The 144,179-nt window shown below is 38.0% G+C and overlaps 6 protein-coding genes across 7 annotated transcripts; 5 read left to right on the top strand and 1 right to left on the bottom strand.

Annotated features, from left to right (window-relative positions):
• Positions 1–24,832: 24,832 nt before the first annotated feature.
• Positions 24,833–44,866, top strand: LOC134845448 (RNA-binding protein 39-like). Its single transcript, XM_063862332.1, has 10 exons — positions 24,833–24,933; positions 25,011–25,160; positions 35,846–36,025; positions 36,572–36,692; positions 36,798–36,890; positions 37,783–38,070; positions 39,764–39,968; positions 40,251–40,503; positions 43,619–43,803; positions 44,609–44,866. Exons 1-10 carry the CDS (start codon positions 24,869–24,871, stop codon positions 44,719–44,721), a joined length of 1,653 nt encoding a protein of 550 aa, XP_063718402.1. The 5' UTR covers positions 24,833–24,868; the 3' UTR covers positions 44,722–44,866.
• Positions 44,867–46,710: 1,844 nt separating this feature from the next.
• Positions 46,711–47,907, top strand: LOC134846760 (RNA-binding protein 39-like). The gene is made up of 2 exons (XM_063864151.1): positions 46,711–46,912; positions 47,691–47,907. The coding sequence occupies exons 1-2, from the start codon at positions 46,711–46,713 to the stop codon at positions 47,801–47,803; spliced, it is 315 nt and encodes a 104-aa protein (XP_063720221.1). The 3' UTR covers positions 47,804–47,907.
• A 3,241-nt stretch (positions 47,908–51,148) lies between these two features.
• Positions 51,149–89,547, top strand: LOC134845446 (GTP-binding nuclear protein Ran-like). The gene is made up of 5 exons (XM_063862330.1): positions 51,149–51,152; positions 87,498–87,545; positions 87,833–88,043; positions 88,293–88,480; positions 88,992–89,547. Exons 2-5 carry the CDS (start codon positions 87,507–87,509, stop codon positions 89,208–89,210), a joined length of 657 nt encoding a protein of 218 aa, XP_063718400.1. The 5' UTR covers positions 51,149–51,152; positions 87,498–87,506; the 3' UTR covers positions 89,211–89,547.
• LOC134845444 (DNA-directed RNA polymerases I and III subunit RPAC1-like) lies at positions 53,078–71,544 on the top strand. The gene is made up of 5 exons (XM_063862328.1): positions 53,078–53,188; positions 53,574–53,705; positions 54,665–54,883; positions 70,351–70,536; positions 71,121–71,544. The coding sequence occupies exons 2-5, from the start codon at positions 53,585–53,587 to the stop codon at positions 71,501–71,503; spliced, it is 909 nt and encodes a 302-aa protein (XP_063718398.1). The 5' UTR covers positions 53,078–53,188; positions 53,574–53,584; the 3' UTR covers positions 71,504–71,544.
• Positions 75,429–87,491, top strand: LOC134845443 (palmitoyltransferase ZDHHC9-like). Of its 2 annotated transcripts, none has more exons than XM_063862327.1 (7): positions 75,429–75,590; positions 75,786–75,946; positions 80,793–80,951; positions 81,540–81,677; positions 83,524–83,678; positions 86,195–86,304; positions 86,936–87,491. In XM_063862327.1, exons 1-7 carry the CDS (start codon positions 75,436–75,438, stop codon positions 87,084–87,086), a joined length of 1,029 nt encoding a protein of 342 aa, XP_063718397.1. In that variant the 5' UTR covers positions 75,429–75,435; the 3' UTR covers positions 87,087–87,491. The 2 variants fall into 2 exon arrangements, with proteins under 2 accessions (XP_063718397.1, XP_063718396.1); XM_063862326.1 differs by having other exon boundaries at positions 80,790–80,951.
• A 6,587-nt stretch (positions 89,548–96,134) lies between the features above and the next one.
• LOC134846759 (zinc metalloproteinase-disintegrin-like batroxstatin-2) lies at positions 96,135–105,319 on the bottom strand. Its single transcript, XM_063864150.1, has 8 exons — positions 105,083–105,319; positions 104,346–104,649; positions 101,506–101,730; positions 101,145–101,306; positions 100,634–100,871; positions 100,168–100,305; positions 99,439–99,687; positions 96,135–96,407 (listed from the first exon to the last, which is right to left on the bottom strand). Exons 1-8 carry the CDS (start codon positions 105,317–105,319, stop codon positions 96,251–96,253), a joined length of 1,710 nt encoding a protein of 569 aa, XP_063720220.1. The 3' UTR covers positions 96,135–96,250.
• Between the last annotated feature and the right edge of the window lie 38,860 nt (positions 105,320–144,179).

The raw sequence follows: 144,179 nt of genomic DNA, 5'->3' as shown, positions 1-144,179 counted from the left end.
TGTCATTAAAAACACTGCTCGAACAACCTATTTTATTATGTTTTTGTGTGACAGTTTTATATTAAATCCATTGGAGATGGATTGACCCTTTCCTTTTTCTATCTACTCATGCTCTGAAATATTAAATAATAACGGTGTTAATTACGATCTAGGACATTACAGCAGCTGTTATAGTTAGTTTTCACAGTCCCTTCACATATAACAGTCTCTGGGGGACCAAGCCTCCGCTCCCGTGATTTTCTTGAGATAACACTCTTATCTCCTATATTTCGTGTCCCGGGAGGGTTCCGTGGTATTTCTCTTCCCCCCACTGAAGCCTCCGTCTCCACAAGTATCTGTCACTAAGGTCCTTATCGTGTGTTATTGCCACGATAAGAGGCTCCGTGTTCTTCTGTCTCTGATACAACTGTTCTTCACAATCTATATCGTTGTTCTGATTTTCGTCTTTTTTATTCAAAATGGCCGTCTTTTTTCTATTTCTCAGAAATGTTCTTCTTCCGATCGAAATTTTAAAAATAAAAATTCTAGAACATTCTGACCCTCCGTCGCAACACTTTTCTGTTCATAAGGCCTTTAGTCACTTTTATTTCTGTCGCGGAAAGGTTATGCTGTGTCATCTGGCAGAATGGCACATACTCCCCGGACAAGTCTCCATCAATGTCCCTATTGATCGCACAACACCGGGTTATCGTCAAGTAGGTATCCAGTTTTCTGTAACCAATCTTACAAATCGCATAAGAAAATGAAATTTATCTACTCCACTTCAACTCACTACGTGTTCACAAATGGCATCGTACTACATCTCACTGCCTTTCAACATTTTCACAAAATTTGCACCATGAGGAGTGTCCTAGATAAAATTTCTTTTCTGACTAATTACGTCGTCTTGTTATACAACTTCTTTTCGCCTCTGATTAAAAAGTGGGACGTGGCACGGCCACGCACCCGTTAAAATTAACTTAACTTCACTCACCAAGTATAATCAGTCATTTATGCGGTCCTTTCCATATTAAAACTAAGAAACTCTGTGGCTAGGAAAGTTATTGAGTTACCCACCCTTCTCGAGCGAGTTTACTCAAACTTACCATGTCGCCACACAGTGAATTTGTGTCTTACACAGGTTAAAAACTTCAGTCGTGAATAAATAGGTAAATATACTCACCTATGTTCCTTATATACATACATAGATAGTAGTAACTAAAATCAACAATTTCAACAATTTTAACAATTGCAACAATTTTCAAAGTTTGGTCTGACCAAACTAAATCAAAACAAAAAGTTTCACAAGTTCAATAATCAAAACTTGGTTGATTTGTTCAAGTTTTTACACACAAAGACAATCAAGTTTTTCTCTCCTTCTCCTCTCTCCTTTGGTCATCTTCACTCCATCACTTCTCCATCCTGATGTTCAGCGTCACTGTCTTCCAGAACTTTCTCTAACATGTCCAGAGAGTTGCGGGCCGTGCCCCAACCCTCCTGTTCCAACAGCCTCGGTTTGCAACAAGGTAGCAAGTCCACATTCACCTTCTGCTCCCGGTTCCTGCAAAAGCTGTTGTGAAGACATAGGCTCACGTTTCGTTCTAGGTCAGCTCTTAAGACCTCTTTCTTCTCATCTTCAGTAACACAAGGCGTTCCAGCTACCCGCTTCACCGCTGTGGTGACCGCGTTTCTGTGCGTCAAGAATGCTCGTTTATAGGCTCCTGGTCCTATATCTAGCTGGAAAGATTGATAGGCTTCCGTATTCCTTGACATGTGACGCTTCGCGCGTTCATACATCCAAGATGTCATCACTGCACGGAACCAAGGCATCAATCTTTGCCTTGACCATATTCTTTCAATGGCTTTAGGTATTCTCAGAACCTTGCAGGTGGTTCTGAAAAGATCCAACTCACGACTCATTTTAACGTTGCTCAACTGTTCAGGAGTCGGCACGGCCGTCTCCTGCTCACTTGTGTCCGCGTTAGCCTCTAACCATCTCACTGCTAGCATGGCGCTAACCACCACGATTGACACTTGTTGATTCTGATCGGGCAACCCCGTGGAGTACAACTCCTCCACGTCCCAGACTAGGACCAGATTCCCGCGTTTAGGGTACCACAACGTCTGCGCCAAGCAGTGGCAAGGATACTCCCCATGGGTTCTCACTATGTTCCTTCGGGTCCGATACCCTGAGGCTCCCAGCAACGGTTCCACTTCCATCAGGATTCTATGTAGGTCGTCTTTCTCTTCTATAGTGGGGAATTCAGTAGGTAACGCTCCACTCGCTTTCTGTTTCTCGAACTCACTCACGTTTCCTTCGTTCAGTCTCATGAACTCTTCACCCACAACGTCTTGCAACTCGCCTTCGGATCTCTTCGGGACTGCCCGAAAGATCTTTGCCAACAAGTCATATGACCTCTCTGACATTCTGGCCAACCTCACGCACTTTGGCACAGAGAAAAGTTGGTCAACCAACACTTGTTGCGTCCTCGCATCCATCACCACCATGTGCGTAGGATACTTGCTATTACAATACGGCGCTGAGCTTGAACCCACCATATATTTTGAACCAGTAGGTCTGTGATAGGCTTCACTATCCTTCAGATTCATTTCATTCTCCAGGGCTTCTCGCCAGCCTCCAATCTTTTGTTCTGTCTGTAATGCTCCAGGGAATATTTCCACGCTGAGGGACGTCACTAGCTCATGGGCACGCTCCAAGCGCTCGAGCGATTCTATCGAACTCGTCATGCTGCAAAATCCCAAGGCTGTGATCAGGTTCACGTCCGTCACCCCATGGCAGTCTGCGACCAACTCCATGGCACTCTTATCTGACATGCTCAATCTTCCGTACAATCGTGCCAGTTGTCGATGCTGCTCGCTTAGCGTAATCAGGCAGTGTCCCAGGTTACAAACATGTCCTTCCATCCCACTGTGTTGAGCCAAGCATGTGCCTTGCTTCAACCAATTACTCGATGTACCTTCCTCGGACAGCTCCGTGGACGGGTTGCTCTTCTTCTTCGTCAATCTCATGGCCAGCAGGTGTTGTATCATGGCCAGATCATGTAAACTCGCATCATCATCCCGTTCTAACATGATATCCGCGGTCATGTCCCAGATTAAGCCCGCGTTAGGATGGGGACACCAGGAAGGTTTCATGAGTTCCCACATCACTACTAGACTGGTTTTCAAGGGACCGTCCCAAGAACCACAATCAAAACTCACTTGCCCTTTTAGCTCGGGAATCGAGGGCTCGACTACTCGTTCTTCCAAAATAATTCCAAGCTTGGGTTGTTCCACCATCAACATTCCAATTTCCTTAATCCGTTCAACCCAGAAGTTGAGCACTGTGACTTGCTCGTAGTCGAAGTATGCTTCCCTGGCTTCTTCGTTCACGAAGGGATTATACGCCATCCCTGGTATACCAGACACGTATTGGAACGACTTCAGTTTCCCTAGTGTTGCAAACTCCTTTTGTCATCTGGCCGCTTCAATCAAGTCTCTGCTCATTCTCAATTCTTTGTTGGAGTATCTTCTCACCTCTTCCAACTTGCGATAGCTTTCCATATCATTCGACTCCTTGCTTGGCACGGTCAATGGCATGTCCTGATATAGCTCTAGGAGTGCCCTAAGGAAGTTCCTTTCGCAATCAACTCCCTTTTGCCGAGTGATCTTTATACATTCTCCCAACACAGGAGTGGGGATGCGATCCACCACGAACCTGACAAAGCAAAGGGCATCCTTACGCTTAGCCCATGCTATCGCTGAATCGTCTTTCGAAATCAATGCTCGTAGAGCTTCCATTAACTCTAGCTCCTGTTCTCGTGATTTCGAGTCATTACTGGCTTCATACTCCGCCTTTTTGATGCCCATCAAGCACCAAGCCAGTCGTATTTGCAGATCAGTTCTCACGCAAGGATGAGCCAGGTATGCTGCCACAGTAGCAGGTGCATTCATCGTCTCATCGAAGTATTTCTGGAGGGCCGCCCTCCAAGAAATTTCTAGCAGTTTTTCCAATCCGATTTCGTTCGCTTCTGATGACATCACTGTGCCATACTCTCTTCGATTGAAGTTAGAGTTCTCCGTAAGCCCCTTCAAATATTCTTGCATGGCTCTCTTCTCGCTCCAAGCCATCAGGTGCCCTCTCGCGGAGTTCCTCGCTTTCAACATCTCCACATAACCCCCTGCCGGATCTCCCATATGGACCGATTCCGGCACAGTTATTCGACTGTACTCGACCACGTCGAGTTGTCCTTCCAGTTTCAACTTGGCCATGTTGATTCGCGAGGGCCTATAATCTTCAAGTCCTCCAGATCCACATTGACTGATTACTTCCATTTCTAACTTAGTGTCTGCCAGGGTTCGCGCCGTCTTCTTCGACCTTGTGGCGGTTACGGTCAGACCTGCCAAGAGCATAGGGGGTATCAGATTCTCTTTTTCTCCCCCTGTCAGTGTTGTACTATCTCCCTGCCCGCTCTCGCCTGAACGACCTGCGCTCGTTAAAGAGGTCACCACTGCGTTGGCTCTTGACTTCACCACTCTCGGGTTCATGGCTCGACTTCCTGTCTTCCCTTTTAGTCGCTTCAGCCCTTTCCTGGCTCGTCTGACAGGTAATTTCTTTGCAACATGCTGACCATCGGCACTGTCTTCTGTTACTGACTCGGTCAGAACATCCGACTCCATGGAGCTCACTATTTTTTCCAGGACCTCACGCATGATGGGTTGGTTCAATCCCACCTTCATTATGGACTGCGTCCCATATCGCCTTATCACGTCCCAAGATTTCTCCATGAAGTTTACTTGGCTCCAAATTGCTCCTGTCTTGCCCTCCAACTCCATTTGATATCTTTCCCATTCTTCTTCTGGTAATGTGCTGAGGAACGATATCTTCATAGACTCTTCGATTTTCCTCCTCCTTGGCGATTCATAAAGCAGTTTCTGTGGGTCCCTGCTTCGGCACTCTCTAGCCTGGCTTATTGGGTCTATCGGAGATAGATCGGCCGACGCCTCCTTTGTAGGAGACATGAAGGACGATGGTGCCATTAGCAATAAACTCCCATCGACTTCCCCATCGTCGTCTTCACTGAACCGGTACTCTAGCAAGTCCCTTTCCAACGCTCCTAGATCGGTCTCTCCCGGTTTCTCCGTCTTACTTCCGGTCCCGTCATCGTTATCGTCCTGATCCATCAATTCATCGTCGTCCGCATCAGGTTTCGGCCTAGGTCCCGAGGGTCCTTGTCGCGCGTCTGTGCCCGAATCCGGCCGAGCCGGTACGGCCATGTCTCCTGCATGATAAAACAATTCATCATCGACCAGGAACTCTACCAACTCCTCGCCATGTGGGGCCAGGTCCTCTATCGTTATATATGAGCCACCTCTGCTCTCACTTGCCACCTCCAGCATCACCACTTTCGCTTCTCCTGACCACTTCAGTCTCGATAAATCATCCGCTGAAGAATATACTTCGTTCCACGTTTCAGCCGAGACCTCTGGTCTCCTGGAGGGTAGTGCCTTGATCTTTTTCCTGCTCCAGGCATCGGGGAATGAGAAGTCAAACGTATGCGCAGCGGCAGCGTTCCAGCTGATGAAGCGCGGCTCCATCCCTCCACTCCACTTCAGCATTCTCTTCTCCGCGTCACGAGCTGCTCCGATACGAGGGGCAATGATGGGAGATGTGACTCCCAACAACATCCTCCTTATCGGTGGATATCGATGGCATTGGTCCGGCAGCGGCCTGGACCCAGGAAGCCATGTTTGTTGATTCTCTTTCGCATGGGCATAGGCTCCCGGCAATTGAGGTACTACCACAGCCTCTCCTGTATCTTTCACCACTGGTCTCAAATTCCAGAGTTTTGGGTTAAACTGGATGTGGGAAAGATCCTCACGGCCCATTCGGCATTTGAAGTGGTTGTTGAAGTCCATCAACACCCAACCTGGCTCTGCTATTCTTCCGAATAGCCTATCATCGCTAGCCAGCTTTCTCAGTTCACTCTGCTCTACCCAATTCAGCACGGAACAATCCACTACTGAGACCAGGTTGACGTACAACACTGAATTCCTGTACGCTTTAACTTGCACATCCGGGAACGCAAAGGACATCACCGGTCCATACACCACTGTGACGAATTCCCTCAGTCCGTGGACCAGAGCCAACGGATCAATCCGCATCATAACAGCTAAGTCTGTTAGTAAGGGCATGCCACAATACTGCTTACATTCGCTTGCGTTCGTCGCCACTTTGTCCTCTCCTGTGACGCTTCTGTTTTGTTGCAAGAGGTATTGAAGTAGGAGAGTCCTCCAGTCTTTCATCTTCCTGAGCGAGGCAGTTTCCAACTGTGCATTGAACTCACGACTGGGTCCCTGTAGTTGTTCAGGGTAACGCAATAGCACAAGCAAGTCTCCCAGTCGACCATAGGTCATGGCAATCAGAGTCAGGAGTCCATCCAATCTCAAATCGGCCAATGCTTGGGTAAAGAGGTTTGCCGGTCCTTTCACAAAGTTTTCATGACCAAATGTCACGTATAAGGCTAGCACCAGGCCAATCGACAACTTCCTGATGTCTTTGACGAAACTCGCGATCAGGTTCCTAGATGCCCTCGGATAGCACGTCGATAGGAAAGATGGCGTCCATCCCACTCCCATTCCACCCAAGATAGCATCTGATCGTTCGTACTGTGCCTTTGTGGCCAGCACGTCAGCTTGGAACTTATCCAGCGACATCGTGTTTACGTCTTGCATCAGTTTCAACATCTTGCCTCCAGCCAACTCCCGGGCATTAAGTAGATTCTTCAGATACACATGTATCTCTTTAATTATTGCCGGCGCATGTTCAAACGCGTCCTCACCCAAGGTACACAGCCTCGGTGACAGATACAACCATATGTTGTTGTGTGGCTTCGTACGCAAAGCCATTGCCATGAGGTCCTCCTCTGCTGACGTCATATTCTTTCTGATCATCCTTCCCTGCTCATTCTCTGCATGATCCATCTGTCTGAACCAGAGATCATCAGCCACCTGTTGTACTAACAGATGATCGTCACCTACCCCTGGTCTTAGCTTCAATAATCTTGCAAAGTTGGACAGCTCCAACCCCAGAACTTCATCTAGCACCAACCTAGTTGTGCTACAATCTCTGAGCCCCTGTATGGCATTCGAGATGTCAGCCCAAACGGCGGGAAGCTCAGATCGGGACGGATAGTAATTGTCCGGGTCCACCACTCTGTTTGGGGCAGGAATTATCACGTTAAATATCCCCTCTGCTATCGTCGTGACCATTGTGTACACAAATTGAAGGGGTTCAGGCAACGCAGCGTAGCCTGGTGACAATACGAAGATCACCTTCACCACATTCATGGTGAAACGTTGTCTTGCTGCTGCCTCTACCTCGGTCATCGCCGAGAGCAGTGTCATTATCGCCTCCCCTATAACTTCGTTACTCGGGATCGATCCATCCGTCAGACGTGACAACAAGCCCCTGCTTTGTAGATGATCATTTGAGCCTGCAACTACTATTACCTGCGGCTCCATGCTGACCACTCTCCGTACACTTATCATCATGCCTATCGCCTGTCCCCAGTCCAGTTTAGGCGCCGTTAAGAAAATCACATCGGGCCAGAATAGAGAACGGGGCGTGTAGAGATAATCGGAGCCGGCCACAACCAGATATTTGGCAGCCTTCATGTCCAAGGGGTCATAAGCTGCAAAAAGGCCATCGCCTATTGGGGCCTTCAGGTTCCCGTATCTCTTATCGTCTCCAACCACTGTTGTAGTTCGGGGGTAATCCCTCGAATACTCGCCCGGCGTCTGACCGGGTGGTTTAGCGAATTGTCTGTACATCTTGTGATGTTTGTTATTGGGCTTGTTCTCCGTCTGGAACTTGCCCTTGCGCACAGGTGGTGTCCTTTCCCGGGTCCTATCTCGAACGTCGGTGAGCGACCGGGTGTTTAAAGGTCCAAAGGTATTGTCATGAGGTAATCCATCCAGGTCTACATGTCGGAGTGAGGTCGAGGAGCTGAATTTCTCCTGCTCTGCTAGCAGCCAATCCACACCCGGTATCCGATAAAGTCGCGACACTGTGGGACTTTCACCGCCAGTCATTCTCATCGCATCCTCCCGACACGTCAAGGTATTCATATTCAACTTCGCCGACATGTCCGTCTTATACTGACCCCAATGACTAGGATCTGATCTATTCCAAAGCAGCCTGCTGCCTGATTCGATCCCCTCCGCTGGCACGGTACTTGTAGACGGTCCTGCTGTCGAAGCAGGATTTGTCGTGGCAGGCGAATCGTTCCTCCTAGACGCGGTCTGGGAGTTATTCCTGTTGTTCTGTTCCACCGATCTGCCGAGTCGGCTTCCAATCGATTGCGGCCTGGGAGGAGGAGCAGTCCCTAGCCTGTCTCTCACGTTCGAGCTCGGAGCGACGGTTGCGGCTCCAACCGTCTCCGTTGCCAAGGGCCCTAGACGGTTGGCGAGGGATTCGGGCACGGTTGCCCTTATTCTACTCCCTCCGGTCGAATTGGCCCGAGCCAAAGAACCGGTCGCCCTCGACTCTTGCTCCGCTTCCCTCAATTGCGTCTGAAACACATCATTAATCCAATGCCTCCCTCGTTGGGTATTGAAGTGCACTCCATCTTTAGTGAGCGCGATGTGGTCAGTCATGCGCAGCATATTTTCGAGATCCAGGAGTCGCAACTCGCCAGGGTTGTTTCTCACCAGACTGCGGGTCATTTCATTCCACCGCGTCACGTTGCCATTCATGAAATCTGCAGCTATAGTGCCCACCAAAGGATTTGGTGGTATCGTACACAGGATCACGAGCTTGGGTCTATACTTTTCTTTCAATTCGTTCAATAGGCACACCAATAGAGGTTCCCACTTGTTCTCCGGAGTCACGGGGGCTCTCGAGACGTCATTGGTCCCCAGCATTATTATTAATGTATCCAAATGATCCTCGCTCTGGAACTCCATCATTTTGATGACTTGAGCCACTGAGGCTCCTCCAAAGGACAGAATGGTAGTATGACCATAGACGAAGATCTCATTCAGATCTCTCACCAAACTGTCTCCAATGATCAAATGGCGACTCCCTGGGGGAATTACTTGGTCGTTCGTGGCGGGGTTCCAGCTCATGTCATTCAGGCAGGCTCGAGGATGCTCGGCTGGCACTTGCGTGAACTGATGACGTGCCATCAGATTCTTCCTGATGTCTACCACGCGAGACTTCTCAAAGACTCCACCAGGCGCAGAACACGCTATCGTGCGGGTTGCTCGTTCCGAGCTATTTGATGAATGATCACGACGCTGGGAAGGAACGATCCTAGCCAGTGTCCGCTCAGTGCCTCTGTTGATCTCATCCATCGCGGCTCTGGCCACTTGGTTAAATGATTCCTGAAATTGAGGAGCTAGATAGGTGTCAGAAGGGTCTGGTATCGTAAACCTCTGACTCGAAGCAGACGGTCGTGTCTGCTGAGGAGCCTCGGGCCCCTTTGATGCACGCAAATCCAGAACCTCAGGTCCTCTCGATGCGCACAGCTCCTGCGCGGTTGTCCTGGGGCGTGTGTCGTTAGACCCCTCCGAGGACCTCATGCTCGCCAGGATTTCCGGTGACACTTGGCTCACCTTCGCCATATACAGCTCCTTCAGGTGCTTTATCTCATCCTCCTTGTAGGCCACCTGCAGATCTTCAAATTTCTTTTTCCATTCGTCTCTCTCCCGAGCTCCTTCTGATCTCTCTCCTTCTTCTCCAGTGTCTCAATCGTCTCCGACGTCTGGATCTCTATCTCGCTCACTCTCACTCTCTTTAGGGGAGGAGCAGCTGTTGGAGAGTCGACAGAGTGTGACGGGCCTGGCCCATCACGTTGTCTCTTCGCTCCAATGAGTGGCTGCGCAGGTTGGACGGGCAAGGGCATCTCACCTAGCCGGTGGTCCCTTTGCTCACCTAGTCCTGGCTCACGAGCCAGGTCGTGGCCAGACATCTCTCCGCGCCTCCATCTCATCAATCGGTTTCGGCCTCTCTCGGCGGTCCCGGACTCACCGAAGGCCAACATCAACACGACTTCTGTAGGGCGATTCCCTCGACCCTCTCTTCCCAGTGCATTGAGGAGTGCGACCACAAACATCGCCAACCCCGGGTCTTCTCGTGTAAAATCACAATCGATCAGCCGCTGATAGATCTCGTCTAGAGTCGCTCCTAGACTCGCTGAGAGGAATTCCATGAGTTCGTTAGTGTCACCCATTTCTTTTCGTGTTGATTCTTCTTGTCGTGTCGTGTAATTTCTCTCTGTCTCTTCTGATTCAGTGTTCAGTAAACAATTTTCGATCAATCAAGATCTAAAAAAACAGGTCGCGACTTAGAACCATCATTTTTGGATGCAACACCAATCAATTCTTTAAAATTCTCCATTGAAATTCTCTTCACAATTCCGATTTGAAATTTAGCACCAAGGTGGATCGTCCACCTTTATCTTTGTCAGAGTAGCACGAATAAGCGCTGTCACCTTGATGACACAAACATAAAACATATCATAACAATAACATAACATAAACACATAAACATCACCCACCTATACTATCATATAAAAACCTAATTCCTAATACTGTACCTAAAGCCTAACCTAAAGCTTGACTCTAATTCTTATCGAGCAACTTAATAAAAACCACTTATCGCCGAGCGCAATTCTTAGCATATGCTCAGATAGTATTTTTTATGTAAGTAAACCTCTATGTCAGTCTCTGAAAATATCACATGCACAAGAGCGTACAACTCTCTCGGATGTAGCTTTCCCCTATTAGGATCGTATACTGGCAACGAGAGAGAGGTCACACCTCTCTCAACCAGGAAATCCCTAAGTCGAGTCAAGGCCAACACCAAGCTCTCCGGATTCACGTGTTGCCTATCAGTAGCTTTCGTAACCAAAAAACACAAATATTTCCCTGGTATCTGTGATGCAACAGGGGGTAACGCTATCATTCCTCCTACACCCGGCCTCTGTTTCCATAAAAACTCGATATTCTTGTACTCTCTTTTAAAGTCGGCCGCTAGTGCTGTTTTAAAGCTTACGTCCGCAGTTATCGCTATGGCGCACGTGCGTTCCGTGAGTATGAAATCGCTGTCCGTTATAACGATATTGTTCGAATAGTGGTTCGGGAGATCAAAATACGATTCAAAGATTCGTCCAAAAGGTGGTTTCTTAGCATTCTCGCCCTCTGTCTCTAGTTCTCCGGTTTCCCTTGCCGATTTCAATTTTTTTATTATGAGATTTTCGGTGTGGGTGAGTCCTACCCCCACTCCCCGGACAAAAATATCCATCGACGTCCCCGTCGATCGCCCAAAGTCTAGGAGACCGAGGTTGGATTGTGGAACACGTAGAGGACCATCTGGGGCGACCCAGTTGGACTCGGTATTGTCATGACTGATGTATTTGACGCCGTCTCTGTCGACGTCCTGAATCGTCAGGATCGTCTCTTTTGGATCTGTCGGCAGATCGTGGAGCCATTCGAGCACGCGCAAGTTTGTTAGTTCTTGCTCATGAGTCTGTTCCGCTTCTGGTTCGAACTCCACTTCCGGTTCTGATCGATCGTCGATCCAATCTCGATCCATATCGTTCACAAGGTCGATTTCTTCTAGCATTGCTACTTCGTCCAGCCCCACCAGCGAGTCTATGACATCACTCACTACTATCCGGTCTACAACGAAGTCCTCGCCATACGGATTGTATTTCTTCTGGTTTTTTCCCCTCTTACTTTGGCGTGTCTCCATAGTGAGCGGAAAGTCAGGCTGTATTCCTTTGTCAATTTCGGTTTGTTCCGGGCAATCCCAGTCTTCTTCGGCATAGGGTAGAGTTTCATTGTCCACCTCTACTCGCTCAGTCAACTCGAGATCCAGTGGTAGATCACAATTGTCCACCATCTCATTCCCGTCGTTCTTGTCGCGAGTACCCCTTTCATTCACTTCACAAGCAGGATCCACTATTAAATAGTCTCCCTCTTGCATGTCCGCTGGGATGCACCAATCCTCGGACGAGGCGTTGTGTGGTTTGATATTCTCGTAATGAGCCGCTCTTCCGGTGCTCAGCCGATAAAAACGACCTCCTTGATGCACCTCTGTTATCTGAAATGGACCACGCCATTTCTTTAATAGTTTCTTGGTTCCTTTTGGTGGAACCACTTCCTGGAACACCCAGACGTAATCGCCAACTGAGTAGGCTTTTGCATCGGCTGTTCTTTTATCAAACCTCCTTTTTTGTCTAATTTGCGCCTGTTGCGTATTCCTCCTGCATAAGTCATTGAGGTCCTGTTGTCTTCTAATAACGTCCCGCACGTACGTTTGCGGTGCTGTTCTCTTCCCTTCATATTCAGGATAGAAGAACGTTAACGGGAGTGCTTTTTCATGACCCGTCAGCATCATATGCGGACTTATTCCCGTGGTGGAATGCTCCGTGCTGTTGTAAGCACCCATCACTTGCGGCAAGTGCTTGTCCCAGTCATCCATATAGCGTGAGCAGTAGACTCTCAACATGGATACCAGTGTGCGATTCTGCCTCTCGACTAAGCCATTCGTTTGCGGGTGATAAGTGGTCGAGTGGGCCTGCGCTACCTGCGACCTTTTCATTAACTCTTTCGTGAGATCACCTACGAATGCTTTGCCATTGTCCGATTGGAACGTGATGGGGCAGCCATGCCTTGCTATCCACACGTTTATCAAATGATCGCATGTTTCTTCTGCCGACGCTGTCATGCAGGGTGCTGCCTCCGCATACTTTGTAAAATGGTCGATCATTACCAGCACCTGATTATAGCCCGTTGCTGTCATGCAGATTTTCTGATGATCAATTTGCACCACTTCGTTGAAACCTGACGATTCTATTGACTGTAGGGGGAACCTTAGTTTCCTGGGATCCTTTGCCTGTTGACAAGACAGGCATGCGGCTATCCATTTCTCACAAGCCTTCTTCAATCCCGGCCATTCGAATCGTTTTTGTATCCTGTTATACACTTTGTCCACGCCTTGATGTCCCATCTGATCATGTGAGCGAAAGAGCAATTCAGTCTGGTACAATTGTGGTAACACTATTGAATTGTATTTATAAAGGACCTTGTCCTCCTCCTTGCGCTTACAGGCTACGATTCCGTCCTTATTCAGGTACAACAAGTCTTTCCTCTTCAGGTAAAATTGCTTCAGGATTTTGTAGCTGTCTTCTTCCAAGTCTCCCTTGTCAGGTGCTCCATTCTCGATCCATCTTTTCAGACTGCTCGTCATTCTATCATTTTGTTGAGCCCTCAGGAGATCCGACAGCCTGTACCTGGCTTTCAAATACGTCTTCACCACGTTCATTTGCCCACTCATTATCTCCGGAGCATGAGCATCGTCCATCAACTTGACACACCATATCTTTTTCAAAGGCGTCGCTTCTTGCACAGATGGTTCCAGATTGGTACGGACGACCGTACCATGTGGCAGCAATCTGGTTGGGCGTTTTGAAACTGCTATCAGCTCGAGCTCGTCTGCGGCATTATCTACCACAGTGCCCTCTTCATCTGAGGTGTATCTGTCCCTGTCTGGATCCTGATGTGTTTCTCGGTCCAGCCCACGCTGCTTCCAGTCTACCAATAAGGAGTGGATTGCGATCTCTGACACATCGGAATTGGAAGTTGTTTCAGACGTGTTGTCCCAGGACTGGGGTCTCGAGTCACCACTTGAGTCGACTGATTCCTCAACATCATATTCCAAGTTGTCTGAGATGTTTCTTGACTCCCCGGACAAAACTCTGTCCATCGGTCGCTTTGAACCCGACTCCCCGGACAAAATTCTGCCCCTAGGTGGTCTGGTCAACCTCTCCCCGGACAAGTCGTCCTGCACGGGCTCAAAGGTGTCAGACTCCTCAGACAAGTCGTCCTTGACGGGCTCGAAGGTATCAGACTCCCCGGACATTGTCTCGTCCATGGACGAACAATCTGGGCTTGGCTCATATTCCTCTTCTGCATCCGTGAAGTGCACTCTCCTCGTGAAGCTAGATTTCGACCTGATCCTGACTTCCTCAGTAGCTTGGTTTTGATTCGATGTTCCATATTCAGTGAACGAAGTTCTCAACAATACTTCTTTCGGCATCGAGGTCACCAGCTGGTTGACGATCGACCTGCAATCCCGTTCAACGCCTCGGCTGCGAATGGACACTGGCCTCTTCTCTGTTCTCTCGGTGACAGTCAACCTCTGCATGGTCTCCATCCATTCACGATCATGCCTATTCACTTCCCTATCCAACAAGTCACGGAGTTTTCCCATGACGTCCGGCGCCACGTTCACCGTCTTATTCAATAAAGCGATGCTGTTTATACCCAGCCTGGTCAGTTCTTGCTGTACCAAGTTGGATCGGACTAGCAGGTCCAACGGAACGGGTTCGCTTCTGGCTAAAAGCTTTATCTCCGCGGCCGTCTCCACTGGAAGGTCAGGGTGTCCAGGTATAGGATGTCCTGATTTGTCTAACCACCTAGTAAGTGGCAGCTTATCGTAGGTTTCTTTGTCCAGAAAGGAAAACCCGTCTTTGATCTCTGATTGGTTAGCCTGCTTCTCCTCGAGGCGCTCATAAAATTCTGTCTTTTTACTGAGGCTATCTGCGTTCTGGTGCTTGTCACGGGTACGGTGCTCTATGATCATGTGGTATCCATCCAAGCGCACGATCCAACGACCAATGTAGCTTTGATCCATCGAATAGGTTTTCAGCCAGGCAAGGGCACGATTGTCCACACGTAACTTGAATGGAGCACTCCCCAGGTAGGCCCTGTATTTTTCCACGAACGTGATCACAGCAAACATCTCCGCTTTTGGTGCGCCGTACTTCATCTCAGTGTCACTCAGGACTTTACTTCCATAAGCTATCGGACGAAGAACCGTTCTCCCGTTCCACTCCTGCTCTTGGTGAAGTATGCCTGATATCGCAACCACTGATGCATCCGTGTCCAGCACGAACATTCCCTTCTCCGTTGGCATGCCGAGGACCGGTGCCTCGCAAAGTTCACGTTTGATGTTTTCAAATGAGACTTGTGCCTCATCAGTCCAGGTGAACTTTTTGCCCTTGTTTCTCATCAATCTCTGCATGGGGTATATTTTGTCAGCATACCCCTTGATGAACTCACGATAATAATTGGCGAATCCCAGAAAACTCATCAACTGTGTATCTGTTTTAGGTGCCTTCCAGGTCAACACCGCTTCAACTGCTTCGGGATCTGGTCTCACTCCATGTTTGTCAACCAGGCGGCCCAAATACTTTATGGAATCCCTGAGGATTTCACACTTAGAGGGTTTGCATTTCAGACCCGCCTGCTTCATGCAAGAAAACACCTCCTCCAACCTCTCTATGTGGTCTTCTAGGGTTGGTGTTGCAATCACAACATCATCGACATAACACATGATGAGATTCCCGTATTTCTTAGTGACGCTCGTGAGTGCCTGGGCCATCAGTCGCTGGAATGTGGCCGTCGCGTTGCACAATCCGAATGGCATCCTCTTCCACTGGAAGAGTCCCAGCTCACACGCGAAACCTGTTTTCTCTCGATCTTGCTTTCTGAGTGGCACTTGCCAGAATGCGGAGCCCAAATCCAACGTCGTGAAGAACTTAGCGTCTCCCAGCTTGGATAGGCTCTCATCGATGCGGGGAATCGGGTATGCGTCCTTTATAGTCACTGCGTTCAGATAACGGAAATCACAACAAAATCTGAGTTGTCCCCCTTTCTTTTTCGCCATGACCACGCCACAAGCCCATGGGGACTTCGACGGCTCAATCATGTCGTACTCCATTAACATTTCAATTTCCTTCCTACACGCTTCTGACTTATTTGGGGTCATTCTTCTCGCCCCTTCCCTATGAGGTACCGAGCCCTCTTCTATCTCAATCTCGTGCTCTACAAAATTGCAACAACCTATATCGGCCTTATGCTTTGAAAAAACGTCTGCGTTCCGATCTAGCACCGCCCTAAGCGAATCTAGTTCCTTGTCAGATATTTTACCCTTCAGATGTTCTATCTCAGGTAGGACAGGCCTATTCGCTGCTAACTCTGCTTCCGTCGGCCTCTCAGGAAAGTTGGAACAACTAGACAGCCCATCATCTGTTTCCGACTTCATTGAAAACAATTTCCTATAAGATTTCAATTCAATTACTCTTTTCATTATACATTCTTGGTTCGCATGTAATGGACATTTAGTTACGTCAAACTTCTTCAAGTTCTCCACACTCAGAAAGTCTGTGTTCAGAGGCAAAGCGTAGCCAAGTTTCTTTCCCCTCTGTATTGTCACTGTTGTTGCTTCTGTGTTCAATAACACACTCACACACAGTCCGCTCTGAGTGAGTGAGAAGCTTCTTCCTAAAATAGCCGAGCTTTTACTGTTTGGATTTGGTACCAGACACACCTGTCTGTCATTGCTGAGTTCATTCAAGTTCCTCATCCTAAACGTCGCTACTACGGCTTGGTTCGGTTTTAATCTAACTTTTCGATCCAGAAAAATCGGCACCTTGGCCTGATTAATTAAGATCTTATTAAGGGGTCTTTTCTCATACTTTCTTTCAGGATCCTTGATCCTAATCAATCCGTCATTGAGATCAATCGTGACGTCAAAGTTGCGAACGAAATCCCTTCCTAGGATGAACTGGTCGGATTCATCCAAATTCTCTACTACTAGGAAGCTCATCCAAAGATGTCTTCCTCCAAGCTGCAGTGAGATGATCGGGGTTCGTCCGGCGACATAGATCGCTCCCTGATTGGCAGCTGCCAACCTGATGTTTGTCGGTATGAGATCCGATCTTTCGAAACCCATGTCGGTCCAAGTTTTGATTGGCATGACACTAACCACTGCTCCCGTGTCTAGCAGCCCCTTTACTGAAAGTTGTCTGCCTTGCACGTCCAGAACGTGTGCGGCCAGATCTGCCTCGCAACCAATATGCACAGCATCTTGTTCGAGCATCGCGTTGTGTCCGATTCGTCTGACCTTCAGCTCCTCTTGACCAATGTATATCCGGCCAACCTGATCGTTCGCATCAGTTATGTGAGCTTTCGTGTAGATATTGATGCCATCCACGTTCATCAGAATCGGGTAAGGGCCATGGACATCGATATAATGTCCGTCCACTTTCATCAGCCTCGGACCTCCCGTTGTGAGCAGCGCTCGCACTGCCCTGGAGTCCAGTTTGGGATCCTTCTCCTTCAGGTAGTCGGCATAGATGTCCAGGTGGACCAGTGTAATCTCGGATGGCTCGCTCAGGTTCTTGACCACCTGGTGCCCTGCGACTGAGATGATAGACATTATTTTGGTCCCTGCCTTCATGCCGAAAGTCTTGCCAGATATAACGTTCAGTTTTAGTCCCTGTTTCTTGGGCTCTTTTTCATCTTCTGCTCTTGTCGTCTTACTCAGGACATTAAGACTTTCCCGAAGATCTGTGCTCTCCAGCTCCGACCTTACCCATTGCTCCACTTCTTTCGTGGCAAGGTGCTGTTTGACATTCTGCAGCGCTGTCCTTGCCGCCAGGCCGTAATCCACCTTGAGTGGACTAGACGACTCTGCTTCGAGGTTCGAGGCTACCACCTCGTCAGGCCATGTCTTAACCTTTTTGGTCGCAAAGGTGCTCGGTGTCGTTTCCTTTCTCCGAGATTCAGCCTCGTTCATCAGACGTGCTCGACTGGCCTTGACACCCGAAAGCGCCTCTTCGTGGCGGGGATGTTTCGCGTCCGCTACTGCGTCCCAAAATTGAGTACAATCCGACTTGAAGTGTCCCTCCAAATTACAGAAGAAACACCTCGGACCATATTTCATGATGAGCCCTCTCACGTACTCTTCATGATCCTCGTCGGTCGCGTCAGCGTCCTCGAGAAAGTAGCCTATGGCCTTCATGTTCTGTTTGTATGCAGAACACGCAGAAACGTGATGGTCCATCGAACCACAATTCGCACACGACCTCCTCTTGTCCATGTCATCGCGAGGTTTGTACCAACTGGAATTCGCACCAGTGTTTGTCCCGCTATAGTTGCCATAATTGCTGTAACGGTTTTGCGCCCTCGGTTTTATCAGTAAATACTCGCGTGACTTCATACGCAAGTCGTCGGGCGTGGGTACCTGGTCAAGCGACAGGGTGAAGTGAGTGGCCAACATCGTCTTCAACTCCTCACTCCTTACACCATCCATGAACTTCGAAGCGATCGCCAAGTTTCGTTCGGATATTCTCTCATCCGGGTTGCTCCTCCTCCTGAGCAATTCAAGGTCGTCCAAGAATTTATCTATTGATTCTTCATCTCTCTGACGCCTCTTCTCGAACTTCACCATGGCCTGGTGCCCTTGTACTCCAGAGCCGAAACGATTCAGCAGGATGTCGAATATCTTGCGAGCGCTGTCTCTCTCATTGGCTCTTTTCGCCATTACACAATTTAATGCAGTACCCTCTAGGTTGCTCGTCAGCGCGCTGCACTCTTGTTTCTTGGAGAGATTCTCTTCCTCAAAGTGTAACTTCATCACCTCTATCCAAGTATCAATGCAGCCGTCTGACTCGTCTTTATATGACTTCGGCTTTTTCAGTGTTCTTCTTGACCTCTCTCCTCTCTCGGTTGACTTCGAGAGCTTGGTGATGAATGTTTCAAGAGATCTGTTCAGAGGCTCAAACATCGAGGCATACATCGTTGTGTCTTGTGAGACTGTAGTCAGATCTGGTACTGAACTGACTTGTGGCACGGTTGGCAATCTTGTCTCCGGGGTGGCATCTGCCTCCGGTGGGACTGGATTTGTCCAGCCAGGCCTCTGCGGGGCTGCCCTTGGCCGCTCCTTGTTTCTATGTTCGTAGTTCGTTCTCGAGCCTTGCTGGGCTCTGGCACTGTTGCCCGTACCATCTCCAACATTCGCATGGCGTGAGCGCTCCCTTGAGTTGGAATGCTCCTGCCAATTATTCCCATTCAGGATCGCGTCAAGCTTCCGCATCATCAAGTCAGATTTGGCGTCCAACCTCCTTTCCAGGCCAGTCATCGTTTGGGCGTAGGTATTATCATGATCATTCAACAATCGCTCGATCTCTCTTGTCATCCTAGCCTCTCTTTCCTCTGACTCTTTGTTTGCCTGAGCCAGGCTCTCGGCCAGGCATTGATCGGTGTCACGAATCAATTGAGCCTGATCAAACCTCGCCTGCGACTTCACGTGCGTTAGCTCATCTTTCAAATTCTCTCGACCATGGTGAGCTCTCTCGTCAACTTGATCTATCCGCTTAGTCATGTCTCGCCTCAATTCATCCAGGCCATTCATCACACCAGCGAACATATCACTTATGTCACCAGCTGCCCCCAGTGGCGGGGTTAGCCCCAGAGAAGACGAGGTCAACTGTGGCTGTAGCCTAGTACTTGATGACGCACCGCCCTTTTGCTTGTGCATTGACGTCATCAGTCTGTCAAACGTTGATGATGCTCCCATCGTTATCCCATCTGACATAGGCCTGGTCGGCGAGGCAGAAGATGCCTCCCTGCTCATGTCGTTCCTTGGACACGGTGTGAAGTTCACATCCGGATGGGTTATCTCCGGGTAGTCATCACTGGAAGTCAAACCTACAGTTGGTAGTGACGCCATGCGTTCGTCGTACAAGGACTTCCAACTCTTCTTGGCCTTCGAGAACGTCTGCTCTTCACCCGGACTCATACTCGACATCATCGCGTTGTTACTCTGTTTGGCCAAGGATGAGTGTGCACTTGTCAGATGTGAAGGTTCCTTTCTCCATTTATAGCTCTTAGTCTCTGATTTGGACATTCCCCTGTACAACACTTCCTCCCGAGGTTCGACCTCGGAACGCTCCGAGGTCTCCTCTGTCCTCTCGACTTCCTCTCGTTCGAGGACCCCGTCTGGCTCAAAGTCGGGTCGAGTGAGCGTTCGCTCCCCTTCGTCAAAGGGATCCACCGGCGTTTCGCTCGCAGGCTCGGCCTCGGCGCTCCGCCCTTGATTGCCATCAAGGTTTTTCTCGCTCCTTAGTCTCATTTCGATCACTGAAAGATCAGGTTGACCTTTAGTCGATTCGTCTTCAGCAAACGCGTCGGAAGCGCTGCTAAACGAGGTTTGGCTACGCCTAGTTCTAAATTTCCGCGTGCTTCCCTTGCTTAGCCTGGGAATTTTAGTAGTCGATCCTAACGAGTCCCTGCGCTGCATAGTTTTGTACAAAATGAAAGTATTCGTAATTTGATGGCAATGCAAACGTACCACAAACAAGATTTAGTTAAATCACTTAACGCTGCCTACTCGATTCCGTCAGTATCAAAATGTCTCTTAGATCTCTCACGACTAAATTAGTGACTCAGCTAAAGTTACACACAGGGTCTACCCAGTATTGATATAATGCTAACTTAACCCGTTGTATAGTATAACAGTATCACTAAGTTTCCACAAGATATAATCGACACACAACACACAATCGATAATCAGATAAGAATATCCTACAGGTGACAGCGACCTTTTGTCAGTATCAATTTATCGCCACACAATTTATCAAGTCACTGCTTTGTTAAAATTAAACAATCTTCGATAAAAAGCAGTGATGATTCAGAAATAGATAAATAAAACTTAGTCTTAAAGAAAAAGACTTCCCCCAATCGGAACGATCCGAAAGAACGAAGCCCAGGACACAGTCTTCTCAAGTGGGTGTGTATTTGCCTAATACACCCACCGAGGTCTTCTTTTAGGTGTCCTGCGATTGCCCGAGCTGTCCTACTAAGTAGCTCAAGGCAACCTCTTGGTCGAAAATTCGTCAAATCTATGAAAAAGCTCTCCCACACTCGGACTGCTCCAAGTGCACGAGAGTAGGGAACAATTCTTCTTCTCAAGTGGGTGTGTATTTGCTTAATACACCCACCGAGGTCTTCCTTTATTTGTTCCCGGATTGCCCGAACTTTCCTATTAAGTAGCTCAAGGCAACCACTCAACCAAAATCACAATCAAAAAAAATCTTGTTCGGGTACTTCTAATACACCCAATATAGAATCCAAAGTTGATCACGAATTTCCGGGTCAGAATGGGTTCTTATGACCCTGATAAGCACGCCTAATATCCTAATATGATCCTAATTAAATGGATATTTTCCGTTTCCCAAATTGCCACAGAAGGTTTACTCAAGTCTCTTACAAGGAGGGTCGCTAGAAGGTTTAAGACACTCCGGAGGGTTACCTCGGAGGGTACCTCAATCACTCAAGTTACTTAGGAGGGTATCTTAATCACCCAAGTTACTTCGGAGGGTCCCCCTAAATTTACTAAGGAGGGTCAATAAGATGCTTAATACGCTCCGGAGGGTCACTTCGGAGGGTACCTCCAAAATTTTCAAATTTTCTGATCTCACTTGGAAGGTTCTCCTACTAGCTTCAAAAAGCGTCAAAATAAGCTAAGGGTTCTAGGGGGAGCTGTTTCAACTTCTTAGGGTGATCTCGTGGAAATTTTCCACTAAGGAGGGTTGCTAAAGGGTTTAGCTGACTCCGGAGGGTCACTTCGGAGGGTTCCCCCAAAATCAAGAAAAAGGGTTAAATCACCGCAGTAAAGCCTCTGAAAGCGGTCTACCTGACTTAAGACTAGGTTGGCTGACACGGTCAACCTTCCCAGTTGAATAAAAAGATGTTTTGATAAAATTTTCTGCCGCTCGGAGGGTTGCCCGTTACTTGGACCCTCCGAGACAACAAATTCTAAAAAATTTTTCTTTTCCGAAATAATCAACCCAAAAACGGTTGCGATTCGGAAAAGTGGTCAAAAACGTCGACTTATGGTACCAAAATTATCCCGATCGGATAACTAGTCTTTGAGAAATCGCCAAAAACGCGTTCGTCAAAATGGCCTTTTTCACCACCTGTATAGGATCTGAAAGACTTTTTTCGCAATTCCGGTCAAAAGTGCCTAAAAATACTTGAAATGAGCGTAGTAGCCCTGTACGGCACTGGAATAATGCAAAAAACCGGACCAAAATTGGTTTAGAAACAAAAATTTGGCCAAAAACTATCAAATTTGGACCCTCCGATTCCTTCCTTTTCCAAACCTTAAGTCGTTAGCTCTATCCACGGAGCTACTCGGAGGGTTACCCAAAAATTTCTCTAGTAACCGAGCACGTTATGCTAGCACGCTCCTAACGCAAAAAATTTTATTGCTCTAACTCTAAAAACTCAAAAACTCGATCCCCAAAACAGATTGACAAAATACAGAAAATTATCAAAATTTTGGTCGAAAAATTCTCGTTTTTCTAACTTCTACTGAATCTTTGCTCACGCGGTTTTTTTAATAAAGGGGATCGAACTACGTGGCTACTCTCTATATAAAAGCTTTTTGCCTATCGGAAAAGCTCGGATATCCGAAAATTTGGGGGTCTACAGTTTGGTCGAAAATTGGTAATTTCCGACAAAAAATGGGTGTTTCTTGGGTCTAAATAGGAGATAAGTAATATATAATAAGGATAATAATCTATTAATAGTCGTTGATGAATAGTACTATACCCTCCTTTGCACCAAAATAACCGAATTAAGACCCTTAACTCGGAAATTTGTAATCGATTGAGGGTACAATCGGACCGCGCCAATCGTGCCCCCCACCACTTAAGTTTTAAAGAAATAGTACCCGAACGATACTAAAATTGCTTCAACGATACCCAACAGTCGTTGCGGATGTTGTCCTTGATGTCCCTGTTGAGTGTGGAACACGTTGATCAGCCTGCCACTCTACCCTCCGGTCACCGGCAAAATCACCATTAACGTGCTTAAACACTCAAATTACACTCGAGGGAGGGTACCCAACCCTTCACCAAAACACACAATCTCTCTATCAGAAACGATATAAATCAATCTGAAACAACAACAAATAGGAAGGTCAGATCACATCTCGTCCGGAAATAACATATAAACTGTCACTTTATGTTTTTTACTGTTTTTGGTCTTTTTTGGATATTTTTTACTGTTTTTTGTACTTTTTTGTTTTTAAATAAATTTGTTTTTGGCTTTTTCTTGGTTATACACTATTTTTGTTTGGTTTTACGCTTTCTCTTTAATTGTTTTTGGTCCTGGGACCTCAGGACAAGTGGGCTCTAGATTTCCCACCTAACCCTCCGGCCCCCGGAATTTTCGGTGTTAACTGAGTTAAAAAGCTAAATTGCACTAGACGGAGGGTACGCACCTTCCCCCTAGTACAACAACGGTCATTAAGGCCTCTAGCTCGGGCTTACGCCCGGAGCGGAGGGTACGTCGCTGAAACGCTTGCTGATCATGATGGTTTCATGCCTTTAACAGGCCCACCCAGGAGCGCCATAAAAACGTCTATGTAACATTCGCCCAAATATCACACAGCGACGGAGCGTAGAAAAAGTACCTATCAACGACTGGCAGGCGTCAGTTACCTTAATTCTACTCGTTTTTCACCGTCTCGACCTTGCCAGTTGATTTTCTGGTCTGTTTAGGGCAAAGTAAAAAGTTACCATTTTTAGGCCATCAGTCAAACGACTTTTGATCAGCTTTCGTTTGCATGCGAACACAACCACATAGCTGAGTCTCGGATCCTCAGACTACGTGATTGTCATTAAAAACACTGCTCGAACAACCTATTTTATTATGTTTTTGTGTGACAGTTTTATATTAAATCCATTGGAGATGGATTGACCCTTTCCTTTTTCTATCTACTCATGCTCTGAAATATTAAATAATAACGGTGTTAATTACGATCTAGGACATTACAGCAGCTGTTATAGTTAGTTTTCACAGTCCCTTCACATATAACAGTCTCTGGGGGACCAAGCCTCCGCTCCCGTGATTTTCTTGAGATAACACTCTTATCTCCTATATTTCGTGTCCCGGGAGGGTTCCGTGGTATTTCTCTTCCCCCCACTGAAGCCTCCGTCTCCACAAGTATCTGTCACTAAGGTCCTTATCGTGTGTTATTGCCACGATAAGAGGCTCCGTGTTCTTCTGTCTCTGATACAACTGTTCTTCACAATCTATATCGTTGTTCTGATTTTCGTCTTTTTTATTCAAAATGGCCGTCTTTTTTCTATTTCTCAGAAATGTTCTTCTTCCGATCGAAATTTTAAAAATAAAAATTCTAGAACATTCTGACCCTCCGTCGCAACACTTTTCTGTTCATAAGGCCTTTAGTCACTTTTATTTCTGTCGCGGGAAGGTTATGCTGTGTCATCTGGCAGAATGGCACAAGCCTTCACGATTTGTCCAATCGTCCGAATAACGCTCTTATTCCTTCAAAACCGCCAATTCGGAAGGTTCGCTGCTAAAAACTCGAAATTGCGGAATCTGCATTTTTGTCCATTCTGGTCGAATGTCACATCCAGCAATGGCACTCTCCTAAGAATTCTTGCTGCTCGCTATCTGGAACAAGACAAATCTACTCGAATGGGTTGTTAATAGTCCAAATTGCGAATAGCAATATGACTCTCAATCTGATTTCTGGTCCACTTTCCCGCAATTATGAAATCGGTTTTTCTGATATTCTGACTTTTTATTTCAGTTGCTGCGATAAGATTGAGCATGACATGGCCAAATCGAATTTCTCAAAAATTCCATTTCACCCCAAAATATATAGCATTGGTATGGCCCTATCCAACCTGTGCACGGACTGTCGCATGACGGAAGGGCCTATTTTGATTGACCCCTTTTTTATTTCGACCTCAAACTCAAAATAAAACTTAGGAAATGACCGACTGGCTCACAAAAGTGACATAGGAAACTGCTTCACTTTCAAACAATGATTCGTCCTCTGACCTTCTGATCCATTGCGTCCTCTGACCTTCTGATTTTGAGCTCGAATGGAAAGTTATCAATGTCAGCTTAGACACGAATTTCTTTGAGCTGTCGCGATTAAAAACCTATCTGCTCCAATTTTTAATTGCCAATTCAAATTTGTGTTCTAGAAATGGATGACGACTTTGATGTTGAAAGACTGCTAGATGAAGCCTTTAGTGGCGATAAAAAGAACGGGTAAATTTGGAGTTATTTCATTTCTTATCTGTCAAAATACGTTAAATAGTTTTTGAAATAGAAATTTTTGTTTAAAGCGATGTTAAAAAAGGCGAGAAAAAACGAACAAAGAAAAGGAGTAGTAGCAGGGATAGGAATCGTGACAGAAAAGGCAGTAGAGACAGAAGCAAGCGAAGTAGATCGGGGAAGAAGTCGCCCAAGCGGAGGTCACGTTCAAGAGAACGAAGGTCAGTAATTTCTTATCAACCCAAAGGTCCTCTCAAAAACTCAAGTGCTGAAATTTTGCCATATAATTAGTAGTAGTAGTAGTGGTACGGCTTCTGTGGTTTTCCCACAAGAAGTTCAGGTACCGTCTTAGGTTGCGATTACCTTGAAAGTATACTCCAACAGGGTACAAAATGATGGTTGGGTCCCCGAAAGAAGCAGGTATGAAAGATGGGTTCCGCAATTTTTGTTAAAATATCTAAAACTTAGGCAAAGAGGGATAGCCGGTTACTGTGCAAGTAGGATATATGTTCCGACCATGCAAGTAGGATATATGTCTTTAAAAAAACTCCAAGAAAAAGCTTTTGTTTTCAAATTAGTGAAGTTTTTAATGCGAGGGGTGATAAAAAAAGTCTGATGTAAAGTTTTAATGGGTCCCTGGCAGACAGCCTGGGCTTTGTTTCTTTTCATCATAGGTAGTTTCTGTGGTCTGGTAGTCCTCTCTTCACAGCTCGTTATTTCATTTTTTGTAGATAATTTTCCAATTTTTTAAAAAAGTTTTTGGTTCCCAAAATGGAGCTACAAAACTCCAAAAACTAATTTTACTTGCTTAAAGTTAAGTTTTTAGGGCCCAAATTTCGCATAATAAAGCTGTTGTATTCCTCATTGCTCGCTTTATTCGCTCGAAATTAGACGAATAATCACAAAATTTCAAACCGGTTCTCGACGCTAGTAAAGTTTTCGGGATTTTTAATGTGGTTCGAAAAGGCTTTAATATGATATATCACTCAACGCAGTCCGATGATTATTTAGGGCAGCTGATTTTGCGTGGAAAACAAAAAAAAAAAACTAAAACACACCCGAATACAAAGTTCTTACCTATTTTCAATGGTCGGAACAACAAGAAAATAAACTTGATCAATGCAAAAACTAAGTCAAGTCAAGTCAAGTTTTTTTATGACCATTAGGCAGTGCCTCTTGTGGTCTTTTCAAATGTTCTTTCCTATCTCCGTTCGAATTCGTACATGTCAATTCCAATCGCTTTCGAATGTTTGTCCAGTGTCCACTTGAATTCGTCGATGGTATTGCTTTGCACTGTTTCCTGTGGCAGATTGTTCCAGTCGAGAGGTGCTCTTATCGTGAAGAAATTTTTTCGCATTTCTAGATTTGCTTTACGTACTACTACTTTACATGCGTTACCTCTAGAATCCCTATCATTCCGCTCGAATAGTCCCGCAGTGGCTTTCCTATCATAAAAACCATAGCAGATTTTATACATTTCTATCATTGTCCCTCTTTTCCTTCTGTATTCCAGCGATGATAGATTCAGTTCTTTAAGGATTTCGTAATAGGATAGATTTTTTATACCACTAACTAGACGCGTAGCTCTTCTTTGTACGTTTTACAAGATCTTTTGATGCTTTATCAACCTTGGGTACCAGATTAAGTTCGCAAATTCGAGGTGTGGCCGTATCAAGCATTTTGTGACTATAGTGAAGCTTTTCTTAATTACTGCTATCATGCCGTTTGCCTTATTGGCTTTTTTAGTGATGTGTGTTTCGAATGTCAGTTTGTTGTTAAGCCAGATACCTAGGTCTTTTTCGAGTTGCACTTCTTTTATGTTTTCGCCATTGATTTTATAGTTCCTCTCCATATCCAATTTCTGGGTTCCTATTGTCATGTGAACACATTTGTCGATATAAAAAGACAAAAGACTTTGGCCAGACCAAGTTTCAAGTGACTGTTAATCTTCATGTATGCGTGTTACATCCGATTTGTCTTCAATTTGAAGATATAATTTCGCATCGTCAGCAAATAGATATATTTTTGACGCTATTTTGTCCGGCCTTGTGTTGATGTATATTAAAAACAGTACTGGGCCGAGTACTGAACCCTGGGTTATTCCACTTTTTAGTGGCTGCCATGAGGATCTTGAATCGTTAATTACCACTCCCTGTTGTCGTCCCTTAAGAAAGTCTGTTATCCAGTTCGAGGTTCTTCCAATTACTCCATACTGTCTAAGAACTCCGATCAGTCTTTTGTGTGGTACCGAATCGAAGGCTTTCTTGAAGTCCAAGTATATCATGTCGACAATTTCATGTTTGTCCATTGCCTTGGTGAAGTCATCAATTACTTTCAGGAGTTGTAAGTTCAGTGAACGTCCAGATCGAAAACCGTATTGTGCATTTGTTATTAGCCCCTCTTCATTAAAACGATCCATTTAATGCTTTCGAAGAAATTTTTCGAACAACTTGCAACATATTGATGTTAAACTGATTGTTCTATAGTTATCTGCCATCGATTTTTTAACCTTTTTGAATATTGCAGAAATGTTAGCCAACTTCTAGTCTTCGGGTAATTTGCTTGTCGCCCTAGAGGTTTGGAAAATAATCAAAAGTGGTTTTAAGATGATTTCTCGTAATTCAAATAGGACCCTAGGATGAACTCCATCTGGTCCAGGCGACTTTGAGTTGTCTAACCGATTGAGTTCTTCTCGGATGTCATTCATTGGTAGCTCCAGGTTGTCATCAATGCTGGCGTTTGGTGGAGGGCTGATCTCGGGGGTTCGTAAGTGAAAACCGATGCAAAGTTTGAGAGCACTTCTGCCCTTTCGTCGTCTGTGTCAGTTAGCATACCATTTGGTTTAATTAAAGCGGGGATTGATTCTCTTATGGTAGTTTTTTGGCGTACGTAACTCCAGAACTTTTTCGGATTAGTTTTTACTTCTGATGATATTTCTTTTTCAAGTGTGAGTGTCTCCGATCGTGTGGCAGATCTAACCTCATTTCGTTTGGTTTTATATTTAGTTAAATTTTCGGCTGTTTGATAGTTTTTGAATGTTTTCCAGGCTTTCTTTTATCTTCATGCGCACCGCCCTTGCAAGCGGCATTCGGTTGCCACTGCTGCGTATCTTAATTAAAGGCACGAGTTTTTTTGACTAATTATTTCATGCACTTTTTCAGTTTTTCCCATGTATTTAACTGAACCGTTGGGTCAGCTAGATAGTTTCTCATCCCGTGGTAGTCTCCCTTTTCATAGTTTCTGCGGTTTTTACTTTTCGGTTTAACCTTCTTTACTGGCACATCTATCTTGACAAGGACGTGGTCATTTTTTCCGATTGGTGCCTCTAACAAGGTGTCTAAATCTTTTACGACTATATCTGACACCACAACATCAAGCAGTGATGCCTTGTCTCTGCCAGTAAGCCTTGTAGGCTCTTTGATATGTTGTGTTAGTAGTGCGTCTTTAACTGCCTCTAGAAAGGTGAACTTAGTGCTATTTTCATCTTTTAATGTACTCATGGCCTCACAATCTATCTGTGGTAGATTTGTGTCTCCCACTATTAGTGTTGAGTCATTTGACTGTGTTTCGTTCAAATTGTCAATCAAATTTTTTAGTTGGTGGTCATTTTCTTTAGTTGAGTTTGGACTTCTATACAATACACCAAAGTTGATGATGTTCCTGCCAATTTTAATTTTTAAAAATAAGTTTTCACAGAAAGAAGACTTATTTTTGTCCAAATGTTTTCATTAATATAAACTAAAATTCCGCGTCCTTGATCAGATGGGTTCATATTTATTGATTCTATGTTATAGTTTTGGATTTCATGCCATACTGGATTCCATTCTGCGCGAGAATTTTTCGGTTTGCCTTCCACTAGAGCGATGACATCAGGCATGTATTTTGCTTGATTCTTTCTCCACGTGATTTCGTGCAGTTTGTCTTGAGTTAATGTGTCTATGTTTGTGAACCAGATTAATAAATACCGGTTTGAGGTTTTTTCCTTATATTCATTATTTGTAACCCCCCTCACAAGGCGCACGTAGTCTCCTTGTTCCTTTTCGTTCAAGTTTTTCGCCTTTGCTATCAATCTTCAGACTTCTTCTCGTTCCTTGAGACTCCTGTCTGGGCCAATCCGCAGGTTTTTGATTTTATATTCGGCATCTTTTATTGTATTCAAGTTTTTACTTATCTCGTTTACATCTTTTTCGTTATCAAAAGATACTAGCAGTGGTCTGTTTGTCGTGGCTTCATCATTCTTCTTCCCAAGTCAGACAAAATTTGTGGCTGTTTTGTTTCCCTTTTCGGCCGATGCTAGAAATTTTTTTATGTTGTTTGTCTTCTACCTTTCTGTTATGTCCATCTTTGTGGGTACTCTCAAGTGCTTCGTAAATTATCAAGTTCTTTTTTCTTCTTTTGTCGTCTTCTCTTTTTTGCTCTTCAGATGCTTCCATTTTAATTTCTTTTAGTGGCTTGACTCTCAGTTGTTGGGCCACGTCCCATGGTTTCTGTTCAGTTTGATTCACGGCTCTTGGTCCTGCTACAAACTTATAGAAGTCGTTCATCATGTGGTTTAGGTTCACCATTGTTTTGTCCAGATCGCTCCTTAGTGTATCCGGTTCTGGATTCTTGTCAGCTTCAATTAAAAGTTTCACCTTCGGTGTGCAGGAACTGCAACACCAGATGACTTCTGGTTGACACATGTAATCGTAGAATTGGTCTGGTATATTTATGCATGTTGTACAAAGGTGTTCATGACATTTATCACACTCCATTACTTTATCATCGAGGTTAACATAGGTCTTATTGCACGTTTTACATTGCCAAGCGTCCATTTCACTCGCAGATTCAGTACCTTTACGTCTAGTTTTTGGTTTTGAAGGCATATTAAGTTTGATTTTATCAGGCCGCTCTAAGACACTTAACTCTCAAGAAGCTACCTAATGAAATCAACTCACGAAAACTACTAGACCGCCCTAAGACACTGAAGTCTCAAGAAGCTACCCCATAATTTCTCCTTCAAAAACACTAAGCCCTACTCTGATTATTACTGGGCCGCTCTAAGACAATTAAGTCCCAAGAAGCTACCCTTGTAATTTCAGAAAAAGCTTCTTACTTTTATTTTTTGCTTTTCTTTTTCTGCCTTCGCTTCGACGTTGACTGTTTCTTTGACTTCTTCGTGGCAGACTTTGACCGTTTCTTCAGGACTAATTTTTTCAAGTTACTTCTACTTTTCTGTAGACGGTTCTGATTAGTCTCTCTTCAAGGATCAAAGACGGGTGAATTTGCCTCGAATCTCGCAAGATTCTGTTGTTCTTTCTCTTTCTTGTGGATAACAACTTTTTTACTGGGATAATGAGGATGTTCAATGTTCTCAATCTTTTGAGTATGTCTGTGGTGTTGGTGTATACTATTGCTGTGATCTGGTGACGCAGTCCGTGGAGAGTCGAAAGCAGTAGTTCTACTGAACAAGATTTCCAACCGTTGCTGTGGTGGGGGGCCACAGTATTGTTGATCAAGTCGTGCCACAGAATAAGTTTGTCTTCGTTCTTCTGGATTGAGTGGTAGTTTTTTTTTGTAGCAGGGTTGATGCTCAATCCTCCTACTGATGTCTGGATGGGAAATATTTTTCGTTGGAAATTTCTAGGGGATGCGTCGATGGCCGCACGAAAAGAGCTTGCGCCAACAAAGTGCACCATAAGTCTTAACCTGCAACACCTAAAGCAGCAGGGCTTTGCTATTTTTCCGTTCAATAATGCGATTTTAGATTTAGCTCTAAAGCATATATCTGAAAATACACAGTTTGTATACGGGGAAAGGAAATCTGTTTAATAAGTTTATCACAACAATTAGTGGTTGTTTTGCTTGATGCGATAAAAAGATCTGAAGTAAAAATATAATTTAGCCATATTAAGCAGTCATGGAAATATAGGCAAATTGAACAAAACATTTCAAGAAAAATGACAAGAAAAACTAAAAATGAAGCATAAAACTCCGAAAAGTAGTTTTAATTGCTTAAAGTTAAGTTTTAAAGTCTCAACTTAGGAATAATTAAGCTGTTGTATTTCTGATCGATCGCTTTCTGCGCTCGAAATTAGACGAAAAATCAAAAATTTCAAACCGGTTGTTCTCGACACTAGATAAAATTTTCGGGATTTTTAAATGTCGTTCAAAGCTTGACTGAAATGGCTTCAATATGTATCACTCAACCCTGTCCGATGATTATTTGTGTTGCCTGATTTTGCGTGGAAAACAAAGAAAGAAAACTAAAACAGACGCGAATGTAAAGTTTTACCCAGTGTCAATGGTCTGAACAATAAGAACATCGAGTTGCTAAGCAAATAGCACAGAATGCTTCGACCGTGTTCTTATGAAAATAAATGTAAATTTCTTCGTTTTTTTAATGGGTGTTTTTTTTTGTGAGTGGTGTGATGAAAGGATCTGACAAATAACTAAGGCATTTTATCATATTCGACAGCCACTGATAAATAGGCAGATTGGGCAATAGCTTTTGTCGAAAAATGAGTGGTTAAAAATCAGAACATTTTCTAATGTTTTTGCAGAAAGTGTTTGAAGTGTTTTGTTTTTAAAACGGCATTAAGAAAATGGAATAAACAATGATTTACTGCAATGAAACTAAAATCTGATGGCTAATCCTTCTATAATTTGCTCGAAATTAGACTAAAATTCTGAAATTTAAAACCGGTTTTTCTTGACATTGGGACAACTTGTTGAAATTTTTTGATGTCGTTTGAATCACGACTCAAAAAGGGCGTTAGTTTGTTAAATCAGTCGGCTCATTCGGATGACTTTTTGTGATAAATTTTTTTGGTTGAAAATCAACATAAGCTTGTTTTCTGGTGTTGCTTGTAGCTGCAAAAGTAAGGGTAGTCAAAACCGTGTCTTCATTGTCTTTTATTTCAATACTCGACAGTTGAAGATTATGGAGATGGATTAATTGTTTCGTCCCGTCCGTCAAGCAGAAACAGTGGTTTTTCCTGGGCTCGCTAAGAGCGGGAACAGAGCAAAACTCCATATTCCAGTTTCAGCGGACGGTTTTTAATTAGTGCAGAGAACCTAGGAAGAAACTTTGTGCCCTCTTTTTGTCAATTTTTAGAGATGTTGGCTTCGATGAACGTTTAAAGAGGTTATATATGTCATACGGACTAACGTAACAGTTTGGGTGATCGTTTTTGATGTTTTTGTCCAAACTCGACAGATTGTTGCGTGCTATGTCCACAGCGGACTTCTGCAAAATACGTCGTGAAATTCTGGGAAGGCTGTTTTCTTGCAAAACTGGTTCTGGAGCTTGAAGCCCATCAGTTTGGAGGGATGTTTCAATACGTAATTTTCACTTCATATGGATGAATTGTTTTAGGAGCGACTTTGTATTGATCTGGCGGTATGCAATCGTTTTGATCAAGATGGTTTCGCTTTTATTATTTATGGGCATGGTGTGGTTTTTTAAGTCTCGACATCGAGTTGTGTGGTGGTCACATCGTTTGTATTGATGTCAGCCAGCTGAAAATTTGTTTGTGTTCTTTTGCTGGCAGTGTTTTAGTGCAACAATGAAGGTGTTCAAATGGAGCCTTTTTTGTGCAGCCATTGCAGTTCTAAATGCGAATTTGAATTGAATGTCTTTCCGTCGAGATTTATTTACTGAAGTTGGCCAGACAGGAGCTGCGTAATTTTGAACACTATGCCCTATGACAGAACAACAAATTTTCAATTATCAGAACAACAAATGCGAACCATGTTTTAGCAGATATTAAGGTCTGGAAGTTTTCCTTCAGGAATCCATCTAAATTTAAAGGGCCCAACTATCTTGCATGTACCTCCGACATTTTAAATCGCACAATTATGCTTTTTTCCAGGTGTACTGAGTTTCTCTAATTCATCCATTTTTATGCTAGCATCAGCTTAGTGTAAAAATTCAACCCTGTCCGATGATTATTTGTGTTGCCTGATTTTGCGTGGAAAACAAAGAAAGAAAACTAAAACAGACGCGAATGTAAAGTTTTACCCAGTGTCAATGGTCTGAACAATAAGAACATCGAGTTGCTAAGCAAATAGCACAGAATGCTTCGACCGTGTTCTTATGAAAATAAATGTAAATTTCTTCGTTTTTTTAATGGGTGTTTTTTTTTGTGAGTGGTGTGATGAAAGGATCTGACAAATAACTAAGGCATTTTATCATATTCGACAGCCACTGATAAATAGGCAGATTGGGCAATAGCTTTTGTCGAAAAATGAGTGGTTAAAAATCAGAACATTTTCTTATGTTTTTGCAGAAAGTGTTTGAAGTGTTTTGTTTTTAAAACGGCATTAAGAAAATGGAATAAACAATGATTTACTGCAGTGAAACTAAAATCTCATGGCTAATCCTTCTATAATTTGCTCGAAATTAGACTAAAATTCTGAAATTTAAAACCGGTTTTTCTTGACATTGGGACAACTTGTTGAAATTTTTTGATGTCGTTTGAATCACGACTCAAAAAGGGCGTTAGTTTGTTAAATCAGTCGGCTCATTCGGATGACTTTTTGTGATAATTTTTTTTGGTTGAAAATCAACATAAGCTTGTTTTCTGGTGTTGCTTGTAGCTGCAAAAGTAAGGGTAGTCAAAACCGTGTCTTCATTGTCTTTTATTTCAATACTCGACAGTTGAAGATTATGGAGATGGATTAATTGTTTCGTCCCGTCCGTCAAGCAGAAGCAGTGGTTTTTCCTGGGCTCGCTAAGAGCGGGAACAGAGCAAAACTCCATATTCCAGTTTCAGCGGACGGTTTTTAATTAGTGCAGAGAACCTAGGAAGAAACTTTGTGCCCTCTTTTTGTCAATTTTTAGAGATGTTGGCTTCGATGAACGTTTAAAGAGGTTATATATGTCATACGGACTAACGTAACAGTTTGGGTGATCGTTTTTGATGTTTTTGTCCAAACTCGACAGATTGTTGCGTGCTATGTCCACAGCGGACTTCTGCAAAATACGTCGTGAAATTCTGGGAAGGCTGTTTTCTTGCGAAACTGGTTCTGGAGCTTGAAGCCCATCAGTTTGGAGGGATGTTTCAATACGTAATTTTCACTTCATATGGATAAATTGTTTTAGGAGCGACTTTGTATTGATCTGGCGGTATGCAATCGTTTTGATCAAGATGGTTTCGCTTTTATTATTTATGGGCATGGTGTGGTTTTTTAAGTCTCGACATCGAGTTGTGTGGTGGTCACATCGTTTGTATTGATGTCAGCCAGCTGAAAATTTGTTTGTGTTCTTTTGCTGGCAGTGTTTTAGTGCAACAATGAAAGTGTTCAAATGGAGCCTTTTTTGTGCAGCCATTGCAGTTCTAAATGCGAATTTGAATTGAATGTCTTTCCGTCGAGATTTATTTACTGAAGTTGGCCAGACAGGAGCTGCGTAATTTTGAACACTATGCCCTATGACAGAACAACAAATTTTCAATTATCAGAACAACAAATGCGAACCATGTTGTAGCAGATATTAAGGTCTGGAAGTTTTCCTTCAGGAATCCATCTAAATTTAAAGGGCCCAACTATCTTGCATGTACCTCCGACATTTTAAATCGCACAATTATGCTTTTTTCCAGGTGTACTGAGTTTCTCTAATTCATCCATTTTTATGCTAGCATCAGCTTAGTGTATTGTTACGAACCTTCTGTTTTTTCTAACCTAACTCGCAAATGGTGGTTTTCATTAGTGTTCACTTATTTGGAAATTTCACTGTAGCATGGGAAGTTGAATAGCATCTGTTGTCTCCTTTATTTGTTTCTAGTGTTTGGCTATTAAGTTTCCTTGGCTGAGTAATTATGGTGTCAGACTCTTAATATCTAGATCGCAGGTTCGAATCTTAGACGTAGCCGCATGCTTTGCTAACTCGAGGCTTATTTTTACCTTTTCTTATTGCACTTGATAGAGCTGCGTTTTTGTCGTCTTCTCGCTAGTGTTTGCGAAGCTTCTGTGTAGAACATTTGCAAAGCCTCAATTCTGATAGAAGTTGCTCTGCATTTGATTTTTAGGGTTATGTCAGATGAAATTCAAACTGCGCGAGCCTTCAAAATGTTATAATCAATATAATCATCTATACAGTGCTGATTTAAATGCGCGTTCTTTTCAAATTGGCTAAAAAGTCGGTGCAAAATGATGAGAACAAAACTTTTAAAAAAATAAACTGAAATTTTTAGCAGAATTAATATAGTGTCGTTTGTTTTGTGAATTTCTGACCCAAAAAGGAACATTTTTGGCGTTTTAGTCAATCAAAAGTTACTCTAAACTATCGGGTCAATTACTGACAAAACAATTTCATAGTAAGTCTCTTAGGTATCCCAACAAAGTTCTAGAAGGGTATAATCTTTAAACAAATTGTAAAAATTAAATGATTTTGATTTAATAGCTAAAAATTTAAACTATAAATTTACTATATTTACTAATTTTTACGTTATTTTTACTAAAGATTTGTGCTATAAAAAACACCATGTTTTTTATTTAAAAACATTGTTACAATGTTTTGCGAAATTTTTTCTTGATGATACCCTTCTTTAAGTTTATGGCTCTAGGTAAGAGCCTCACTTTGATATAATTCTGTTAGTAATTGACCAAGTAGTTTTAGCGTAATTTCTAATTTACTAAACCAAAAAGGACCTTTTTTGGGGTAAAACTTAACACAGAATTTCGCAAAACAAATTGCACCATTTCATTTCTGCTAAAAATTATTCTCATCTTTTTTCACCTAATGGCAACCCAATTTGAGAAAAATGCGTCTTACGTTTCAAGTTAAATGCTTTTCGTCAGGATAATTTAAGTCAGCTTTTTTTTGCTGTTTCCTTTTGCTTGAATAGATCTTTCGTTTAAAACTTTAGTTAGCTTCTTCCACGCAATTTTTTTGATTATGCTGGTGACCAATCTTTACTTTCAGAAGCCCTAGAAGAGATAAAATTGTGCCCAAGTCAAGTAAACATGAGAGGGATCGCAGTCCTCGGCGTCGTTCTAGAACTCCTCCAAAATATGACCCTCGAATTTATGATCCGAAGGGAAGAGCAATATCCAAAAGTCCTTCTCGTCGTAGACGATCAAGATCTCCAAGTCCGTGGAGGAGGTAACTTTCAAATTTTCATCTGTTATTGTTGTTTCATTCAAATAGTTCGTTGTAAAACGCCTTAAAGCTCATTGACGCGTGATCAAAATTTTTTGTTTTGGTTAAGCTAATGGGAATGGGACGTTTCTCGTAACATTTCCAATTTTGTTTCGACTACCTCCGTAGGGTGGCAAGGAATTATGGCATGGGGTGTTTTTGCCTTCCAGATTTCGACCACCTCTAGGAAATCTCGTTGGTTCAAGTTTCTTATCATGAAAAAGCTTGATTTTATTTAAGTATCATCTGAATTTTTCCGTTGTTCAGACAGACCAAACTTCTCGAAATTTGATGACAATCAATTTTGTTTCACTGTAGTTTTACTGCCTAATGAAATCGCTCTTTGTTGAAAAAGGTCAATAAATTGAAAGAAAAAGCTAGATAATTAAATTACTTATTTTGCCTTACTTATCTTTTTAAATCATGGTGGTCGGAACATTCTCTGCTACCTGCGCAGCAACTGGTTATCCCTAATTCTATATGTAATCTTAATGTTTCAATTTTTCCCAGGAAACCAGATGTAATCCAATTGACTCAAGAAGATCGAGACGTCAGAACAGTGTTTTGCATGCAGTTGGCAGCCAATATAACTCCCCGTGACTTAGAGAAAGCTTTTGCATGTGTCGGAACAGTAAGTATTTTTTCAGGACAATTTTCCGGATGGCATAATTTGAGCGGTCTTTTACCTCTAGGTTCGGTAATCTTTCTAATCTTTCTCACTAATTATTTTGTTTAGGTGCAAGATGTGCGGCTCATTGGTGACAAACATGGCAGACGATCGAAGGGAATTGCCTATGTAGAGTTTCTGGAAATTGAATCTGTTCAGAAGGTATGGACTAAGCGCTCCGACCGATTGCGTCATAGTCTCGCTCAAAAGATGTGTGGTAGTAAACAAAAATCGAGTATAAAAGTTTATAAAGAAAACCAGATGAAGTTAATTTCAATTACCATTAGCATTTGGGATCTTTGAAAGCGCTAACAAAAACGTTAATCAAACTGCTCTGTTGAGGTTACATAGTTTTGAATTCGACGTGGGCTATAGATTTGAAATTTGATTGCTTCTGATTCTATATCGGGTTGATTTAGACTGAAGTGAAGGAGCACTCATCTCTAATGCGAGTCTGTTTGCTATTCTAGATTGGTGAGTGAAGCACGGGTCATGTTTGAGTGATGCGACTCGACAAGTCACTTCTCTAGTTCGCTTTACTTTTGGTCTCCACTGAGTCACGCTGGTCCAATGAGACTCTTCTCTCGAGTCGAGAACGAAACAAAATACTTTTAAGACCATGTTTTAGATTGAATAGGAAATCAAATCAAGCTTTCAACTAGCTCTTTGCCTCCGTGTAAGGCTGGTAAGCGAAGTAAATGACACAAAAGCGATAAATCAATTTTGAAACCTGAGTTTAACCAATCAACAATAATAAAATTAAGAATGCCTAGATGCAAGGAGCAGCGACGGAGAAGACAATCGATGGTGCTCGGTTCGGTCAGCAAATGGCGTTTTTCATTTTGTTTCTTTTAAAACTGTTTTTCTCCGTTTAGATATCTGAATCGGATATGGGAAGGATCATGGTTGATGACTAACAGCGAACGTATTTTTTAACGCTCATGGTCCTGTTTGTTAAAATCACAGATGTTTATGCGAGAGAGCGAAGTGTTATTGAGAAACTGAAATTAGTTCTCAAGGTTCGTTCTCTTTGGCTATAATAATTTTGCTTCAGGCTATTGGAATGACTGGGAAGAAAGTCTTGGGAGTTCCCATAATTGTGCAACCGAGTCAAGCAGAGAAAAACAGAGTCATCAACCAGAGTCAAACGTTCGTCGGAGGAACGGGAACATCAGTGTTCGGCTCTATGACTGGACCTACCAGGCTATTTGTGGGATCTTTACACGAGAACATAACTGAAACTATGTTGGAAAATCTGTTCAAGCCTTATGGGAATTTAGAGAAAATCGAGCTGGTCAGAGACCCAGAAAGTGGAACCTCGAAAGGATACGCATTTGCTACGGTAAGCATGATTTTTAGCTGAACATTTTACATCGCACTATAATTATTTCGACGATTTCACAGTGGGAACGAAGTATGGCGTGTGCTGGGATTTTACGCCCGAAATTTTGGCTACTTCAAAAAAAGTTCATAGGCAGTAAATTGTGGTATCATATTAAAGACCTTTCAGCCGTGAAAATGACGAAAAATTTGAAAATGACGTGAACAAGAGACGAGAGACTGTATTCTCAATTTAATTATTCTGTTATTTTTTCTCACCATTTTAGCTATCGTTGCTGGAAAAACCCGAAGTTTAAGAAAAAGTGAAGAACATGAATTTTCGGTTTTTAAAATAGTCTTGTAGTTATTACTGCAATCGGGTCCTAGACTTTTTACTGTTAAAACTTTGGTCACAGGACTTATTTGGAAGTTGTTCTTTATCTTGGTCGTAGAATTAACAATTTGTAAATTTGTACGATTTTGTAAAGTTTCTAATAATTGTCATATAAAAGTTTGGTTGGCTTAAAAAATTTTGGTTAACGCTATGTCGTCTAGCCTCATTTTAGGTAATTTGCATATGAAAAATTTTACGCTGAGGGGGACTTGAGAGTTTTTTTATCCTGTATCCAATGATGTTGGCTTAGTTACCGCTCTGCAAATTTTGTTTTGTTAATGTGATACAGCACTTACTGCAAGTGCAGTAGCCATTGTGATATTGCTGCACACTGACCTTGGGACTCATATTGTTATTTATAATTATGCTGTTATATTGTTATTAACTTAGTATCAAGGTCACTTGGTGTGGACCATCAAGTTGATTCAGTTTTTAGTCAAGCTCCGCGTACTCAAGATACGTAGTTATGAGCTGGTTCGCGGAACCGAGAAAACTGAAAAGACAAACTTAGCTTCAAAGATTAAATTAACGCTTTGAACAAAACAATTGTTTTCAAATTGAGTTACACAATTGCATTCCCTACACAGTTAAGAAGGCTAGGTTGTGAATGCTGAATTAATGCAGCCAGCTGTACTTTTTGATATATTTTTCTCCAAAGAATTTCATGCTAGTCAAATAAAAATTTAATGAATGTAGTTTTTGTATTTGTAATCATTTTTCCCAGTTGAGAGTGATGAGCGTAGTGGTTACTCTTGTATAGGTATTGGTTTTTTTCAGGAAAAAGTTTTAATGCTCTAATACCTACAGAAATGCATTCATTCGTATTTATGAATTCAACTAGGTATATATACACTTTCTGGATACAATTCCAATTAAATAAAATTTGGGTAAGTTGCTTTCTCGATTTTCGAAAGCGAAAATGGCACGAAACTACGTGATTGACTTTAAATTACGAAAGTGGATTTTAGTTTTCAGATTTTCCAACGGAATGAAAAACTACATAATGATCCAACTTTCGATCAATTGTCAAAAAGTGACAATCGTTAAGAGTTCTTGAGATTCTAAGAGCTTTAAGGGCATATATTTTTCTTTAAAAATCGCAAGTTGAATTTTTTTTTTCAAAAAATAAATCCGTTTTTTTTTCAGTTCCCTTGCGCTCATTACTGTTTTCCAACTGTCAGTTGGCTGTTTTTTTTCGATTTCGTGACATCCGGCTCATTTTTGTCGGCTAGATTGCCATGCAATATATTAGGGGTGAGATATCATAAGTGGTGCGACGATAATTTAAACCCAATTTGACTTATGATCTGGCCAATTTTAGTTTAACGACAGTGAGTGTGGTAAAAAAGCAATGGAGCAGCTGAACGGATTCGAGCTGGCAGGCAGGCCTATGAAGGTGAATGCTGTCATAGCCAGACAGGAAGTGGCCAATCCAATGCACTCACTGGACACGGAGGACGCTGAGAGAACAGGGGTGGAGCTAGGTCAGACCGGACGATTGGGCTTGATGGCTAAATTAGCCGAAGGTTAGTGAGCCGAAAGTCCAACTGAATATTGTTCAATCGATTCGAGTTTTTGTGCTGTATGCATGCATGATTTTCAATACAAACTCAAGTACTTACCTTATTGTTTTTAAGTGCCCTAATTTGAAATATAGTACGGAGGATAACAGTGCTATCTAAGAATGAGAAATTTCTAACAAAAGTGATCAAATATATTTTTGCGGAGTGAGTTTTAACTGGGATGCACATCCAAATTAATTGGGGCATGATGTATTTCCAGTTTTGTTTAAAATGACAGTTTTCTAGGGACTGGGTTTAAAATCCCCAAAAGTGCAGAAGCCGCTTTGACCATGAGAGAGAAACAAATTCAAGCACAACTGGACGCCAGCAAAGCAGCAGCCACAGCAGCCGGACACTTCAACTCAACCCCCTCGGGAGGAGGTAGTAGCAGTGGACCGGGTACTCCGAACTCGAACTTCAATTCTTCCTCATCATCCGCTAATCCGCACGAAGGCAAGAGTCAGTGCTTCCTGTTGCAGAACATGTTCAACCCTCAGCTGTAAGTGGCCAGTCGAAAATTATGTGGTTGAAGTTTCATTTCTGAGAACTCGTCTGTTTTGTGGAAAATATAATGGGTGTCAGATGTATTATTATGTGTGAAAAACAAAATGATTTTCATGTATTTAGGTTTCATGATTTTTTTTTTAGTAATTTTTTAAAATGCTCTAATAACTACAGAAGTGCTTCAAACACATTAATGCATTCAAGAACATATTAATGCATTCAAAGTTATTTTCAGTTTAATTCGAGTTCATCTGCTAAAAGTTAGGAAATTGCGCTCTCCAATTACAAACGCGAAAATGGTGCGCATAAACTTGATCGATTTTTAGTTTCGATAGTTGATTTTATTTTATAGGTTTCCCTGCGGAATAAGAAATTTATTTATCCGTTGTTGCTCGTATTAGCCTAATTGTTGTGATAAGCGAATGTATATGTATATAGCCTCATTATTGTCATAAACGAATGTAGATATTCCAGTATTCCGATACAAAGGCCAGACTCCTTTAGGCGATCTTTTTTTTAGGTCGACTGAATTGATTTTTCGAGCTCTGCCTAAGCACTGTTTAGTCCCTGTTTTGGCCAAATTTTCTGCGCCGCAGGCAAAATTTTGAAAAAACAAGCCAAAAAAAGGCGTCTTTAGGCTTTTTTTGGAAAATGTTGACAAAAAAATTGCGGTTTTTTTGCGCGCGCTCCTCAAAGTTGGTATTAGTTGGCGGCCAAGGCGCTTTTAGAAAAATCTTAGGATCGGTCGGCCAAAAATGGATTTCTTAAAAAGTACCAAATGGGAGACCCTTTGGGTCGGCAGGGGGTCGAATCCCTGAGAGGGGGCCTCCGCCCCCCTAAATCCTCCCCTGATTGTACCAAAAAAGGGGGCATGGTCAGCGCTGAGTTCGATTCTGATTGGGCGAAGAAAAATCAATGATCAAGAAATTTGGAGAAGGCTATGAAACAAACTATTGAAAAACAAGTGGTCACAATGCTAGGGTTCCTTAAGCATACTAAAGAGCAAGAAAAAACTCGGCAATCTTCAACTATTGAATCAGCATGGCCACTTGAATCAGCATGGCCACTTGAATCAGCATGGCCACTTCGAGCTTTGACAAGTACAAGAAGAGCGACAGCTTACACTGCAAGCGAGGTCTCTAGGAAGGTGGCATGGTCTTAGAATTCTCCCTAGATGACCTTACGAGCTGTTTTTAATCAACAGTAACAGTCAAATCGAGTCCTAATGGTGCAGAACTTAAAACTTTTGGAAATTACATTTTTTTCAACAATGAATATATTAATACACCATGAGGAACTAGAAGCGCTTATAAGTAGTCTTGAGTCACCACCAAAATGATAGCAATGAGCGAAACCTGGCTGAATGAATCAGGCGACACTAACTGGTTCAAAGTTGAAGGATTTGAATTATGTGTCTCAAAATGCAAATCTGATATGAAAGGGGAGGCGTTATGACTAATGTGATAACCACTGTGAAATTGTTAGAGAAATCGATTGTTCACTAACGGAATTGATCATTATTCATTTAAGGTACTAGTAGTTACTTATACTATAATATTGATCGATAAGCCTTCAACACAGACAAAGTGTCTTTCATCGAGGATTTTGATTAGTCTTGTGGAGCAACTGGCATCTCAAAAATTTCCAGTTATTGTCTGCGGTGACGTTAATATTGATTTACTCAAAAAGAATCTAGCAACATTCAAAATAAATAGCTCAAAAAGAATCTAGCCAGTTTCGGAAACTTGCATAGATAATTTTTTCTAGAAGGGGTATAGATCAGCACGAGGTTCATTTACTGAAGATCGAGTTTTTTTGTCATATTCAAGTCGCATTACAAGTTTGAATCGTAATACTAAATCTGAGAGCTATACAAGCTACAGAGACATTTTTTTTGCCTAAAGTAAGAGGCAAAATTATTTGTTCAAAAAAGAGCTCCTACGAGAATTACGATTGCTAAATTACGATCTGGAAAACAGATGATTGTTTTGATTAATTCAAAGGCACGTTTGCAGAGGATATTGACAATTACGCCCTTGATACAACGCAAAGATTTACTAATAAATAATTTAACCAAAATGGTTCTTAAGTAGTCTGAAAATTATGATCCGCAAAAGAAATAAACGTCATAGTGCTGGGGCTTTTAACAAAACCAATCGGAATGCTCTAGAGCAATTTAGTTTTCTTAGTGGTAAAGTCGAGAATGAGCTGAAGAAAACCGAAGAAATGTTTTTGTTTTTCTAAAATTGAATTTAAGATAGCTTGAGGAAAAAATTTACGATGTAATCCAAATGAGGAAAAAATTCATGATATAATCAAAGAATTAATCAATAAAATTTCTGCTGGGCTGGATGTTTTTTTTAGAAACATATTTATAAAATAAGCATGCGACAGTGTTTCCCCATTAAACCAAAATAGTAAACTCATCAACGAAGAACGGGATCTTTTTTTATAATTTTTTAGCCAAGCTAGGGAAGGAGCAAAACTAGAAATGGGCGTGTTTGAAAATTGCATGCGCAGAGGATTATACAGTTATATGGAGTCCCTTTTTTAAAAGTTTTTTGCGAACTTTTAAAACTACCGGCCAAAAACTGTTTTTTTTAGGCGCGGGCTCCCCTGTATTTTTGAAATTACTATATATGGCGCCTTCAGTGGTCCGAAATGGATGTCCTAAAATAGTACCAAAAAGGAACCTCTAGGTTATACAGGGGTGAAAATATTGAGGAACTTTGGCTTAAAACTATTTTTAAGCCTTGCTTATTCAATACTTCTGAACCAGAGATCAATAGTCTTGTCACAGAAAAGTTTCATGACTCGTGTTTTTGCTTCAGCGGGCATAATTAATGTGAGCATAAATTTAACAATATTTAAACGCAATATTCTAATTACTTCAGCTATTTGCTTGACTCCAATCAATCAGGTCATAGCATTCTCACTTCAGTTTTCATATTTTTAAATTCAGCTGTTTTCGGCCTTATGACAAGATAAATGTAATAAGAGTACTCTTATGATAAGATTCTTTTCTTGCTATGATAAGAATACTTGGAATTCCAACTTGAATATGTCTGCAGTTTTAGAGTTTCGTTATCTAGCATGATCTGTCGCTTTAGTGAACACCAGCCAGGGTGGGACGAAGAGATACGCGATGACGTGTTGGAAGCATTGGCTCCCCACGGAGGGGCAGTGCACCTGTATATAGACAGACAGAACCCCCTCGGAAACATTTACATCAAGGCCCCTGAGCTGAAGAACGCAGAGAGTGCAATCAAGAGCCTCAATGGAAGATACTTCTCAGGTCAGTTGCCTCTTTTAACATCCCTTTCCCCAACTACGACTTTTAACGTTTGGAAACTTTAAACCAGATTGCTATGAAATTTGACATCCTTGCTAATTATTCAATTACATAACTTGATCATTTCATTGGGTCAGGCACAATCAATTTCAGTTTTTCAAAATCCATTTCAGTTTTTGGTAAGGGAAATGGCAAAAGAGTCGGTCACTACTTCTGCTGATCAAATTGGGTTCAGCTAAGTTTGCCGAAGTGTCATTTATTTACTTGTGTTATTGATTGGCTCATCAATGATACTCCAATTTCTCTTTTATGATCTAGACAGACCATATTCGGTTTATTGATTTATCGATTTACTCATCTACCACTGATCAAACTGTTATCTCGCCCAGTTGGCTTTAGAGGATAGTGAGTCTCGCAGCCAACTTCGTTAAATGTCAAATGTATTTGATGAAAATTGGTTCAAACGGCGATTTTCATGGAGGAATTTTGTGAAAATTTATTCACATCGAGATGCGTTAGTTTGATTTATGACAGCAAAGTCATTTTAATTAGCGAAATCGATTTCAGTAGAAAAAATTGAAGTAGGAACTGGAATAGAGCCGATTCTTAAAGGTACTCGACTCAGATCGGGCAGCATTTTTCTTCACATTTCTTGATTATCCTTCAACCTAATTGCTCTGCCAGCAAAGAGTTTAAAAGTTATTTACTAAGGGCAATTTTTGGTTGATACTAGCAACTTTGGATATTTTCTTGTCAATCATAAGCTCTTCTTTGCTGCTAATTAGACCGTGTTTTTTTTTCGTTCTAGGAAGGCAGGTCAAAGCTGCATATATTCCACTCGCCAACTACAGTAAAATATTCCCGCAATCAGTCAATGCCACAGACACACTACTCATCAAGAGGAAATCGAGCTTCCGCTGAAAGAGGAAGTTGATCCAGATCCATTGAATGAGAAATTTTCAACTAGATTGATAGATATAATTTTACTGCAGTGTCTGTTTTGTTATCTTCATTTAAAAATACTATCATGTTTTTTTTTATCACATTGAATTATTCAAATACACCAGCTCCATGTCTTTCTGGACACTCTAATCGCCCTTTTGTGCTGAGCGTGTTCTTAGACGACCTTACTTGCAACTAGATAATTTTTTATACTCCTAGACTGTTCCTACTGTTTTTACACAATCGAGTGTAGAGTGATATTGTACGAATCAACTTTTTTTCTAAGTCGCAAACAAAAGTGCTCATTTGGTAGCGCTGCATATCATTTGAAATCTACTAGCATCTGTTCTATCTGCTTTTTCGTGGCTAGTAGCAAACTTATTTTTCAAGGATTATTTTACCTTTTTTCCTATCTAAAGTTTTTAACCCTTTTAGCGCCAGTTTTGACCATTTTCTGGCTTGTTTGCAAAATGCAGTGTCGCCTGCGTTAAATTTTCAAAATTAATTTTACGTCCTACGTGTGCATCTTGCAGTTTAGTTCATAGCTCGATCTTCAGGTATTGGGAATAGCATACACAGGTGGTTTATTGGTTAAGCAACTAGTTTTTTAAACGTTCTTTTAAAGAGTTTTGAATAGCCAGCCTGCTATCGTTAGTTGAATAGTACGAACTTCCTGTTATTACCTAACCTACAAATAAAAATGTCCATTAAAAGTGCTTGTTTGGTGGCATTTTTGCTATAATCACGATCTGTAACATTGGAAATTTCAGAGCCTCTGTTCTCTGCTTTATCTGTGGCCAGTTTGTGATTTATTGAGCGTTCGTGGTTTGTGCGTGAGACTCGTAATCTGTAGGTCGTTGATCGAATCCGAGCATTTTTAATTCATCATATGAACCGTAAAAAGTATTTAATTCCAACAACATCGCAATCATAAAAATTCGATTTCAGAAATATTCTATTTCAATATATCTCAATTTTTTGAAATGCATAGTTCATTACTAATGTGGCTTAATGCTTTGCGATTTGTTTTATGCAAAGTTAGTGACATGTCTTTAGTTTATTATATTCCAAGTTATTTCTTGCAAAATGTATCTATTTGTTATTGTTGCCATTTTTGCTGAATCGCATTGACAGTTTATTAGCATGTGTAGCTTCTCGAATGTACCAATATTTTAACTGTCGACGAGCTGTATTTTTACGAAGTGTTGAAATTGTTATTTCGCTCGCTAGCAAGTTTGCACACAAGTAATTGTTTGACGTCTTTTTGAATTCAATGCATATATTCGAAATACCAGAACATCAAAGTTTGAATCAGGGAAAGATCTAGAGTTTTTTCGAGTAGGAGAGTGATTTTCGAAATAAATCTTTTTAGGTCGACCAAAATGATTTACTTGTCTTTTTTCAAAACCCCTAAAGTCCCTTTTTAATTTTTTTTGCGAACTTTTGAAACTACCGGCCAAAAACCGTTTTTATGGCGCGCGCTCTACTGTTGTTGTGAAATTACTATATATGGCGCCTTCAGTGATCCGAAATGGATATCTGAAATAGTACCAAAAGGGAACCTATGGGTTATAAAGGGGTCAAATTAATGTGGAACCTTAGTTTGAAACTATTTTTAATCCTTGCTTATTCGATACTTCTGGACCAGAGATCAATAGTCTTGTCATCGAAAAGTTTCATGACTCATGTTTTTGCTTCAACGGGCATAATTAATGTGAGCATAAATATAACAATTTTTAAACGCAATATTCTACAGCTATTTACTTCAGCTATTTGTTTGACTCCAATCAATCAGGTCATAGCATTCTCACTTCAGTTTTCATATTTTTAAATTAAGCTGTTTTCGGGCTTATGACAAGATAAATCTAATAAGAGTACTCTTATGATAAGATTCTTTTCTTGCTATGATAAGAATACATGGAATTCCAACTTCAATTTGTGTGCAGTTTTAGAGTTTCGTTATCTAGCATGATCTGTCGCTTTAGTGAACACCAGCCAGTGTGGGACGAAGAGATACGCGATGACGTGTTGGAAGCATTGGCTCCCCACGGAGGGGCAGTGCACCTGTATATAGACAGACAGAACCCCCTCGGAAACATTTACATCAAGGCCCCTGAGCTGAAGAACGCAGAGAGTGCAATCAAGAGCCTCAATGGAAGATACTTCCCAGGTCAGTTGCCTCTTTTAACATCCCTTTCCCCAACTACGAATTTTAACGTCTGGAAACTTTAAACCAGATTGCTATGAAATTTGAAATCCTTGCTAATTATTCAATTACATAAGTTGATAATTTCCTTGGGTCAGGCACAATCCATTTCAGTTTTTGGTAAGGGAAATGGCAAAAGAGCCGGTCAATACTTCTGCTGATCAAATTGGGTTGAGCTAAGTTTGCCGAAGTGTCACTTATTTGCTTATGTTATTGATTGGCTCAATGATACTCCACTTTCTCTTTTATGATCTAGACAGACCATAATCGGTTTATTGATTCATCGGTTTACTCATCTACCACTGATCAAACTGTTAGCTCGCCCAGTTGGCGATAGAGGATAGTGAGTCTCGCAGCCAACTTCGTTAAATGCCAAATGTATTTGATGAAAATTGGCTCAAACGGCGATTTTCATGGGGGAATTTTGTGAAAATTTATTCACATCGAGATGCGTTATTTTGATTTATGACAGCAAAGTCATTTTAATTAGCGAAATCGATTTCAGTAGAAAGAATTGAAGTAGGAACTGGAATAGAGCCGATTCTTAAAGGTACTCGACTCAGATCGGGCAGCATTTTTCTTCACATTTCTTGATTATCCTTCAACCTAATTGCTCTGCCAGCAAAGAGTTTATAAGTTATTTACTAAGGGCAATTTTTGGTTGATACTAGCAACTTTGGATATTTTCTTGTCAATCATAAGCTCTTCTTTGCTGCTAATTAAACTGTGTTTTTCGTTCTAGGAAGGCAGGTCAAAGCTGCATATATTCCACTCGCCAACTACAGTAAAATATTCCCGCAATCAGTCAATGCCACAGACACACTACTCATCAAGAGGAGTTCGAGCTTCCGCTGAGAGAGGAAGTTGATCCAGATCCATTGAATGAGAAATTTTCAACTAGATTGATAGATATAATTTTACTGCAGTGTCTGTTTTGTTATCTTCATTTAAAAATACTACCTTGTTTTTTTTATCACATTGAATTATTCAAATACACCAGCTCCATCTCTTTCTGGACACTCTAATCGCCCTTTTGTGCTGAGCGTGTTCGAATTTTTTAGACGACCTTACTTGCAACTAGATAATTTTTTATACTCCTAGACTGTTCCTACTGTTTTTACACAATCGAGTGTAGTGATATTGTACGAATCACCTTTTTTTCTAAGTCGCAAACAAAAGTGCTCATTTGGTGGCGCTGCATATCATTTGAAATCTACTAGCATCTGTTCTATCTGCTTTTTCGTGGCTAGTACCAAACTTATTTTTCAAGGATTATTTTACCTTTTTTCCTATCTAAAGTTTTTAACCCTTTTTGCGCCAGTTTTGACCATTTTCTGGCTTGTTTGCAAAATGCAGTGTCGCCTGCGTTAAATTTTCAAAATTTATTTTACGTCCTACGTGTGCATCTTGCAGTTTAGTTCATAGCTCGATCTTCAGGTATTGGGAATAGTATACACAGGTGGTTTATTGGTTAAGCAACTAGTTTTTTAAACGTTTTTTTAAGGTTGAGTTTTGAATAGCCAGCCTGCTATCGTTAGTTGAATAGTACGAACTTCCTGTTATTACCTAACCTACAAATAAAAATGTCCATTAAAAGTGCTTGTTTGGTGGCATTTTTGCTATAATCACGATCTGTAACATTGGAAATATCAGAGCCTCTGTTCTCTGCTTTATCTGTGGCCAGTTTGTGATTTATTGAGCGTTCGTGGTTTGTGCGTGAGACTCGTAATCTGTAGGTCGTTGATCGAATCCGAGCATTTTTAATTCATCATATGAACCGTAAAAAGTATTTAATTCCAACAACATCGCAATCATAAAAATTCGATTTCAGAAATATTCTATTTCAATATATCTCAATTTTTTGAAATGCATAGTTCATTACTAATGTGGCTTAATGCTTTGCGATTTGTTTTATGCAAAGTTAGTGACATGTCTTTAGTTTATTATATTCCAAGTTATTTCTTGCAAAATGTATCTATTTGTTATTGTTGCCATTTTTGCTGAATCGCATTGACAGTTTATTAGCATATGTAGCTTCTCGAATGTAACCGGAATATTCAACGGAAAGAAAAAAATAAATCAGTTTCTGAAAAACTATCCCAATTTTTGTCGATATTCAGCAATTGGGCTTTCAATATTCGAAGTAAGCCTGGAGCCGCATTCAGTTTCAGAACAAAGACAAAAAATTTTGGTTGTAGCTTCGAGTTTTTAATGAAAGTACCCGTCATAATACAATTGCAACCCCGTCCCCTTTAAAAAATTTAAATTTGGCTCATTAGAAAAATTCTGATAAATCTACTTGAATTAAGTGTTGATGAGTGATTAGCAATTTCTTTACAAGTGAACAAAATAAGGCGTGAAAACTGTCCGGAAAGATCTAAGTTTTTCATGCCTCAAAGTTGTCGCACAATTTTGAAATTGCTTATGCCATTTGGGATATAATTTCTTTTTATGCTATTTGGTAAGTTACCGTTCTAACACAGTAAGGTTTTTAAGTATTTTTGGCTCATATGTATACACGCATTTTTGTCTTTTTATCGTTTTTTGTTAATTCAACTTCGATTATTCCGATATTGTAATTGGAATTTTTAGTTAAGATAAATTATTACGGTCATTATACATTCAACAAATTTTATCAAGTTCGGTAGAATACAAGACGTTTTTCCTTCTAACCAACTCTAACAATAATTGCTGCTTTTTGCAAATGGATGCTTGTTCTTTTTACCGCAAATTAAGTCGTGGTAATCAATTTTTTTGATTTTTCTTTCCTAAGCAGTGAATTTTTTGATTTTTTTTTCGTGTTTTCTCAAATTAATTTGGTTGTTGGCTGTAAAATTGCTTCCGCTTTTTGATTTTAGTTTAGTTTTTTGAAGTGGTTGTTTAATGCACAATTTCTGGTGATTGAAGAACACTTGCTTTGTGGTGAAAGAAAAATAGGTATTATAGAATGTTAGGTTGCTTCTCTGTTCATACTTCCTCCGCTCAAATCTTTTATGACTTTATTTTGGCTAATTAATTAAAAGTCGATGACCGTAGCTCTGGCTCTTAACAGGTCGTGATGATTTTTTTCAGGATTTTTGATTTCTTTTGACGTTTGATTTCTGCTTAAGTTCAGTGCTTTTCCATTGTTAAAAGGATGGTAAACTCCACTATCGATGAGCGCAAGTGTTTAAGTCAAGAAAAACGTTCAGTTTCGAAAGTGGATTTAATTATTGAACTTCCCCGCGAAATAAAATTGTTACTTACTGATACAATTTTCTCAAATTAGGTTGATTTTATTGAAAAAATGTCAATCATAAACTGTTCTAGAATTTCAAAGAGCTTTAAGCCCATGTTTTTTTTCGGAAAATAGAATTTTGAGATTTTTTGAAAAAAATAAGTCAGTATTTTTTCTGTTTACTTGCGTTCATTGACTCTTTTCCAACTGTCTATTGGCAAGTTACCTCACATCAAATTTTACCCGAAGAAAGTTATACAAGAGCCAACAAAGTTAAGTTGTTCGGATGAGGAAGGTACAATTTTTTGACAGCTGTCTAACGTAAACGTTTCTTGTTGAAGCAGTACAATAGTTGCTGAACAACAAATTTTTGGTTGCGGTTTTGCAATAGTTTACGTGAGTTATGATCGGTGACTGGAGAACTTGAAAGTCATCTTTATCTTACCTAACATAAGTCAATCTCCAAGTGAGAGCTCTGGCTGTTCAATAAAAGTTTGTATCTTATTTTTAGGTAAGTAGAATAAGCAGCTGATGACAAACCAAATGGTCACCTGAATCACGTATAATTTGCCACATTTGTTTCTATCTAGCACCGTGTTTTTCATTAGCCCCCGGTCCTGCTCAATGCAGGACCAACCGTAGGGAGGGTGATGTCATCCATTCCGCCACAGCCGGTCCCACCTTGAGGAGCCGGATGACTCTGGGATCCCTCCAACCGTAACCGAAGTGGGATTCCGATATCTAGCACCGTATCTAATTCCGATGTTTTTTCGTAAATAGTTTTTTTTGTAAATCGAAATTTGTCTTATTTTCTGAACAGTATAAGCAAATGATGACTTGATGGGCTATGAAAGGATTATAGTTCTTTATGTCAATCACAACACTTGAGAAAGAGCGTTCAGCTAAGTTTGACAGCAATATGCTCGAGCAATAAAATTGTTGTCAATCTTCTTTTTCTCAGTTTTTAAGTTAAGATTCTTATTAAATCTGATGTAATGAAAAAGTTACTCAGTTTTTTTTTCGGAAACTTCTGACTGATTTGGTAAACGTGGAAACTTTCACCGATAGATTTGCTGGTATGAAAATTTGCGGGGAAAGTTTTACGGAAAAAATATTCAAACTTACGAACAACGTTAAAGTTTGCTCCTTGAGTTTTTGACCCGGCGATTCAACTCATAAATTTGTTTTTGAAGTAGAACTCTCCATTGTTTCAAAAGTTGTTGTACGTATAGTTTGTTACATAGCTTGCTTAAAGGTTTTGTTCTTTTTTTCTGATAGCATGCTTACTTTTGGTTGACAGTTTGAGCAATGAAAAGTGATCTATGAAATCGAGCTAGTGTTAAAAGTTTCCTTGTATGAGAATTTCGCTGAAAATTGCGTTTAGTTGTTTGAAATGTTCAAGCTGAATTGCATAAATTTAAAGTGTCATCGGTTGAAAAACTTGCTAAAAATTTAAATATTGGGCGCTTGATTTTTTTGGACAGGAAAGATATTTGGTATTGAATTGTTTACTTGAGAAGGTTGAATTCTTGTTCAAATGTCTAAGTCTATAAAGTTAATTTGTAAAATATTGAAAGTTCTGAATTTCAGAGGGCTGTTTTGAAAGCTTTTTTGGTGCTTTTTTGGCTTGAAATCTTGCGTTTTAAGTGAGTGTGTATGCTTTTGAACTGAAATTCAACAATTTCAAAGTCTCCTTGTTTGAATTGCTTGGTAGCGTGACTTATGTTTTTGGCGAAACTTTATAGGCAATGAGAGAACGTTTAATTATGGTTTTTACAAGTTTTTTGTTGCAATTCTTAAGTTTTTTGGCAAATGAGGAAAGGCTTTCTATTTTTTCTTCCTTTACTTTTTACCATTGCGATAAGCGAACGTTTGCGTTTTTCACGAGACTTTTTTCTCGTGAATGACTTTGTTCGCTGAATTCGCACATGAAAAATGTTACTTTTGTTTCACTTGCTTCATTGTTATGTCAAATTCAAAGAGAATTCTGCCATTGAAGCAGTGATTACACCCATGCTTGAGACGGCAAAAGAAGTTTTTTTAATAAACTTTAACTTGAAATTTCTCAAAATTTGAAATTCCCAACGCTGTACTTGGGTACTGTCAGAGTACTCTCAGAAATCGCAAATGTTGCGTTCAAATGCGACTGCTCAATTGCTTTTGTTTTCCGAAAAGTGACGCTTTTATGTCATTAAAAAATTTTCAAAGAATGCAATTATAAAAAACTTGAAATTACGATAATCGGGTGCTGTCAAAGTACACTCAAAGATGCAGATCTTATTTCCAATAGATGCAGTTTTTTATGAGTTAATAAAACTTCGAACCACCGGAGGTGCGTTACACGATAGTTTGATTGATTTCGAAAGATATTAGTGACTCAATTTTAATGCAATGTTTTTCAAAATTGATCATTCAATTGATTTTGCTGCAATTACTTTTCCGAACATGCGTTTATGCTTAGATACAGATTGTTTTTTTGTCGCCTAACTTTCTTGTACTAATGTAACTTTTTTTTTCAGTTAGGCCGAGTTAAGTGATGAAATACAACTTTGTGATGGGTATCGACACACTTTTTTTGTGAACTGATGGTTCGTAGTTGTTTTTTTTCTGGCTGAAAACAAAATACTATGTAAGTCTTAATTGACGTCAAAGCGTGAAATGCTAGCCTCAAAATCCAATGTGCTCCTGACAGTGCACAGATGAAACTTGTCGAGAAAAGGGGATTTTAAGGGCGATAGTTGAACTACCGGGGCTGTACGTTATCTCAAAATCGTTGCAGTTTTGGTTTCGATATCGAAAGTATATATACATTTGTACTTTGAAAGCAAGAAAAATGGTTACTATTGAAACGTATTGTGGAAATTGATCTATTGGATTGTTTTTCAGAGTGAAATGACTGGGCGGAACTCCAATGAAATCAAGGACAAGGTGATACTAAATAAGCATACAGTGGACTTCACGACTGGCACTGACTTTCCAGGAAACTACCCGCTCTTACCAGACAAGCCCTGGAACGCCTCCGAGTATGCAGGTTACTTATATTTTAATAACAAGGGGGAAGGAAGGAGTCTATATTTTATATGTATGGCCTTTCTTCTTTGAACTTCTAATATTAACTACACCATTCTATTGAAGTTGGATGAAATCCTATCCAACATGACCGCTGAAACGACGACGAAAAGTTTCTTCTGATCTTTAAAAAAGGATAAATTTTAATAGAATTTCCTTTCGGAATAAAAGAAAAGATTAACCAGGTTTTCTCAGATAGGGCGAAGTTTTGGAAAAATTATATATTTCATTGAGTATCTTGCAAGTAGTAATTAGGGTAATTTCAGTAAGTTTAAACCATGAAGGAAATTGTTCCTAACTTGAAGTGACTTTTTATCAGAATATCCAGTGTTTTTTTAGGAAACGTAGTGATGGAAATAGTCAGTGAGGAGGACTTGGCTACGTTGGAGTTCGACATAATGTACACTGATGCGCCCATTGCCAATGCATTGAGACGAGTGCTTCTCTCGGAGGTCCCGACGGTGGCTATTGGTAAGTCGATCAACTACTCGAAGTTATCAGGGATAGCAGGTCGCTGTGCAACAAGCACAGAAATTTCTGACCACATTTTTTTCCTTCAAATTTTGTCGTTTTTCGTTTGTGGTGCGATGAGATAATCTGAAAAAAGCCTAAAACTTGGATATATTCGGTGATATCTGTGTTTTAGGCATTTTGAACAACAGCTTTCTTCAAAAACTGAATAAAAAAAAACTGATTTTTTAAAATTTTTCCAGTAATTTTTTTATTTCAACGATGGAGCGAAAAGTGAATTAGAAATATAGTTCAACTGGAGTAAAACCAAGTTTTTACGGGTTAAGTAAAAAACTTTCACTTTATTTTAGGCATGCTTGCTCGCCTTATTTGATCGAAATTAGACCAAAAGTTTCAAACGGGTTTTTCTGGACACATCGAAATTTGATGATTGTTTGTGGGGCCTGATTTTGCGTGGAAAAAACTATTAAAGAAATAAAACACCTGAAGGCAAATTTCCTCTCCACTTTCAGTGCTCGGAACAATGACTATTTTGTATTGACATAAGCCAATGGTTGTGTCATTATACTTGTTCACTTTTTCCATCGCGCATTTTTGTGTCAGTTTTTCTGTCCAATTTAGAATACCTTTTTTCTGCTCTTCATTTTTTGAAGCACAACCTTTGCCGCTTGTGCTATAACAGGCCAGCGTTTCATCTGATACTTTCATGCGATTTATTCCCGAGTCTTACCGTTGGTAGAAAATCCATAATTAAAGTAGTTTTAGATGCGCGAGCATATCAAGTTTTTAAATAGTTTCGAGTGGATTTGATTTGAATGAAGAATTTCTAATGAATGTTTTGTAAGAAGAATATTGTTTGTAACACCAGGAATGCTTCTGAAGTAAATGTAGTAATTGAATGCCTTTGAAGTGCTCGTAGAAAAAACTTCAACTCTTCAAATTGCAATTATGTTTTGCAGAAAAAGTGCTCATGTACAACAACACCTCAATAGTACAAGATGAAGTGCTGGTGCATAGACTGGGTCTGGTGCCCCTGGATGTGGATGCACGGAGGCTGGAGTGGAGGAAGGGAGCCTCGAGTGACAACAAGGATAGAGACAACATAGAGCCAAACAGCAGAGACACTGTCGTGTTTGACCTCAAAGTACGATGCACAAGAAACAGAACTGCCAAGAAAGGTCAGTCAGTATGTTAATTTCAGGCGCGTTTAAGCCCTCCATCCTCCAGAAATTCGCGACAAGGCTGTTTTTCTTTGATATTTTTGTGACATCCCTTCATGATGTCATTCATTCTAATTAATCATTTGAACCGAATAGATTACATAATTCACCTTGATGATAAAATAGAGCTGCATCATATATTTATTTAACTATGTAAACATTGATGGTAATTAATACCAATCATTGGAATCTTATATCGAGCTAGAAATCAATTGGAGACAAATCAACTGAATAAAATATTCTAATCATGCTCTTACTTGCGCCGATCGGCTTGCGAGATATCAGAAGCTAGGAATCGGAACCAGCATCCTTTTAAAGCAAGATAGGTCTTAACCGCTCGAGACATATCTAAAATAATGAATCCAATCTAAATACAATTGATAGCCAGTAGCGCTAAATAAAATTACCAACTGAACAGCTCGCATTAAACTAAACGACAATATATCCGTATTATCCATCCGCCAGATACGGTATATTATATGGTGACTTTCGCGGGAATTTCTACTTCTGGATTCAAAACAGTCATCGGCAATTCCAAACATCATAATTCGAGCAGAAAGTGACAACAACTTTGCTGTCGCAGAACAGCGAAAAATAGCTTGATCAGCACAGCAATGCTCAGATGTTGGCGGCAGAGCAACAGTCATTAAACAACTAACAGAGAAAGAAAGGAAAAGAAGACACTCACAACTTTTCAACATCTCTGGGCTGACAACTTCCCCAATCTACAGAAGCAGATATGTGGATTGTGTCCTACAACTTCTCTACTTTTGGCTCCAGTCAGATGGTATGTCAAGCGAGCTTCTGACAAGGCAGAAAAGGAAGTAGATGAAAGGTTTTCAACGCCAAAACATTTAGTAAAACAGATAAACTCAAAACTCTCAACTGCAGTAAATTGATATTGTAACTAATAAGTTCCCCAACCAAAAAAAAGTGAAGTAACGGAAATATTAGCAAACCTGATGGCACTAATAACCAAAAACAGAATAGCAAAAGCTGCATAAAGTATAAATAATCCAAAATTGCGAAAGTCTAGCAAAATTTTCGTGTAATCCACTTAAATTGACGAAGTGCTGTGCTTTGTCATCAACTGTTTCATAAACTCGTTATTCATTCAACTGTAATAAGATGGCCCACGCGCAAATTTCGGTCGAACCTTACGGAGGAACGGAAACAGATGACTTTCAGCAGTTTGAGCAATTGTTCCGAGGATACATCGGAGTAGCGGGAATTGACCCTGGCCAACAAGCGAACTTCTTACAACTACATCTACGAGAAGCGGCACTACGGTTTTACCAGACGCTGCCAGCAGCAATCAGAGCGAACGTGGAGAACAGCTTCACAGCTCTAAGGGATCACTTTTGCAATCCGCAGCTCCAGGAAGTCCACGTACTGAAGTTAGAACAGCTCCGGTACGACTCCAAAACCGATTCACCCGAGAACTTCTTGGTGAACTTGACGAATAAAGCGCAACGAGCGTATCCAACGCCTGATTTGCCAGCTGTCGACCCAATCGATGTTGCATTAAACGGAGCACCATTAGTAGCAGACACGGCGAGATTTCATCGAGAAACTGCACAAAGACAAAAAAGAATAGATGCAGTAAATGATAATCGCAATGAACAAATTAGACGATTGTTCATAAAAGGAATGCCAAACTGGCTGCAATCAAAATTGATGGAGCAACTACAAGCAACTACTGTCCAAGAATTGTGTAATTTGACAAAGAAGCAAATCATGATTCGAGAAGTATGCCGAAAAGAAGATTACCCGGAAGACAGATTTAATGAAGTAAATGACAGAGTCTCAGAAAATTTAATCAGTGCTCTCACAAAATTGTCCACAAATCAGGAACAAATTGAGAAGCAGATCAACGAAATGAGATCACAAATAGCTGAGCAGTCAAAGAAACAATCGAATCCGCCTTTTCAACAAAACAAGAACAGCACCAACCAAAATGGTCAGTTTAGTGGTAATCAAAATCTAAATAATTTGCCTGGACAGCAACAAAGTGGCAGGAAAGGAAAAAACAGAAATAATTGGCAAAATCAATTTGGATTTAGCAATAATCAGCCTAATTTCCAAAATATGGGACCAATTGCACCTCAGCAATATCCTCCATGGTACCTATACCAACAGTACCAAAATATGCAGCAAAATCAACCGATAGTGCAAATCCAACCAGCACAGGTACAGCCAAACGCGAACTACCTGGAACAACAACAACACTTCACTGGAAATCAGACAGCGCAAGCTGAAATTCAATTTCCCGGTGGACCTTTTGCACCAAGGGTTCGACCACCAGCAAAACGCTGCGACATTTGTGGAAAGTTTTATCGCACAGCAAGTCAATGCTGGTGGAGACAAAAACCACGAGGACAAGATGCAACGCTCATGTTTCCAAATGAGCCAAAAAACTAATAAAGCCACCGAGTCAGCCCCCCAAATCATCTAAATCATCAAAACAATCAATTCAATCCGATGAGATAATCAACCTTTACGCAATAATTCCAGCGGAAGGAACAGTTTTGACCTACACAAAATTGCGATTCTCATTGGGATTACAAAGAAGAGCCCTGGTTGATACAGGAGCCTGCGCAAATGTCATTTTAAAACAGACCTTCGACGACTTAAAAGATGAAAAATCTCTATACCGCCCTCTTAAAATAATTGAATCGAAACTTACCAGAGTACGAATGGCAGGAGGACAACTCGTGCCAATTGAAACAGAAGTAACAATAGAATTTAGATTGGCAGATATGACATTTGTAGAATCTTTTCTCGTTCTACACGCGGCCAACTCAATAATTGTAGGAAATCCGTTCTACAAAAAACACCACATTCATATCTGTGCCAAGTATAATTTACTTCATTTCCCAGACCTGACTCTGCAAATTAACGAGATAAAACCTCCAAACGAACCTAGAAGAATTAATCGAGTGAAAAAATTCCCTCTGACTTACAAAACGTCAAACAATAGCTCCGCATCAAACAATTCTTGTAGAATGTCATTTAAAGGACGCATGCCAGGACATGGCAAAAACAACCGGAATCGTAATTCCATCGAAAGAATTTGAAGAAAATTGCAAAATTGCATTCACTTCCTCAATTAGTGAAGTTCTGAAAAATAACCTGCTGTACATCACTGCATTTAACATCACTGATCACCACGTGACATTGCCTTTCAAAACTGAAATTGGAAAGTTTTCAATTCTGACCCTAAAAGAAGCCGAAAATCTCATACCAATTGATGCAGAAATGCTTGCTTTTGCAAAAATGAATAATCCAGACGATATTGAAATGGGCATTAACGAGCTAATTCACCAAAATGGTGATAATCAGCAGTCTCAACAGCAACGTCAACCCGAGTATGAAAAATTTTGGTTTCCTACACCTGAAACATGTCAAAACCCTGAATTACTTCCACAAATCCAACGTGACATTTACGACCAAATTCTTCATTTTCAAGGTCTCGAAAAAATTGAACTGAAAATAAACTTTCAAGATCGATTGACATTTATCAAGAATTTTAAGTGAGAGAATTCGGTGTTGACACAAGAGCAAAGGTCAAAAGTAGAAGATTTGCTTGTTGAATTTTCGGACATCGAATCGGAGATTTGATGTTGGTTACAATTCCGATCTCAAAATCAAACTGAAACCGGAACACACACGACCTTTGTACACACAAGGCCCACCTACGCCGATACATTTGCGTCAAGAATTGACAGTGGAACTTGCCCTAATGCACTATTATGGACTTATAACAACATTGTCACATTCAAAATATAGCAGCCCATTGTTTGCGCATCGAAAACCATCTGGTAAATTGCGGATGTTGATTGACCTCAGAAGGATAAATCATTCACTAAAGAATGACTATATCAACAGCAACTTTCCGATCTCAAACATGACCGATGCATCAAACCACTTTGCAGGAAAGAGCTTGTTTTCCAACCTTGATTGTTCGCAAGCATACCACTGTGTACAAATGGCAGATGACCTTTCAGTCCAACTTCTGGCATTTAATTTCGGTTCACGAACTTATGCATACAAATGCCTAGCTCAAGGTCTAAGCAAATCAGTAACGGGTTTTAGTTCATTCATACGTCACTATCTTGATCCATGCTTAGCAGCCGACTTATGTACACAGTTCACGGATGACATAGGAAGCGCAGTGAACAATTTTGATGAACTAATACCGACTCTTTCAAAAATCTTTGAATGTGTACGGAAGTCAGGATTAAAATTATCACCGAATAAATGCGAAATAGGAACACAACGAATGAAATTTCTTGGTAATATAATTACACCAGCAGGAATATCACCTGAACAAGAGAAAATTTCGACGTTCCTTAAAAAAATTAAAATGCCGCAAACTGTAAAACAGGTTAAACGACTAATCGGATTTGTTCAATTCTTCCGGAATTATATGCCAAGCCTAGGTGAAAAACTGATACCATTTTATCGCCTACTCAGAAAAGATATAGCATTTCAAACAAATGAGGAGCATCAGAAAAGTCTCGAAGTACTAAAACATGATCTAATCCAGGCAACGGAAATAACGCTCCGCTTACCAAAACCAGGATTACGATACGTAATACTCTGTGATGCAAGCTATCATGGAACAGGTTTCGTGCTAATGGTTGAAGACTATGTGAAAACTGATAATAAAGGCGAAATGAAAACATATGCACCAGTGTCATTTGGTTCAAGACTCTTCAACACAGCACAACTGAAGTTCTCCATCTACTATAAAGAGTTTTTAGCACTATACTTCGCTCTCGATCATTTTCTCATTTCATCTGGGGATCATCAAAGCCTTTGATAATACTGACTGACAATCGAAGCTTAACACAGTTTTTCCAAGCGAAGACAATTCCACCTTCAGTCTGGAATTTCCTGGATCGCGTCATGGCATTCAACATCATTATCGCACATATACCTGGAAAAGCGAATTATGCAGCAGATTTTTTGTCTCGAATGCAAACTGACCCATCAGCTTCACTGTCACTGAAATTAACGGACAAAATACCAGTGCGAGAAATACAGATCGAAGCCACAGCGAAAGTACCGGATGCATCTCTGAACCTGATCCACTCAATGGATGAGGCATTTCCCGAAAAGAAGAAGATCGATGACAACCTCAGAGCACAATTGCTAGAACTCGGACTGTATGAAAGCGTTATGAGAGAGCTAAGCTCGCAGGAAGCTAGCGACACCATCCAACCGCAAAATTTTGTCCGAATAACGAGACCAATCATCGCAGCAGTACAATACCCTGATCCTGATGTTTTCAGTGACCTGAATATGAGTCACGAAGTACTAAACTTGAAAAATGAACAAGACAAAGATCCTGATATAGTAGAAGTTAAGGATTGGAAACGCAAAGAACAAGTTCCAAATCTCACGTACGAAAGCAGCCGCAAGAAGAAGTATGCCAAGCAATTCAATCGGCTGGTAATTGACGACGAAGTTCTTTATCAAAATTTCTATGATGACACGGGACAGGTAAAACATAAGCAATACTGCTTACCAAAACATCTTTGGAATGAAGTTGTGTATCGACTTGACAACTCTCGAACTGGTGGACATCTGGGAATGACAAGAACCACAGAAGAGTTCAGACTTTCCAGGATTCACCGAATTCTTAACTAACACAATCAAAAATTGCTTAACATGTTCGCAACTCAAAAGAGCATCTGCAAAATATCAAATTCCGCCATTGCAGCTAATCTCTTCTCTGCAATGCTTTCCAGGAGACATGATGCAAATCGATATTGTTGGACCATTGAAGTCCCCAGTATACAAATTTGTATTAACTGGAATCGATGTCTTCTCCAAGTACTTGTTTGCAGCACCATTCACGAACGCTAGCGCCGATACAGTTGCAAGGGAACTCACGGAAATATTTTTCATGCACAGCTACATACCGAAAAAGATAATGGCAGATCTCGGAACGACATTCACGTCGGAGCTAATGCATGAATTGACAACTCTATTAGAAGTCCAAATCAACCATGCAACGCTGAGACATCCACAAACAATTGGTCTTGTCGAGCGATCTCATGGACCTCTAAAAAGGATCCTGAAGCTGAATACTAATGAAAAATGGTCAGACTGGCACAAATATGTCCCATTGGCAACATTTATTCACAATACGTCATACTCTTCATCAATTGGATGCTGCCCAAGCTCAATTTTTCATGGAAGAGAACCGACAAAACCACTTGATCTTCGCTTTTCGACGAAAGCAATGAAAGCAGTAACAGCAGAACCAGACTTCGTCACGGCGATGCAAGATGCGATGCTAGAAAAGTTCAAAGAAACAAAATAGAACTTGATTTCTTCGTACCACAAGTATCGAGGTTATTACGATCAAAAGGCACTTGCGCAGCCCCTCAAAGTTGAATCATTTTGTCTACTACTAAATCGTCTGATGACTACTCAATCAGACTTTGGAAGCAAATCAATGCAAGTCTGGATACCCCTGTACAGAGTTGAGAAAGTTTTAACAAATTCGAACTACATAATTCGGAAAGTTGGAACTAATTACACTCAATGTGTGCATCGAATTCGTCTCAGACCAGTTGATCCACAGCATCAGCCAGATGATGTCGATCCAATAGGTCCAACGAAGTTCCAAACGGATCCCTCACTCGGGAAATACCGAAGCGAACCAGGACTTTTCGACGAAAACTTGCCGAAACTCTTAGATGAGATCCAACCTGATAATAGTGACGCAAACGATCAACCAGCCGCACCAGCTAGAATCAGACTGTCAGTACCCTTTGGAGCGCCAGTAGTTGGAGCAGCACCCGCACCAGAGCCAATTCCAGCAGCACCAATAGTGGCACCACTACCGGTCCCAGTACCAGTAATACCACCACCGCCGGATCCACCTCCAATCCCAGGAGCAATACATGTGCCGGATTTACCACCATTTGAACCACCAGCTGCGCCACCACTGGATGTCATTAATGAGCAGGTTCATGAAAGATTACCGAACAACGACTCTGATCCCGAGGGATACAACCTCGACGAATTGTTTCGCGAACCACAGCCAGTTGCTCGAAGAAAAGCAGCAGCCGAAGCTAGAGACCGAATTCACGCCCAACTTCGGTTCAGTAATGATGTTCGATATCATCCAATACCCAGCCGCCCAAAACAACCGCGAAGGTATGGACTCCGAACCGTTGACGGACACTAAGTGGCTCCAGTTACATTCAGTCCACGATCAACGCAGAATGACAATAAAGCAAATACACGAAAGAAAGAGGAGGAGGCGAATGAGGACTTTCCTCCACGAGAGGCGAAAAGGAATTTTTTTAAGGACAGCGTGAAGCGAGCGAAACAACTGACTAAACGAAAAGATGGACCAGGCAGTAGCAAAGATTCGGTAAATGCAATCTATGAGCCAAATTTCTTTGTTGGAGAAGGTGATGTCTTACAGTTCCCTGGCTCTATAGCTCATTGCGTCTTGAGTGACTTCCAGATGAGCAAAGGAATAGCACAGCAAATTCGCGATGCCTACCCAGCACTACAGCCCACGTTGAGGTCGATTGAAACACCACAAGTCGGAGCCTCAGTTTCAATGAACATTCCTTCTCAGAACAAATCAATCTTCCACTTAGTGACAAAATCGCAATATTTCAAAAAACCGTCTTACTATGACCTGACACGCAGCCTACGCTGCATGAAGAAGCAGCTAATTGAACAAGGAATCAAACAAATCGCATTTCCCAAGATAGGATGTGGACTTGATAAATTACAAGAACATTCAGTTTTTAACATCATCTACGACATCTTCCGAAAAAGTGACATCAAAGTCTTCATATATGTTTAAACCAATTTACGGCACTGTCAGCGATCACTAGACCACCAATGAGGAACTTGTACGAAGTGGGTCTACTAGGAGGCAACATCTTCATGAAGATCTCGAAAAATCCACCTGTTGCCCACGTATTAACATTAGGAATAAAAAACTTTTAGTGCCCCCACCAAAGTTGTGAGTGGATTTAAAAAATTCTGACGCCATTCATCACCAGTGCCCAAATGAGGAACCTGTACGTAGTGGGTCCACTAGGAGGCAACATCTTCATGAAGATCTCGAAAAATCCACCTGTTGCCCACGTATTAACATTAGGAATAAAAAACTTTTAGTGCCCCCACCAAAGTTGTGAGTGGATTTTGAAAATTCTGACGCCATTCATCACCAGTGCCCAAATGAGGAACCTGTACGAAGTGGGTCCACTAGGAGGCAACATCTTCATGAAGATCTCGAAAAATCCACCTGTTGCCCACGTATTAACATTAGGAATAAAAAACTTTTAGTGCCCCCACCAAAGTTGTGAGTGGATTTTGAAAAGTCTGACGCCATTCATCAGCAGTGCCCAAATGAGGAACCTGTACGAAGTTGGTCCACTAGGAGGCAACATCTTCATGAAGATCTCGAAAAATCCACCTGTTGCCCATGTTTAAGCATTACGAATAAAAAATTTTCGGGACCCCCACCAAACATGTGGACGAATTTTGAAAATTTTGGTGCGATTGATCTCCAGAACCCTAATAAGGAGCCTGCTGGAAGCTGGTCCACTAGGAGAAAACAACTTCGCGAGATCTCGAAAAATCCACCTGTTGCCCATGTTTAAGCATTACGAATAAAAAAGTTTTTCGCCCCCCATCAACAAGTCGAAGGAAATTCAAAATTTTTGGGCTCATTGATCTTCAAATTACCAATGACGAACAGGCACGAAGTTGGTCCACTAGCAGACCAAAATTTGGTGACATAAATCAATTCCCAAAATTCCTATCTATTAGTATAGGAAAAACAAGAAAAATAACTTTCGAGGGATATCTTTGCAGAAATGCGGAAAGAAAACACTCAAATGTGCCAGCAAATATCCAACGGAATTGTTAGGACAACCCTGAAAGGTTACAAGCAATGCTGAAAAACATCACGCGAACTTTAAAAGCTAATTAGAACATCATAAATATCAACAAATTTGATGAAAAACTGAAATTCATCAATTTTAATTCTAACTGACGCCAAATTTTGCTCAGGCGAACCAGCAAATTGCCTGAATAGCCTATAGGAGGGAAGTGCAGCTACAGTAGAAGAAACGAATTGAAAACACAAAAAGCCAGACACTGCACAAAATACGATTTTTTTTTTTTTTTTTTTTATTAGCCCCCGGCCTGCTCAGTGCAGGACCAACCGTGGGGGAGGGGGAGATGTCATCCATTTTGCCGCAGCCGGTCCCACCTTGAGGAGGCGGATGACACTGGGACCCCTCCAGCCGTGACCGAAGCGGGATTCGAACGCATGACCCTCGTGTTAAGAGAGATGTGCCTAACCCACTTGACCACGACTGCTCCACAAAATACGATGATCGCGACCAATGCAAAAACATCGTTGAAACGTGTAATTTTGACTTTTTCAAATAAAAAAGTCGATCACCTTCATTCAGGGAGTAAGGCCAACAAAGGCACAAAACACCCATACGAAGAAGACAAAAAGACTTCTGAGGGAACAAAAACAAAAAACGAGTAGAAGACGAAGCATCAAATTATAAGCATGTATAACAGAGTACAAATTGCGTTTCTAGTTGAAAAGCTTCAAAAACAAAGTGAATATTTCAATAAAACAAATCATTGTTAAGTTGTTGAAAACACATTCGCAATTATTGAGGATACGAGAAAAACTTAACAGCCTCATCTTAACTCAAACACCGACCTCAGCATCGACAGAGCAACACGAATGTCATGCAACGAACGAACGAAGACAGCGATACCAAAATGTGAAACGAAACGACGACCAAAACTATTCAGCTACTCCACGCGACAGTACTTGTCGTGCAAATTCAGTTACAGCTGACAACTGAATACATCATGATATCATTAATCTATCCTTATCATATATCACTTTAACTCCCAAACCCCGACTCAAGGTAGCTTAACAATTATCTTCCCTTAAATTGAAATTTGTTTCCTCTCATTTTATAAATTGAAGTAATAACCTGTGCTCCTAGTACTATGAGATCTTCTAACTTATTGTGTTTATTGTGATATAACCTTCGATAGATACATATCTTATTGATAAACGTATATTTTTTTTATCAAAAGCTGTCTTAAATTATTATGTGAATTATTGTAAATGTATCTGATGAAACACTTCAACCACCCGGGAAGACTTCTTCTTGTGAGGTTGTGTGACATCCCTTCATGATGTCATTCATTCTAATTAATCATTTGAACCGAATAGATTACATAATTCACCTTGATGATAAAATAGAGCTGCATCATATATTTATTTAACTATGTAAACATTGATGGTAATTAATACCAATCATTGGAATCTTATATCGAGCTAGAAATCAATTGGAGACAAATCAACTGAGTAAAATATTCTAATCATGCTCTTACTTGCGCCGATCGGCTTGCGAGATATCAGAAGCTAGGAATCGGAACCAGCATCCTTTTAAAGCAAGATAGGTCTTAACCGCTCGAGACATATCTAAAATAATGAATCCAATCTAAATACAATTGATAGCCAGTAGCGCTAAATAAAATTACCAACTGAAAAGCTCGCATTAAACTAAACGACAATATATCCGTGTAATCCAGCGACAAATGGTTAAAACATAGTTCAGCTCCAGATAATTGCTCAATAAAGTCAAGAAAAAATGTTTGCTGGGATTCCATTAACAGTTTGCCGAATGCACAGGCAAATAAAATTACATGTTGTTAGTGGATTCCGCGACAGACATCCCAGTGTCATCAGCCTTCTCAAAGTAGTACGGGCTACGGCGAAATGGATGACATCCCGTCCTCTACGTTTGGTCATGCATTGAGTTCGACCGGGGGCTAAAAAAACACTTGTTAGTGGAATGCGGGTACCGCATAGTGTTATTGGAATCCGCATATTGTGCGTGTAGTTCGCATCTGGTTTGCGGAATCCGCATATTAAGTGTGGAATCCACATTTTGTTTGCGGAATCCGCATATTGTTTGTGGAATCCACATTTTGCAAAACCGCATATTGTTTGCGGAACATGCAAACGCATACTGTTTTCGGAATCCGCTTATTGTTTGTGGAATCCAGTAGCAGACATTAAGATAATTTACTATTCAGTATAAAATAGTTAGCGGATTCCGCAAGCTTATTACCTTTTCTTAAACCGATTTGTTCTTGGAACTTGCCTTTCCGTGTCGTGTGTCGTACAAGTTAGATCTAATTTCGTATAAAAAAGTTATTAAGGCCGGCATATGATACCGGCTGCAATAAAAAAGCTACTTGAATTTGGGGAGTTTTCGATTTCGATAGTGTTGTCACGACAGTTCGCACAAACACATTTCAGCCAATTTGCATATGAGATTTTCCAGTCAAAATAAGTGAGACATTTCGGTGTCCCACTCTTTAACCCTACGATATATAACCCCCTCTGTTTACACCCCCTATATTATAACCCCGTAACATGATAACCCCACAGCAATTTAACCCCCTTTTAATGACGATAATTTGTTTCAAATTAAGTCCTTTTTATAAGTACAGGAGTAGTCCAATTAAGCTTACTAATTGAGGCCTGAAAAGCTAGTCCTAATTCACTTGATGCCTCTAGCATCTCAAAAATAATTGCATTTCGATTAGTAAGAGAAATAATCCTTCACTCACGCGTTTAAAACAGAGATAACCTACATGGTGCTAATTGAAGGCAACAAAAGACGTTTGTGAGTTTTATAAAAAAAAATCATACTGCCTATTTCTTTAACCATTGTTATACCACTCTATCAGATCAGATATAATGTTTGAAGCGTCATTCCATTTTACTTTATCTTCGAAAGACAAACAAATGCTAGTGGTATCAGGCCACGAGTATTACCTTAAACGAAAAAACAAGACAACAACAAATTGGAACTGCTCAAAGTACCAAACCCATAAATGTCGCGCAACAGCAATTACGGATGGAAAAAACTTTATTGAAACGAGGGGTCAACATAATCACGATATTTCCACAAGAAAACCTGATGCTCGACTAGTTTTGAAAAACATCAAGGAACTAAGCCATAGTAACACCCCAACTGTCGCAGTCGCAACCACCATTCAGCCCATTACAGACAACATTGCCACTCAACTAGCCCTACCATCCGAAGAAAATTTAGTTCGCACCGCACAACGAGCGCGCAAGGAACGACAAGAAGTCTTATCAGTCTCCCCAGCAACCAGAAGTTTTTTCGAAATACCCGAACTTTTCAAAAATTTTATTAGATTTGACAGTGGGCAAAATGATCACGAGAGGATTATTTTATTCGGCGACCCTGACATGCTACGTGTGCTTGAAACATCCAACTTTTCGTTGGCTGATGGAACTTATAAAGTCACCCCGAAAACGTTTTATCAACTTTACTCCATACACGTTAGTCTTTCAGGAATAGCCCCTGCTTGCATATATGCGTTCCTGCCAAATAAAACAGAAAAAACTTACCACCGTTTCTTAGAAGCCCTAAAAATACTAGCCCCTGATAGTAGACCTGAAAACATTTTACTGGATTTTGAGCAGGCCGCTGTTCAAGCGTTTCAGAAAAATTTCCCCGAGACCAAGCTGTCGGGATGTTTCTTTCATCTTTCACAAAGTTTTATGAGAAAAATCGCGGAGCTCGGATTTACTAGGGTAATATGAGAGGGGGTTAAGAAAAAGGGGGTTACAAAACACGGGGTGATAAGCTGGGGAACCAGACATTTCAGCCATAGACTTTTTGGCCAAAAAAATAAGTGGAAAAGAACTAAGTTTAAAAAATCAAAGAGATAGAAACGAAGAGCATGTTGTTAAGATGAGTGAACATTGTTTGTACAAATTTTCAAATAGTTGTGAATTTCATTTCGCTGGTATTTGATTTCGTTATTTTGATTGGCATTCACATACTTTGTTTTCGCTTTCCTAATTTCTTTTTCGGCCATGGGTCTTTCGCCGTTAAAACCAGTGTTTTTTTGTTCCTCTTTGAAACGAGAGATAAATTATAAAATTCGGCAAGATCGATTTTTCGTTGCAACAAACTTGTTGAAGTTGACATTTCATCCTTTCAAAGCTTTGTTAGTCCGAGATTCATCGTGGAAAAGCCTTTTATAAACTTTCCAATTGGCCACTGCAAGTTTTGGCTCCGCTCCTCGAGGACCTCGCACCGGACCAATCTAAATGTCCTCAAAACGGTTGAACAAAATCGACAGCTTTTTGCTAAATTGGCTCCGACATATCTTTTTTTTGCAGCTCTTCATGTCCGAATACAAGTATTTTACTGGAAGTTTTTCATATTGAGGTGAAATTGATTTTCATCTAAATACTTCCTTTGGTGTCACAGTTTTTATTTGCGTCAGACCGCTTGGCCAAAATTAAAAAAGTAAAACGAGTTTCAGCTGCTGGTTGCACCTTTTTAACGGCATTGCGGACAACGTCTTCAAATTCCATGACAATTTTTGGGCCGATTTGATCAAAGCCGCTGAAGAAGTTTACTTGTTCTGTTTGGCAGCAAACCTTAAACTATTGGTATCAAGTTATCTTTTACGACATGAATTGATTAACTTGCAATACCATACATCAGACTGATACAGAAGAGCAAGAGCAAGCAAAGTTGCAAACCTAAAAACTCCGTCTGATGATATGTCGGAGGATTTAAAATAAGAGGTTTATCACCACTGTCCGTGATTGGAAGTTTATCTGGGGGGTCTGCAGCGTTAACAGGAAGCAGTGAATACAAATTGACGGGGAGCGTTCTTCGTGCAGGTTGCCTTTTCTTTCACTTCGTTAACAATTTTTGCAAGTATCTTTGGTATCAGCTTGGAAGATGACAATGCTCACTTTTAATAATAAGTTAACGTACATTGCCATTTAATAAGGCCGTTTTCCGAAGTTTTTTTTGATATCTACAGCCATCTAGGCATTGATATTTTTCCCGCGTGTAAAAGTGACGAGTTCCGTAATAGATAAACGTGGTTTTAAATATAGGAATGGAACTAAAATGGAACGTGCACTTTTTTATTGGCAATAGATATATCTGTTCGTTAATGGGGATTAACCAACGATGATCAGGCCTTTTAAACAAAAAGTGAATTGCTTAAACAAACTTTAACTGCTCATTGCTTAAAATTTTTACAACGAATAGTTACTGAGTCGATAAGAACCTTCTATTTCCACATTTCCTAACCAAACTACCCATTGACCTGTAAGGCGGTTTCCCCTAATGGCTTACCCTCCTCCGCCTTAGGCTAAGTAAGGACATCGGCGTAACTAGGTGGCAAGAACGTGATTTGGTCAAAAAGTTAGTCTGTTCTTTCTAAATTGCGTAACAATTTAATATTGCCCAATATTGTTCGTATTTTCAAAGGGTAATAGTCTCAGATCCAAAGTTGGTTACATGGCCTAACGACTGATCCAGAACTAAGCAAATTACATCATTCTGTGTTATTTTGATTGGGTCATTTGAAAGGCATTATTTATATGCCGCTTCACTTTTCGTCTTTTTAAAGTGAAAAAGTTATGATGCGCGTACCTTCTAACTAGTAGCGCGTAGCAGTCTATTTTAGGCGCGAGTATCAAATTAGTCAGGCGCTTATCAAATTAGTTGAGGGGCGCGTAGCTTTCATCATTTTGGTATGCTAATGTTTAATTTGTCTGAAATTTCTTTCTCCGAAATGTCTAGGTTATTTTGTCTGAAATTTCTTGTTTTAAGTTGGCTGAAATATCTCTCTCTGAAATCTCTAAACATGTTCGATAGCCTTAGAAGATTTCTCAGGGAATGCAATCGAAATAGTCCCTTGTAGCCCATGTCGGGAAGAAAAATGACTACCACTAACGAGTTTTTAGGAAATGGCTGCAATCTGCTGCTAATCAGCTGCATCCAACGTTTTTAGTGGATTTATTTATCGGTAATTTGAATATTTTTTCAATCTAGACAACTCAGAAGTCTTCTTTTGCCAAAATAAATGAAGTTTTTTTGACACGCAATATTAAAAATCTGTCAAAAAGCTGAGAAGCAGCGGTATAACGATTTTTCGTTACATTCGCGAAAAAGGATTAGCGGCGAAACGTCTTAGTGGTGTGAATTCTCTAAATGCGATCAAGTTCGAGTTTCAAGGCGAGCTAAATGAAATTAAGCCAGAGTATTTTGCTTACTATAAAAAACAGTTGTCGGAACTGATTTCCATGATGCAAATGATTCATAGAGTATATCAAGCGCATCTAGCCTTTCTTGCAAATAGATAAGACTGAAGTTAGAATCATATTCTTCAGGTATCATTGTCTAGATGGTTTTCAGTGGTATATACTCAAAATTGTTTTGATGATTATATCAAGATTTCGTACATTTTATCGTGGAACCAATGATTGCAAAAAATTGAGGCGAGAACAGATGACAGAAGTAGAATGCGTTGTTTAGATGAGACAGACAAGAAGAAGTTGTACCATGATGCCAACGTGTATGCCTCGCACCTCAAGTGGGTTCCTCTGGACGAACAGAAGGAACTGTTCCAGGAACATGAACCGAAGCCTCTTTATGGAGACATACTCGTGGCAAAGATGCTACCAGGACACGAGATTGACTTGCGTTGTTTATGCTATAAAGGTCGGAATGCTCAGAAAATTGATAATCCTATCATACTGGTCTCATCGATTTCGTCAAATTTAAAAAAATGATTCCTTGCAACATGTAATGTTGACTGGTTCCAACATAGAAAGTTGTCGGATATAAAGTTGTCTGCTTTTTGCTATCGATTTTATCTTTGGCTGAAGTAATTGACAACTTGAAATATCTAAGTAATAATGAACAATCAGTCGGGAAAACTTGAGTTTAAGCATGACAAAATGAAGGCATATTACTCTCTCCATCATGGAATTTCAAAAGGCCAAAAAATAATTTGAATAATTTTAACTCTAGTTGTGGGTTTTAGTTTTTATAGTTTCCAGTAGAAAGACCAATTGATCAAATTTTCTAAAATTGGGTTAATTTGGGTCAACTGTTTGAAATTTTCAAAGTTCAAAGAGCCTTGGATGACAAACTTCTTTTCTCGGTTTTCTTCAGTTTTTAAACTTTTTTGGCTGTTTGCCTGTGTCTGAAAGGTTCAATGTATCAATCAATAGAGATTTTAAGATATGGGGATTATCAAAGCTTGGCCTGTTATGGGGATTATCAGTTAGTGTTATTTCCAGGTATTGGAAGAGATCACGCTAAATTTTCGCCAGTCGCCACTGCCTCTTACCGATTGATGCCCTACATCAAATTAAAAGAACCCATTTATGATGAGGAAGCATTCAAACTTCAGGGGTTTTTTGCAAATGGAGTCATCGCAGTTGAACCTACCAAGAAAGGACGAATGACTGCACGCGTCGATAATGTAAGAGCGGACACGTGCAACAGACAAGTGCTAGAAGATGAAGAAATGAGTCCGAAAGTGGAAATTTCAAAAATCAGAGACCATTTTTTGTTTACTGTTGAAAGTGTTTCATTCTTTAGACCAGACGAGTTAGTTGTCGAGGCTTTGGATGTGCTATGTGCTAAATGTGACACATTGATTGAATTTTTAGGAAATTGATTGATAGTTGAATGAAATTTACAATTTATTTTTGTTCAGAACAGTTTTTTTTCCAATAAACGGTCTATTCCACTGCTTTTATCCCTTCCTAGAAATATTTTGTGGTTTATCGGAGATTAGAATGAAAGACTTAATTATAGAAAATTCTTTTAGCGAAAACGTTGTGGTTTTTAAGAGTATTTCAAAAATCAGAGACCATTTTTTGTTTACTGTTGAAAGTGTTTCATTCTTTAGACCAGACGAGTTAGTTGTCGAGGCTTTGGATGTGCTATGTGCTAAATGTGACACATTGATTGCATTTTTGGGAAATTGATTGATAGTTGAATGAAATTTACAATTTATTTTTGTTCAGAACAGTTTTTTTTCAATAAACGGTCTATTCCACTGCTTTTATCCCTTCCTAGAAATATTTTGTGGTTTATCGGAGATTAGAATGAAAGACTTAATTATATAAAATTCTTTTAGCGGCCAAGATAAAACGTTGTGGTTTTTAAGAGTTTTTCAAAAATCAGAGACCATTTTTTGTTTACTGTTGAAAGTGTTTCATTCTTTAGACCAGACGAGTTAGTTGTCGATGCTTTGGATGTGCTATGTGCTAAATGTGACACATTGATTGAATTTTTGGGAAATTGATTGATAGTTGAATGAAATTTACAATTTATTTTTGTTCAGAACAGTTTTTTTTCAATAAACGGTCTATTCCACTGCTTTTATCCCTTCCTAGAAATATTTTGTGGTTTATCGGAGATTAGAATGAAAGACTTAATTATAGAAAATTCTTTTAGCGGCCAAGTTAAAACGTTTTGGTTTTTAAGAGTATTTCAAAAATCAGAGACCATTTTTTGTTTACTGTTGAAAGTGTTTCATTCTTTAGACCAGACGAGTTAGTTGTCGAGGCTTTGGATGTGCTATGTGCTAAATGTGACACATTGATTGAATTTTTGGGAAATTGATTGATAGTTGAATGAAATTTACAATTTATTTTTGTTCAGAACAGTTTTTTTTTCAATAAACGGTCTATTCCACTGCTTTTATCCCTTCCTAGAAATATTTTGTGGTTTATCGGAGATTAGAATGAAAGACTTAATTATAGAAAATTCTTTTAGCGGCCAAGATAAAACGTTGTGGTTTTTAAGAGTTTTTCAAAAATCAGAGACCATTTTTTGTTTACTGTTGAAAGTGTTTCATTCTTTAGACCAGACGAGTTAGTTGTCGAGGCTTTGGATGTGCTATGTGCTAAATGTGACACATTGATTGAATTTTTGGGAAATTGATTGATAGTTGAATGAAATTTACAATTTATTTTTGTTCAGAACAGTTTTTTTTTCAATAAACGGTCTATTCCACTGCTTTTATCCCTTCCTAGAAATATTTTGTGGTTTATCGGAGATTAGAATGAAAGACTTAATTATAGAAAATTCTTTTAGCGGCCAAGTTAAAACGTTTTGGTTTTTAAGAGTATTTCAAAAATCAGAGACCATTTTTTGTTTACTGTTGAAAGTGTTTCATTCTTTAGACCAGACGAGTTAGTTGTCGAGGCTTTGGATGTGCTATGTGCTAAATGTGACACATTGATTGAATTTTTGGGAAATTGATTGATAGTTGAATGAAATTTACAATTTATTTTTGTTCAGAACAGTTTTTTTTTTCAATAAACGGTCTATTCCACTGCTTTTATCCCTTCCTAGAAATATTTTGTGGTTTATCGGAGATTAGAATGAAAGACTTAATTATAGAAAACTCTTTTAGCGGCCAAGATAAAACGTTGTGGTTTTTAAGAGTTGTGGTGCCAAAATAACGCTTTTTCTCTAACTCATATCAAAGAAATTACCAGGGAAAATGCGCATTACAAAAGTTCGACTGTGTATTTGCTAATGAATTTTCGTTCATCATCGATGGACTAAAAATCAGAGACCATTTTTTGTTTACTGTTGAAAGTGTTTCATTCTTTAGACCAGACGAGTTAGTTGTCGAGGCTTTGGATGTGCTATGTGCTTAATGTGACACATTGATTGAATTTTTGGGAAATTGATTGATAGTTGAATGAAATTTACAATTTATTTTTGTTTAGAACAGTTTTTTTTCAATAAACGGTCTATTCCACTGCTTTTATCCCTTCCTAGAAATATTTTGTGGTTTATCGGAGATTAGAATGAAAGACTTAATTATAGAAAATTCTTTTAGCGGCCAAGATAAAACGTTGTGGTTTTTAAGAGTATTGAACGCGAAAAAATGTGAACGATTTCTAGTTTCGAATTTCATTTCAAGATTTCCATCAGAATAGAAACTTTACATGTTAATCCAGTTTTCTCAACTTGGGTTAATGTTATAAAAAAAACCGCCAGTCATAAATCGTTCTAGAAACTCAAAGATTTTAAAGGGCATCTATTTTTTTATCTATCTATTTATATTTATTTTCGTTCATTAATCTTTTCCGATCTTCGATTGGCTGTTTTTATTGGAAAAAAATTGTTTGATAAAAAGTATTATGACAATGTATGGGATCGGGTTTTTTTATTAAGAGTAATGAACGTAGTGAGTACTCTTATTTAGGTCTTGCTGATTTTTTTTTCAGGAAAAAATCTTAAAGTTTGATTTTTCGCGTTTTGATTTCTTGTCAAGTTCAGTGCATTTCTATTGTTATAGGAAGGCAAACTCCACTATCGAACAGCAAAAGTGTAAAGGTCACGAAAAACGTGATCGACTTCTAATTTCGAAAATGGAAATTAATTATCGAATTTCCCAGCGAAATAAAAGTTTTGCCTATTGATCCAGTTTTCTCAAACTGTGTTTAATTTAACAAAAAAGTGTCCGTGATAAATTGTTCTACAAACTCAAAGGGCTTTAAGGCCATCTATTTTTTTTTCTTCGAGAGTCAAAAGTTGAAGGTTTTTGAAAAAAAAACAAGTCAGTTTTTTTTCAGTTTCGTTGCGTTTATTTCTCTTTTCCAATCTTAAAAACTATTTCTCCAAAACTATTTAACGAGTTTTTACGTTTGCAAAAACAAGTGTTTTGTAATTGGGATTTAGATTTTTTCCCGCAACATTTTTAGTCCATCGATGATGAACGAAAATTCATTAGCAAATACACAGTCGAACTTTTGTAATGCGCATTTTCCCTGGTAATTTCTTTGATATGAGTTAGAGAAAAAGCGTTATTTTGGCACCAGTAGACAATATCTTGCTCATTGTTTGTCGGCATTATCCATCTAACAGAGATGGCGACGAGGAGGAGGTTTTTCAACACGTTTGAGAGCATCTGTTACGACCTCGCCCTTGACTTAAGGTTTCTTCGATGTGTTAATCTCTTTCTTTTATTTTCTTTTTTTTTCGTTTGTTTTGCTTAAGACCCTGCATGCTTCCAGTTTTTGAAGTCACGCTCTCACGTGCTTTTCTGATGAAAGCCTAGGTGTTCAGATTGAATTTAGCGGCGCCAGCTGAAGTGGATTTATTCCCTGCATGCTTGTGACTAGCTTCCTTTTTTCATGACCATTAGCTCAGTTTTTACCTCTTGCAATTCTTGGTCAATCGTCTTTTTGAGCACAGTTCTTGATGCAGTTTTTCGATAATCGAAAGACTGTTCTTTTACTTGTTGAAGATCGGTAATCAGAGCAACATCATTCAAAGTGTACAACTTGTTTATTGGCCATTCTTAAACCAATACAGGCTTCGCAATTTATTCGTTTGACCAAGTTTTTTGATCACTTGCAAAGAGCATACTCAAAGAGTTCGACAAATTGAATCGTAATTCTGCAATCGCTCCAATAAAACTTGTTCGGTTTGTCGAGACATATCTATCTGTTTAATAAGTTTATCAAAACAATTAGGCAAATAATTTTAATAGTATAAACAGACTGAGTCCATTCGTACGTTCAATAAAGCTTAAATGCTAAATAATGTGATACAACCAAGATTTTCTTTAGATGGGTTCAAATGGGCGATGTTGATCATGACAGCAGGGTTGGTGAATTTCCTGGAAAGAACACTGTGTGTTGTGGAGGAAGAGTGGTCACGGGGCGAGAATGGCCCTTTGTGGTTGGGGGACTGATATTCGTGTCTATTCTAGTGGGAATGTTCGCAGTTGCAGAGTTGGTAACAACGAATACTTGCGAATACTTAAATTCCTTTTTGAAGATAACTTTTTGTTATATTGATTTTACGTATACACAATTCTACAAAGATTATGTATATGAGCATGCATGGACATAAAAACTCATATAGAATCAATTTCCGCGAATCACTCTTAGATATCAATTTTGATTTTATTCAACAAGTTTTTTTAGAGCGCCGTTTCTAATCGAACACTTCTCGATTGTCGTAGTCGTGATACCAATTGTGCTTCTTTTGTATGGACTGCTCAACTTCCTCTGTACTCTCTTGAAGGATCCGGGTATTATCCCGCGCTCTACACAAAGCGAAGCGTGCTATTTGGAGAGGGATCTAGGTTAGCACCAAATGGAGTTTTTGTATCGTCGTATATACGATAGCAACGGCAATTCTAATGTGTTAAGATAATTACACTTGTGAGAGCAAGTGTCTTGTAATCGGAACTAGACTTTTTTTCCTGTAAACAACTTTTCTTGCACTTTCCTTCTCTTCTTTATCCACTTCTTCTTTTCTTGCTTCTCTTGTTGCCTTCTCTTAACAATTTCAAAGTTTTCCCACTTAGCTTAGCGGTAACGCCGTCGCTTTTGCACCCTAAGGTCTCGATTTCGAGTCTCAACCGGACCTTGTTTTGTTTCAGTATGTATGCAATTGAAGTTTTTTTCGGTAGAAACTGAGTTGTCGGACTTTCGTTTGTCTGCTCAAGTTTTGTAGGCTAAGTTGCTTCATCATTGATTTTGCCTGTGTTCTAAGCAAGTTTCATAGCAGTTACTAGTGCAGGTGGTGTAAATTCTACTTTCAGGGGGACCTGAAAAGTTCTTAAAAAAAGTTTTTTTTTTTAAATCATTTTCTTTGGATCAACTGGTGTCTGCTCGAAGAATGTGGGTTTAGTTGCCACATCACTGATTGTTCTTGTGCTGTAAGTAACTTTCATTATTGTTGCTAGTGCAAGTGTTGTTCATTCTAGATTTAGGGAGGACTTAAAACATTTGACTTTTTTCATAAAATATTTTTTTCCATGCAGTGTGGTGTCTGCTGAAAGATTGTCGTCTAAGATGCCACATTATTGATTTTTTTGTGATGCTAGCAACTTTCAGTCTCAATTTAAGTGCAAATTTTGTTCATTGTAATTTCAGGTGGGACTTTGAATTTTAAAGATTTTTTGTAAAGTCATAGTATTTTTGGCTCAACTTATCTGCTCAAAGATTGTCGGCTTCGTTTCCTCTTCGTAAGTTTTGTTCCGTTGCTAATTTAATTTTTAGCATGTTTGTCTGGAAAGAACTTCTATGAAGGCAATCGAAAGTTTAAATTTTATTTGTTTTCGACTTTGTGTTGCTTCGCAACTGGTGCGAGGCTCCGCTTCGCCTCTGTGGTCAACTTTTTTCTGACCGAAGTCGCAAATTTTTGTGTTCATTTCTAGTACCGCTTTATTACAGTGCATTCAGTATTATTAGAAGTAAAAACGAAGACTTCGATTTACCCGGTGGCGAATATATTCAAATTAAATAGTATTGTGAATTTATGAGAAGAATGAACAGCGGCATTTAACTGAACATGGTTATAACATATGAAAGTTATATTTTGAAGGACGCAACTCATAGAGAAAGTGGTCACCGCAGATAGTGAGATCCATCCCCTGCTCTAGCAAGATTTTTTGTTGACTTATTGTTCCGACATTTTGAAAAATGGAGAGGAACTTTATATTCTTTTTTTTTGGTTTTCCACGCTAAACCAGCTACCACATATAGTCATCGGAGAGAGTTGAATGATATATTATGTTAAAGCAATTTTAGTCTTGGTACGAACGACATGAAAATATTCAAAATTTTTTTACCAGTCGAGAAAACCAGGTTTGAAATTTTTTTTGTCTTAATTCGATCGAATATAGCGAGCGAGCAGGCTTACAATAGCTTGTTTTAATGGCTTAGAAGCTTACAATAGCCTAGTTTAAAATGTAAAAAATGATAATTTTACTTGGACCTTTTTGGAATCAAACAGAAAACATATGAACGCCTTTTTGGAATCAAAAATTCAAAAAACTGCAAATTGATTTTTTTTTGGTTTCTAGTCATTTTTCTACAAAATTTGTTTTTCACTTTGCTTATTACTATGAATGTCGAATATGCCTTATCTCTAGTTTTTCGTGCAGATCCTTTTGTCACAACACGGAAAAATATGACACTAATTAAAAAAAAAAAACTTTTTTGTATTTTTTAAGGCTATAGTCGAAACATTCTCTGCTACTTGCTTTCTTTGTTTTCTTCTTCGTCTTGTTTTCATATTGTTTACCCGTGTGAGAGCAAGCGTCTTGTAATCAGGAACTATAATTTTTTTGAACTTACTTTTTATTGAACCTGAACAAAAATCCAGGCTCCGTCCCTCTTGGTCTAAAGATAACGCGGCGGCCTTTGCATTCCAAAGTTTGAGGTTTGAGTCCCACCTGGACCTTGTTTTTTTCAGTATGTATAAAGTTTTGGCTTAATTGGCGTCTACCCAACTGTTGTCGGTTTTGTGGCCGCTCGGTAAATTGTTTAGAAAGTCTAGGAGTCGCGGTTTTGTGGGTTTTGATGCACAGGCGTCGTACTTTTTTTCTAACCTGTAAAAGATGGAAGGATCTTAAATTCAACTTTTCCCGCATATTGAGTCACAAAAAATAAATATCAGATCATATAAAAGTTCATTCATTCGTAATTGAATCGGTATTAATAATTTTTCAAATTCAGTGTGTCGAATGTAAAGCGTGCTCTTTTAGTCCTTTTAGACTGTGAAAGTCTTTTGTTTTTTTTTTGTTAAAGAAGCCGTTCTAAAATTTTAGCAAGCTTTAGTGCCCACCTCTTCCGCACGCAAAAAAAATAGAAGAATTGCGTTTTTATTGCGGACTGGTCGGAATCTCACCAAAGCCACAAACTTTTTTTGTTATTACAAGCAAACTCTTGTTTTATGTTACGACTTTCCTTTTTCCAACCCAATTCGCCTTTTTTGTTCATATTGTGTTCAATTGTTTGTTGGATGTGTTTATATACCAGCGCTACCTTTCACTCGATGCTATTATTTCAAGGATATTGTTTTTTCATCATTACCTTGTCCTTCTTGAGGAGCATAGGGCCTCAACCGAGTGCATTTGTATCACGCAGTTCCCTCTGAATGTCCTTCTTCGTGTAAGTTGTGGTCGGTCTTGCCTTAGCGTGGTTGGTTGGTTCCAGTTAAGCGCTTGTTTGAAAACATCGAAGTTGTCTTTCCGAAATGTATGAACAACATTCCTTCGCTTCATTTGAGGATAAAACCAGCTGATCTTCTTTTGCGCGGCAGAGTTTTACTGATCAATTTGCATAGGACCTTAATACAAACAAGACTGCTCGTATCAGGGCGAAGCCATGAATGTTCCGACTGCCTATTAAGGTTTATGGAGCAACAGTAATAACATAAAACAATCAATTGGAATAAAATAAAATGAATTTTTTTTCTCTAAAATTGAAATTTTTTTAATGAAAATCATCCCCCCACACGCCATATATATTCCAAAAGAATAGAATTCGTTCCTGGTAACAAATCAATTATGACAAATAAGCTTCTTTTAACCAATTTCGAACATTTTCTATGACGGATTAAATCTCCGCTTACGCGTTACTAGCGCGAAGTATATCGCGCGTTAATTGTCCCAAAATGGCTATCTTTAAACCCCCATTACTTTACGAAAGTTGATCACAGGTAAAATATTGTTTGAAATTTGAGCTCAGGACAACAATAATTTTTGAATGATAAAAAAAATTCCGTCAAAAATGGCTAGTTAAAAAGTCGAAATTTGTCTGAAGAAAAAATTCCTTTTCAAATATTCCCTTAAAAAGTCGAAATTTGTCTGAAGAAAAAATTCCGTTTCAAATATTCCGAGCACAAATATCACGTTTCTTTCTTATCGAAAGTCGGAACATTATTGAATTTTTAATAGCACTGGATGAACCGAGCTCGAATTTAAATATTTGTTTCCAAGTTATGGCGGTTAGAGGAATGTCAGTTCGATCAATTTGGGATAGTTAATGCTAGTTATTTATCAGTGTTCTATTAAAGCGTAGCATATAATAATAATTGTGGTTTCTGCGATTCGCAGAGGATCTATGAAAGGCCATACAGTCTGTCTAAGCATAGTCAGTTTCTCTTATTTCCCCATATTCCGGATGAGTTATTTTGTTGATTGATATGCGTCTCAATAATACGGCTCAATGCAATTTGAATTCCTCTGTTAAATTTGAGCTTTTTTAAAGCAGCTTCAAAGGTATTGATGCTCTAAGCCCAAATTTCGAAAGGTAATTTACCCAAGTTTTTTTGTCATGTTATGGCGGTTTGAAATTGCCAATGCGGCTAATTTGGGTCAATTAATGTGCGAAATTTTTGTGGTACATTAATCTCGGCAAAATCTATTACTTTAAACGATTTGCAAAACAAATCCCACGAAAACTCAACTTTCATTTATTTTTCATCAACAATCCATTTTTTATTTTGAAATTGATTCTATAGGTGTTAAAGAGCAGTCGGATCATTCAGGGCTTCGCCCTTATACGAACAGTCTCGTTAATCTCTTTGTGAACGAAATACTTTGTACATTACGTTGCGAATGGTGGATTAAATTTCTCGTTATTTTTGTAAGTTTTTCATTAGTTGACCGTTCAAGGGTCTTGGTTATGCTAGTTTTTGCGACATCGAATCTGCATCTCAGCGTAATTTTTTCCATTTTTTAAAAGAAAAAGTTCGTCCATTTTTATTTGGCAATATAAAGTGTCAGTGAACGCAGTGAGGACACTTACTTAGGACGTGATGATGGTTTTAATTTTTATTTCAGTTTTTTTCCGATCTTTTCAAGTTCGTTTTAAATCATTCGTTAAAAGTGAATGACTTTTAGGTTCGGAAGTGGATTTTAGTTAAAAGATTTCCCGGCAAAACAATAATCAATTGATCCAGTTTTCTCGAATTGGGCCAGTTTTGTGAAAAAAAGTTGATCACAAAATGTTCTTGAAATTTGGAGCGCCTTAACGTGATATATTTTTTCGACAAATTTTTAAAAGTATGTTTTCTGCTTTACTTGTTCGTTGACAGCTATGTTGAAGTCATTAGTTAGATAAGTTGAATTCTGAAAACTGTGATTTTGCCTGATCTCAGGGACTTGAAGTTCACGAAACCTTCTGTTATAGTAGAAAAGACGGTAGCTGTCAATAGCAAGAGGAAAGGAAAGGAATATGAGCCGACTGTGGTGGTGATTGGAGGCGTGGATGTTGAGATTAAGTGGTGCTCCACGTGCAGACTGTGGAGACCCCCGAGGGCATCCCATTGCCGCATATGTGACAACTGCATTGGTGGGTGGTGTGGTTCAATTGCACTCTGCAAAAGCAAAAGGGCTGACCTAAACATAGACTAGATTTCTCGAAAAAGTGTGGACCCGTCGAAAAACAGCGCGAGCCACTGGTTGCAGATTATCTTCAGAATGTTGCATTTCAACGCAAGTTCGATTCTGTCGTTTGAGTTATCAAAACAGTTGAGAACCTTGTATAAACTCCTTCTGTGTGCTGTACCCATATATGGCAGCAAACATTTTGGTCATGTGCGAGGAGTGTTCACGCCTTCTCATGTTTTCAAAAAACCAGCACCAAACAACACCGTTTGGTAAACAGCCGTTGTTTCTTTGGTTCTTGCTTCGGAAGAACTAAAAGAGCAGTTTTTGATCTGAGGGTCTCTAAATCTCGTTACAGGAATTTCCTTTTTTTTTAAATGAGAAGAGAGCATAAATGGTCGGAGCTATTCGAGATTTTTTTAAAATGTAAAAAGTCAACTAATTAAATTTAAATAGGCTTACAAAATAATGAAATAAATTTGAATTTTCACGTTCCGTCACTATGGGTTACCTATAAGTTTCCTGGCATACTGTTAACGTTTGGTGTGTTTAGAGATGTTTGATCACCATTGCGCGTACATGGGCAATTGCATTGGAAGGAGAAATTACCGCTTCTTCTACATGTATCTACTCTCTATGTCAATACTATTAGTCTACGACCTCGTCTTCTCATTGTACCATCTCGTTCATAGTGAGTGGATTTCTTGATTGGGCTTCCAAATAAACACGAAGTTATCAAGTTAAACCCAGTATGGCCAACCAAGAATAAACCTAAATTAGACTATCTAACAAACTGTCCGAACTCTCATTTAATCTGACGTAACTGGCACATTTATTCCTCATCACACGGCGGAGCATAGTGCGATAATACGATGCAACTTTTTACGATCTAACCTCAACCGCAAATAGAAGTGCTACTTTTGGTTGCACTTTTCAAACGGTTGGCTGTAATGGCCGTAAATTGCCAGGTCAGGGTGATCACGGTATCAGTGCAGTCAGTGCAAAGGGTGATCTGTCAGTGCCAGCAAATGAATATCAGTGAAAATCAAAAATCTAAGCAGGCTTACACCATATTTTCATGTTTTTTTTCAGGTAGTATGAGCAGCTCTGAGAAGAAATAATTAGTTATGTCAAAGTAGTTGGGTGAAAAAATTTGGGCCACTGAGTTGGGCCAATAAAAAAAAGTTGGGCCAAAAAGCCAAAAAAAACTAATTTTTCGAAAAATTTCAGTTCTGGCATTTAATTTAATCAGTGCTAGTATCAGTGCCGTCAGTGCCTGCGATGTTTCAGACACAGTGGCCACCCTGCAAGTGCTCTGAGTTTTGATTAGTAATAGGCTAACACAGTTGATGGTTTTTCAATTCATCAATTGGGATGCCGGACATCAAGCCGGACGGGACTTCAAGCCGAATCGTATAATTAGGGACTTCAAGCCGAACATTTTGTCAAAAGTCATGAATCATGATGAATTTGAAGTTTTTTGAAGAATTTTTCTAATTTCATGAGCTTTCTTTTCAAATTATTGGCTTTTTCAAACTTTTTGAGCCTAATTGATATTTTGGCATATTAAAAATTAAAGCATTGTTGAAGGGGTTTTTCCTGAGTATAATTTATGCATTTCAAAGTCCAGCTGATCTAACTATCTGATGCCAATCTTAAGTGTGCGTTGTTATGAAGAACGCATATTATGAACTAAACTTGCACAAACTTTTGAAAATAAACAATTTATTGATAAAAATTTAGCGTTTTGAGGTGCTTGTTATGTTTTAATTTCGGCTCGAAGTCCCTTCGTCTTGAAGTCTCGTCTTGTTGTTCTAGACTCTATCAATTGAACTGAAAAAGCTATATGTTTCATTCAACAGTATAATTTATATCCCTGTTCAGAAAATTTCCAACTTGATTTACTTCGCGAGATTTTCGAAATGCATAATTTATTCACAATTTGGCTCAATACATTTTACTTTATTACATACAACGTTAGTGTGGTTGCCTTTAGTGTATTACATTCCAACTTATTACATCCAGAGTTTTCGTGTTTTTTAAAGCTCCTGATTTTTTGCCGCTTTCTCGATCGTGTTTGCGAAGCTGCAGCTTCGCCTCTGTGTAGAAAGCTAGTGTTATGGGGATCGACCTTTTACCCGACCGACTTTTTACCAGAAAAGTTATAACATGGACCTCTTACCAGACTCGATAAACAATTTTGAATGACAGATGTAATGATGCCGTTTAGTCTGGTTAAAGACAATTTTTTCACGGTTTCTCGGCGAAGTTTTCTTTGTTCTAACCGCTTTCTTTGCGAATCCTCCACTATTGTAAATTTATCTTAACTGAGTTATGGCAGTATGGTGAGGTGAAAGGCTGGTCTGGTAAAAGGTCGGTCTGGTAAAAGACGTAGCAAATTGAAATATTTATTCGTCCGCTATAAATGTGTCAGTTACGTCCGAATAAACGAGAGTTCGGGTCGTTTAGTAGATGGACTATTTTAAATGTATTCTTTGTTGACCATGCTCTTCAAGCTTGGTTTTTGCCATTTTCAGGTCTCATCACCAAAGATAAACTCGTAAACACGGAAGCAGTTCTGACGGCAATAAATTGTCTAATCTTGGGAATGACAAGTATGGGAGTCCTGGTTTTTCTGTCCATGCATGTTTACTTAGTGGCCTATGGGTTGACGGCTTCTGAGGAGTCAAAGGCAGCGATGTCCATTTATATTTACAATTCTAATTATAATCAGTTTTTGTATAAATTTTAATTTATTATTCCGGTCACTTCACGAAGTGTGAAGGAAAGAACTGGAGAATAATTTTCTGATTGTTAGACCAACTTCCACGAACATCGGTGACACTGACATCTCAATTTTAATGACTCGGAATTTAGTTCCATTGCAATTTTAAAGTGTCAATCAATGTATTGAAGACACTGATATAGGTCTCGTCGCGATTATTTTTGGGTTTTCAGGGGAAAAAATCTTGAAAATTTGTCACTCAAATTTGACTTTTTTTGTGTTTTGTCTTTTGATTTATTTTTAAGTTCAATTCATTTCTTTTTTTTTCCACGAGCATAGCGTAGTGTGATAGTACGTTGCAACTTGTTTTCCAACCGAAGTCGCAAATAAAAAGGCTACTTTTGGCGGCACTTTTGAATCGGTAGGCTGCATTAGCAGTATCATGCCATGTGCTTTTTGATTCAGTTGATGTTAACACAGTTTTTAGTTGATGTTGATTGTTAACACAGTTGATGTTTTTAATTTAGGGACGATGAACGTATATAGGTCGCGGCGATTTTTTTTTTCGTTCTTTTTTCAGGAAAAGTCTTCAGGCTCAAATTTATGATTTCTTTTCAAGTTCATTTCTTTGTTAAAAGTAAGACAAAATCAACAATCGAACAGCAAAAGTTTAAAGGTCGTGAAAAACGTGATCAACTTCTTTTTTCGAAAGTGGAATTCAATTTTCAAATTTCCCTGCGAAATTAACATTTTACCTTTTGATCCAGGTTTCTCAAATTGGGTTTATTTCAGCATCATAAAAAATCCAATCATAAACTTTTCTGAAAATTTACGTAGTTTTAAGGGCATCTATTTTTTCTTTGAAATTCGGAAATTTTTTTCATAAAAGAAATCGTTTCTTTTTTGTAAATTGCGTTCATTGATTTTTTTCTTAACTGTCTGTTGGCTGTGTTTCATCAATTGAAACAAAAAGCTTTGTTTCATAGAGCAGTATAATAATTAAAATCCCATTCAGACATTTTTCAATTCGATTAGCGAGATTTGTCAAATGCATTATTTATACGCATTTCGGCTTAATACATTTTTAATTATTTATATGAAAAATAAGCGTGGTTGTCTTTAGCTTATAACATGCCGAGTTTTTAAATGTAAAAATTTAGTTTTGCGCATTTTAAAGCTCCCGAAATTTTTCCGCTTTCTCGCTTTTGTTTGCGTTGCAGTTTGGCCTTTATGTTAAAAGGAAGGCAAACTCCTCTATGGAACGGCAAAAGTGTTAAGACCACGAAAAAATAGGAATGACTTTTAAATTTAAAAGCGGATTTGAAGTTTCATAAATTATTATGGAAATTCGTTGAGTTTAGTAGCTTTTATATTGTTTCTGTGAATGTCGAAATTTGACATTTTTCAAAAAACAAGAGTGATATTCTTACTTCCTTGATTTCATTGACAATTTTCCATCTGTCTCCAGGCCAATAATTGTTTTTAGCCAAAATTATCTTTTGTTTTGTGGTTTTAAACCTAATTCAATTGTTCTTTTAAAAAATATTCGGATCATGTGAACAATTTCTGCCCTTAATAATCCAAGCGAGCAATCTCTCAATTAAAATTAGCGGCAAACTCAAGCCTGAAGACTTGTTTGCACTATGCACAAATCTGATTGGCTGAAAAATATAACTGTTAACTAAGTGAACATACTCCCCCTAATTTGATTTAGGAGTAGATTGTTCACTTGATCCGAATGTTCAACTACAAATTTAGTTTTTTCCCCAATTTTTCAAACTTAAATCACGGTAATCGGATTATTCTGTGCTACTGCGAAGCATCTGGTTATCCTTGATTAGATATAAAAACAAATACAAATGTAATGGAAAAGTTCGATTTGGATACAACACCTAAAAATGGAAAGCAACTTACATCCAACTTAAATTTACGTCAAGTTGCGTCAAATCGTGATGCGACATAAGTAGACTGTAGGTAGGTAGCATTTCAAAAAGCAAAGTTTCGTCGCAATGCAATTTGCGATAATAACAAGAAAGATAGTTAAACAAAATAGATTTAACATGGCTCAGCAACAAAAAGGCCATGCCTTAGCGGATGTGGGAATCGATATGGAATATTTTAACAGAATTACGAAGCAATTAACCTTGATTTAATGGGTTTGCGATTAATTGTCGATTTTCATACTTGCGACGAAGTGTCGCTTGCCTTGAATTGCCACCTACATCAAGTTGAGGTCATGTCATGTCAAAAGTTCTAGGAAAGGTATCTGTTTACACAAGCAAAGCTTGTGTTATAGTATTAAAACATTTAGTTTCTATAAAGAAACTCAAATGGTGATAATGATCATATAAAAAAAAAGTAGCTCAGAATTGTCGCATAAGTGGACATACTTTATTCTCTTGTGAATCTTTGATCAAAATTTTGTTAAATTTATCTGCAATTAAAGTTTTCGTTTTTTTTTAAATGGGCATTGCTGGTTGAAGGGAGTCTGGACTCCTGGCAGTGGAACCCAGTCCAACCACAGTCCCTTCACTTCGAAGAGGGGTTGTGCTGTGAATACTGTTCAGAGTATATGTGGGCCGCAGTACCCAAGGTAACACAATATGTAGCCATTTCTCAGTGTTCTCAACAATTTCATTGCCTTGTCTTTCTTGAGTCAATTTTTATGCAACGATGAACGCAAGCCTAGCATTTAAATTGCGTGACTATCAAGCTATTTTGTCTTCGGAAGAGGTGGACCGATGGTGGACAACCGTCTATTCTCTTGTCATATTGTTCATGAAAGCTTGTAGAAAAAACCAGCTACCCCACTCTGTTAATTGTCAACCGCATGGTGGCTTGAGGGAAAAGACCCCACGCCCCTCGGAAATTGGATAAACTCGCGATACCAATTGTGTTGTTTTGTATTAAATTTAGCGATATCAGTTTTTGGCCGACTAGCTTTAAAAAATTTTCCGAAGGATTCTAAGTTCTCACTAATATAGGGTTTCTTTGAAAATCAATCTACATATAACGAAAAAAGCTGCATTCAGAATTTTGTCAGAATAATTATAGCAATTGCTGTTTTTTAGATTGAAATTTTGAGCGTTTTTCCAAGATTTAAGGAAATTGTCATGGAGACGAGACTAAGTGAATTTTGTCATGGTAAATATCGATAAAAACCTGTAGTACCCGTCTTAGCATTTCCAAGTCCCTTAATGACTTAATTATAATTTTATTTGCAGGTGTGTTCGTGTTGAAAAACGATGCATTGCAGAAAGATCACTCTGGGTCGATTTGTCGAATTCAGATGAGAAAGTGGGACACCAAAGCCACAGTGAAAGTAGCAGAAGCTTCACGTCAAATTCAGTTCATCCTATTCAAATAGTCATTTGAGTTTCGTTTCTGTTCCTGTTTAGAACCAACTAAAGCCTGCATAGTCATATCGCATTGGCGCAAGCATCTTATCAAGTTTTACTTTTTGTTAATAGTGTAAATATTGTAAAATTATCCATAAGTTATAATTTTGTAATGTTTAATTTGGATTTGGACGAAAATTGAATCCGCTGTAATTGCATCTAATTAGCACTTGATTCGTTGGTTGATAAAAGTTGACGTCTTATAGATAAATATTAGTCATCGGTTAATGAGGCTAGAAATAGACATCTGTACACCAAGAACATTGCCGCAAATTCGCTCTCACCATTTTCCGTATTAGCTGTTTTCCTACCAACACGCATCATTTTAAAGAAAAATTTGAGCGTAACATATTTCCAGGATAAAATTTCCAAACTATCATTTTTCTTCAGATCTAAAATGCAGCAACCCAAGCAACCCGTTGCCGCTCAGTTTAAGGTTTGTTAAAAGATTTTTAGTTTTTTTTGTTGATTGCTCGCATTTAAAGAGAATCACGTATTTTGAATGTTCGCTTTGTTGCTATCTTGATTCTCTGGCATATCTTGCATTTAGTTTCCCTTTTTGAAATAAACATTTGAACCTCTTGTGCAGTCGAAACATTTATAGTCAAATAGTCTTCAGAGAATTTCTGAAAAAAGGGCATTTGAGTCCTTTTACTTGAGAGAAATGGTATGATTGTGCTTAGGTCATGAGTTCAATTTCAATTGATCACTGTTTGTTTTCAGCTTGTGTTGGTGGGCGATGGAGGTACAGGCAAGACGACGTTTGTGAAGCGCCACGAGACAGGCGAGTTTGAGAAGAAGTACATCGCCACTCTGGGCGTGGAAGTGCACCCCCTAGTGTTCCACACTAACTTTGGAGGCATCCAGTTCAATGTCTGGGACACTGCCGGCCAGGAGAAGTTTGGAGGACTCAGAGACGGATACTACATCCAGGGTGGGTTCTAGTTTCTCCCATAAAAATCATACCGATTATAATAATGATAATGTTCCGACATACTTTTCCAGTTTAATCAAACTTAGGCTGATTTATGTAATTCTCATTTTTGGTCAGTTTATGTTGCGGCGTTTTTGCTTACTTAATTTTTAATTAAGGGTTGGAATTGTTTTTTTTGGTTATGACTGTGCATGTTATACTCTGTGAGTTTTCTAGTTGACTGGTGATTTTGGAGACATTGTTTTGCAGGCCAATGTGGAATTATAATGTTCGATGTGACATCGCGAGTGACTTACAAGAATGTTCCCAATTGGCACAGGGATCTAGTGAGGGTGTGTGAGAACATCCCAATTGTGCTGTGTGGAAACAAAGTCGACATCAAGGACAGAAAAGTCAAGGCCAAGAGCATCACTTTTCACAGGAAGAAGAATCTTCAGGTATTTTAATTTTTTTAAATATTAACTGCTTAAAAGTTTCATTCAAGTGTTGTTAAATGTTCCTGCATTTATTTCGAATCTTGTTTCAATTGACTTAAACTTAAACGTGGTCCAAAAAAAACGAAAAGGTTTTTAAAATTACTGAATTTTTCAGCGGAACTATTTCGTTGGGTGGGTTTTCCAGTTGATGTTATTTATCTCAAAGAAAGTTAGTAGGAAATCAAGTATGGAGTTATATTATCGACCTCGTCATTCGGGTAGTAAAAGTTAAAAAATGTCTGATTTTTTCCTTTTTTGCAGACTAAATTTGACTAGTGCCTGAAGTCCAGCGTTTTTTTTTTTCTACGTTATCCTTTCGGCCAGTAAAAAACAACAGAATATTTGAAAAAAGTATTTCTCTGCACCCTGTGAAAATTTGTGCATTTCTAATAAGGCGAAGGGAAATTTCGGGTTTGTAGGTTCTGATATTTGGCTTTCAATAAATTAAAAATCATTACTGTTTTTCTTCCAGTACTATGACATCTCAGCCAAGAGCAACTACAATTTCGAGAAACCGTTCCTCTGGCTGGCCAGGAAACTTTCGGGCGAGGCTGACCTGAACTTCACCGAGGCACCCGCCCTGCAGCCCCCAGAGGTCAAGATGGACCCCCAGTTGAAACAACAGTACGAGGCAGAATTAGCCGAGGCCATCAATGCGCAACTACCTGACGAGGACGACGATGACCTCTAAATGGACACGTGTAACCTTGTTTGAATATGACAAATGGACTCAAAATTACTGACATGAAATATGCGGCATGTTTTTTTTCTTTTTTTTGCTACCTTTCTTGTTTGCTTCGGCTGACATGTAGAGGGGGCTATATGAGTTTGTTTACATGAAGTTGTGATGATGTTCAAATCTAATTTAAAGTAATGTAAACGAGTGAGTAGTTTTTCATGATGTTGATGATGATTCTCTCATTCGACGCATTTGATAGTCCATTCTGTCCCCTCCACTTTTCACTGGTTTTTTAGTTAATGATTCATTGATGGAGATAGATTGGGTACATTAACTATTTTCTCAATCGTTTTTCATCTGGAAGCAAAGTTATTTAGACGTAGGATAAGTATTGAAAAATAACTGATAGATAATTAGTTAGCCCGGAAATCCAGTTTATTGCAGTTAACATATTTCATCTTCCGACAAAATTTCGCTTTTGTTTGTGTCAATGCACTAAGTGAAGCTGAGTACCCGAATAATGAATTACCCAAATATAAAAATGAAAAAACCCATGTAGCGTAAAACAAGTTTTTGGTATTATATAATGTTTAAAGGAAAAGAAGGCGTCAGAGCAGAATTTGAAAGTAATAGCTTTCAATAATTAAGGGAATTTTGTTCACAAAATCTCCAAAAGTTGTGCTTTAAAACAGTTCTGAAATTTATATGGGAAGTTTTGTGATTTGATGTATTTCGATTTTTTTTTCTGGAATTTTTCTAAAATGTTAAGTTGGCAACTAATTTGTTGATTGACAATGCTTCTTGAAAAAATCTAAAGAATTTGCGAACTAAACATTTTTTCAAAAAAGGTTTTCTTAACACTTTATTTCTTGTGATTAAAGCTGCCAATGTTAAAAATTGCATCAAATTTATGGTACTTGATAACTTCATCTCCCATTAGGATTTCATTGTAGTGAAGACGTTGACTTAGGCCGTGTTTTTTCAGTAACAATTTTGAAAATTTGATCACGCTCAAGTTGATTTTTTGGTTCGACTTGATTCATTCCTAAATTCAATTAGTTTTGTTTGCTATGCGGAAACCATTTTTTACTCCAATTAAGTTGAAATGGCGCAAAAAACGTGAATGAATCTAAGTTTCGCATACAAATTTTGTTTATTGGTTTTCTTAGCGGAATACATAATTTACATAATTAACTATTGATTCAGTTTTCTGAAATTGGTTTATGATGCAGAGAAAATAAGTTGTATACGAAATCTTGAAATGCAACTGCAAATCATGGAATGCAAATTCACAGCAATGGATGGGTCTCTCAATCTCTCCCCTCCAATTTTCTTTGACCATTTAGTTGATGATTGGTTAATGGAGATAGATTTATTACATTAAGTTTTTTTCCTATTGTTTTTATCTGGAAGCAAAGTTATTTAGACGAGTCTGAGATGAAAGTTTGCAATGAAAGTCAAAGACAGTCAGTTAGCCCGGAAATCCAGCTTATTTTCGTTAACATATTTCAGCTTCGAAAAATTTCTGCACGTTTAATTGTGTCAATGAAATAAGTGAGGCTAACTTTTCTATTATGTATTTTATTAAATATATCATTAAAAAAAAGAAAAAAAAAGCAAATATCAAATGCGTTGTTGGTTATATACACTGTTTAGTAGAAGAGAGCACTTCAGAGCAGAACTTCAAAGTAAAGTAAGTATTAAGGTAAAGCTGATCACAAAAGATGCAAAAATTGTGCGCTTACACAGTGTCCGATTTTTAAATGGGATGCTTTGTGTTGACCTGTATTCCAAAAAAGAGTTGGGAAAATGTAGTACGCACTTCTTTTTTTTCCAACCTATGTCGCAAATATTGTTGCGACTAAGTCTCACTTATTGTTTGCTGCAGTATTTGCTGCATCGAATTGGCAATAAGATATTTTATTGCACCTTTACAGCTTATTGATAACATGTGCTTTGAAATTCGAATAGTAATAAGTTAATGTACCGAAAAAAAAAAAAAATTGTTTCAAACAACATAACCAAAAAAATCGAAATCAGAAATTTTTTAAATCAGTATATCTCGCAATTTTTTTGAAATGCATCATTCATACATAATGTGGCATCATGATTTGCGAATTATTATATGCAAAATTGTATCTTTTTGTATTTGATGCTACTTTTGCTGCATCCAATTGGCAGTTTATTACCTAATTTAGCTGCTTTTTTGGTGGCTAGTTTTTTTCGAGCTGTTAAGCATCAGTGGCTGAATGGTGAGTGAGTGAGACTCCAATTTTCTCGGTCGCAGCTTTTTGCTAATTCGAGTTTTTGTCAAACCTCGAGTTTTTACATTCGGGGCTTATTTCTACTTTTTTCCTATGTCACTTGATAGAGCTGCTTTTTGGTCGTGTTCTCGCAAGTATTTGCGAAGCGCAGCTTCGCCTCTGGGTTAAATTTATTCTTGAAAAAATCGTGTGCTGTTGCTTAGATCATATGCTGTTTTTTCCAGGAACAAGTTTCAAAATGTGATCACAAAATTTATTCCTTTTCCGATTTAACTGGATTGATTTTTAAGTTCAATTCAGTTTTGTTTGCTATAAGGAAGTCATTTTCTGATCCAATAAAAGAAATTGAAATAGCGGACTAAATAGTCGTCTTTAGGTTCAGGTTTTTCAAATCTCGGGTTAGTCTTATTTGAAAAAGATACTTTTATTTAACAAAAAGCGAAATTTTTTTTTAAGATTACCAGGCAGTAAAAAGTTTTGAAAACTGAAGAAACTACCGCAAAACAAAGTTTTCAGTTACTGGAAAGTTTTCAGCAAATTTATTAAAGCAGTTCTTGAATTTAGGTTGTACTAGATTTTGATTTCCAGTGTAAACAACTTTTCAAATTTTCCGTCTATAAAAAGAGCCACAATCATCTATTTGGCGTTTTCAGAGAGATGATAAGTGCAAAGAAAGAAAAAAGGAGCCGTGTTTTTTCTTCAGATCAATCATCTGCCTGAAAACGTCAAACAGAGTGATAGGAATTTCTATGCACATGACACTGATATGCATGGCAAGCAGTTATAAAATTGTTATAAACTAGATATAAAGAACACAGAAAAATTATTGGCGCAAAACAAACTCATATTAATTAGGATAAAACGAACCTGTTTAACTTATCTCAAAGAAATCACAACCTAAGAAGTCACGAAACAAGATCACATAAAACCTAGCTAAAGAAAAATTTCGTAAAACCAAAAGAAAATAGCAACTCTAATGTAAATTAGAGTATTAAACACCATAACTGAAACGAGTATTTATAACAAATTGATGTTAAATTAGCGCGTCAAACTTCTTTATTATGAATATTTCTGAATGGACTATGATGATTTGTTAGATATCAAACACTTTTACAAAACTGTTGAAATAGTTTTTTCTATTTATAAATTTAAAACATGAAATAGTTAATGAGTGTCTAACTTTTTTGGTGAAGAATTGATTCTGTTGATTGTTTTGGACTATTTTTGACAACAAAATGTTTTGTTTCAAATTTTTCCATTATTTTCTTCAATTAATTTAATAGACAAAGCGTTTACGTATTAATTTTTTCTTTGAGATCAATTTATATAAAAATGTTTTCTTATAGAACTAATTTTAAGACAGAATACAAATTGGGTCGAGGGATGGAAGATCTACATATGTTCTATATCAAATCATGTTGGCCAACACTGACATTGTAGGAGAAACAAATAAAACGAACAGTACTAATTTACTTCAAAACTTTCGCTCAAAAAAACTGATAAGCTGAAGGTTCAAATTGAACTGCTGCAAGAATTATCACAGCAATATGTGTAACGGAAACATCGTTGAAATTGGAGAATCCAAAGCTAAAGTTCCAATTAAGCGGATACAAAACATTGAAACTAGTGATAGGAAGAAAAGAGGAATAGGTGTAGGTATCTTCGTGCGTGAAGATACTCGATATCTGATAAAGCAAAACAGTAATGACAATTATCTTCAACTGATAACTGTTGAACTGAACTGTAAGACTAAATTAAATTTAACTTGTCTGTACAGTCCATCGCGTGCATGTCAAAAAACAAAACCGAACTAATTTACAAAATGTCCTTGATAATTTAGTGATTGAAACAGGAGCATATCAAATAGTGTGCGGGAATTCATTATAAACAGTGTGTGTAGGTAAAAAAAAATGGACTAAAATTAATAGTAGTATAATGATAGTGAATGAATTTTTGCATGAGCAACAAAGAACCAACAAGGTTGAAAACAAAGTAAAAAAGGAGCCTATATATTTTTCTCAACTCACAAGGGGAGCATTTCAAAACTTCAATTTCTGATCCGTTTTTGGTTATTTATTGTTTAAAAACGGCTGGTGACAAAATTCAGCTGGAAAAGATATATTTATCTAGAAAGGTGTTCCTAGTTAAAAGAAAAGACATTATGGAACAGTTACAAACTATCTTTAAAATTGACTGCGACTCCTTAGAAGAAAAAGTGAAATATTTAAGTTGCGAGGAGGGTAAATGAAGACAAAACTTTTTCCTTAAAAACCAACACGGGAAACGAAGACAAAAAACTTTTGCACTGACGACCAAGTTAATAAATCTGACGATAATAGGAATAGGCTAAGAATGTTACGTATAAAACTGGTATTGCAGACGCTAGAGAAAAAAATTGCACATTTTTTTGGTCAAAGTACTGTGGCAAATTTTTTTTTCATCAGAATGAACTGCGGACGCAAGCCACAAAGAACAGAAAAGAATTTTGAAGACGTTTAACGATGTTACCGGACCTGCTAAAACAATTGTTACAATACGAGAACTATTGGAGCCTATTCTGAATTTTTATTTGCAAAAATGTCCTGACAACAATATTTTTTGAACTCATTATAAATTTCAAAATTGATCCCTATACATAAGGAAGGAAATGAACTCAAACTTTCCAATTTAGACAAATTTACTATTACCCGTTTTTGGAAAAATATCTGAGCCAAGAATTCACAATCGAATTTTTGATTTTGTCCCTCAGCAAAATAAACAACATCAATATCAGTTCGGATTCGGACATTAACGAAGTACATTGACACCATTGCTTCTCTAGTAGAAGAAATCAGATTTGAATGGGTCAACCATGTCATTGAAATTCAAGTATTTTTTTGAGGAAAGTGTTTGATATCAATGATTATTAGCTTCCTCCTAACAAATGTTATGTCTCCGGTATGATATTCTAGTATCATTTTTATCAGAACGAAGACAATTTGTGAGCATCAACCAGAATCAAATCGAAAAGTCAAAAAATAAAATATAGAGTGTGAAAAGCTAAATTCTAGAACCACTACTTTTTAATCTGTTTTTTATTGATATACCGAAACTGAATGAACACGCAAGCGCTGATCTCTAGGCCAATGATACAGCCCTTAAAACTCAGTCTAAAAAATCAAAACTCACTGAAAACCATGAGAAAAGCAAAAGAATATTTGGACGAAAGCAAACTGATTTTTAATTTAGATGCATTCAAAACAGTTCGGTTCCCAACACGAAACGCAAAGAACAACTACTCAATTAACTTGAACAACGAAGACATAGAGCAGAATTCCGTATCTAAATATCTGGCTTTGTATACAAAAATAGGAAACAATGAGTTGATAAAATTAATGTTTTGATTTTTTAATCATAGTATCAATTTTCTCCAACATTCACATTCTCAACAAAAGTTTCAAATTTCTAACATTTCTTTCATTTTCTTTAATTTCAAAAATTTTGTATGGTAACAAAAATTAATGGTGGTATTATACCACTATCCAAATTAAAACCTTGTTTTTTATGCGCTCTGAGACGTCTGAAAACAGACATAATTTGCCTAACGACGATCTCTCAGACTGGGTTCTTCAAGCTATCATATACATAATTGATATCAATCATCGTGAACCTATACTGGAAACAATTTAATATGACTTTTATTGTCTTTTATCCTTAAAACAACCTTCTACCCTAGCTTTATAGCGTGTATTCAAATCAGTGCAATCAAATGAATTATTTACCACATAATTTAGACTAATTTACCCGAATCCCAAACTAATTAACTATTTTATTCTTATTATTAGGTTAGATGACCTAAAATTTTAAGTTTTGAAAACACTTAGCCTGCTTAAGTCTTGTTTCTTATGTCCTATGATGTAAGGTGATGAAGTGCAATTTCAAATTTAAATTTTGACAGCACTGTAGAGACCTTACGGTGAAATAAGTTTAAGCGCTATATCAAAATGATAAATTCATAACATTCAATTTTAGATAATCTGTTTCAGTGGGCGGCTTACGTAAATTTTGTGGCGTTTAGGTTCTCCCTATCTATTTGTATACACATCATTTTAATTTGCAACAACCGCAAATTGAAACAAGACTGCTCGTATCAGGTCGAAGCCCTGAGTGTTCTGACTGCCTTTTAAGGTTTATGAAGCAGTAATAACATTAAAAAATTAAATGTAATAAAATGAAATGAAGTTTTTTTCTCTAAAATTTCAAATTTTTAATGAAAATCATTCCCCCACACGCCATATAAAGTACAAAAGGATAAATTTCGCTCATTATAACAAATCAATTATGGCAAACAAGCTTCTTTCAACCAACAACTTGGAACGATTTCTAAGACGGATTAAATCTCCGCTTATGCGTTAATGGCGCGAATTATATCGCGCGTTAATTGTCCCAAATTGGTCAACGAAAAATACTTAGAGGGATGTGATGCGTCTGAGCTAAATTTTTTGCATGTTTAGCCATTTATACAGGCATTTTAATAAGTTTACTCATTTGTTCAAGACTATCATTTATGTTCAAGGTTAAACAATTTCTATTATTATTGTTTTTTTTTGTGCTCATGCAACTCAATAAGTACAGATCCAATCTCTATTAGCTTAGAACAAAAAACTTTTCAAAAATAAACTTGTTTCGCAAAATATACATCAATCAGTTTGTTAGGTGAAGATTTTTTTGTAATTTTTGGTTAATGTTCTACTATGGTGTACTTGATAGAAGGTTGTACAAGTAGTACTTATTTAGTCGTTATGTAGATCAAATGCTGAAGTAAAGGAAAGTGACAAGAGCAAGGGAAGCGGCAGCCGGTGCGTGGTTTCTGGGGGAGGTACTTATACAGTTCTCATTTTCGTTTCCTTCGTCGCATTCGCACTCATTAGTCTCCGAATTGCAGTTTCCATTTCCATAGCAGTTACTAAAATATTTTGTATGTTTAAGCTGTCGAAACTATCGAAACTAAGGAAAAGTTTATTTTTGCTTTTTTGCTTTAAAGTGATGGACATGACATGTTCTAGAACAATTTTAGAAATGATTAAACTAATGATCATTGCATCAACTGAAGCAATTATTTTATTTACAATATCTAAAAAAATAGCTGAAACGAATAAGTTTCTTGTTGCTTAGTGGCTTGAAGTCTGCTGAAACTAATGAACATTGCAGTTATTGAAGCAGTTGTTTTAACTGTTCAAGCAAATGACTGTATAAATGAAAAAATTATAACTTTTCCTTAAAGTGATTGACAAGGCAGCTTCTAGAACCATCTAATTATCTGCTTAAAGTAATAATCCTTGCAGTTACTAAAGCAGTAGTTTTATTGGAGCGACCTGATGACTAAAGACCAAACAAAAACTTCATGCTTCTGCTTAATAAGATTGTCATGGCAGTTTCTAGAACAATTTTAACATGTGTATAATCTAAAACCATTACAATTACTAAAAAACGGAGTCTTTTCTGTTATACGGCCTAATCTATCAAAACGTTGACTGAGCTTCTGTTTTTATTGAAATGCTGGGATGTATTTTCACTGATATTAGTTTCAACCAATCAGGTTCTAGAGCATCATGATCGAACTTTCCATATAGCAAAAAAAATAGCAAAAAAAACTCATTTTTATGACCTATTCACATGTGGATCGGTGGATGAACACGAGAACGATGATGCAATTTCTCTAGCTGTTTCAGTTGTATGAAAGCACAAGACAACTCCAGTGTTTTTTAAATAGTCATGAAGTTGGTCCTTTTTCACGAGACAAGTGGAACCAGTTTAAAACTAGTATTTACAACCAATTATATTATTGATAAAACTATCTCTATAAAATATTTCTAACTAACCAATCATGATCCATAACTAACACTTACAATTATTTATAACGCTGAAACTATTCATAGTTTCAGCAACAGAACAAAATAAATAGTAAAAACTTAGAAGACAGTTGTTCTCCTTCAAGATAGTTCCTGAAATCTAACTCGCAAACACTGGGAGGGTTCTCATGGTTAAGGGGGTTGCCGGACATCAAGCCGACGGGACTTCAAGCCGAATCGTAAAATAAGGGACTTCAAGCCGAATATTTTCTTATAAACTTGTAAAATATGATTAATTTGAAAATTTTTTTGAAGAATTTCGGAATTTCAGGATCTTTCTTCACTAGTTATTGGCGTTTTCATAAAATTCAATCCTCCAAATGATGTGTAGGAAAGTTGAAAAATAAAACACGGTTGAAGGCGTTTGATGTTTATAATTTGTGCATTTCAAAAACCGGCTGATGTTATTAACGGATGCCAATCTCAAGTGATGCATTGTCATGAATAACGCATTTGATGGACCAAACTTGCCTAAATTTTTGAAAAACAACGTTTTACAGATGAAAAAATAGTGTTTTGAGGTGCTTGTAAAGTTCAAGTTTCGGCTTGTTGTCCTAGACCCGGTTAAGGGACCGGATGCTTGGACCGAATGCTTGACCGAAAAGTTTCAACGAGTCAAAATCGCTAAGTGTTCCTATAGGCTAAATGGTTTTCTCACAAAATCGAAGTCAATATTAACAGAAAATGAATTAAATCAGCAGAAAATAATCAAAAATTTTACAAATTGCGGGTTACAACCGCAATACTATTCAGATAAACATCAAACTTTATGAGTTCAAGCTCATAAACATTTTTCAGTCTTGAAAACTCATCTGCTTATTATCTAATCGGTCAGTATTAACACTAATGATCTGGATTTGTTTTCTTAGATTGAGATTTTTGCGATTTACTTTGAGATTTTAAATACACAATTCTGATTGGCTGAAGTTAAGCTAAAAATTTTTTAAACAATCGGTCCCTCAAGCATGAGGGACGCCTCCCGTAAATACTAGTATACACTAGATCTATTGAGACTAGGAGATATAAGAGTAAGATTAAGATTTGTATTAGACTAAGAAGTTGAACAAATCTATCCGGCCGAAAATAAGATAGCGTGACGACTAGACGGTGTACCTTATCAGAAGTTACTCTATGAGTGAGCCACCTCGGACATAAACTCACAAAATCAAGTAAAAACGCAAAATTTTTTAAATCAAAACACGTCAAACTTTTTAAGAGTGTACCAACCAAACAAATAGAACCATTGAAATATAGATTAACACAATTTAGCAGCAATAAAAAGTATCAAAATATGAGCAATCGGTTCCTCAAGCATGAGGGACGCCACGCGCAAATACTAGTATATACTAGATCTATTGAGACTAGGAGATATAAGAGTAAGATTAAGATTTGTATTAGACTAAGAAGTTGAACGAATCTATCCGGCCGAAAATAAGATAGCGTGACGAACAGACGGTGTACCTTATCTAAAGTTACTCTATGAGTGAGCCGCCCCGGACATAAACTCACAAAATCAAGTAAAAACGCGCAATTTTTAAAGTCAAAACACGTCAAAGTTTTTAAGAGTGTACCAACCAAACAGATAGAACCATTGAAATATAGATTAAGACAATTTAGCAGTAATAAAAAGTATCAAAATACGAGCTGATGTTCAGCTCTTCGCGGAGAGCCATGGTTTTGCCCCTGTTTAAGAATTACATGCAATTTTTGGCTATTTTTCTGGGTTAGGTAATGTTGCCGCATTTAACATGGAATACAGTGAAATCATCAATTACTTTAGTTGTTTTTAATAAATTGGGTTAATAGTCATACCAGCTGTCAGTTGGAACCAAAAAATTCAAGACCTAAGAAAACTGGAAAACGACCAAACAGTAAGCATATTCCACTTAATCCGGCGATTTAATATGCCATTTCTGAAAAACTATCTTTTCAACTATCTTTTTTTTTCGCATATTTCTATAGTAGCGAAGGCGAAAAGAAAATGTCCAGAAATTTACAACCCGCTTCAAATCGTGTTTGTTCGAGGGTCTCTAAAAATGTTGGGTGGAGTTCTATTAGGTTAAATATTATCAGATTGGTACTAACTAGGGGCATGTAGTAAGTCCTGGTATCTCGGAAACGTGCATGCATCTTTTGTTGTGGCAGAAACTATTTTTACCACACCAAATACCATTTCTGACATAGGCCAGATCATCTGCAACATCTATCGAATGGAATAGAACCTCGATCGAGTAGCATGTGATCGACGTTGTTAAATTGATGGTGAATTCAGATACCCATCTCTTATATATCGGTTGGACTCCCCAGTTAAATGTGCATTGTAGTTTTCCGCACCTGACGAAAATAAAGTTTAAAATTCAAGGGCACACATAGTAAAACAATAGTAGACTGCTGTGATACTCCCTCTCCTCCCCAATGCCAACGCCCGTTTCCCCCTTAACAATCAAGCCGTTCTTTCTTTTCTTTTGTGCAATTTTTATCCTCATGGAGCTAAAAATGAAGTTTGTCAGCCGCGATGGTTTTTATGCCAGTTTTTAGTTAATTAGTGACTGGTAATCGCGCAGTCAAAGGCCTTTTTGCAGTCAGATTTTTCCTAAAGTATTATCAAAACTTTAGAAAATTAGAGTTTTTTTAGAAAATTTTAGCAAATCGGATAGCTGCGGATAACCGGTTTGGATAATTTCGTAAAAACTCCCACCCTCTGTTGGCAGGATCGCAACACCTTGGCGCGACTGCGGCGGTGACTTGTTTTCTAATGCGTTGTCTTTTTTGCTACTTGCGTTTTGTTCCATTACGTAGTACGAGGCAGCTTACTTTTGGTTGGCCCTTGAACAGGGAGTGTAAACTTCGTAGAAATTGGACCCGCAGTTTCCCCATTCATCCCCGTGTCTGTTATAGCCCCAGCATTCCGTATCAGCAGAGTCCTTTCGCAGACCATTGGGCTCGTATATTCTAAATCACGTCAGAAAAGCTCAACCTTTTCAAGTCGCCGTATATTTTTGAGGTTTTTTTAGAATGGAAATCGCCATGTTTATTAATGATGATTCGAATGATAATTGAAGCTTGAAATTAAAATTTTTTATAGCCGTAAATTGTTTTTATTTCGAAAAAAAAGACAACACAAAGCTTGAAAATTTACTAATGGCCGTTCATAATACAAGAAAAAGTTATAGTTCTACTAAATTGATCTTCTGTAATTTGGATTATCAAATGGTAGACCAGATTTCGCATGATTTTTCTCATTATTGCTTTCTAGCTAATTTATTTTATGTTAGCTAACTGAAGACATTGCGAATAAGCAGATCGACAGCTTCCGGCGTAGCAGTGTCCGTCTGCCCCGTCTGCAGTGCATTCCACACCCGCTCTTTTGTATTCGTCTCTCGGACACTCGGCACTAGTTCCGTTACACTGTTCGGCTATGTCGCAGTCGTTGCCTTCTGCCCGACAGACGAAACTAGAATTGCGTACTTGACATGTGTCGGGGTCGCAGCACAAATCCATCGCAGAACAGGAAGCGCCTATACAGCAATTCATGTGGTTGAGCAGAAAATTGTAACTCGATTTTGAACTTACTGGAATTCGATTTCGTGTTATGGATCGAACTCGGTTCTAATCAACTGTGAGCCAAAAAAGGACCCCCTCTAGCAGTGGTTGTTGGGAAGATGCTTGTTGAATCGAGCTTTTCATTCAATCAGAATTGATTATTTCAGGAATATTTTTTGGGGACTTGAATCTCAATTAATAAGGAGCTGGGACTTTTTTGTTACTTGGGTAATAGACTAATCACCCACCTGTGACAAGGGTACAGTTGTTGGGATGACAGCAGCGGTCATCACAGGTGTCCACAGCTCCACAATCACACTCCTCGCCATCCATCCGATTCACAATGTAGTCCCCGCAATAACCTTCTTCTATCTGCTTCGATGGCTCATTGTGTAGACACATCGAATTGCCTGCACAAAATTGGTTTTCTTGCAAAATTGATTGTATGTCTTCACAGCGAATGTTAGTTTATTGTTTTGGAGTATTTTCGGAATGGTCTTGAATGCTTGAATCTTAAGCTTGTTTCAATAATGCGATGTTAATTTTTATCATGACTGTGGTGTTTTTTTATGGTGCTTAAGTGATGATATGTTAGTAAATTCCATCTACCGTGCTCCATGAAGTTTTCCAGGGACGCCTGTTGACAGTTTGAGAATAATTGGGGTGGCGAATCGGATGTGTATGCGCTCATGACGCATAAGCCTTCTTCGGAGCAAAAGCAGGGGTCACTCTCATTGGTGGGGTTGTGGTCCAATCCAAAGTTATGGCCCAGTTCGTGAGCCAGAGTACCAGCTGTCATGGCATTGTTCCGGTCATAGTCTTTTACCCAGCTTCCTGAAGCATTTTAATTGCGTTTAATTTAATCACCTTCCACGTGCGTGCTGTGATGCTCACAAACGAACAATAACACATTTTGTTCCGATGAATTATCTAAAGAACTTTTTAGTGGCCAACTTGACATTCAAGCAGGCCATCGGCTCATAAAGTGATTCAAAAAGACTGTTGTAACAGGAACAGCTGGTTCAGGGGTGGATCTAGGATATTCACGGGGGGGGGGGGGGCTTATTTTCAAAAAAGTTTCAAACAATTAATCGACTTTTTTTATGTTAACTAAATTGATTTTCGGAGTTTTCCCAACACACTAAAAAGACCCTTGATTTAGCAAATTTTTTTTGCGCCGCATGCAAATTTTTCAAAAAACAGGCCAAGCAAAAAAAGGCGTTTGTGAGCACTTTTTGGAAAGTTTTGATAGAAAATCGCGTTTCTTTGGCACTCGCGTCCCCCTCAAAATTAACAAAAAATGTTTCCCCCTTGTTTCAATAAAGTTTTCTCCATCCGTAATTTCTGTTGCGCGGCGTTTATGAGTTTGGTGTTGCGAGCAGTTCCACTTTGTAGTTGACTTGTTTTTGCGTTTAAAGTATTACTCGTGGCCTGATACCCCTAGTATTTGTTTGTCTTTCGAAGATAAAGTAAAATGAAAAGATGCTTCGAACCTTATATCTGTTAGAGTGGTATAACAAGTGTTAAAGAAATAGGCAGTATCATTTTTTTTATTAAACTCACAAACGCTTTTTGGTGCCTTCAATTAGCACCATGTAGGTTATTTCTGTTTTAAACACGTGAACGAGGGATTATTTTTTAATCTAATCGAAATGCAATTCGTTTTTAGCGAAAAATGCATGAAGTGAATTAAGAATGGCTTCTCTGGTCTCAATTAGTACACCTAATTGAAATACTACTATGAGTGTAAAAGGGCTTAATAAAAGAAGTTAATTCAAATCAAATTATCGGTAATAAAGGGGTTAAATTGTTGAGGGGTTATCTGGAAATATAGGGGGTTAAATATCGTGGGGTTAAAGAGTGGGACACCCCCCTAAACCCGCATCCGCTACTGAGCTGATTGTTGTGGTAGTAGTATGGAAGTTTCTGATCGAAATCATTGTTCCAACAAATCAACGTTTTTGTCACCTGCGAAAGCTGTGTATACTTGTAATCGGGAACGTAGGAAATTGACTTTGCTTTGTTACAACGCACCGCCATGTTTCAGGACCCTTCTCAATTGGTCTAGAGTTAATCATTTTGGGACAAAAGGCGTAAGGTTGAGTCCCGGCTAAGCCAATTTATTCTTTGATTAGCGAAAGTATTTTTTTGGAAAACTTGAATTGTCGCGCTATCATTGGGTATCAGTTTTCATACAATCGTTAACGTTAAGATTTCGATAGCTCATTCAAGATAGTGTTTTAATTAAACAGTAACAATGGGTTTCAAGCTGCCTTTAAAAAATCTCGAAATATTCAAGAAATTTTAAAACGTTTTTCTCAACCAATAAAATTGTCAAAGGAATAAAAAACAGAAATGAAAAAAGTGAACAAATAAATGTTGGAAAAGAATTGAAAATAAAAATTGAAAAAGATTTTCGATTGCAAAACAAGACCAATTTTTTTATGTAAAAAGAAAAAACACAAACATGCCAAACAGTAAGCCAGCTGATGAAATCTAGTCGTTTAAAAAAAACTTTAAGTACGTTTTAGAAAAATAACCTTAAGTTCCAAAAAAAATTTTTTTTCTGATTGTTTCTGTTTTTAATTGCAGTTTTTGATAATTTGATTTGCATAACATGGTGGATATTGGTTCCAAATTAAGATACCTGGACCTAATGTGTGCAGCATGACCCATTGAGGTAAGCAAACATGGATGGGGTGCGGTAAGCAGACGACAAGTTGTGTTAGTAAAAAAAAGTTTGAAAGCTTTTTAATGTTTTTTTTTCTCAGTTCTGAAACTACAGTTACAATTTTTCATCTATTTATTTCTCAAAATGGTAAAAGGCTCAGAAACAGCTGTTAAAAAATCATTAGAGCTCAATTAAATTTCAATGTAATTTGAAACCTAGATTTTGAGTTGTTACTCCATATTTTTTCCACGCCCTGCTCACCCAACCTTTCCCTTTAACTCCAAAGTTACTAGTGCAAACTACTTCTACTTCAGCCATTTTGGGATAAGTAACACGCAATATTTTGCGTTCTTGTAACGCCTAAGCGTTCAATTCAGGCGTTCCAGATTGAATTGAGGCGAGTCTTATTTATAGGATATGAGACGCTAAAGACGTTACTTTATATGTTTAGTTAGCGAGTGTGAGGATAAATCGAAAATGATTTTTTTTTCTTTTTTTTTCGTTTATTTAGTCAGTTTTCCAAGCGAAAACATTTTAATTGACCTTCAAGTGCAGTCGGAACAAACAGGGCTTCGCCCTGATATACGAACCATCTTGCTTTGTTCAACTTTTGTTGTGAGGAAAAAAATGTCAAATCGTACAAATCTCAAATCTCAAATAAGGCAATTTCGTAATTGAATAAGGCATTTACGATTTACAGATGCATCGATTTACTGACCTACCACTGGAAAACCTTTAGATCCACCCGTTTTGAAGCTAGATTTGAAAAACAGGTTACCTGACCCCCACATATCGCATTGTACGCCAATGTAAGCCAGCCCGACAGTGCCCGCATTCTCTGTGAAGTTCCTCACTATAAGAAGAATGGCGTTGTCGTGGTTGGGAAAATTCTGCAGGTTTTCCCAGTGGTAATTTAGGAACAAGTCCAGCACACCGTTTGTGGTTCCATTGGCATATGTTGGGTCCGATTGTTCAGATGTGAAGGTGTGAACATCTACGAGGGAGAGATGGAGGTTGATGTTTGTCAAGCCGGCGTAATAGAAGTCGGCAAAGTGCACAATCTCAATATCTTTATCCAGAAGCTAATCCAAAAAAAAACGTCTTTCGAATGTCTCACATTAATAACAATTCACTGAATTTTACCAATCATCGCTATCTCAGTCTTAAGTTTATTATGCGACAAAGTTCAGTGTTATATAACCAAAGTCCCCCCCCCGTAAATTGATTTAGGATCTCGAAATTGATTCATTAAATTGTTGATTGAAAACTTGCTTAAATTTAGGGAGCAAGTCTTCTTATTAAGAAATTTTCGAGGAATTTAATTCAGATTTCAGTTATTTATTTGATGATGTATTTCTCACTAGTTGATCTTTCTTAACATATCTCTGAAATTTTTAGCTTAAAATTGTTGGACTTGACTTACGCAACGACTTGCGCGACGCTAAGACTTATTTGGAATTACGCAACGACTTACGGGACAGTTAACTTTAGTTAAAAAATTATATGGAAACTAACATCTTGTTCGGAGGGTCCAAACTCCTGGTACCAATCAAAGCCATGGAACAAAATGACTTCCACGTAGCTCCTTTCCTGTGCATTTCTTCGGGACCTGCTGTTCTTTGCCGGGAGCTGCAATCTCTTCTTCTTCGGGTCAAGTGAGACAGAATCACTCGCCTTCTTCAAGCTGATATGACTCGTCGTGCCGCAAACTATTTCGGGATCAATCAAAGTTAAGAATCCCCAATTTATCATAACAATCACGCCCCCGCCCCCACCCCTTCTCAGGGATTCGACCCCCTGCCGACCCAAAGGTCCCCCTTTGTACTATTTTAAGATTCCATTTTTGGCAGAGCGGCCCTAATTTTTTTCTAAAGGAACCTTCGATGCCAATATATACTAAATTTAAGGGGGAAGCCGGAAGCGCGAGCCGAAAAACGCGATTTTTTGGTTCATAGTTTTCCAAAAAGAGCCTAAAACACCTTTTTTGGCCTGTTTTTTTTTTTAAATTTCGCCTGCGATTTGTGAAAACTCGGAAAACCATTTTAGTCTACCTAAAAAAAGTCGATAAAATTTTGAACTTTTTTCAAAATTCGCCCCCCCCCCCCTCCTCGAGAAAATCCTAGATCCGCCCCTGATTATAATCATAAACATTTATAATAACAAGTCAACCTAATAGAATTGCCGCAGCCCCCCTCCCCCTCCGCAGCTAACCAAAAAAACAAGAAGAGGCTTCCATAAAGCAACGCGAGCCCAAAATCAATCACATAATCGCAATTTTTTCATGAAGGTTATTTTCTTATACCAAATGCGAGCTATACCTTTCAAAGTTTGCAGCATTCAATAAAATGTCATGAGAGTTCGCCCAATGTTTCAACATCTTGTAAACTAGCGTCAATCTTACTAAATTTAGTTTAATTGATCCCTTTTTCATTGTCGAGGTCCTTTCGCATATGTTCAGTTGAAAACATGATCCATTTGCCTTCATCGTTATTAGTGTACAGCGTGTACACTTTTCCATTCAAGAAAACTAGACCAGAAAGTTCTGGAATATTCTGGCCATCTTTGTCGCAATACTTTATTCGCACTGGACTGTGAACGTCGGTTTGTTTGTCTTTTGAAATGTGACCCTGATAAAGACATTTCGTAACTGATGATTTGAGGTGAGCGCTGTGTAGATTTCCTCTTTGAGTCAAAACAAAATCGATATCGCCAATTTCGGTATCGTCAGTGGTCAAATGCATCTCAGTTGAACCCTTGTTGGCACCGGGCTCCATTTTCACTGAAGTAATTGTGACCCAGGAATCAAGTTTGTCCATCATCTGGTCTGCGTTCGTCGTCATCGGCAGTAAAACAGCATGAATATTTATGATCAAAAGTAGAAGCATTTTTGACGCCAAATTAGCGACTGCAGAAAATAAAAAAGATTATAACTTTGACGTCAAAACTTTATTCAGTAGAACTATTAAAGATATTTGTTTCTGACCACTTATAGTCATTTTCTATCAAAAATGTTCCGTAAAAAGTCGCAGCCATGACAATTATTTGACGCAAAGAAAAGTAATAGTTGCTTTAACAAGACTAAAAAAAGTTGATATTGAGTATTTTTGTCCACTATACATAGAGATCTATATTAAATAAATAACATTTCTTTTGCAGATTTAGTAACGCTTGAACTTTGATGGCAAACATATACGTATAACAGCGTTTTTTTTTATATACGTTTTTTTTTCAAGTTCTTGAACAATACACTTTTTATATTTACCATAACTGGCGTTAAAATTGGTAAAATGAATTCTGTTGGGATAAACCAATTCAAGCAGAAACTGTCTAAATAAAAATGGTAAAAATCAATAATAAATGGATTTCTGTGCTAATACATTATTCAGAATTTTTACGGTTCGTTTTCTCTTGATTTCCAACTAAAATGAGCAAAAACGTGATGCGCAGCAAAACTGAGCCAGCCTTCGGGAAGGGAAGTGCAAAATGTAAAAAAATTACGATACCGCTCAAAACATCACAGCACAGCACTTTACCACGTGAACAAAAATCAAAGTCAACAAAAATAACGACAATCGAGATGCAAAAACAAACAAATTTTGTTTTTGTTTCAGATACTAAATAATGACAAGAAGTTCATTGACTTGAGCAAATTAAATAAAAGATCCTTGCATCAAAATCTCGCTTAGTTCAGCAAGCGGATTAAGAAGTATTTCCACTGAGAGACGCGTCAAAAACGTCCACTGGACAACAAGTTCGGTAGTATTAATTACGTACGTCTCAACTTTTCACTGTCACACTTTGATATCGTCCAAAATTTATAGGTTTTCAATAATTTATAGGTTTTCAAACCTTTCTTCTACATCTTAGAAATTTAATTGCGATCAGAAAGAAAGACGTTCGATTTGTTATTAAATTAACAGTCTAGAACCTTGCTCAATTAATCACTGAAAAATTTATGAGAGTCACACTTCGTTGAATCACATTGCAAAGCCAGCAGGATTTTTATCGCAAGATAACCAGACTGAAATGGGTTTTCTGTATTATCAGAAGATGCAAATTCAGACCAACCATTAAAATTTAAACTTAGTGAGAACAATTTCTGATGGTAGTGATAGTAAAAGTGAACAAGACTGCTCGTATCAGGGCGAAGCCCTGAATGTTCCAACTGCCTTTTAAGGTTTATGGAGCAGCAGTAATAACATTTAAAAAATTAAATGAAATAAAATAAAACAAAAATTTTTTTTTTAAAATTTGAAATTTTTATGAAAATCACCCCCCCATACACCATATAAAGTACAAAAGGATTGATTTCGCTCCTTGTAACAAATCAATTACGGCAAAAAAGCTTCTTTTAACCAATTTGGAACGATTTCTAAGACGGATTAACTCTCCGCTTAGGCGTTAATAGCGCGAAATATATCGCGCGTTAATTGTCCCAAATTGGCCAAAATGGCAATCTTTAAACCCCCATAACTTTACGAAAAATGATCACAGGTGAAATATCTTTATCAAAAATAAGCCTTTTGAATGATAATACCTTTGAATGATAAAACAACAATACCTTTGAATGATATTAAAAAATTTTGTCAAAAATGGCTAGTTAAAAAGTTGAAATTGGTCTGAAGAAAAAAAACCCACCCCGAGCACAAATATTCCGTTACTGTCTGAGTGAGGAAAGTTGGACAACACAGGGAGCCAAAAGCGATTAAGATGCAGTCTCTCAAGGCGTTAGTACGAATCAACAATCAAATATCAAATCATACGCATGAAGGTGGCTACGGTTACTTTTGTATCATTCCTCAATTAGACAATAGTGAAGCAAATGATCGACAGCTCGAAAAAAAAGTTTGTTCACGGTTGAAAACTTGAATTTGATAGCACAGTTTGTAAAATATAACAAACAGCCTCATCTGATTTCGAGGGCACTGAACTGCAACATCAGATCAGCAAGACAGAATACGAAAAGGGCGACAGTAATGATAACTTAAAAGAAACAAGGTTTTTTTCAAGGCTTTAATTTGCAAAACAACGTGGTAAAGTCAACAAAACAGATCGGCCCCTAAACAGAATAACTCAAGGTCTCACCTCTCATGTGCTACTGCGAGAGCAGTTGACAAATCTTATAAGGGAAAACTTTTAAGGAAGGAGAAATTTACAAAAAAAATCGATGAACTATTTGAAAAGCAGTGTGAAACAAAATGAATCAATTAAACTTGCTCTTGATGACCGATATTTAGACAACTTTTTCAAAAATTGGATGAGTTACTGGATGGAGTAAATCGAATGAAAATGAAGATACAATATGCCTCAGCGTACTGGATTTAAATTACGCCGATAGCCAACTGAAGTTCCCTGCAGAAATTTCAACATAGTAAACGGAAATGCAACCGGTACACACAGGTTAGGTTGTGATTTGTTTTTAGTTTGTTATAATGACCTTCGGTATTTTAATTAATACCAGTTTAGTTACGACCATCGGTCGATATGAACGGAAGTTCAGTTGTCCTTTTTAACGTCTTAATTCAACTACTTCCTTTTATCGTTTTAACAATTAAGCTTATGTACATACCTTGTAAATAGACACTTAGAATTAGAATAGTTTATTATGGCGCAGTCAAATGATTCGAACGTGCGTGGAATTCCCCCCTTTTGGCCTAATCACACCCTAGAGCCACCGCATGCCTGGACCCAATGGAGCGACCAATTCCAATTGGCGATCATCGCGAAAGAAAATCTGGATTTAGAGAGCCTACATGGACCAGAGATACCGGAGACGCAAATTCCAATTTTGGAACAGGCGACAGGCAGCGAGTCGGACGCGGAAAAAGCCAACAGAGAGAGCAGGAACAAAAGCACAATGAAACAGTACGAATCCGCAGAAGAGAAACGGATCAACGAAGAGAAAAGAAAATTTAATGGAATGAGACGAACGGAGGCGGACAAGAAACTGCCATCAATTTTATTTTTAGCCCTAGGGAGCGAAGGAAAAAGAGTTTTTACACAAAAGAACCCGAGAGTCAAGATTCTAGCAATATCGTTCTCTGAGTTCTGGACTCTACTAGACGCAGCATTTAACAAACCGCCCAATACTACGTTCGAAAGATATAAACTTCTAAATCGAAAACAAAAAGATCGTGAGTCGTACGAACAATTCTGGGGAGCACTGACGGACCTAGCCAGCACGTGCAACATCAAGGAATCCGACGAGGCAGAATGGATAAGGGATATCTTCATTTGCAATATGAAGAACACAGACACCCAGAGGAAGCTACTTTCAGCTACCATAAGCCCGTCGGAAGCACTTAATCAAGCCCTAATCGATGAAAAAGGATATTTTAACCACCACAAACTGACAAATGTGTCACGGTCATCGACCAACGGGACAACTTTTAAATCTTTTAGTAACCACAATCATATCAAAAAAGAACCAAGCTTAAGCATCGAAAGGAGTAACTCATGCATGAAATGCGGAAATACATTTACGAAAGGGCACTTAAACGTTTGCCCAGCGAAGGACATAACCTGTAAAAATCGCAACTATAAGGGACACTTCGCCAAATTATGTAAATCACGCAATAAGAGACCAACTGTAAATAATGTATCAAATAATTTCGTAAATACTGAGAATTGTACATACACACCTCCGGAAAACTCGTGGATGGAAGAAAAAGAATCATGCGACGTGATAAATGCGTGGAATGAGTACGGACAGAGTGACGATGACGACTTCTCGGTGTTGAGTGTCAGAACTATTTACGACAATAATGGTCTTGAAACAAAGAAACTCCTGAACCTAGGCATTGGCTGGGACATGATTGTAAATATGAACATACCGGTAAATTCAGCAAGTCCTGTAAGCGTTTTAAAACAGAATGTTCTACATGAAATTAAACTAAGATACCCAAACCTCAAGATACACCCTGTGGAGAAAAGAATAAAAGACCTATACTGCGGATTCACCAACTGGATTCCAAGCTTTTAAATGATCAAATTTTCAAAAATAAGTATCAAATGCCGAATATCCATGAACTGATTGATAACGTGGCACTCCAAATTTCAGAAAAACCCAACGGGCGAGTGTGGTTTAGTAACTTAGACCTGAAAAACGCATATAGCCAACTTCAACTTTGCAATCAAACCAGTAAACAGTGCAATTTTAGCATAGTAGGCGGCGAAACGACAGGAACGTATCGGTTTCTAACGGGATTTTACGGATTAGGAGACATGCCCAATGAATTCCAACGGGTCATGGACTCAATGTTGAAAAATATCCCGTTTACAAATTGTTACATAGACGACATCCTGGTAGCCTCGCGTGGATCGCTGCAAGAACATAAAGCAATAGTGCACAAAATTTTATCAATCCTAGATAAGAACAACATGGCAGTGAAATGGGGGAAATGCGCATTTTTTTTAAATCTGACATCGAATGGCTTGGCTTCAAGATCTCAGGCAATGGAGTACGACCGTTGGTCGGTAAAGCCGACGCAATAAAAAATTTGCCAACCCCGAAGAATATTTCTGAACTTCGCTCATTTTTCGGATCAATAAACCAATATGTAAAATTCGTCCCTAATTTATCCACGTTAAGCTCCCCTCTTCGACCTCTTCTAAACAAAAAATCGCTATTCAAATGGGATACCAGCCATTCAATAGCGTTTGAGAAGTTAAAAACGGAAATTGTAAATATTGCAGAAAACAGCCACTTTGATATAAAAGAGAAGACAAGACTAAAAACGGACGCTTCACATAGCGGACTAGGGGCTACCCTAGAACAATTACAGGACGACCAATGAAAACCAATCGCATTTGCATCCAGATTTTTAAACAACCATGAAATGAAATATTCTACCAACGAACTAGAGTTGCTGGGAGTCGTATGGGCTGCAGAACATTTCAGAAACTACCTGTACGGAACAGAATTCCAAATAGTCACTGACCATAAAGCATTACTATCAGCACTTTCGGCAAATCATGGCAATAAAACGATGCACAGTCGATTGACCCGCTGGGTAAACAGACTCTTACCTTTCAATTTTAAAATTTCTCATTTACCAGGAAAAGACATGGACTTTACTGACCTTTTATCTAGACTTCCTTTGGGCAAATCCCTTCCAATTTCACATTATGACGACGATTTTGTAGTCGCTTCAATCGACAGAATTCATAACATTTTATCGACTAAAATAGATTCTAAATTACTTACTGTAAATTCTGTAGATAGACCAACGGTCGCTGTAAATACTAATTCACGAGTTAATACAATCCCATCGGGAAACGAAAATTCAAGCGACGTGATTGGTCAGAATCAGCTTAATAGCTCGTTAGCTTTACTCAATCTCAAGATTATTGCTGCTATCATATCTTGTATCGCTCAGTCGATAAAAATTTGCCACAACAATCATTCTCGGACAGAAAATTGTACTACAAATTGTCAACCAGTCGATAATTCAAAATTTAATTTTAAAAGTATTACTTTTTCGGACAAAGTCCTCTTATATTTTTTACTTCTAAACAGACACCTCATACTACCTAGCAAGAAAAAACAAGAACTCCCAATGGACAAAGTGAACGAACCCCTTTTGATTATCCCCGAAGAACATAATATTGCTCTCAAATTCAGAGACGACAGACTTCCACCCGACCACGCAGATCTCTTAAGAAGACATAAGGCCGATCTGAATTTGCCGAATTCCCCAATTCGCCTAGAGAACCACTGTTCGAAGAAATTGCTTCAGATCATGACTAGAGAAGACAAGGTGCTGTGGGATCTGATAGAGACGATAAAGAGGAATCGACCGATGGGCATACACGGGACTTACATGAAGAACTACACTAAAGACTTACACGTGAAGGATGAACTACTCTTTTTAGACAACAAACTAGTCGTCCCAGCTACCATCAGGGGAACTTTTAATTCTATGTTACACGAGACTCACCCAGGACAGTTCGGGATGAAATCCCTCGCAGAATATTTGTGGTGGCCACATATTTACCGGGAAATCTACCATCACGGGAGAACATGTACCCAATGTTTAAAAGCGGGTAAGAACATCAAAGTGATACTAGGCACCAATAATATTTCGAAACTCCCGACATTGACATTCGCGAACGAAGAAATTAATTTGGATTTTGCGGGACCGTTGGACGCTAGTTGGGGTAACAACAAATACATTCTTCTTTGTATCGACCGCTACACTAAGTTTCCTTCGGCCAAGATTGTCAATAACACCTCTACAAGAAACGTAATTTCATTCCTAAACGATTACTGTCATCTTCACGGTTTCCCAAGAAAAATTAGAGTTGACCATGGGTCATGCTTTCTTTCACATGATTTCAAAAACTTCTGCGATAAATTTAATATAGAAATCATTTACTGTACGGTCGGAGACCACAGATCCAACGGGCTAGTGGAAAGACTTGTGTACACAATTAAATCGAAATTACTGGCAATGTCATTCGAAATACCCAAACCATCTCTAAACGATTCGATCGAGAAAATCATCTGGAATCTGAGAATCTCAAAGCAAACGGCGATCGGCTGTACCCCGTTTGAAAAGCATTTTAATAGAGTAGCGAACACTAGGTAGAAAAATCTTATGTCCAATATTGACCATTTAGATAAAGGAAAGGCTTTATTGTCCAAAGAGCGGGCTACTAACTGGGAATTACACGACGGGGCAGAAGATGGCTATCTGGACGAGGAAAGGGACAGCACGTCGGACCCAGAAGAAAACTTGCCATTAGCTAGGACATTTAGCCTACGCACAACCCCGGATGACACTACCCGAACGCTAGATCCACTGGGAAAAAGAAAAGCAGTAACGGGAGGTAACTTATATAGAAAGGCGTCTAACAGAAAAAATGGGGACCCTTATTTTAATCTAGTTAAGAAGGATATAATCGACTCTTCAGATCACACAGTTACCCTCGACAATGGTCACGTTTTACGTAAATCGGATCTGGCTATAAAGGAAAAATACTCCAGGGGCCCAAAAAGATAATAGTGAATCGGACACCCACTGGACATAATACTCATATTCAATCGAGTTTAGCTGGGAAAAGGAAACTCTCACCACCGAAGAAAGCTGGATCGATATCAGCTGGCCACTCGAGACAAGGCACCACGAGAACGGAGATTATCAGTTCAGGGACCAGCGCACCGACTGCGAGCTCGGCCACTCAAGACTCTCCAAAACTTTCTTCAGGTTCATCTTCCTTAAATCTAGATTCGTGGGACGGGATAATCGAGGATTACTTTGACAATGTGACCAATAATAACGTACCTCAAAACTCCTACACCGAGACTAATCGGGGCTTAAGTTTTACAGGTCATGCCGAAACCCCACCATTGAGCTCAGAAGGGACAGCAAACAACGACTCACGGGAGATTCTAGTCATACACGACGCGAATACTAGTGTAGGATCACAGGACAATCATATTATGATAGACAGTTTTCCGGAACAGACGACCAGTGTGATTCCAAAGACCAGAAACTCCAGACCACGTAGAAATGTGGGTCTCCCACAGTTTTACGGTAATCGGCGATTTATAGACGTGGTGCAAGAGAAAGGCGACCTAGGGGCGATAACTTCTGTATTCTCTCAGGCACCGGAATTGTCTAATTTCTCGGTCAACTCTCCTTCGGATCTTTTGAGTCCATTAGCGGAGGCACCTCCCAGACAGATCCTAGTCGCAGAAACTACGTTGTCATGGTCTTCAAGAAACTCACTCCCGACGGGCAGACTTGCAGCATCAACCACGAAGACCCAACTCCTCGAAAATTCTTCGAACTCAAAATTATCTGACCCGACCTCGAAAGACCCTTCATTAGAGATGGATAAATACAGCGAGATCTCATCAACTATAGATTCAGAAGTGAGAGCTAACCTGGATGAGTTCGAGGACCAATTCTTATAATCGTCATATCAAATCAAACTTATCAAAACAATTTTTGTAATCCATATTTTCGCCGGACTTTTTAATTTCACCTGTAGATACAATTGTACATGTTAATGTACATGTTGTGGATTAGTTTTATTTAGTTAGATACCGTATTCTGTAAAAAATTCTGTATAGACACCCTGTACATTGCTACATTCTCTTTCAATTTGTGGATTTTATTTTGCCGCTGTATATTTACCCTCTGGGCGCAGTTTGTAAAATTTCTTCCATTTTCTGAGGGGGAAAAAGGGTGTATATAGAGTTATATAGTTAGTTTGCAGTTTCATTTTTTTCCCGGTGGGAAATGTTGTGATTTGTGTTTAGTTTGTTATAATGACCTTCGGTATTTTAATTAATACCAGTTTAGTTACGACCATCGGTCGATATGAACGGAAGTTCAGTTGTCCTTTTTAACGTCTTAATTCAACTACTTCCTTTTATCGTTTTAACAATTAAGCTTATGTACATGTACATAGACACTTAGAATTAGAATAGTTTATTAGGTTGTTCACTGTTTTCATCAGCTTTGCAGACAATCAAGCCAAATTTTTAAAAACCATTTATTTTGAAATGGATGTTGAGAAAAACACATAGTGTTTCTTGGATGATTTTTAGCAGAACCAAAACGTAAGGAAACTGAATCGGAGAAACTAATCGCAAAAAAAAAGATTTAAAAAAATTCGTATGCGGAAAAGTTGTCATTTTCAATGCGTTTTTTTTTAAAACAGTGAGATGACCTGGCTATGACACAATCTGTCAGAGGAAGGTTAAAACCGAAAATGGCGCACACGGAAGCTATTCTTAAATTGACCCGCCAAGAACTTTGAAGAGGTCAAACATGTTCATGGGTAATATAAATTATTCATCGAAATCTATACCTTAAGCAGCTAGCCTGGGATCAACTTTGAAGACATAAAACCAAAAAAAAAAACGAAAATCCAACTACGACTATCAGAGACAAAGAAAAAATGCCATGCAAGTCTCAGTGGGCTCGTGTTTTGCCCTAGAAGTAATGAAACACCTAAGAGATTGGGAGCTACTATAAATTGTTTCGGGATGTTTGAATACATCAGAAAAAAAACTCAATGAACAAGTTGAAACTGCTCACAGTAATGAGGGCCATAGACCGGTGTAAACCTTACATTTTGGGGGAAAAATCGTTATTGTTGAAGAACACAAAGCCCTAATCCCAGCATTAGACAGCAACAGGTCAGAAAAAACTTATCTAGCATGATTATCAAGGTAAGCGGATTGATTGTTGTCATGCTATATTAAAGTCGTTAACATTCGCAAAAAAAACATTTGCTAACTTTCGCATATCTTTCTCACTCACTGACTGACTCAGGAACCAAAGCTAAGCAAGACGAAAATGTTTGGGTCGGCATTGGGGTAATTTCGTGAAGCACTCCAACCCAAGACTGGCTGAAAGAGATGGTAGAGCTCAAATTCGGAACAATATCTTTCTGGACCATTCTGAGCGAGCAGAAAAATAACGCAACACGCTAATGTACGAGTGCTGTCATGACAACCGAATCAGTTTATTTAAAAATTGACCGGAACAAAATTAATCAAACTAGACAAGCGTTAAAAATGGAACAGCACAATTTACTTCGACATAATTATGGAATTCAGTCAAGCTGCACAAAAAAAAACAGATCGGAAAAAATTAAAAACCTCGGAAAAAAAACGAAAATAGAAGAAATGGAAGTGAGCTAAAGTAAAAAGGAACAGTAGTTGAGAAAAAGTGACAACGGAAGAGCTACAGAGATTAACACAAAAAAAGAAAAAAATTTGAGTGTTATAACAGAATCAAATATGTCAGCATTGAAACCGAAATGCATGTCAAATAAAGGCACCATCGGCGCGCACAACAAAAGTTTTTGTCATTATAGGAACTCACGAATTCGGATAGCGGACAATCAAGGGAAAACATAGTATTAAAGTTTTTTGAACTGGAGACACCTACTGCAAACACCGATTTAGACAATAGCAGCTCAGAAGGAAACCAGCGACCGTGGATGTAAGTAATTACCAGGAAAGTAATTTGAAAATTGAGCGTAAGAGCTCACAGAAGAAGTAAGTGTAGCAAACCAAAGAGCCATTTGTCAAGTCAAACGAGCTTGGACCAAGCTGAGAAAACAGGCGGCCGAGGAATGCAGAACTTGCCCAAACTGTTTGATGAAAGTCTTCTTGCAGAACTCACGACAGAGGATACATGGCTGGATAGATTCCGAAGACTTATAGAATGAGGGGATTGTACTAAAAGGCCCATGCAAAAATTCCTTTCGGCACTACCCGGGTCGAGGTCACAGACTCATGTACAAACTTTGAGGGTTGCGCCGCATCCGGATTCACACCCAAAATGCATAGTCACGTCGAAACTTTGAGTCTGGAAAGTCTGGACATGAGTAGCGCCGTGGGCCGCGAAAGTCTGGACATACCAAAAATTGGCCGCGAAAAGTCTCCGTATTGGTCTGAAAAATCGCGCCGTCTCCATCTCGGTCTGGAAAGTTTGGAAAAGTTTGGTAGCGCCAGTCACGCCGTTTCCTGAGCCGCAGGGTTGCACCGTATCCGCGCCGTATCCGAGTTTTTTGGTCGCGAAAGTCTGGAAATGGCAAATCTTGGTCACGAGAGTCTTGACATACCAAATATGAGTCTCGCGATGTTCTGGTCGCGCCACCTCCGCTTCGGTCGCGAAAGTCGCGACGGATCATCATGGTCGCGAAACTCTGGAAATGCCAGGTTTTGTCGCCAAAGTCTGGACATGCCTAATTTTGGTCTGGAAAGACTGGATATGCCAAATTCGAGCAGCAGTGGTGAAGAGAATTCACAAGGGTACCAGGACAGCAGGCATTGTAGGAAAATGCTACTACCTGTGGGGCTCTGTTGGTGAAAGTAAGGAAAGTATTCTAGAAATTGCATAACATACGGTAAGAGTGCTCAGTATCGGTTTTCAAAAAAAAACATTCCGCGAAATATCTTCCCCTGCTAACACAGCTAGATCAGGAAATACATATTGACTACGCTGGACCTATTGCGGACGCCAAAGCTTGGAATACCTGCAGAAGATAGATTCTTGAAATTCCCGTCAGCAAAAAACAAGGAAATCCATCGGTAAAAAAAATTGTCAATAGAGTTTTTGTGAACATTCCAGAATCCATAAAAACCAATCAATTCTCAGGGCTTGAAATGAAGTGTTGCAAGCAACATGCGCCGATTGTAACAACGAACGAAAGTTCTTTTCAGTGGGGAAAAATCGACTATGCGTCTTAGCCGAGCGCTCAATCAGAAGAACAAATGTAAGACAGGATTTATTTTACTGGAATAAAATTACAGATCGAAAATTTTGGCCACAGTACGATCATCAAGGACCGATAATACACCATTTCAAAGCCTATTGAAATGTAAGTGACATCTTTTGAACAAACCGTATTTTCAATTGAAAGTCAAAAAATAATGCATGCTCAAATGTGTGTTCATAAGTTCGTTTGAAGTCGTGAAATTCCAATTGAATGACGCCCAAAAGTATGAAAAAGGTTCATGTATCGACAAACGACGTTTAATCGAATCGCATTCGCGTGGAGAAGTTTATATAGCTTTGGCCGACTGTTTGAGAATAAATCGGAACACTGCGTATACAATTGTGCGACGTGGGAGATATGAAAATTTACCAAAAGGTGGCTCATGCAATCGAAAAATTGAAGAAGTTATTTTGGGCGCTATTGGCATTCTGGAGGGCAATCCACTGATCACATTGCATCAAGTGAAATTTGAAATTTGCGTTGAGAGCGCGCTTACCCCAAAAACGCCATTTTACCCAACAAGCTTGATCAAAAGCATTAGAAGGGGCAATACATTAGAAGGGAAAGTACAGCAATATTCTAACTTTGGTTGAATCTGCAATTGCGTGCTGAAAAGCGGCTATGAACGAAAAATGCAAGAAGAGATGGGTTTGTTCATCAACGCTGATGCCTTGAAGGAGCCAGGACAAACACTTCAGGATTACCGTTTCCGTCATGTCAAATCTATTGCCGAACGAACAAGTTGTGAGATTACCCCACAGAAATGTGTTGGTTGGTACAATCATACGCTGTCATATATCCGGAATTGTTTGGCCAGGAATAAAATAGATGGATGAACAATGGATGTTGCATAAAAATCGTTGATTCTGTATATTATAATCTGTTCTTATTTATTTCAAATAACATGTTTTGGAGATAACTAGTGAGCACTCCATCGTTTTTCTATTCCCTAGAACTTACGAAATAAATGTTCTTTCATTAGAAGTTACCTATAATATTTTTCAAATTACCGATTGTTCAATAGACTTCAAAAAGGTGTAATCAGATATTATGGAATGATGGAATTACAGATGGAATTATACAGCAAATATGTAACTTTTTTATAAGGCTAGATAATTTTCAGTTAAATTATTTTGGTAGTTGAGAAAAAAAGGAGCGTTTTCATACAAATTTTTTTAATCTTAGCAAATAAAACAAAAAAAATAGTAAGTGTTTTTTTAAAAAAAAAACAATTTTGTTGTGATTGTTGGGTTTTTTGGGTGAAAAACTCATTCTGGACTACGTTGTAAGCACAAAAAGTCAAACTTTGCTTGCAAAATTTTTTTCCAAAAATTTATTTTTGAGCGGAAAATCAAGCTTGCAACTAAAAAAAGGGATTAAAAATTTTTTACCTCACTATGAAAACTACATGATAGGCATTTTTCCGACCGAAAAAAAAAATTATGTATTTGATTGTCAAAGTGCCCTCTATTTTAGATATAATTATTTAAATCTACTTAAAGTTACTCAGACCCGTTTTTTGGTAATATTTGAAAAAAAACATTCTGTGACAAAATGATTGTCTTATATACCGAAAAAATTGCATGTAGTTCTTAAGCAGCGGCACAACAGCGGTTCGCCGTGATGAGCTGTACAGCTCGTATGTTGGTCCTATCCCGCGTGGATAAATGATCTTAAAGTTAATTTTCCTACATGAAAATTGTATGATAAGCATTTTTTATCGAAAATTTTAATTCTTTTTTTCAATGACCAGAAAGCTTCAAAAGAGGCAAATAGACCAAAAATGTTCATTAAAATTTTTTCAAAACACTTAACTTTTGTATGAATTTTGTATGATAAGCATTTTTTCTATAGACTTCATGTATGAAACTGTATGGCAAGCATTTTTCTTCTATGGACGTCAACCCGGGAAGGCTCATTTGTCAAAAAGCAAAAATTTAATTCCGGAGACAAGGAACGTGCCAAGTTCTTGAGCTATTAGAAGCACAACGGAACCTCAAATGAAAAAGTGGAGCGAAAAAAGATATCAAAAGAGTGGTTAAAAACCTGAGCAACAACAGTTCAGAACTGAAGAAAGAACTGAATTACTTATTAGATAAAAGGTTGATGAAGGACTAAGAAAGAGAGAGATGAGAAAATCAATTCGAGTGCACAAATTTTATGAAAAGACAAAGACAAAGACAAACAACGCCAACGAATAAATTGAGGGAAAAAATGTGACGATTGAAACGCAAGATGAAACGCGCAATAACCACATCGAAAGGCGCATTCCAACGAAAAAGCGACACTTCCACATCAAACCTGAGGAGGGGAGGAACTTTCAGATATGACGTGAAGTTCAAGCAAAGATTTACCAGCCAACCGCTGAGGGAGTCACAACAAAAAACTGAAAAAGAACGTAATTCGAAGATGAGAACGACGATGTACAAATGCGTAAACAGCAACATGATGGCAAAACATTTGCTTCAGAAAAGTATCGACTTCATCCCACAAATGTAACGTCATTGGGGCACGGAAGCTGGTGGAGAAAAATCATCGCTGTCAAAAAGGCGAAACCAAAAGACGCAGCTTTTGAACCGCTCCTAGAATTTTCAGATGAATCAAGCATGTATGTGATAGAAGGATTGCCCAGAAGCGGAAATTCAACAAAGAACAGAGAATAAAAGAGACCAGGGAGACCATCCAAACTACCAAGCTTTCAATGAAGAAGGTAGGCACGAAGGGAGAGGAATAAGAATCAGATTTATGTAAAATGGCTTTAGAGACCTACAGCATGAAGTTGGCCAACATATTCAAAGGTCTCACTGGAAAATGTCGCTGAAGCATTTTTTAAGACTATTTCTTCACGAGGGAAAGGACCAACATTCGAGCTGCACAGCTCATCAAACGGCGAACCGCTGTTGTGCTCCTGCTAAAGAAATACATGTTATTTTTTAAGTTACTTTTTCTGGGCTGGGTAATGTTGCCTAACCCTCAAGCAACGAGCACGGATCATGGTGGGCCTCGAACTGCTAGAGAATTGAGACTGCTAGAGAAACAACTATTCGAGAGAAAAATTAGATATGAAGCTTTGGACTTTGCAAAAACTTGACACGAAAGCTGAAAGTTATAACAGCGTTTTTTGATCCGTTTATCTAAAAAAAAAAACGCTCAAAAACCGCTCAAACTTCGCGCGGTTTTTGAGCGGTTTTTTTAGATAAACTGTTCAAAAACCGCTCATTTTGAAGCAAGACTTTGAGCGCAATTGTCTAAAAAAACCGCTCAAACCGCTTAAATCTTGCTTCAAATTAGGTGAAAAATCTCGGCTCGGGACCAATCAGCCCAAAAAACTGAAGATATGGGAAGAAAAGGAAGAGCAAGGAAAAAAGTTAAAAAGAAAAAACCTTATACCAAAATCGAGCAAGTCTGAGACAATGAGCTCCCTTTGTTATTATTCATAGGTTTTTGCCTTGACTTGAGGGAAAAGTGGTAATGCGCTTGCAGTAGCCTGGAATTGTACAAATTATAGAAAGCTTGATGGTACTTAGCATAGTGGTGAGGCGTTCATTTTGAAATCGTAAGATCGTGTATTCGATCCCATGCCATGGCAATGATACGATGTGAGGACGAGCTCTCACTTGACCTCTAGCTTCAGTTCTACCACAGCCTGACCAATTTCGGCTGCAATAGTATTACCACGTGAAAGTTCAAGTAGCAAAAAAGAGCTTCGCTCAACAAAATAACTCAGTCTGGATTTTGGGGAGATAATACAAATGGACTATCCTCGACAGGACTGTTCAGGCCTACTGATAGCTCCTTTGCGATTCGCGACAAATCATTCTTTTATATAGATATGTAAGAATCGTTGGTTGTTAGTCGAGTAGAATCTTTCTTCTTCTAAAAATCCAGATTCTCACTCGATTATTCACATTTTGGTTTATGAGAGTTACACTTCGCGGTATCCCACGTAAAAGAAAATGTAGAAGGGTACTTCGATTTGTTCCAATGGCGAACAAGGGGTAGAAACTGAGTTCAGGTTTTTTGCGTCAGAAAAAAAACATACAAGTATCCTAAAATGAATATAAGAAGTCGACTGATATATCGCTTTCAGTTCTTTCCATTTTTTATACGAGAAAGCATGAAAATCTCTAGAAAAGTGTATTTGACGTCGAACAAAGTTATAAATGTGCTTTTCTGGTTATTTATGACTTCAAAAAACTGAATTTCTTGATTTCCTTTCGCTCGACAACCTACGAAACTTTTCGACTGAAAAATTCAAAAGTATAGTTTTTAAAACAGTATAGTTTTTTGTCGTTCTGTGTTATAAGATCAGCTTACATTTTCTTCCATCTCAAGTCATAGTTTCTGATGCAAAGTATGGTGTAAAGCTTGTGAGTTTATTCACATTGGATGATTTTTTGCTACCTGGGTAAATTGCCAAAAAGTATGTTTGAAAAAAGTGTTCTCTTATACGCAACAGCTAATTAATTAGGGCAAATGATCTTTCAAAGCGCTCCAAGTTTCAATCTTGTCGTCACATTTTTTTGAAGCTTCCCTTATTTGCTTAAAATAATTTTGGTGAACGATTGTTGCCTGATTATTTTATTCTAAGCCCAGAGCATCTGTTTTTTTTTTTCAAACTTGACAACAATTTGAATTTTTCAAACCTCGCACGTTTTTTTTTCTAAACTTAATCTGGTTTAAGCAAATGCTATGATGATTATACGTTTAAAATAGAAGTGCGGTTGAGAGTGGAAACTGAATCTTTTTTGCTCTCATAAATTTTCTCTGGAAAAATCTTGCATCGATCAATTATCAGTTCTGGATGCTATTTCCATCCCAGAGCTCATGTTTCAGCTCCCCGAGTTAAACAAAAATACAGATCTTTGACAAAAGTTTCGAAAATAGCTTAGTTTTTTGTTCATTGATGTATTTTGAGTCATTGATGACTTTCTGGTTACAAAAATAAAATAAAAACCAAATAAGTTTGCTGATGTTTTGCTGAAGAAAAACCAGCTTGAGTTTTTAAAACATGCATCCGATTTGATCACGGTGTGGTGTTTTTCTTATAAATTAAAACAACACCTTTTGTTACTGGACGTACGTTTTTACCGAAAAAATTATTGGGTCAAGTTTGTTTCAATGAAAAAAAAAGGTATAAGACTTAGACAAAAACAGCATAGATATGGAGTCTAAATTTTTTCGAGACTCTTTTTAGAACGCTGAATCAATAGAAGAATAATGTTCAATAACGTTGTTCTGAACACGAAGAGGGATCGCCCGACCTTTGCAGTTGAGTCTTAATTTTTAACGCAAAATCAATGATACCAATACAAGTATATGAGAAAAGCTTGAACGGCAGACCACTTGTATGTTTTCTGTAGAAGTCTCAAAGTGGTTTGCAACAGTCAGCTAGAAAATATATTTATAGGCACTTCACCTGATCAAGTCAATTACTCTCATTAAACTTCGAATTTAGACGCCTTTCAGGCAGTAAGAGGAAACGAGCTCTACCGTAACAAAAACTTTGTCTGCACTGGTTGAATTGAGTTGCGACAGCATTCTGTTGTGATTGAAACCACGTTGAAAAATCATTGATTCGAATCAAACATGTATAGTGCAACTCTGATAGCGTGAGGATTGAATTTTTCAAAAACAAAATTGAATAAACATTTTTTTTGTTTATTAAACTTTTTTGTTTATTAACTTGTTAAAGAAGCTGGCTCTTTTCCATTTTGCCCCCATATTTAAACTTCAGTTACGAAAAACTATTTTAACCGTCTCATCCTTTAATGAAATTTTGTATGGTGAACAAACTTGAAATTTTGCATGGTGAACAAACTTACTATTGTGAACCGATCTATTTTTTATACTTTACATCGTAACATCACACGTTGAGCCATAACCACACGTAAACACACCAAAATTTGAAATGTGTGTGGGGGGGGGGCTTAAAAAGCCACAGAAATTTTTCCTCCTGATATTTTCATATTTTACAATAACTAGCAAAAAAGAAGTCAGAAAATCATTTATATTCCATATTTAGAGCTCAGTGAGTTGGGATGGATCTCTAACTCATAGAGTAATTTCAGATAGGGTACACCGTCTGCTCGTCGCGCTGTCTTATTTTTGGCCGGATAGATTCGTGCAACTTCTTAGTCTAATAGCGATCTTAATCTTACTCTTATATCTCTTAGTCTCAATGGATCTAGAGTATACTGGTTTTATTACGAGTCGGTCTCTTGGAAAAGGTAACTAAGTTGTAAGTTAAATTCAATGTGCTCTGGTGCTGAAATTGCAAGTAATTTCAGCACTTACAAATAAGTAGATTGTTAGTTAGATGGAGTGTGATTGGTTAGTCTTTAATATTTTATAGAAATAAAATATCTAATTTATAAACAATAATAATATATAGTTTGGATCAGGTTCCACCCATCCGGGATTTACAGAGTTTTTGTTCTCTTTACTTCTTTCTGTAATGGAGGATGGATGATGATCGTTTGTATTTCGCGAGCACAATTTTCATTCTGTCCTTGGAGGTATGAACTTCATCAAGCTGGAATCATTGAGGTTGTTTTGTCATTCAACGATGACTGAGACCGTCAACAAAATCAATCTGATTTCCAAATGGTTAGTTATGATCGTCTGTTCTTGATCGGTGTGGAGAACTGTGTTTTGATCTGGATTGCGAATGGCGTGAGGCGCGAGTTTGGAGGGAATGCCCTGTAACTCGGATCTGTACGTATACTTGAACATCGAGGTGGTCAAGGGTCTGTTTCAATGAAGTCCTTTACTTCGGAGTCAAGTTGTACTTCAAATCCGTTGAGTTGTGGTTGTGAGCGGCATATCGGTTCTGTTCAGCCATTCTGTGGTTTGTGTAGAGTGAGGTCGTCTTAGCTGCTTGATGCTCGTCTTCGTGATTGTGTATAATCTATATTACTACAATATATAATTTTCTTAATTAAATGTTTAGTTAGTTCTTCTTTTTAGTTATGATTTCTTATTAGTTTTTATCGCAAAGGCTTTTATTATTAGTTCAGTTATTTTAAAAGAGTTACTCACACTTGAGTACCTCTTATCAAAAATAAGGAGTGTGTCACAAAGCGTGTGTTCTAGCACGGTGGGTTAGGCCGGCTATTAAGCATGCTCAGGACGTCGTCCTCTTCTGGTGGGTTAGGCCAGGAGTGAAGGTATGATTTCATGCTGGTTTTTCAGTGGGGTCCTGCTTTGTGTTAACTTTTTGATGTCGTGTTTGTTAGTGAGTTTTTCCTTTTGTTGTTTTGGTTTTGTCTTTTTCTTAAAAATCCAATTGTTTGGTTTGGGTTTGTCTTCTGATTTTTTGGTGTTTTATGCTTTCTTTTTTAAACTTATCAATAGTCTTCAAAAGAATAAATTATCGGTTCTTTAAGCTGGTTTAATCCGGTTTGGGTACCGTGGGTTTTCTTTTCTTAGTCAAGCTGTTAGTTTGTAGTTTATGGTGTTTAGTAAGCTGCGTTAGTTAGTTGAGATTATTATATAAGTCCTTTCCAACCGGGTTAAAAGAAGTTTTGAAACAGGTTATCACTAGTTCGAGTTGTTATTAGTGAAAGTTAAAACTTGAAATAATTAATTTAAACAATTCGTCTTGGGCGAGCTGTGCGAGTGTGGATATGATTGGTGTGCGAGTGAATTGATTCTTGAAGAGGTTAGTACTGCTGGCATTTGTATAGATTTACTGTTGAAAATTTTAAATTTACTGCTATGTGGGGATTGAAATTATTAAATTATTTTCATTGTATTTAGATTTACTACATTGGGGAATTAATTTACTACTGTGGAGAAGAAATTTTATTGCATCATATATTGCGGTTTGTTGATAAGAGTTTATAATTTATAAAAGAGCTCGAAATTTTTATTTTTGTTTTCTGTTTGAAGATGATGGTAATCTAAAGAGTTAAGGAAAAACATTTAAAAAGAAATGGTTAGTTTGTTTTGAATTTATTAGTGTTAAATAATTTAATTCACACTTACCTAGTCATCGGAGAAGAAGCCATGAGGGAAGATATCGTGTATTGCGTCTGATGTTGTTAGTAATTTTGCTAATATGTGAATGATAATTTTAGTTTCAAGCAGTGGCCAATGCAATTGAATTGCCTTGATGGTGTTTAGTTCTTCAGTGCCAATGGAAAACTCGTGATTGGTGTGTTGGATGAGGTTAAGAAGCTTGTGGTTGTATTTAGTATTGTGAATGAATTCTAACATTGGAATTTCTACAGGTTGAATATATTCATGCGGGACAATGAGGGGTTGGGATCCTTCTACATTAAATGTCTTGCTGAGTGGACAAATTATATACATTTGGGTTATTGGGTCGTAATTTTGGAGGATGCCTTGGAATTTAGTATTTTTCATGCAGTAGGTGAAATTTAAGAGAAATGGTGAAGTTTACTTTGAATTAATAAAATGAAAACGATGGTGAGGTTGTCGTGATGGTGTGTGTAAATAAAAATGATTTTGAATGAATCTATTATATTTGTAAGTATGGGTTTGCTTAGTTCTCAACTTGATGTCGTGTGAACTTGATGTAGTGTGAACTTGATAATAGAAAGTTAGTGAAAAGGTTTCAAATTTATCGTAAAATGATTCCTAAGCTTGGATGTCGGTTAGTGCTTTGGAAATGATGTGGTCGTGTTTTTTATCCATTGAGCTTAGTGTAAAGATGTAGGGTGTTCGTATGAAAAAAATTTTGGTTAGTTGCGGGTTAGCAAACTTATCTTCGTCGAGGAATTGATCTTGGTTAGGTCTGATGATATTGTGGTCATAGTATTCGAAGGAGTATTCATTTGCTCGGGATGCTGTGAAAATTTTCAATAGTTTTTTATATCCTACATGCGTAAACTGTCTAGGTGTTAGTGGTGTAGTTAGTCTAAAAAGGTCGTTTTTGCTTTTTCTATTTCGTGAGGTGTGTTAATTAGTGGTATACAAAGTGAGTTTGAGAAATGATAAAATGATGTCCAATGGAGTGTGGGGATTAGTACATGCTCATCGACGTAGTAGGGTTGTTCAGTGTGAGGGTTGGAGTGACTAATGGCATATTGGGGGAAAGAAGGGTGAGGAAATTTGGAGAAATTCGGGAATATTAGTATGATTAGGGTAATTTACATAATCGCGGGCTATTACGGGTTTGGAGGGGAACGGGTGATTTTCTTTTGAATGTTCTATATGCGCGGTTACTAGTGGATGATGATTGGGGTGATGTTGAGGATTGGGCTAAAGAAGGGGTATAATCCGAAGAAGGTGTAGAAATTGGTGGGTTTGATGATTTTACGGTTGACGATAATTGGTGAATGGTTAGGGTGTGAGGGTGTTGTATTTGTTGTTGTAGTGTTATCAAGTTATTTAGTTCAGATGAGATTTGCGTGGTTTCTGGAGAATTGTTGTTGGATCGTTTATTGGTAAAGGGGGAGTATTTTAGGGTTACTTGGGAAATACGAGAGTTGGTAGAGGGGAAATCAATTTGGGATTGGGAGTGAATGTGGAGAAAATGTTGATGTGCTGGGTTCGGAGTTTGCGAATTCGTCTGGGGGTTTCTATGTCTGAATTATTAAATTTGGAAATTGTATTAAAAACTGTGATATCTGAGTTAGCGTCAGAATCCGTGCGGGATGATGTGTTAAAATGGAGTGATTCAAGTGACGGGAAAGCAAAAAGTGGGATGATGGGAATTGGGTTTTGGAGATTGGCTGGATGGGAAATTGAACGGCGAAGGGATCAAATTTGTCGGCTCATCGTGGGCTAAAAAAAGATTGTTTTGAGATTGAAAACTTGTTGTATGTGGCTGTTCGGTTATTTGTTCATATGTATCGTCGTTTTGAGGTTGTTCTGTTACAATGTGGTGAATTGGGCTTTGTATGTGATTTGTCCTTGAATTTGCAATATTTACGGGTGCCAGATTTCTAAAATTTCGTGGTACTAGTGATAATGGATGGTTTCGATTTAAACTTGGTAGTTGTGGTGCTTTGGGTAATGTGTTTGTGTTATGTTGTGATTCGTCATATGTGTCTGGTGTAGTTGACAATTTTGTATTGTATTGTTTTATTTGTGCATCTAAAAGTATTTTAATCATGGATGTGGAAAATATTCCAAAAACTCCTGCAAAAAGTATGCTTGCTATGCTTGCTTGTCTATTTACTTTTGTGTGGATTGCGCATGTGTTATAAATTCCTTTTAATAAATAGAAAATAAATCAAATAAAATTAAACATTAAGTATAATATAGTCAATCTTTCTAAGATGTAATAGGGCCATCCTAGAAAGAATAAAAGTTCGTTTTTGAAATTTACAAAACTAAAAATATTGATTGGTGATATATCTTGCGGTCGATATGTTTTGTCGTTTAAATAACTATAATCTTTAATATCTTCAAAATATCCGCTGTAATCTTGTGCGTAAGTATCTGTAAATCCTGCTGTTTCTGCAAGCTTACGTAAGTTTTGATCTATTGATTGTCGTTGTATAGTGTCCATTTTTGTAAGTAGTTCTTGAAATTGTTGTGTACTTATGTGGTATTGTATGTCTGGTTTTGAAAAGATGCCAATCGGTTGTAAATCGATATTCGGGTTACGGGCAATAGCTCTAATACTTTCAGGTGAAAACTTGTTTAGTGGTGGCATTAGTGTTGGATATGGTGTGAGTAGGTAGTATTTATCTTCGTCGGGATTTAATTGTACAACATTGTGGCTATTTTTTGCTCCACATGGGACTGCTGTATCCCAAAATTAAATTCTTCTTGAAAGTTTATCAACAAAATATACTTTATTTTTGTAGAATATTGGGTTTCTTTTATAACATCGTTTTTCTTCAAAAACGTATAAAGGTGATACTTTTTTGGTACAAGTGTAATACCATAAAATGTTTCCTTCATAATCAAGGAAGTTTGATCTATTTCCGGATAGTAAATATCCTGCATATGGTATTTTTAGAACTGCTAGTGCTAGTGACAGTAAAATTTGTGTTCTTTCAAGTTCACATAGTTAATATAGTGTTTCTAGTTCGGTAATAACATTTCTTGAATAATTCTGCTTATTGTGTAGTCTAATTTCTTGTCTAAGTGTATGTCTTAGTGGATTTTGCCGAAATGTGTGCTGTTCATAAGTGATAGTTCTTGTAATCGTGTACTTTCTGTGTCTTGTGGTTTTAATTTTCCACCGATTCGTCCTGCGTTTTTCTGAATTTTTACTGAAACGTAGGAATTTTCATCAGTGAATGAGCGAGATGTGGCCATAGAGTGTACGATTAAGTTTACTGTATTCATTTCGAAACCATTTTGGTATTCGACAAGAATTTCTGAATATTGTGTTTGGTAAATTGGATTGTTATATTTACATGCAAGTTCTGTTTCTGGGTATATTTGAAATCGTGTTAATTTATTTTCTATATTGTGGATGTCTCTGAATTGATGATTTATGGTTCTGATCTGGTCAGGGTTTATATCTTCATATAGAATTGATTCAATAAAATAATTTTGGTGAAATTTAATCATTCTAGCGTTTATCTTTGCTACTTGAAAAACTGTACAGGCTTCTTCGGGAAACCATACAATGGTTGCTTGTGTGCGTGTTGTAGGATCGCAATATCCTTGGTCGTTTCTGCAAGGGAGTCTAATTCCTTGGTAAAGAATTGTAGCTTCTTTTAAGTCGCGGGTAAGTTGTACTTTTTCGAGTTGTATTTTCCAATCAAAAAACATTATTTCTTGATATCTTATAATTTTGTGTCTGCTTTGCAACTTGAGGAATTATTTATTCCAATGTGTGGTATCCAATTTTTATCATGAAGATCGTATGTTAATCGTCCGTGTGCTCTATCGAGTTTTTCAAGTTCGGCTTGATGTGCTACGTCTGGGAAAACTTGAAAGTTCACAAGTTTTCTGTTTGTGACTATGTTTGGTGTTAGGTTCAGTCGCTTTAGTTCGTTTTTACAGTCTTGAGGGCTGAGATGTAATCATCTTTCGATGTTACTTTGGTAGAAAGATTCATGGTCTAGTCTATTTTTATTTCCGTTTGAAACTTGTGAACAATGTACTTTCTTTTCGGAAAATGTTGCTGTAAATTTATATCCTGTCACAGTTTTGTTGCTCGGGCTTATGAGTATAGTGTAGCTATTACATTTGTGGTTTCTATAGCTTGTGGTTCGGATTAACATTGTGTTTATGGATTTAAAGCATATTTGTGTAGTGTTTTTCGTTCGTTTTCTTCACAATCGTAGTGTGTTATTAATAAATCTTGGGGTCCTGTAAGAGGAGAGGGTTTTTGGTTTTGTTCGGAAAAATTGAGAAAAAGAAGGTGTTGAAATGGAAAAATCTTTAGAATATACATGTCGATGATAGTTCTGAGTATGGATTGAAAAAAATTATGTATCCGATTGTAATTTTTGTATATATGTTATTTTGTTGCAGAAGGTAAAAATTGAGCTGTTATAATAGGAGGGTCTAATGGAAATGCGTGTTGAACAATGTTATTAAGTCTTTTGGTAAGTTCGAATTTTAGTGTGAGACTGCTTTGTTGTAGTATTTGGATGTTATGTTCTTTTATATCTTTGTGGATATCGTGTCGATATTGTAATCTATTTAGTGCCCAGTTGTGTAGTCTACTACTGTCTTGATGTTGACCAAACAATGGTGGGGTTGCTACGAATGTATTCCAATCTAATCGTAGTGGTATATTATGAGATGATTGTTCTTGATATCGTGAATCAAGATTTGTAGGGAAATTTAGAGGAAAAGTTGATGGTGATATTTGACTTAAAGAAGGTGTTGAAGGAAGGGAAAGTGTTTCGGGTAATGTTGATAGTGTTATATCGAATGAAATGTCAATTGGGTTATTTACTAAGTTTTTTTCACCATGAGGGGTTTTTGAGTTACCCAATACAGAAGACGTTCTGTGGTTGTTGAGGGATTAAAAGGGTTTCCTCGAATTTGTTCTGATGTAAGGGTTGAACCTAAGTAATCTGATGGAATATTTGAAGTGCTTTGTTGTAAAGCAGTTGGAGGTGTATCTGGTAGCGTGCTACTAGAAAAGTCTAAGGGATTTAATTGAACTCTGGGAGTTTGAAAATTTCTATTTCGTCTTGGATGTATGATTTGTCTATTTATTTCAAGTGTGTTTTGGTTTTGGCTGATGTGTCTGACTCTGTTAAGATCTTGTTGTAGATGTGGGTAGATGTTATATGTTAATTCATATTGCGGTTCGCTACAAAGTGCTTAGCGAACAACTGGTTCTAATGGTTCAGATAATCGTGCGTGTCTTTCTTCAAAAGTATATGGGTTGTCTTGGAAAGAAATGCGTGTAGATGATTGGGGAGTTTGGGTACTTGTGGGTGTTGTTAGGTTTTCTTGGGATGTTATTGGTAGGGACTGGTGTGGGGTTGTTGATTAGCAATTTTGAAAAGTTTCTATGAGTGGAGATTTTTATGATGAAAATGTATGTTTATTCAAATATTCTTCAATAAAAAGAAATAAAAGGATGGTAGCTAATGTGAATGTGATGATTGATTTTTTATACATTTACATATTGTCATTGCGAATAGTAGAAAAACATCGGTTCAACTCTATAGATTGGGAAACATTTAAATAGTTATTAAATTATGGTACCTGAGGAGATTATCAAGAGTTGTGGAAAGGAATGTATATACTTCAAAGAGTGAAAAGAAAATTTAATAAAGGTAGCAAAAGATTATGAAAAGAATTATTAAAATTTCTATGAACTCAGTGAAAAATATTATCAAAAATTTGAAGAGGTATGAAAATTTTATGAAAAAATTTGAAAAAATTTGTTTGAATTTGGTGACTGTTGTTGAAAAAAGCATTTGAGAAAATATTTGGTTTGTCGAATCTTTTTTATTTTTTTGGGGTTAAATTCGAGTGTGGTCAAATTCTTTTATTGTTTTTTGACAAGTGGGTTGGATTTTGTAAATTGTTGTTGAGGGGTTATTTTGAGGGGTCGGGGAGATCTTCTTTCTTTCGTTTTTATTTATGTAATAATTGGGGCTGTCCATGAATCATTCGTACTTTAGGCTAACTGATATTTAATATTTTAATATTTTTGCTTGGAGGGTTTTTGAGTGCTAAGTTGGGAAAATATTGTTGATCTTTGTACTACTTGATAGGGGAGGGTTGTATACTGAGGTTGTATTTATTTTAATTGTCATTTTGGAGCGGTTTGCTTATTTTTGACCTGTAGATCTTGAAGTTATAGTTATAGTTATGCTTAGAGGTGAATATGTGTCGGCTAATAAAGTCGTGTCGCTAAAAACAAAGTGGTGATTCGGGATGATTTTTATCGGTTGATTTTGAACTAAATCTATTCGAGTATTTTTCAGCATGTTATTTTGAAAATGTGTGTGTTCAAAATAAATAAAAAGAAAATAATGAAAAACGAAAATGAAAGGTATTTTTTAAATTCAACTTTCTTCAATATTTTAGATTGTGGAATAAAAGTTTAATAGTTTTTTCGTGGCTGACTTCTAAGTCGTGATGACTCTCTATGTTAAGATTTCTCTTTCTGATCCTGTGGTAGGATTTTTTCTGTCATTTTTCTTTTTTTTCTTTCTTTTTGAGATGTTTGTGTTTTTTGTTAAGGGGATGTTTGGTGAATTAATTCTTTTTGTTGGTCTGTTTTTGAATTCATTTGTTCATCAGTGTGTTGATTCAATTCATTTTCTGAATTTTTCTGAACATTTTTTAAACCTGTGAAAGAATATAATTGTGTTAATTCACGGAGTGCGTATTCTTTAGGGTTATACGGTAATAGGTTGTTTCGAAGTTGAACAACTTCTTTTTTATTTGTGTGACATCAGTAGGTTTGTCAATTATTTGATATGGTCCTTTTTCGGAGTGGTTGTAGTTTTTTTGAAATTCCTTTCTGCGTCGTAAAATTGGGAATTAAAATAAATATTCCGATATTTAAATCTGTTGCTGGTTTAAAGCGTGAATTGATTTGATTATTTATATTTTGCCTTTGTAACAATTTTTTTGTTATTTTTTGGTAAATTTCTTTGGGTTTTTTATCTCTATTTAAAATCCATTCGGTGTGTGTACCAGAAGCTAATTTTAAAATTTGTGGATGATGAAAGTGGTCTTCGTCATGGGTATGAAGTGGTAAATTATAACCAATTGAATCTTTGCTTGGTTGACAATAACCTTGTGCATTTTTATGGGCGTTTGCTGTAAACATTATTGGTTTACGTGGTTTTTGGTTAAAAACGATTTCATATGGTGACATTCCTAGTGTTGTTGTAATTTGTACTATATGATAAGGGAAATAACTTTACATCTGTTGACCATTCAGTGTATCGTGTATCATTTCCATTAATGATAAATCTGAGGTAATCTTGTACTGAACGGTTCATAACTTCGACTAATCCATTTGTCCATGGTGCATGAGATGTACGTGGTTTGTGTTTAATTTTATATAAGTGGCATAATGTGATAATTTCATTATTTTTAAATTCAGTGCCATTGTCTGTGACTAGTGTTTCGGGTAATCCGAATTTAGCTTCCAGTGTTCGTAGAGTGTTGTATATGCAAAGTAAGCATTACAATGGGGTACTGGGTTTAGTGCTACATAGTGTGTACATGCATCAGCAATTACCATTATATATGAGTTTCCTTCTGAGGATGGTGAAATTTGTCCTTTTTTGTCAAATGATATTCTTTGATTAAAAAATAGACTTTGTCCTTTAAAATCTTGTTTTTCTGCGATTTGTTTTTGATTTGGGTAGGGTTTATTTATTTGGCATATTATACAATCGTGTCATAATACTCTGATCCAAACTGGTGAATTGGGGAATTAAAAATTTTGGATAAAGTTAGAAAATGTTTTTTCTGATCTTGAATGGCCTTTAGTGTGTAAGGTATGGGAAGTATTGAATGCTATTAACATCATACTTAAAGGGAGACATGGTACTTCAAAATCAGGTGTTTGATATTCTAAAATGTCTTTGTTTTCATTTATAGTAGTGTTATTGAATTTTCTGAAGTATCTGAGGAGTGTTTTGTTTCCTAAGATTGTAGTGTCAGCTTTGATTGGCTTAGTTTTGTATTTGTGCTATGATTTGAGCTGTTTTATGACGGGATCAAGGTTTTGGTATTTCTGTAATAATTCTACCGTAATTTTTTCTGTTATTGGTAGGAAAATGTTTTCTACTTCTATTTCTGATAGGGTTATGGTGTCAAGTGGGTCATGTAGATTAAAAACTTGATTTATCGTGTGTTTTGAATCGCTTGGCAATGGTCCTGATGAATTTATTGGTTCTGTTAGGTTTTCTTTTTCTATTAAAGGGAATGGGTCCTTTTTATGTGGTTGTTGTTCAATTCTTTTATTGTTGAGTATTATTTTTGATCCATTGTGAAAATGGGATTGGCTTGAATGTAGGTGTTCCTAATAAATCAACTTTAGAATGGTTGTTTTGATAATCTGAATAGAGTGGAAAATGTTGTAGGTTATTTATTTGTGATTGTTTTATGTCAGTTTTTACTACATATTTACATTCTAATCGTGGTGAAGTTTCATCTTTAGCGAGATAGAATTTTATATTTTGCGGTATTTCAACTGTTGTTTTTCTTGTGAGTAGTTCAGATGGTCTATTTCTACTAAGAGAGTCCGGTAGTGCAAGTATTTTTCCTGCTGTCCATACTATGTGTAAGTTTAGAATTTTCATTGGGATTAGTTGAAATCTATAAACTCTATGGTTTGGGTTTGACGTTTGTGTAAAAAGAAATATGATAGGTTTATGGTTTGTAATTAAAACTGTTGGATGTTTTGATCCAAGTATCGAAAATTCATATTCTGCTAGAGTGTGTATGATAGCTGTGCTTTCTCTCATAAGAGTAGATATTGTAATTCAGCTGGTGTAATTAAGCGAGAATTCGTTCATATAAGATTCATTTTATTTGTTCCATTGTGGGATTGTAATAATGCTGCACCAATGCCAAAATTTGAAGCGTCGCACATTGCATAAATTGGTTGATTAGGATCTGGGATTGTGTTTGAAATTTGTTCGGTGAGAAGATTTTTGATTTCTTCAAATCGTGTTTGATGTTCTGTTGTCCATTCAAAATTGTTTTGTTGTCTAAGAATGCTATAGAAGGGTCTTAAATATAATTGCATTTTATAGACGTATTTACTTAAGAAATTTAACATTCCAAGAAATTCTTGGATTTTCATTTTGTTTGTAGGTGCTTAAAATTTTTGAATTGCATCAATCCGTGATTTCAGTGGAGTTATGGTGTCTTTTCTTATGATGTGTCCAAGAAATTTTACGCGTGATTAGAAAAATGTGATTTATCTGGGGCTGTTTTCATGTTTTCGTTCTGTAAAATTTAATGATAGTTTTCTAGAACTATGAACATTCCATCTTTTGTCTGTGATTGCATAGAGACATCGTGTAAGTATGTGATTGCATTTTTATTGAGTATGAGTGGTCGAAAAATTTTACTCATGAAAGCTGAGAAAGCTGCTGGTCCTATGGATATGCCATAGAAAAATCTATTAAATTCGTATTGTTGGTTTCCAATAACAAATTGTGTTAATCGTCGTGATTGTTCATCTAGTGGCATTTGGTTATATGCACTATTCATGTCTGCGGTTGTGAAGTATTTACTGTTTATTTTTGTTAAAATTACTTGAATTGGTTCTATTGGCCAATTACATTTATATTCATCAATGAGTGAATTGAGATATCTAGCGTCTAGAACTAGTTTCAGTGATTCTCCTTTGGCGAGAATAATAACAGGGTTAATAGAGGTGTTTCCTTTTGGTTTTTGTTCTTTGTTGAGATATGATTTCGTATTGTTCTAGAATATCAAGTAATCTATTAAATTTGTCATGTAAGTGAATTGGTATTTTGCTTGCTCTTTGTTTTTTGAAAATTGCGTCAGGTTTCAAGGGTAAATGTAATGGTAAATTTATTTTTCCAACGTCAAATTTAGATGTTGCATAAGCTTTTGGAAATCTTAACAGTATATCGGCTAATTTTTCAAATTCATGTTGTGTTATTTGAGAGTGTTGAAAACTAAACATTGTCAAGAATTTTTGTTGTTGTTCTGCATAGTGTGATTTTTTGAATGTTTTGAGTTTTTTCCTTGCTTATTATATTATTTATTGATAATGCTTCATCGAGAATTAATGATTGACATATATTTTTTAGTTGTAATATATTATTTACTCTGTATGCTACTTTTTTGTGGGGGAAGTTGTTGCATTGCTTTCACAGTATCCTAGGAGTCCTAAAGGTAGGGTGATTTTGTATGGTGAACTTTTATTTACATATAGAGAAATAATATCGTAGTTTGAGTTTTTCATGTATTTTATTGATGAAATTGTTACTCTAAAAAATTTGTGAATTGGTCTTAATTCAAAGTCAGACAAATAGAAATGTTGTCTGTTTTGATTTTGGTCGTATTAGTGATCTTGTTTAATTGGAAGTTCGTAAATACATCCTGAGAGTGATTTAAGATGTTTTATTTCTTTATTAGAGATGGGGTAAAATTTTGAAAAGAATGGTGGTTGTTTGTTCATTCTTTGGAAGAATGTTAAAGCGGTGTTTTGCATTCTTCTATAATTATCTTTCATATTAATTTTGCTGTCTAATATATTATTAGATAGTTTGTATTTTGTGATGAATGGAATTTCAATAATATTATGTTTTCTATCCGTGATATGGAATGATTGTTTAAATGGTTTATTTAGAAGTTTGTTTTGTTCCATTGTTTTAGTGGGAACGAGAAAAAGATGATTTTTTCCGTAATTTGTTCAGGTTGAGCCTTGTGCTGTTGCTAGTCGACTGGCTGTTTTTAAAGATGTTAGTTTTGGTTGTAGAGTTTTGATTTCATTCCAAAATGGAATATTTATGAAATTCGATTCTGCTCCAGAGTCTATTAAAAAATCTACTTCAAGGTCTGGTGGTTGAAATTTTTACTTTTTGGATTTTCTAAAAGAAAGGGGATTGTCCAAATTTTTTCTTTTGGTGGTTCTTTTGATATTTTTTGGTTAAATTTGATTTGTACTAGAACGTGGTACTTGTTCTCTTTCAGGTTCGTCTAATGTCGCTACTTCATTTACTATTTGTTCGATTGGTATGTTACTACTTCCAGGTCTAGTGTGATAATCTAAAAGTAATTCCAAGTGATTTTCAAAAATATGTGAATGAAAAAATTGTTCGTATGTAACATTTTCATACTCATTTTCAATTTTTATCAGGTTGACTAAAGTTGTGTTTTCTGTATCACTTTCACTGTCTGTAGATTCACAATTAATGTGATTTAATTGTAATTCAGTAGTTTCTGTGTTATCAATACCAGGGGGTCTGAATTTTTTTCTTCAGTTGTTTGTACTTGATTTATTTGTCTCTGATAATTTGGTGTATTGCTTCTATATTTGTTTTGAGAATCTGGATAATGTGTGTTTTTTATATTAGGTCATTGAGAGTAGTTATTTGTCTATTGTTGTAGTTTGAATTCCTATTTTGTGAATTTTCTTGTGATCTATTTTGATAATTGTTATACTTAGATCTTTGCTGATTTGATCTGTTGCTTGAATAACCTCGTGATCGATTATTAATCGTTGATTTCGATTATTTGAATAACTTCTGTTTCTATTATTGGAATAATTTCTGTGTCTATTGTACGATTAGTTTCTTGATCTATCATTTGAATAGTGTCTATTCCTAGAATGTGAATTGGAACTGGTATCAAAGGAATAGTTCGGTCTATTTAAGTTTGATTGTGAACAGTTATTTCGATATTGAGTATTTCAACTGTGTGATCGACTATATCTATTTTGTGAGGAATTTCGTGAATTTTTTTGGTCTGGTGATCTTCCTCTGTAAATAGAGTTATAAGGTGATTGATTTCTTGAATAATTTGAGCTATTTGGAAGTAATTTTCCAGAGCTATTATTATTGTGAATGTTTTTGTTTGGTAGGTTTTCATCTTTTTTCATGTATTGATAAAATGATTTGTTTGAATCTTTGTACTTTTGTGGTTTAGTTTGATTGTCTTGCTGTTTTTGTCTGCATTCAGCAATGCTATGTCCGTATCTTCGGCAATAGTTACACCATTGTTTGAATGATGGTTTACCTTTAAAATTGGATTTTTCTCATATATATTCAAAAATTCCGTGATTTTTTTGGATAACTCTGTATCTGAGTTGTGTATATTATATATTTGTGTTGTAGTTGTTTGAATATTATTAACATATTGTAACTTGAAATTTTCTGTTTCTTCTAATTTCATAGTGATTTCTGCTTGTTCTAGTTTATCTACTAGTTTTCTAAAAATCTATATCTGGTTCTCGAATTGAGGATGCTCTCTTTTTGATTGCTATTTTTCGAATTGGGGTGTTAGAGTCATCATTAGAATTTCTGTCATTTTTGTGTTTTTGTAATCATGAGTGTTTAGTGAGTATGCTTTTCGGACTAGTGTTTCGCTCCTTACTGCTAGTTGTTTGATCGTTTTATTTGGTAGTTCACGAATTTCATTGCATAAAACTCTTTGATGTTGTTCGATCCTTTCTGAATCAAACATTTTTGAAAATTCATGTCTGAATTTTTTCCAATCCGATTTTATTTCTATAGGTAAAACTTAAAACCATTTTTGAGCTGCACCATCAAGTCTGGCTTGTATTAACGCTGTGCGTCTATGTATTCAATTTTGGTAAAGTGGTGTATTTACTGGTTCAGGTCCTATATTTAAAATTAAGTTTGCTGTGACTGCATTCAAATAATATTCTACAGAATATTCATGGTCTGTGCCTGTGAATACCATCAATGGTTTGTTTGATGTTATAGACGATCCACCCATTAGGTATGGATTCAGAGTCGTTTGTAATGATTCTGTGGCATTTGGTATTTGTGAAAAATTTGTAAGTTGACTTTTTGTTATTTCATGTTGCTGTAAATAATATGGTAGTGGGATTTCATTTTGCATTTGTGTTGGTTAATAAGAATGTGTACTGGCAGGGTTTTGTATCTGTATTGTTTGATAGGGTTGTGTACTAGCTGGGTTTTGCCTTTGCAATGGTTGGTGAGTTTGTGTAATATCTGAGTTTTGTGGGTCAAAATTTGTATTTTGAGATGCTAGATTTGGTCGATATTCCTGTGTATATGGTACAAAAACATCTGGTTGATAGTAGTCATCATCATCTGATGATAAATAGTTAGGTGCATAATAAGGGGTTTTGTGTTTATTTTGGTTTTGTTGTTTATTGTTTTTGTTTTGTTGAAAAAATGGATAATTTTCACTTTGGTCTTGTGAAATTCGTGGGTAGTCATGAAAATTTACTGAAACTGTTGTTGAAAGTTTTGTCTTTGTGACAATAAAAGATTTTAAGTACTTGGACGAGAAGGTTTAGATGTTTGTGGTCTATTTACATAAATATAATTGTATTCTGCAAAGTTGTTCCTAAGGAATGTTCTTTGTTTTTGTATTGGTTTCGTCATTGGTCTAAGCGGTTGATAATTCATATGTGAGTATTTTGGGACAAGGGTGGGTTTAACCGTAGATTGTAATTTTACCAGTGGTATGGTTGGATTTTTAGGTCTTAGAGTTGTAAGGTTTGGATGTATTGGTGAAATGCTTTGTTGTGTTGTTGTTATTACTGTTGTAACTACTTCTTCATTTGCGAAACGTGACGGTGTTTGGATATCTTGTTGTGTGAGATTCCTGGTTCCATTCAAGTTTTCTTGTTGTTCGAGAGTTGAGTTTAAACTAATATTTCCTGTTCTATCGGGTAGAATTGAATTATAGTTTAATGGTGTTGCGTCAGTTGTGAGTGGATATACCTTAATATAACCTTTGTTAATGGAAATTGTGCTAAATGCTTGACTTGAAATATCTGTTGGTATGTTGAAGATTAGTGGATGAGACCATTCAGGGTCCCAAACATAATCTGATTCTTCTGCTAATACAGTGTCATCAGCTGAATTTTGGAGTTTGAAGTTTTTTCTTGTTTGTGAGATTAAATCGATATTGTGTGCGAAATAATCAATCTTCTTCTATATTGGTCGCATATCTCTGTTGTATCCAAGAAAATCTTTCTGTCTGATTTTCGAGGTTTTCAGTTGTCGCGAAAAATCAAACCGTTACGTGTCTTTATTCCCTAATGAATTTTTAACAATCGAGTTGTCAGTCCAAGCTGACCCTTCCCAATTCGTTCACTTCGTCGAATAAGCACGTTAATCGTCAAAATCATCCTATCGCACACCAAAACTGATCGAATTAAGATTCGTTCATGACATGCATTTTCAGGCCATTTTATTCGAATGGCACCTAATAATTTACCTCTTCAGTTCAGTGTAGCTCATCATGTTTGGTATCAAAATTGTACTTACATTAGATGAACCAAAATTCTTCTCAAAATCTTTTGCCATAAATTGCTGTGTCTGGTTCCTTCAGCAAGACATGGAGAACCTGCCAACAGATTGCTCAACAGTTTTCAAACAGATTTCCGAAATAAAGTCCACAATAAAAATAAAGCGTAAAAGTTTTAAAAATTACTTAATGCAGATAACCCTAAACCCAATGATTTAGTGTTGTTGCTGTAGAAATTAAGCCGTTGACATAAACTGTAGACGTTCAACCTGAAGAAAACAAAACTGTGCGATGCGGTTCTTGAAATTTCTCACTACTCACAGCACAACAGTTAGACCTGTTATCAATCTGAGTAATGTTCACTGGCAACAAGTCTCAATATTAAAACTTTTAATTTTACTTTCACTGCCTTAGTTTATCATTCATCTTTTGTCAATTGCCTTTTTTTGTATTTGTTACTTTAATTTCATTTGTATTGGAGTTTGTTACTTTCATCTCCAATTTTGAAACCTCGATTTTTTTCAATGATTGTTTAGTTGTTTTGCTGTGTTTGTGTTTGCAGGTGGGACCACCAAACATAACTTTGAAATTCAAAATCTTTCATACTTTTCATGAGTTTTTCATGAGAGCATATGTTTTGTTCAACGGACTTCTGCGTATATTTTTCGACTTTGTTACCGCTCTTTTAATTTGCGAGTGTGAGTGCTGTGTGTATTAGTACGAACTTACTTCTTTCCAAGATTACTTGCAAATAAACGATATCGTTAAAAGTGTTCACTGATTAGCTGGTACTAGTGCTGTAACCGAGATCTCTAGCATTGGAAGTGTTGTAGCATCTGCTTCAGAATTGTGAACACAGTGAAGACTCTTATAAAAGTTTTGCTGATTTTTTTTTCAGAAAAAAGTCTAAAAATGTTGACGCATTTAAGCAAATTGCACTTTTTGATTTCAATTGAAATTCATCTGCTGGAAGTGACGTAAAGTGCATTCTTCAAAAACGAACGTAGAAATAGCGCGTAAAAACGTGAAGAATTTCTGTTTTCGAAAGTGGAATTTTAAAGTTTCCCAGCGGAACAAGAGACGTACCTATTGATCAGGTTTTCTCAAGTTGGGTTCTTATTGTCAAAAAAGCGCCAAATAGATCGTTATAGAATTTCAACGAAATTAAAGAGCATTTGTTTTTTTCTATGAGATTTTGTCATGAAAGTCAGTGTTTTTTATGTTTTATTACGTTCATTACTCTTTTCAAATCTTCGATTGGCCATGTACACTGCTTTGCTTTTGGCTAGTGTCTATGGTTTTTTAAACGTACGTGGCTGAGTGCTTAGCGCGTGAGACGCTTAACCTATAGGTCGTGATCGATTTCTAGACATATCCGAATTTTTACCACTTCGATTCTCATCTCTTCTTTTTCATTTTGCACTGAATAGATCTGCTTTGTCGTGTTCTCGCTAGTTTTTGCGAAGCACGGCTTCTCTATGGTAAAGATTGTTTTGATGCTATTTAAACGTTGTCAATTGTCTCATATTTGAACTTTCCTGGCAAAACGAGATAAACGTTTTCAAGTTTTGATAGAACTAGCTTTTATCAAATTTTTTTTCTGCTCAAAGGCTTTCGTTTCATTTTTTGTTGAATAGCTTGTGTCATGGGAGGCGGATCAACAATCAGATTGGTCTAAAAGCACAAAAGGGCCCAAGAGCAGAAAAAGAGCGTAAAGGGTTGGAGCTTACCAGGATAGTTTTTCATAAGCTTAGAATCTCCCTCGCAATACAGGTTGCGAACGTTGCCTGTGTACTCCGCATTTTGAATTATAAACGCTACTGAAAAAAAATATTGATTTTAGAGCAAAGGAAACAAAAGTGCAGTTTAGTATAATTTTTTGATAGAGCCGTAGCCTTCTATCAGGTTAGTTTTTTTAAGAACCTTCAGCAATGCTGTCTTGAGGGAAATAGCGCATATTTTAGTTGGGAAAATATAGATAGGTCAAACAACCAACGAAATTGTTAACACTAGAGGCAATACACGTCAGAAAAGAGAAACCGGGCTTCAACACGCGCAATGAGTTTAGGAACAGGGAATTAACATTGAAAATTTAGTCCCAAAATGTTTTTGGTTTCTTATTTAAACCGTACGTGTCTAAATCGAAATTATGACTCAGAAACTTCCAGACAAATTAAAAAAAAGTTGTTTAATTTATTTTAGAGGTTCAAAATGTTTTAATTTAAATAGTAATTTTAGAAATCAACAATGATTCGCTAATTTTTCAAAATGATGGTTTAGAACCAAAATTGATGTGAATTATTGTAAATAACAATTTTAAATTGATGTTTTATCGTCATTTAGAATAGTTTATTGTAAAAAACCTGCTGATGCACATAAAAAAATGAACATTTTAATTGCAAAATGAAAATTACTAAATTATTGCAAATGTGAGTCACACAACACTTCTAGGTTTAATATTTATTTACAAAATAATAAAATAATGGTTAGAATTTTAACATCGATTAAATTTACATTGTTTCCCTGTTCGTTTTCCATAGGTTGCCGTAGAAGCATCTTCACAAAAAGTAGATAGAACTGCCGCTAAGATAAACTACTGCTGTTTATGTTTGAGTTTGCATTGTGAACTGATTTTCTGAAAAGTGTGCTGGGTAGTGCAGATGGCTTATGACTAGAGCGATCAATAATAGTAATCGGTTTTTGATTGTAAGTGTTTTTTTTAATTGATTGTAATGTTTTGATCCCACGAGCCATTTTCTTATTAGATTTTAACTTCTCCTTGAAAGGTTAGAAATTGATCTGAAAATAGCCCCCAAATGTTTAATTTCTGGCTTTTTTTCTGTTTTGTCTTAATCTAATATAATACTGAACTTTGAATTGTGGTTTCTGCCTTGACGTTTTTTGCTAATTTTTGTCAACTCAGTTTTCTTTGTGTGGAGTTTACAGAATTTTTTGTGATGTACAGAGACAAATTCTGACAGGTTTTTTGCAATAGCTGTAGAGCATTTTGGATGTCATTATCATCACAAAATAGTAATGTATCACCTGCATATTGTACCACTAGTGGATGAGACCATTCAGGGTCCCAAACATAATCTGATTGTTCTGCTAATACAGTGTCATCAGCTGAATTTTTGTCAACTCAGTTTTCTTTGTGTGGAGTTTACAGAATTTTTGTGATGTACAGAGACAAATTCTGACAGGTTTTTTGCAATAGCTGTAGAGCATTTTGGATGTCATTATCATCACAAAATAGTAATGTATCACCTGCATATTGTACCACTTTGCAAGATTCAGTTAAATTTTTGTTCAAGTCATTTTTGTATAGGTTGAAAATTAGGGTCCCAAAAATGTACCATGAGAAACGCCTTGCTGAAGTGAGATCCAATTGGATTCAGTATTGTTTATTACAGTTTCTCCTGTATTTTGTTTATAAAGCTATGAATTATTTCAATTGCTGATTCAGAGAATCCCAATATTTATTCAATTTGTTTTTTAAATGTTCGTGGTTGATGGAATTGAAAGCTTTGGATAGATCTATTAAAGATACGGAAACTTATTTGTTTTCATCCGTCGATTTGCGTAAGATCTCAGTGCAATAGAGTATGGCGTCCATCGTTGAATATGAATTTACAAAACCAAATTGGGTGTTGCTGAGCAGTTTATTAGATAATAAGTATTCACTGATTTGTTTGTATAGTAGTTTCTCAAAAACTTTAGAGAGTGCACCTGTTATGGAGGTTGGTTAATAGTTCTCTGCTATTTCTGGGTCATTTTTTTTGCATATTGTGCTAACAATTGCTCTTTTGAGTCCAGTTGGAAATAAATTGTATTTAATAAATTCGTTTTTAAGAAATTTTGGGTCTGTGGTTTATTTGCGTTTAAATTTGTAATTTTACATTCAATTTCCTTTACAAACCGGAAACCGGAAACAAAACTTTTGATTGCGTTCCTTTTTGGTCCTTGTGTTTTTGATGGTTAATTTAATTAAGTTTTTGTTTTTTTTCCTTCAAAATTTGTCATTTTTGTGTCATTTGTTATG

This window comes from Symsagittifera roscoffensis, chromosome 5, assembly GCF_963678635.1.
Source record: "Symsagittifera roscoffensis chromosome 5, txSymRosc1.1, whole genome shotgun sequence".
In the NCBI taxonomy this organism is placed as follows: domain Eukaryota; kingdom Metazoa; phylum Xenacoelomorpha; order Acoela; family Convolutidae; genus Symsagittifera; species Symsagittifera roscoffensis.
This window is presented reverse-complemented; position numbering and strand designations above follow the sequence as displayed.

Excerpts from the sequence above, each read along its gene's own strand:
- LOC134845443 (XM_063862326.1), top strand. The coding sequence starts at position 75,436 with ATGGGCGATGTTGATCATGACAGCAGGGTTGGTGAATTTCCTGGAAAG. Across the intron at positions 81,678-83,523 it reads ATTGTACCATCTCGTTCATA|GTCTCATCACCAAAGATAAA; the intron begins GTGAGTGGATTT and ends TGCCATTTTCAG. Across the intron at positions 86,305-86,935 it reads TGTGGGCCGCAGTACCCAAG|GTGTGTTCGTGTTGAAAAAC; the intron begins GTAACACAATAT and ends TTTTATTTGCAG.
- LOC134846759 (XM_063864150.1), bottom strand. The coding sequence starts at position 105,319 with ATGATAAATTGGGGATTCTTAACTTTGATTGATCCCGAAATAGTTTGC. Across the intron at positions 100,872-101,144 it reads CAACTGTACCCTTGTCACAG|GCGCTTCCTGTTCTGCGATG; the intron begins GTGGGTGATTAG and ends ATTGCTGTATAG. Across the intron at positions 99,688-100,167 it reads TGTTCAAGGGCCAACCAAAA|GTGCGGAAAACTACAATGCA; the intron begins GTAAGCTGCCTC and ends TATTTTCGTCAG.
- LOC134846760 (XM_063864151.1), top strand. The coding sequence starts at position 46,711 with ATGATCTGTCGCTTTAGTGAACACCAGCCAGTGTGGGACGAAGAGATA. Across the intron at positions 46,913-47,690 it reads CAATGGAAGATACTTCCCAG|GAAGGCAGGTCAAAGCTGCA; the intron begins GTCAGTTGCCTC and ends TTTTCGTTCTAG.
- LOC134845444 (XM_063862328.1), top strand. The coding sequence starts at position 53,585 with ATGGAAATAGTCAGTGAGGAGGACTTGGCTACGTTGGAGTTCGACATA. Across the intron at positions 54,884-70,350 it reads AAACAGAACTGCCAAGAAAG|ATGAGACAGACAAGAAGAAG; the intron begins GTCAGTCAGTAT and ends TGCGTTGTTTAG. Across the intron at positions 70,537-71,120 it reads GCGTTGTTTATGCTATAAAG|GTATTGGAAGAGATCACGCT; the intron begins GTCGGAATGCTC and ends TGTTATTTCCAG.
- LOC134845448 (XM_063862332.1), top strand. The coding sequence starts at position 24,869 with ATGGATGACGACTTTGATGTTGAAAGACTGCTAGATGAAGCCTTTAGT. Across the intron at positions 36,026-36,571 it reads TCTCCAAGTCCGTGGAGGAG|GAAACCAGATGTAATCCAAT; the intron begins GTAACTTTCAAA and ends AATTTTTCCCAG. Across the intron at positions 38,071-39,763 it reads AAGGATACGCATTTGCTACG|TTTAACGACAGTGAGTGTGG; the intron begins GTAAGCATGATT and ends GGCCAATTTTAG.
- LOC134845446 (XM_063862330.1), top strand. The coding sequence starts at position 87,507 with ATGCAGCAACCCAAGCAACCCGTTGCCGCTCAGTTTAAG. Across the intron at positions 88,044-88,292 it reads AGACGGATACTACATCCAGG|GCCAATGTGGAATTATAATG; the intron begins GTGGGTTCTAGT and ends ATTGTTTTGCAG. Across the intron at positions 88,481-88,991 it reads ACAGGAAGAAGAATCTTCAG|TACTATGACATCTCAGCCAA; the intron begins GTATTTTAATTT and ends TTTTTCTTCCAG.